The sequence below is a fragment of the Glycine soja genome, chromosome 11 (assembly GCF_004193775.1).
Source record: "Glycine soja cultivar W05 chromosome 11, ASM419377v2, whole genome shotgun sequence".
NCBI classification, from domain to species: domain Eukaryota; kingdom Viridiplantae; phylum Streptophyta; class Magnoliopsida; order Fabales; family Fabaceae; genus Glycine; species Glycine soja.
In genome coordinates this window covers 51,460,250-51,600,737 of record NC_041012.1, presented here as the reverse complement: position 1 = coordinate 51,600,737, position 140,488 = coordinate 51,460,250, and the positions used below count along the sequence as shown (strand labels likewise).

Here is a 140,488-nt window from a genome sequence, read left to right as displayed (position 1 = left end):
CGTAAAAGGCTGTTTAACTTGCTGTTGGATTCATTGTGCAGTGATTTACGATCGAAGATATGTTTTTGTGTTTGTACTTTGTAACTTGTAAGTTGGATATATATTTTGTTTTAAAATAAAAAGTAATAATAATAATATGATAGATTAATATAAAATAAATGTTATAATCTTTTATTTTCTTATAAGTATTATGTAAATTTCCTAAAATAATAATATTTTTTTTGTCTCCTTTCTTTTTTACTTTAAATATAAAAAAAAATGCTAGCTACATATTCTTAATTTTTCATGCAGGTTTCCGAAACACGTGGTTGCTCCCTCTGCCTTGTTTGTCATGCAGGATAATTGAAAATCTTAGGACTAACTCTGTCGAAGTTTCGTTATCCTATCTGACAATTTTATGGAATATTCATTTGTAGATTTGCAATTGCGCGCAATAATTTACAAGACAGGATACAAACTTGTTACTGTCCATTTTAATTAGTCAAGTACCTAGATCCCATGAATGTTATAAAGAATCACAATATGCAGCAGCTTCACATTGGAGCTATTATATTGCCCATTTTAATTAACTCAACAGATGTGGCTCTATATAGTTGGTGCATTGTATGATGGGTACATGCGTAAAAACACATATTGAAACCAAAATTATTCAATTGAATTAAATGAATGACTTGTCTCACGACTTACAGTTGCTATTTTGTAATCCAAAAAATTGATCAACTTTCCCTAATAATCAATTTTTGAATGTTTATGTAATGTCATAAAACTACACATTAATGATGATGGTTCCATAAACATTTGGCACGATAAACGACGCTAACAGGGTAGCACTGTTATTACTCATTGTAGTATAAAGGCAGTACAAAAAGATGTTGCCGTAAATGTACGTTAAAAACAGTGCAGACTTTCAAATATTGATTGAAAATATGTACTCAACTACTCATATTCAATAAAAAAAATATTTACACCCTTCACATTTCCTTCACTTTTAAATTTAAAAAATTATAATTCTGAAAAATAACTTTGTATTTATGCATGTATTTCCTTCACACTTAATTTAACAAATCATACACATATATCCATTATTACGTTTCCTTCACTCTTATTTTAATAAGTTACAATTACGAAAAATAATTTTGTATTTATGCATATTATTTATTTATTTTCATCCAAACAAAAATATTTAATTAACTTAGTAAGAAATGGTGTATTTTCTTATATAAAAAAAAGTAAGTAATGGTGCATCCAAGTCCTTCAATCATGCATGCACCGTTTGTCTATATTTCAATTTTCAAAGCTCGATTATCAATTAAGATTTCCTATAGCTTCAATATAAACCCTTTTCCCCTTGTATGCAGACAATAGATTTGACTATGCCCCACTCCATTCTATCGTGGTCACAAAGTAGTCTTTTCAATATATATATATGCTTTTCTTTCTAATTATTCCAAAATAATAATATAATAACTACAGTCTTGCCAAAAAAATGAAAGTGGGAAAGGTCACGATATATATATATATATATATATATATATATATATATATATATATATATATATATATATATATATATATATAAAAGCTTGCCCGGGAAATAAATCATGATTTTTTAGAAAACAAAATCCAGTAACTAAGTAACTAGGCGTTTACAAAAAAAACAAATCGCGCATTTAGCCGAGTTAATTCGTTATATTATTGTTGTTTACACCGTTTATTAATATAACTAAATCTAAGACCTAAACTAATTGCAAAAATATAATCAATTATATTTTTATTGGTGTAATTTTTAAAATATATATCAATTTGTAGATTTTCTACTTGTACAATTTAACTGTATTAAATATATAAATTTGTAGATTTTACCTAAATGTCAAGTTTACCTCTATCTCATAAAATAGTTAGGGTATGACTAAAACGGACTAGCTAGGTTTGAGTCCAAAATATATCAAGTCGGGATCCACTAAGTTGAAGTAGTTGAAAATGTGGGTAGATAAAAAAAATATTGTGATTAAATCACAAACACTAATTTAAAAGATAAATATAATATATAAAATAAAAATAAAACTTATATAAATATATATATATTTTAATTTATATAAAAATAAAATTTAATCTTATATATTATATTTTAAAATATAATATATGAGATTATAAAAATATAATAAATTAAAAAGAAATACATTTTAAATATTTAACTATTTTCACCTAAAATATATATTAATATTATATTTTACACAATCGAGTAGTTTTGTATAATAATAAAGAATTGTGTTTCTTTAACAGTTATCAACAGCTAAAATCTAAAACTCAAATGGTAAATTTTAAAATATAAAGAAATTCATGAATTAAAAAATAAAAAGATGAATTTGGTGAAATAAGTAAAATATAAAGACAGATTTTACAAAGTGAAACCACAATCATGAAGGATTGAAGTGGGATCCACCCAATTGTGAAAGAGAAACATGATACATACGACGATGAGCACGTGTACGGTTCCAATGTGGTTGTTCCAAACACATCAAAACTCTCATTGTCATCACTCATTCCATTCTATTGCATGATTATTATCACACGTTGGCTCCCATGCCACGTGGCAAAAGGTGATTCATCATGACAAGCTCACATTGCAGTAGGATAATTTATTTATTTTAAGGACAAAATCTTTTATTTTTTGGTAAATAAAGAAGGAAGAGATACTCCAATATTATTAATGATATGGTACGGTACGGTACGATTATCAACAAGACTAATTATGTAAAAGATTGTTAAGAATTGCCTATACATTATAACCTGGCCAAATTCAAAACTTAGCAAGCCTAGCCCCAAAATCCAAGCTTGCTGCTTCCTGCACCAATTTTGGTTCCTGGATTGATTACACTTTGTAAAAGTTTTGGCTTCCGGATTGGAAGGTAAAAGAAACATTTCAAAAAGTTGTAAGAAGCAATTTTCAGGATGCAGAAAGCAACAACGACCAAAATCCAATTAACAATGGCAATTACTTAGAGATCCACCCCACAACAGCTTGGCAACGATGGGGAATAAAGAGTGTTGATTGGAAGCGCAACTTTTACAGAAGACTTCGTTAATTGGACTTTAGCTGAAGGCCCGTTATATTTAGCCCAAGGCCCATTTAGCGTTGACACATCGATCCAAGTAATTTATCTCCTTCCCATTATTTAATGGAATGAAATTAGAGACTACTTGTTCATATAGAATAATCATACCACAGTTCATTCATGCTGTACATTATTTATTATTTTAATTAGAAAAGCAGAGAAGAAGGTCAATAATTTTAATCCTATAAGGCTTACAAGTATTTGCAAGATTCGTGTAAACTGGCGCATCAAAATGCTCACTACTTCAATTAAGTAGTGAGTGATCAATCTGTGAATGGGAGAAAACTAGGCATTACATGGTCAAAAAACAGCAAAGGTGATGAAATGAGTCAGGGACAACAGATGGTAACAGATGAATTGATCAATCTGTTAATATGATAATTTCTCGTCACCACTTACAAAGAATAATTTATTTTATCTATAAAAATAAATATTAAATATTAAAAGATTTATAATAATTCACACTACATGAAACTGAGTTAAAACTTTTTACTTTAATAAAACATTAAAACAACCTCTTGTAACACTACAGTAGTCTCCAGGTAACGAATGCATGAAAGACTGAAAATTGTGTCTGGTTTACTCACGTTTTATTTTTGCATAATGAGAAAATTAATTTGTACTGTATGATGTATGATTAAAATGAAGGGTCTATGATGTGAGGGTGCATCATAGTGAGAAAGTAACATATAACTATTTTTTTTCTTTCAAACAAAATTGCAAATAGAAACTTCAAAATACCGGCACTACCTTGCCACCACCTTCTCCGACTTCATCCACACATTTTCACATTTTCAAGTGATGACTATTTCAATGTTTGCTTCAAAATTCATCTCCAATTGACCCAAATAATATCTTGGTGAAAGAAATAAAAAAAATTTATATATTCAGGATTTGGAACATCAAATTTCATCACAGAAATAGCCAAATCCAATGAAACAAAATCAATATTTTTTTAAAAAAAGTAAAAAATAACATCGATGTATCTTTACAAAATCAGTAAAAAAAAATGTATCTTTACAAAATAAATAAAACATACATTTGGTTTAATTAAATCAAGAAACTAAATGAAAAAATAAAATAGATTGATATATTGTTTAGATAAATTTAAAAATCTTCCTAAGTAAAAATTAATTGATTATATATTGTACAATTTAACATGTGAAACACATAAATAAATAATAATAAAATTCAATAAATAATGTAAATTAATATTGTTTGAGTTTGGAAGATAGATTTATGTTTGTATGTCACTGTTTATAATATATGAATTAATTTTTCTCTTCAAATGTATTTATTTATTTTAAATATATTATATATTAAATTTTATTATTATTTATTTATGTGTTTTACATTTTAAATTGTACAATGTATAATAAATTACTTTTTACTTAGGATGATTTTTTAAATTTATTTAACAATATTAATCTATGTTAGTTTTATTTACTTAATTAATTTTTTTATTAAATTTAATAACGAAGGTACCTTATTGCGGTTCATATATTGATAGTGGTAAGATAAGTTCACGACGTTGTTTCATCATTTGCATAAGAAGGATTACCGCGTCAACTACATCTTTTCGTCAGATGTTTTCCTAAAAAAAATGAGTTTGACACAACATAGCCTCCATCGTCTTCATCCAAATCCACAACCGTTCGCATCATGCAAACTAACTTCATCGCTTTGTGATGGGATAGTAGAACAACCTACATCATCTACTTCAACACACATTTCTAATACTGCTACCCCATTTTGTTGATAAAAAAGCACAAATTATAATTTTTACATCTTCATCATCATATATATGTAATGCAACATATTTTTCACTTACTATGAACCTTGATGTTATAAACAATATAACTTGAATTTATCATGTATCTTCCTCTTTAATACATCGAAACTAATATTACATCTAATCTTAATTGTTCTCTTAGTGCCTTCAAATAACAAACCCTTATTGGCATCGTACATCCTCCCATTAACGTACACAAAAGCTACAATTGCAGCCGCCATAATTCTTATCAACGTACCTACACAAATGCACATTATTAACTTAAATTGAACAATTACACATAATTTTTGGAAAATAAAATAGAGTTAAACTTGCAAATACATAATTAATAATATTTAACAAAAATAAAATATACAAAATCACATACGATATATCAAAAATAAAAATAAAATAAAATTTTACTAAATATCATTTTAAAAAAAAATATTACATAAATCTTCACAAAATAGGCATAATCATATAATAAAAAAACATATGTTACACATCCATCTCTAATTATACGAATGCATGACATCTATCTCTCAACATATAAAAAATGAATTGGTAAGAAAATATTCAAGCCTTTAATCGATGTATATGTTGAATATGTGAAGAAGATTGAAATGAAGTTATATTTATAATTACAAATCATATTAATGCAAATTATTTTTTTTATGCCAATTATAGTGTTTCATGTATACCTGAACTAGTGTTGATTCATATATTTTAATTTTTTTTATTGCGAACTCAAACTACACTCACATGAACCAAAGGTTGTGGGTTGTGGTATCAACGAACCAATGACTGAATGCTAACGTGACAACTTAATAGTTTTAAATTATTATTTTATTTTAACCTAACAAACCAGTAATTTTAAATTATTATTTTCTTTAAAATGATCATCCACTAAAAAAGGAAACAACTATTTAAAATTATTATTTAATTCTTTTTGTTGATTAGATTGCAAAGTCTTCAAATTATCATACCGTAACTTTAATTAAAGCAAATTCATGTCAGTAATTTATTTTAGAAAGAATTCATTTTAATAAACAAATTGTAAAAATGACCCAAAATGATCAATGACTCACTTATAATATATTTTTTTTAGATGGTCACCTTTTTGATTTTTTTGTTACATTTTTAAAGTTTTACATTTGATATCACCCTGTTATCCTAATTCTATTAAGTGATGAGGTGGTGATAGGTAATCACTCTCGCGCCATCCTTTAACAAATGGTTGCTTTTAGCATTACAGTGTATTTTATTTAAATACTGTGACATCTGCATCGTTCAAGGTTTAACATCTGCATCACCACACCCAAAAACCACCGACACCAACAGATCTGCATTACTGTATCTTATTTAAATAAATCGAAATATGAAATGTAATAATTTTTTAAACACATTCCTAATCATTAAATTTAAAATTACAGTCCGGTAATTATATAAATATGTCCTTAGTTTAATTTTAAGTTATTTCATATTCACCAATTAATCAAACAATTGGTTTTATCAAAAACTTTAATTTAATTGGTTAACTTAACAGTTTTTAACTTAAATTTTGTCTCTAAGAAAAACTTTAAATTTTGAGTCGATTAATCAACTTTTTAATTAAATTATCCGCTGGCTTTTGTGAAAACGCGCTCTAAGTATTGCCCTACTTTTTTAATGCACATTGGAAGGTTTATAATAGTAATGAAATTCAGCTAAAAACGTTAGGTCTGGTATAAAGCTATGGAAAATTTTCGCAGCGTCGTATCAAGGTTTTATATTAGTTAGGCGTGGTTGATGGGTTACTTTCCCAACATGGCAATGTGAAGGAAGACATTTTAGTTTTTAGTGGAATAATAAAATGTGAAAAAATATTGGAAAACTATGATTTTTATGCGTAAATTCCCATATATTGGGTCTGAACTCTGAACCAGAAATATATTTTTTTGACAGGTGTATTATTTTATTTTATGTTATTGGAAGATTCATACTTTATGTCTAATATTATGTAAAGAAAGAAAATAAAGTGAACAAATTAAGTTTGACATTTGCATGTAGCTGTTTATTCCCCCCTACCCGTTTTCAATTATATTGTTGTGAGATATTCGTAACAACTTTCATGCAAAAAATTTGTACCAAATAGTATCTGTAATGTGAAAAAGTATAAGAGAGGTTTTTTTTTTTTTTTTTTTTTTACGTAATAGGAAATTTTGAGTTATAGAATGTAAAAAGTTAGCTGCTTGTTAACCAAGCTATAGTGAATTAGAAATCCTTTTATTGAGAAAAAATAGTTTTAGATATAAAAATGAGGGAGAGGAAAATGTGAAAAATGTTTTAAAAGAAAAATTGTAATTTTTTCCTGAAAAATTGCATAATAAGAGAATTTACAATTTTATCCTCTAAAGGTGCATTGATTTGAGTTTTGTAACTTCGTCCACAAAGTTAAAATAGTACGTAGTCAGAGAAAAGTTAAAATTGTAGTAAAAGATGATGGTTTGCATCGTTCACAATAATAAAAAAAGTTATATAATTTTTTCTTAGATCAGCAAATCGAGATTATATATATTAAATGGTACCAGAGATCCGTTCCAAAAAATTACATCATTAGGATTTAGTAGTAAAGATGCAATGTTTGCATTCAAAAAGTTATAAATCATTGGTGCACTAGAGAAGTAAACAAGGAAAATTAACTCGCGTGTAGAACACTCCATTCACGTGGTTTGGGGAAATCAAACCAACCGTTCTTGATTTCCTAATGAAACAAATTAAAATTGCATAAAACGAGATTATGAAACATTTTTCATAACATAAACCATTTTTTCTCCTTCTAATGAATACAAAGCAAACACGCGACTTCGGGCTGCATACTGGTCGGTGACTGTAAGTCTGTAAACCTGTAAACCACAAACAAATTAAATAACTGGTCAGATAAACAATTCATTTCTATCTTTTTTTTTAAGTGAATAACAAATTCAATATTTAAAATTGTAATTTTTTTTATTAAATTAGTTTGTAAAATTAATAAAATGATATTTGAAATTGTACATTATTAATTAATCAATTTAGATATTCAAATTGTCATAGATAGCCAAAGTAGTTATATATGTAATAAATAAAATGACAGAATGATGATTGAAATTATAAATTGACTTAGTATTTGAAACTGTAATAGTTTGTTAAAGTAATTCTTACAATTAAAAAAGCTTAAATATATTTGAATCAATTAAAATCACACTTCACTAGTTCACTGTATGTAAACTTAAACAAAGTTCACGGAAGGTTTTACTTTTGAATAAATTTGAATGCGCTCACGAGAAAATCTCAAACTTTTTATCCCCTATAAATGGATAAACATCGAATGAACTGATGATGGTAGAAGAAGAACTTATGGTCCAAACAAAAAGTTGGCACACCAAATCAGCATATATCTGTGAGGGATATATATATATATATAGTTGTAGATAAGCACAGGATAAATTCTGAGTTGGACATGGCGAATTCATCACCAGATCGCTGTAGGAAAAATGTCTAAAAGTGATTAAGCACGAGCAGTTGTTGAAAAATATTGAAGTCCTCTCATTTAAATGCAACCCAGTTGCATGTGTTCATATCCTATATATGTTAACCATGTTTTCTGGATAAGTTCAATTCGGTGGTTTCCTTCATTTCTTGGTCAGCAACCGCACACGATATCGATATCACACTAGTTGCTAACTAGGTTAAAATTAAATATCACGAAAATAAAAGGCCAAATTATATATATCTCGAAACTTTCCCTTTTAGGTTTTTCATTTGTCAATTTCATTTTTGTTTCATTCACATTTGAGTCAATCCGATAACCGTACACCGTACTCATTTTAATCAAAACAACTTATAAATTAATCAATTAATAAGTTCTTTAAAAGTCTTTTAAAATACACTAATTGTGTTTTATCATTTTTATGTCAAGGTGCATTATAATATATGTATTTAGTTTTAATGTTTAACTGCAAAGACAAGGCAAAAGAAAAAATTTCCTTATTCGAATATGATTTCTGATTATCTTTTCTTTTACATCGATGACGGTAAAATTTGAACTTGTAATTTCATGAAAAGTACTCAAAGTTTTCACTACAAATTTTAGCGACTTTGGTTTGTGATCAATAATTATTTAACTTCCATATATTGATCATATATATAAAGTGATCTTTTAATTAAAATATTCAAATGTGGTGAGAAGGTTGCAAACCAACACGGAAGTCACGACACGAGTAAGAAAAATAATAGTACATTTGTATTTTATTGACTGATCTCTGAATCTAAGGACACATGCAGAAATCATACTCTTCAATGGAAATGGATAAGCTGCAGTTATATTTTCAAAACTGCACCTCCTTAATTAAAGTTGACTTTACATTATTTATACTTGTAACAAAACTAATAATAATAATTTTCTTAGACATGCTTCTCTGATCGACAACATATCTTTGAATTTTCTTTCTAATTTGTTAATCAATTGGACTAAACTAATCATTTCTTACTTTGATCTCACTAGTACAAAATAAACATGTCTGTCGTATCCCATTTGCGAATTTCAACCATAGCCAGCAGTATTTTCCATGCAAATAGGAACTATAGGATAGTTTTCACTTCAAAATTCTGCATGACATTTTTACAATTTTATTTTAGCAGTGTTTATAAATTATAATATTATTTTGTAGATCTGTAAATATTAATTTTGTTTGAAAACAACAAATGTTTAAAAGTCAACATTGCACACACTGTTTACCAAATTGTTGAAGATCCATCCGAATCTATAAATAGCTATCAGCTGAGCACAAGTTCCCCACACCTCACCTCATTCCATTAAAAGCTATACCATGGCCATATCTCCAATTTTGTTGTTGGCTATCTTATCTCTCATTTATGGCAATGGTGTTCTTCCCATTGAAGCTACCCATCATGTTTACAGAAATCTTCAGACTCTATCTTCTGATTCCTCTGATCAACCTTATAGAACTGCTTACCATTTCCAACCTCGCAAAAATTGGATAAATGGTATATATATTCCTACAAAATAGTCTTAAATCTTCTTTCCTTTAATTTTCTTTGGGAAATATTTTATATCACTAACTGTTTTTCATTTTGTTTTTTTTGTTGTCATTTGATTATATGCTGTGGACATCGTGCAGACCCTAATGGTTAGTTCTATTATTTCTGTCACACTCCTTCATTTTTGCTCTGTACTTCTCAAAATGAATAAAATATTGATATCCAAGATCCAAGGGACAAAAGGAGTATTTGATTAAGAAATTCCTTTTCTCTTAAGTTAAATTTAATAATTGAAAAGTCCCTGCTCCTTGGTCACCGCTTATATATATTAAACATGCATAATTATATATAGACAATAGATTAAGGTATATGTACTTGTTTTGGCTGAAGATATGCATGCTTGTATGTGGCTTTTTGTGCAGGACCAATGAGGTACAAAGGACTTTACCATCTGTTCTATCAATACAATCCAAAAGGTGCCGTATGGGGCAATATTGTCTGGGCCCACTCAATATCAAATGATCTTGTGAATTGGACTCCACTGGATCATGCCATCTACCCTTCTCAACCGTCTGATATAAACGGTTGTTGGTCAGGCTCAGCCACAATACTCCCTGGGGGCAAGCCAGCCATTTTATACACAGGAATTAACCCTAATAAGCACCAAGTTCAAAACTTAGCCATACCCAAAAACATGTCTGACCCATTACTTAGGGAATGGGTTAAGTCACCCAAAAATCCACTAATGGCACCAACTAGTTCTAACAATATCAATTCAAGCTCATTTAGGGACCCTACCACTGCTTGGCTAGGAAAAGATGGATACTGGAGGGTGCTGATTGGAAGCAAAATACACACTAGGGGTATGGCAATTTTGTACAAGAGCAAAAACTTTGTTAATTGGGTTCAAGCCAAACAACCCCTACATTCAGCTGAAGGCACTGGAATGTGGGAGTGCCCTGATTTCTATCCAGTGCTGGATAATAAGGGCCCATCAACTATTGGTCTTGACACATCTGTGAATGGTGATAATGTTAGGCATGTGCTTAAGGTTAGTTTGGATGATACAAAACATGATCATTATTTGATTGGGACTTATGACATTGCCAAGGATATCTTCACTCCGGATAACGGATTTGAGGATAGCCAAACTGTCTTAAGATATGACTATGGAAAATATTATGCCTCAAAAACGATTTTTGAAGATGGAAAAAACAGAAGGGTCTTATTGGGTTGGGTTAACGAATCCTCAAGTGTTCCGGATGATATCAAGAAAGGATGGGCTGGAATCCATGTAAGTTTTGACTCATCAATTTCTTAATTTGTTATTTTATTCATTTTTTAAATGCAATATACAATTCTTAATTGAACATGGAGGCTTTGAACTTATTTTCGTTTTATTATATTATAGTTTAATTTATTGAGCATGGTTTATGATACGTGGTTTAATATTACACGAGCCAGCTCATGCTCATGGCATGGCAATGAATTATTGAGACTGTACTAGCTAGACTAAACACAAATTTATTTGACCCATTCTTATTAATAAATTCAATGGGCTAAACTTTTCTTCAATAATGTAAATATATTTGCAGACCATTCCAAGGGCCATCTGGCTTCATAAATCTGGGAAACAGTTGGTGCAATGGCCGGTGGTGGAACTTGAAAGCTTGCGTGTGAACCCTGTCCACTGGCCCACCAAAGTGGTCAAAGGTGGTGAAATGCTTCAAGTTACTGGTGTCACTGCGGCACAGGTAATATTCGCTTTGTTACAATCTTAAGAGTAAATACTACATATCTGCTACAATGTATGAATATTGCATTTATATTGGTGCAGAACCAAATGCTAGGTTGCTTGAACTAAGATATGAGTTCAACTATACAAGAGTAGTATGTAAATGACAATATAAATAAGTACAATAATGAGTTATAACTTATAAGTTGTAATTATCCTGAATAAAATGAAATATGAGTAACAGAAGAACAAGTAGATGAATAATTAACATTATCCCCTATAGGAAAATGGGTATACTAATCAATAATTTATTATTTGTTGGCAGGCTGACGTTGAAATTTCATTTGAAGTGAATGAGTTTGGAAAGGCCGAAGTATTGGACAAATGGGTGGATCCCCAAATTCTGTGTAGTAGAAAGGGGGCAGCCGTAAAGGGTGGTTTGGGACCCTTTGGCTTGCTAGTTTTTGCTTCTCGTGGCTTACAAGAGTACACGGCAGTGTTCTTTAGAATATTCAGATACCAAAATAAAAATTTGGTTCTCATGTGTAGCGACCAAAGCAGGTTTGTGCTTGTCTTCTGTCCCTTTCCCTATACTTTTTTTTTTTTATTAAACATGGTTACTTGTCAAACTTGAGATATATAGTCCAAGCCTCTCTCTCTCGCTGATATAGGCAAATTAAATGTAATACTTTGACAGATCCTCTTTGAATAAAGATAACGATATGACCACCTATGGGACTTTTGTGGACATGGACCCTCTTCATGAGAAGCTGTCACTAAGAACTTTGGTAAGTTGTTGATGTAATGATTCATGAAACGGTACAAAACAAATGCTTACTAATTAATAGATGAAAAGTAAGTTTGTGGATAGTAGTGACTAGTGACCATAAATTGCTCAGTATAATTTATATACAAAATTCAATTTAATATGAGAAAATGAATCAGGTAATACTTATTAAAATTTAAAACCACAAGCTAATTCATGGTTTCATTTTTCCTATTCACAGATTGATCGCTCAGTAGTGGAGAGTTTTGGAGGAGAGGGAATGGCTTGCATCACAGCCAGAGTATATCCCACAATAGCAATTAATAAAAAGGCACAACTATATGCTTTCAATAATGGAACTGCCGCTGTCAAGATCACAAGATTGAGTGCTTGGAGCATGAAGAAGGCAAAAATCAACTGAAACCAATCATTAAAGAGGAACCCAATATAGGATTAATGATAACCGATATTTGTGTTCTTTTATTAGTGCCTGCAAATTTCATTACTGTTGTGTAACAATAGTGAGTGTTATTCATGTTATACAATAGTTTATAAGAAATAAGAACAAAAATACGTTTTGTAAACAGGTTTTAGAGGCCTGTCAACTTATTTGATCATTTTGTATTAACTTTTAATATCACGATGACACATACAAATAATTGGCAGGAGCAATTTTAATTAAGCAAGCGATATCGTGAACACTCAAACACACACGAGTGAGTATCTGCATGCGTGCGCGCACACACACATATATATATATATATATATATATATATATATATATGCGTATATGGCGTATCATATCATAATGAACATTTTATATGAAAATGAAAATTATTAATATCAATCGTTAGACTAAAATGAAAGGTTAAAATAAAAAAATTTAAATATAAATTAAAACTTTATTTAATCATAAAATCTCAAAAAAATTTACTAAACAGAAAATTAAATATCTTAGATTTAATTTATGTTAAGATCATCATAGTTATCACTCTAACCATTATGATCACCGCCATGACGACTCTCATCATCATCAACATGATTATTGTTGTCGCCACCGCCAGTGTGTCATGTTGGTGGTGACGACAATGGTCATGACAATGATCACAATGGTGATGGTGGTAGTGATGATCATGATAATGGTTGCGGTGAGAACAATAACAGTTGTGACGGAAACAATCATGATGATGGTGAGATCATGTTGTGATAAGTTTAGGATATCTTAGGATGACATAAATTAAATCTTTAAGATATTTGTTTAATAATTTTTTAAAGATTTTATGGTTAAATAAAACTTTAATTTGAATTTAAAATATTTTAATCTTAACATTTTATTTTAATTTGACGGTTGAAATTGATTATTCTCATTCTCACATAAGATGTCCATTTTCATATGATACATATATATAGGGCATATGTTATGAGAGGAAACCTATTATATGGGAGTAAGAATTAAACCTGGGTCATATAATCATACATGGATGATTGAGATTTAATGTTAAAAAGTTACATGATTAAGTGCTCACATAATATTAAATCTTGATCATTTATATTATACAGTTTAGATTTAATCATGTCATTCTAATATAAGAGTTTCCTCTCATATGATACATATAGCACTGACTCTTGAGAGAATACTATAAACATGAGAACAATAACAATCATCGAATTAAAATCAAGAATAATAAACGATTGAGCTTGAAATATTTAAAATTTCAAATTAAAATTTAATATATCATCAAATCTCTAAAAAATTAATCAAACAACAACAAATAAATTTATAAAAATCTCAATTATCACTCACTACAATATATCAATTAACTCATCACCATCATGATTGTAGGTGTCACCACCACGACTATTAATGCAACCACCACCACCACCTCTGGTGTCATAACCTTTATCGTCATCGTTGTCACTACCATGACCACCATTGCAATTACCAACATGATTGTCGTTACTGTCGTAACCACTGCTGATGACAACGACAGTAGTGACAATGACAATGATGGTTGTGATGACAGTGGTGTCAACAGCAATAACAATGACTCATGACGACGAAAATTGTGACAATCATGACGATAATGATTGATGAATCATAATTGAGATATTTTAGGACATTATTTATTTGGTGTATCTTTTAGAGATTTAATGATTATATTAATTTTTTTAATTTAAAATATTTTAATCTTAATTGTCTATTATTTTTTAATCATGATCTAATAGTTATTTTTAATTATTTTCATGTTCTCACTTAAGAAAATGTTCTCAAAGGAGTCATGTTATATACTAAAAATCAATTCTAATCCTTGATTAAATGCAAAACATAAAATTCTTTGTATGATTCTAAAAATCCACTTATGACACCAACAATTCCTAACAAGATATAAAGCTTAGTCTTTTTTTGCTGAATCAACGGGGCTAGCGCCCAAAACAACCAAAACTAAACACCTGAAAAAGAGCTGATTGAGGGTAGTTTGTTCTCATTTTAATCAAGTCATTCATTCATATCTCGTGAAGAACATAATGACCCAATCCTTGGAACCAAGTGCACAGCCCTTATTTAGGCTATGTTTGTAAAAAATAACAAAGGTCAGCCGAAAGTTAGAAAAAAATAAATATTAGTTGAAAGTTGGATAGTTAACCTTTTTTCTCAACTCGGCAAAGACAATTATATATATTATCACTAAGTACCAGCAGTACCAAATTTTGAGGATGATCATAACCATGCCATGTTGAATTATTCAGCACGGATTATCTTTGATCCATATGCATTTCTGGTAGACCTTCCCGTGAAAAATATAGAACGTGCATACCATTGATGTTCTAACACAAATTTCAACGACGGACACGTCTTATATGCATTTAGACAATCAAATTAGTTTAATTACGTAGTTAATCTGTACGGCGCTTTCGTATACATGAAAATTGATGTACAATTGTTTAAAAAATAATAATGTTTTAGCACATTGTTAATGGCTTTTATTTTTTGACAATATTGCTCAAAGTGTATCAACACCTCATTTGAAATTTGACCTTATCAACTGTTTAAATCATCAAACTCCTTAATGTATCAACGCATCATCAAGTGACAATGTTGAAAACTAAAGCAATCCAATTAAAAATGAAAAAATAATATAAAAACGAGTTGCTCGCTCAAATCGTTTCTAGCCAAACAAATATAATCAATTTTCACAGTCTCTTAACACCATCTTTCATTTTTTCTTACCCGAGCAGACTATTACACAATTTTTTTGAATATTTTTGGTAGAACAAGCAGAAAAATATAAGATGTGAAGTTTCGTATAACCCACAATAAATATGGACAACGACACACATATACTTATCACTTTTCTTTCTTTCAGAAATTATACGCAGATCTGTACAGTTTCAAATGCTAATACAAAATGAATAAAACGAGAGAGAAATAAAATCCATCACACAGGACACAGATCAACCAACCCAGGAAACCCAAGCAGAAGCAGAAAAATGTAAGCAGATCTGTACAGTTTCATATTATAATCCACTATAAATATGAACAACGACACAAATATACTTAGCACTTTACTTTTTCTTTTTTCAGAAAACACTAAAACCAGAGAGAAATAAAATCCAAATAACAGGGCAACTCAAAGAAACCCAAGCAGAGACTTAAAAAAATACCACCGCCAACCCCCAGCCCAATAAAAAAGAGCAGAAAATAATAATAATGATGATAATCATTAAATTGCAAATTATGACTGAAATAACCCAGGCTCTACAGTAATTACTTCTCTGAAACTAAACATATCCAGGTCTGTTTGTACACAGCCAAACACTACTGCTGCTTGCATTCAGGAGGGCGCTCTGTCGGCTGATCCTTACCAGGTTTGACCCTGCCACCACTCTGCAGTTTAGACCGACAAAACATTGCATGTAGTAAGGATACCAGTACCAAACAGTTAAGCAGATGGTTAGCACAAAAATATATAGCAATAATTGTAATCTGATCCAAGAATGAAAAAGAATGTACTGAATTACGGACTCCATCCATACCTTACTCCTGCTCTTCCCTTTCTTTTCCTCCTCTTCCTCCTCCTCCTCCTCCTCCTCCTCATCCTCATCCTCATCCTCATCCCCATCACCTTCTTCATCATCATAATCAACTTCATCTATATCCTCAAAATCACTCTGTGCAGCCTCCCCCGTGAACCATGACACAGCATGAGGAATAATTTTGTCCCGGATTGTAGAACTGCAGTTGCACATCAATAAAAAAATATATCTCAAAACAAAAAAAAAAAGTAGTGAACAGAACCATAAACAGTCATTTGGTGCCATCCTTAAATGTCAACATTTTCTTCCAAAGGTTAATATCTGTTCATTCTGATCTTTTTCTGGTACAAGAATGGCACAAAAGTAATTGTAGTTTTAAGGACATGAATTCATAATGCTGTGTTTGTACTATAAACAACTTTACACTCAACATGCCAAATTACCTTTCAAGTTCAACACAACTTTTCAGTGCAAACTAACTAAAAAAAGATGAAAAACCAGAGAACAAATAATTAAAAAAAAAAAGCGTTTTCCAACTAGGAACCAGCAGATAATAAATTCACTAAACTCTAATATCATCAAGACCAATGGATAAACCAAAGGTCTTCATCACTTCGATCAAAAGGAATAAGAAATATTGCTCAAGTATTCACTACTGACTTACCCAATGTCATAATCACGTTCCATCAAATTCTGGAGTTCTTCAACCTATCCATGCAAGCATCAAAGACAATCAATGGTCAGCAGCACTCATTTGACAACTTTCCAATAAATACTAGATAAATATAAATCAGAGACGTACAGCATCCTCATCAATATCATCATCATCCTCAGGGACCTCGGGAGGATTGAAAAAGTTGAAGAAACTTTCACATTTTTCTGTTTTTGTGATGGGTTTAGCATTTTTTGATCCTTTCCTTGGCTTTTTCTTAAGAACCTTTTGTGTCAAGCACTTTCCTGGATGCCACTCAATCTCCGTCCTAGAATGTTTAAATATTAAAAATTAAAAATAATATGTGCAGAAAATAAAAACACAAATATAAAGACTTGCAAATTAACAAAAATTACTTACCCTATTGCTTTCTCTAATATAGGGTCATCATCGTCAATCATGTGATATGTTTTTGTCAGCACGGAATTCTTGAAATAAGGATTAGAATCAAAATAAAAATCCAGCTTGAAGCCCTTAGGATCGTCAATTCTACACCACTTGATATCTTTAAGATATTTGAGGGCCCCTTCATCGCGTTCAGTAATCTAATAAAGGGGAAAAGAAAAGTAGATAATTATCCTACAATCATTTCAACAGATGGAAACTAAACACAGCACACACAAATTCCACTACCTCTTCCGCCAGTGTTTCATTAGTCTTCATTGCAGTTAGCCAGAAGTCAGGTACTCCTTTCTCTGAATTAAAGGCCAGTTCAGATAGTATCAAAAGATAATGTACAAGGCTACAATGGAAAACATGAGCAAAGTAACTTACCTTCTGCAGGTTTGTTGCCTTCTTCTGGTACTGCTTCATTTGTAACTCCTTCAACCTCTACCACACCATTGACAATCTCATATCTCTATAACCACCAAAACAATTCAAAGACAAGATATTTTGTTACCATTGTGAGGCAAATGTAATTCTGTCTAAAGTTCTATATTAGATCAAATCCCATGAAATTACAAATCCTTTTTGAGCAAGAAATCTCATAAATCAAACAAGATATATGACAAATAAAAAGGTTCATTGCTGATTATCAATGAACAAAATACACACTTTTGAGTAAAGCGGTTCATAGAGCTTCTGGTATTTAGCTTCCAACTGTGATCGCTCCTCTAAAAATTTAGCCTCCACCTCATCATGTTGACTCTGCAAATTGAAAACCAAATCAGATATTCATTTCTACCCCTCATAATGTAAAGATGATAATTATAGCAAGAATTTAGAGGGTCAGGAGTAGAATTTCTGTTACAAATAGAAATTAACTACAAGTGCTACTTAGTATTGAACACAAGGAAACAAGTATATTATCTTGAATGAGCAGCGCAGTTCTATGACATATTTTTGACAGTTGAGAATATTATTCAAACAAATACTCTTTGCTTCTTCGAGATAACAGCACAAAAGCAAGTGTCTCCCATTTCTTGTGGGGTTCAAGTAGATAGACAATTCCACAATTTTAATTTTTGACACAAGAATCAAAATTTTAAAAATGAAAGGAAGGAGGGCAATTTAAGCTAAACATTCAGTGGATTAAATTTCAAGATTTGTTATAATTAAAATAACCCGAGTATCCCTATCACTGTGATTGTGAATAAATAATTACAATTAACACAAAGTCCGACACACAGAAATACATGACAATAAGAACCCAGGAGATGGAAGTAGCGCAAACCTGCAGATCTCTGAGAATTTCCACGCGTTGCCTGACTTTGGGTGGCAGTGTCTCCAGGATGTCCACATGTTGCCCAGCCAAGAGCTGGAGCTTGTCCTGCATACACAGTACAATACAACACAATAAATATTGCAAACACATCAAATTAACAAAACTGACGGGTTTTGTAATCATAGTAATCATGGAGAAATTCCTTTTGGCATTTGAAAACAGGTTCATCGCCCCATATGAAGAAAAATAAAAAAAAAAAAAACCATTGTAATCGAGTTATTTTTGCACCAACAAAGGCGATTATACAGAGTAATCTCTTTGGGAGGCATAAATACCGCCAAAGTGAGTTTTATCTCTCTCAAGTCAACAAAGCCTTTCTCATAATTAAGTAAGATCAACATGCTTTAAAAAATTAGCTATCTATCACATACGCCGGGGGTTTATCGATCGTAATCAAGTTTTTCTACTACAGACAGAGAAAAGACCATTGAGCGTAAAGTTCTTATAACAATTAGGCAAAGAAAAAACAAGATAAGCGTTATAAAGTTACCTTGAGTGCATTCACGAGACCAGCACGATCCTCAGCACTGAGAGCTGCACACAAAAGCAAACACACTCGAATTTAGACCTAATTTTTAAATCAAGTAGTAACAATTCTGAAGTATATCTATTCACTAGTCCAGAGAGTTACTGAGTCGAATTATTCTTTTCCGAAAAAGAGTAGAATAATCAGACGGCTATAAGTACGAGAGAGAAGATTGGCAACAGTTTGAAGAGTTAAGAACGATAAAAAAAAAATTATCGATAATTTGAAAAGCGTGATTTAAGAATTCCGATTGAAATTACCGGCGGCGGCAGCGGGAAGATCGGAGCCAAGATCGGACATGGCGAAGGAACGTGTTTGGGAAACGAAAACTGCTAACGAGTAGGAGGGAAAAGAAAACGAATGAATAGATATAGAACAGAAGCTCTGAAATCTGACTGTATATTAGTACAGTATATCTTTTGTTTCTTTGCACGCGCGTGAGACCAGCCTAGAGAATCACGCGCTTTTTGGCGCCTCAGCTCAGTTGGACCCGGACCAATAATCGTATATCCTGGCTGGGTTTTTTTACAAATACGAATATTATTTTTATTTTTGATAAAAAAAAAAAAAACATGTCTATGTTTTGGAAATGCTGCACTCCATTATCCATAAAACCATTCAGGAGATTCCCTTAGCATCCTGGATTATTCTTTTCAGAATATGAAGGAAAATTTCCTTACTTTTTTTTTCAGTACGAGAAAAAAATACTTTGAGAAAATAATCAATTTAGTAAAAAAATAATTATACTTACTCGTTGTAACATTAACTGTTGAAATTAAAAAAAAATCAAATAAATTTTTTAAATGTATTAAGTTTCATTCAAACCCCTAAAATTGATCATTTTTTTATTTTGATCTCTAAAAATAGGTTATTATTATCATTTAAGTTCTTGAAGTAAGAACTAAAATGAAAAAAATAATTAATTTTAGAGAATTAAATGAAATCCTAAAAAGTTGGAGACTTTGAATTTTCTTTAATTTTCAAGATTATTGTGATAGCAAAATACAATTTGAAAGAGTAAATTCATCATTTACTTATTTATTTTCATGCTCAATAATACAAATTACATTAAATTATAATTTTGATTTTTTTATGAATTTATAATTTTAGTTGAAACATTTATTCTTTTTATTTTAAAAAATTGGAAATTTTGGTTGATCTGTTAATTTTTATGCATTGACTATTAAATCAAACATTGACAAGATGATGTGTAAAAATTTCATCTGCTTTCTTAAAAATACCTCATTTTATATAATTAATTAAATTATTAAGAAAATGAAAAACTATTTAGAACTAACCTAATCAACTTAATTTGTTTAACACGGTTCCTTCTTCCTTCTTTCTCCGAGATAAACGCGTGAGGTAAATCAGTGGTCAGCGACTTCCGTTTTACTGGACGTGAGAGTCACACCGTTTTGGAGCCTATGAGAGAGGAAAGGATGAAGTAGAGAAGTTGTTCCCCCAATTTAGGGTTCAAATGACCAAAGACATTTTGAGCTTTGGCTTATAATGTAATATAAAATTTGTCGTATAAACTTAGCTCATTAATTTCAAAATTTTGTGTTGTGCTTGCAGTTTGTGCATCAAATTTGTCTTCTAAAACTAGCTCATTAGTTTTGCAAGCCACGGTTTGAGCATAAGCTATATCCTTCAATTGTGTATTTGCTTTTTTGTTTTATATATTTTTGAGAGCGGAGGTCCTTGGGTTTGTGCGAAATTGCAACATAAATGACTTGCAGTAACAAGGCCTGCGAAGGTGAGGGAGTGAAATTAAGAGAACTGAAATTGCAATTTAGCTTAAAAATTATTTGATTAAAATATATTTTTATCTTATGTCTTTTTTTCTTAATAAAAATCTATGTCTCTTTAATAAAAATAATTTTGGTCCAATAAAAGATTGATTTTGATATTTTATCTTTAAATTGGATCGATGTTTTCCTTCCACTAGACTGAAACTAACAACGTTAGTGTTTTATATACTAATTAATTTACCATACCGACATTTTTAACAGTTACTATAATATTTAAAATTATAAAAAATAAAAGAGAAGATGAGCAAAGCATGTGCGTGAAGGGTTTATCGATTTGAATAATTTTTTTTTATTGATTAATTGATTTATCAAATCAATACAGTGGAAAATAAGATGGTTTCGTTAAAGTATATGTAAGAATCGAACATTTTTATTTCGTAGGTTTTACAAAATTCAATTTATTGAGGGGTTCAAGTATTCTCTTCTATGTAAGTAACATTAAAAAAAAGTTTCATTTTGATAAAAAAAAAAATTGAGTCAAGTTTCTAGGCCAGGGGAACTTGTTTTATGCAGTGAAGTGAGAAAGATGATCTCTTTTAGTAATTTGATAAAATTAAATTATTATAAGAGTTTTTGAATCGCCACTATTATTAAAAGAATAAAAGCTTCACACACACACACAATATAAAAGAATTCTCAGATCTCTTAAATTAGCAACCAACGTTCGCCCTTGTCAAATTTGGACCATATTCAATTGAAAATGAAGTGCATCATTCAACACTTGAAAAGGAACCTCTTCTATCCAATAGAATACATATCAAGAAATGGTAGGTTTACCTTTCAAGAGAATCACAGGAACAGTATATCTTTCAACTCTTGTGTTGCATTCTTCCAAGTTCCAATTTGATGGTGTGGAAAGATCAGTTTCTTACATACCTGTTTTGGAGCGAGTGTTGCTTCCTTACTTGACATTTTAGTTGCCGTGGATTGCAATGTCATTTCCAACTCCAATTCCATCTGTTTAAAGAAATTGTCACATTCTGTGTCATATACTGGACACACTCCGCACCCTTTAACCATAATATCGATCCGCTTTTCCCAAATACTTCCAGTTTTAGCAAAGAATTCAAATGAAATCTTTGGATTATAACTTGCCATAAGTTCTTCAATGCTTTCACTTTCACATTCTTGGTTTTTCAGACAGCATTTTTCATCATACCACAGACACACATGGTCGGAGAAAAATTCACAGGCATGTATGCTAGACCAATTATCCATGTGCCCACGTGTGACCCTTTCACCAACACCGGTTTCCATGTAACAGTCACATCCAATATAGTTGTCGTTTGAAATGAACTGATCAACAATAACACAAAAGATGAAACCCATGATCTTGGAACATGGAACAGAAGAAGAGAGATCAACAGTTACTGAAGCCTGTGTAGTCCTATACACGAACCACTCTGGAACCTCACTTCCAGGGTAGATAAAATCAACTGGACCACCAAGAAACTTGATTGAGTTGGTTCCAATTGTTGAAAATTGATCATATGCCACTTTCTTTATGTTCACATAAAGCATTTACTCCAATAGCACTGAGTGAATGTTGATCCAATTTTACACAATTTTGGAATGTCGTGTGTAACTTGTATGCATGTAGCATTTCAACAGCACTCAAAGTGAACATTACAGTCTCCAAGGATGAACAGTTAATGGCATATAGCTCTTTTATGGACTGTGGAAGCTCTGGCAGAGAATAAAGCCTTCTGCAATCACTCAAGTCAAGCTTTTCCAGCTTTGAAAGATGCTTGATGCTTGCAGAAACACTCTCAATATCTGTTCCTTTTAGTAACAACTCACGCAATGATGATAGGAGGTTGATGTAGTCTGGAATTTCAAACAAGTTACGGCATTCTTCCAACTTCAATGTTTCCAAAGACTTTAAACCATTAACTAGGATATGAAGATTTGATGCATCAAGTTGTGTGCAGCCATAAATATGAAGACGTCGAAGTGATCTTAGGGCCAATATGGAGTGAGTAAATAAAATTAACTAAAATTCTTATTCGGTTGTAAACATTTTATTATTATTTTTTTATATTTCCTTATATTCCAATATGGAGTGAGTAAAGATCTGCATTGATTGACAACACATTATGCAGTGCAACCAAATAAAATTATGAGAGTTGTGTGAAGTTTGAAGTGCAGATTAGGGCCCTCATATTCTTTTAAACTTTAGACAAATAATTGAAAGTTTCAAGGTGATGGCGCATTTTTAGACCTTCAGCCATCACCCATTTTACAAAAGTGAGGGTAGCCATGTTTGATGTTTCCCCGGAAGTGAAACACTCTGATTATGTCTTGCACTCCCCTCACCCCGTTTCAAATAAATGAAACCTACTTTTATGCAAAGAGAGTAACTAACTACGAAATATATAGGAAAACTTGAACATCCCATACACTGAGAATTTTTTTACTACTTACTTAGTATTACGTGTGTAACCTGGGCTGTACATTTTAATCCCCTTGAGAAGTAGGTATGCTATGCGTGGACATCCAATGAAAAAGGGTTAAGAGGAGAACATCTATACGAGATGTTCATTGAAAACAATTTTTAACCAAAAATTTTACAACATTGGAAAAATATTCAAATATATTTCTACAATTCAGGGAATGAATTTAAATGGTCAAGCCTCACAATGTACGTCTATATTTGATTCATATCACCTAGCTTACTACGGTTTTCAACTTCAACTTGTCTCTCATAAGAATGTCACTTGGTTTCCGAGTGCTGAAATTTGGATTTTAATGCTTCAATGACAGCTGAAAAATCCTGATCACTAAGGCCATTGGATTTTGCAACTTTATATAACTCATTAGCAGCTGATGCAATCGGAGTAGGTTGGGAAACAGACTCTGCTAACCCCAAGGCTAGTCTTAGATCCTGTCACAATTAATTTTGTGTGAGCTAGCAAAATTAATCATGTCTAAAAGTTATAAAACAGGAATGTGAACATTCACACACCTTCTGCTGATGCTTTAGAGGGAAAGCAGTTGGATAAAGCGACTGTATCATGGAAGGACCTTTGGTTGAGTACATTGGAGCACTAATGGCACCCTGTGAAACTACCTGCAAAATTGCCATTTCATAAAGGATCTACCAAATTTTTTTCAAGTACCCATGACATGAACTTCCTTATAAACAACAATGAAGATGAATCTTTTAACATCAAAGAAAGACAAATTGAGGGGAAATAGTTCTCCTAGGATTAGGAGTAATGTGAACAAACAAGTGTAACCAGGAACAAATATAGTGAAAATAAAATTATTAATATAAAAAATTCTGTAATTGTCTATGACATGTTTTCACTTATCATAATTTTCATCCAGTAAATAATTCTCCGTGATTCATCATATTAGGGTAAGAAGTTAATGTTGTTTGTTCACTACAAAATTTACTGCAGTCCAAAGAGATGGATGAAGGACTCAACAGGCTTTAATAATGAAACGCCCTGCAAATCCACACACACACATTAAAAGCAAATTTTAGCTAGAAAAGCCCCAAATTACATTGACTATTCTTCCAACTGTTGACTAATCTTCCAACTGTGGGATGATCATCTGGATCTAAATTAGAAACAAGTGGAACATTTTTGCCACAAAAAAACTCAAAATACTTTTATTAGTATCAGTCTATCTGATGAAAAGTAGAATGCACAAGAATCCATGACATCAATATGAAATCTAGGGAAATGTTTCGTAGACCATATCGGGTGGGTTTTATTTCATGGAATCAGAAATAGCCAATTACCTGCACTAGCACATCTGGATCAAGCCCAACTTTCTCGCTGAGAAGTAAGCCTTCAGAAAAGGATGCCATCATACTATAAATAATTGGAAAATAAATAAAGAAATAGTGTCACCTTAACCATTATTGCAACGATAAGTATCAGCAAGGCAGGAGACAGATTATAAGAGAGACCTGCCCATGATCATATTGACAACAAGTTTCATTGCAGCTCCATTTCCAACATCACCAAGATAAAATTTAGACTGCATAGAAGCATAAAACATGCATGAACTAATTCTTTGTTTTGCCAGAATGATTAGAGAATTTTATTTAAATAAAGGACTAGATATATGTACTTTCCCCATGATGTCCAAGAGAGAACCAACTGCTTCATAAAGATTTTTGTCCCCTGAAATATATTATACACAATGCCTCAGTTTCAAGTGCTCAATACTCCGGTGAGAATACAGTCTGAATGCATTCACAATGGTAGAGTTAATTATGCAAATGGGAGCTATAAAGGGGGAAAAATTCTTTACAGTATGACCTGTTTATAAGTTCATATATTAAATAGCTGCAGCTACCTTGTATGGGAATAGATGTTGTAACTTACATGACTTCACATCTCAGCCCAAATTTTCTTGTAAAAAATTAAATATCCCTTCAACAACACTTTTCCCGTGCCAAATTGAATAAGCAGTTGAATAAGAATATTCACCTGCTGTAAGAAATATCAATTGCCCATCTTCTGCTGGCTTTTTTGATCCGGAAACTGGAGCCTGTGGGTACATAGAAATGGCTTCATAGGTGTTACAACTTACAAAACCATTCATCTAACTATCTGACTAATGCAATGCATAATTGCATATCCTAACTACACAACACCTTGTATATGCCATAAAGAATAGATATGGATTGAAAACTATAAACAACTGCACCTCCAAAAATAAGGCTCCAGTGGATTTCATGTGCCCATTAATCAATTTAGAAGTGTCCCCATCAACAGTTGAAACATCCACATATCTGAAAATAGATAAGGCATTGAGCTTGCCATCAGACTAAGATCTGTTTTTCATTTTGCTATTTAAAAAAGTAAACAATCAAATAGGCGCGCGGCTTACAGATATTGGTAATATGATGAACCAAGATATGCAATATCTTGAAAACTATGGATAGACTAAAATCAAAGTAGATATAACAATTTTGAATGGAAAGATGATAAGGAATGAGGAGAATCAAAGAGAGTGAAGAAAAAAGAGTCTATTGATTTCAAATGCCATCATCTGAAGCAATATGCAAGAAAGTGAAGAAAAAATTTAAAACTTTTTAGTTTAAATATGGCACCCTTTCCCTGGACCCATTCCATTTGCAGCCCCATGCTTCCCGCAAGCGACATCCACCTGATACGGAACAAAGTGAATCAGCTTAGACACTAATATATAGTCATAAAAAAACTAGAGCAAAATATACGCACTGCACTTTGAGGATCAGCGAGCATGGCAAAGGTGACATCACAAGATGCTGCTACTTCCTCAGGAGATGGTTTATATCTGCAGAAACAAAAAAAAAAAAAAAACATTGGCTTTAAAACACACATTGAAATTTAACGGTTTAGTTCTTCTCCTAATGTGTCCTTTCAAATGCAAGTATTATCCAGAGATGCACAACTACTTAATTATAGTACTTATGTAGCTGAATTTGAAGAACTTTACTTTGCTCCGAGGCTGATTAGAGGGTCACACTTGCTCTTGGTCCTATTCCAAACAGTGAGATCAACACTACAACAAGGAATGTTAATTAATTAGAACAAAAATTGAAAAAATGCATTGAGAAAGTAAGATGATAAGTTGAGGCAGGCGTAGATACCGACCCAGCTTTAAGGAGATTGTGGGCCATTGGGGAGCCCATGATTCCGAGGCCCAAAAAGCCAATCCGCGCCGGTGGCTCAGTGACTGAAAGCAGGGCACAGAGAGACTGTGATTAATGGTTGAATTGAATTGGTGCAATGCTTATACCATTGTATTGCACATAACCGTAATTGAAAGGAATAGTAAAACTTACCGGCTTGAGCTCGAGGCGAAACATATGATGAAATGGGAGCAGAGAAGCCCTTCATAATCATGACGGGTGAAAGGTTCAAGTGGCAGCAAAACGTGGAACGCATCAACACAGATTGCACTTCACCTACACCACACCACACCCAGGAGCTTCACTCTCAACTCCCAACACCCAGTAGCATTACAGATAAGAGGGACAAAGATTTTTTTTTTTTTTTTCATAGCTCTATCCTTTTCATTTCTTTTTTACCTCATTTTTTTTCTTCTTCTTTTTTGCTCAAGATTTTCATTTTCTCCCCCAAAGTTTCATAATATTGTGAATTTTACCTTCTAATTTATTTCCGCAAATTTTGTCTCTCAATTTAGGAAACATTGTAATTTTTTTTCCTTCAATTAGAAAAATCGTTACAAAATATTGTATGTGATAAAATTTACTAAATTTAATAAATCAGGAGTCAAAATTTGCAAGAAAATGATTGAAAAACAATACATTTGAAGTTTTTTTATTTTTTTTTAATTTAGTTTTACTTTTATCTCCTTCTACCCTTACAACCAAAATGAGGTACATGCTATCCATTTTTCTTAAATATTATTATTGAGAAAGAAAAGTATGACTGTTATATTATGGGATTTTGTTTCCAAAAATTCTTTTCTATTTCTTTTTTAAAATATCTTGTTTGATAAAATAATATTTTATTAGTATTTAAGCAGGGGAATATTACGGGAAAGACAGGGTAAAAATGGAATTTTGATTGATGGACGCCGCTAGACGTTGGGTGTTTACATTTTTTTCGCCAATTTAGAAGAATTTCTGGGTTGCGGAAAATCAAAGCATGGAGGTGGAAGTTGAAGTTCAAGGTGAAGATGGTTCCAAAACGGCACTGGGAAAGGATGAGAAAACAGTGTTTGGACGAGGCTGTGGGTTCAACACCGAAGACCGCACAGTGTCTCGTCGCCACGTGTCCTTCGAACTCGAACATTCAGACTCAGAGGGTTTCATTCCAAGCCATCGGGAAGAACCCCTTTTGGGTGTACGACGGAGAAGCGCTTAGACTCTTCAGAAAGTTCGACATGGGTCACTTGCAACTCGGAAACCGTTTCTGCTTCTCTCCCAACACACCACTTTGGTTCACTCTCAACAACATTCAACCTCAGCCTCAACTTAACCTTGACTAAATTCACGTTTCGGAAATCGATCCCGTTAAAGGTATTATTATTGCCTTTCTTTTTCATCTTTCAATTTTGTTGCATTTCTCGTGTGAATTTGGTTGGTTGCTTGCGCTGTAAATATGGGTACTTTTTCACAGCAACATTGTGTAATGTACTATATGATTTGAAATTAAAATTGTATTTTTGCTAGTTTGTGAAGATTATATGGGTTGCGAGTGCTTGTGTAACCTTCCAATGGTAGTATAATTTAAATATGATTACATGTTTTTTTTTTTGAGCTCACAGTGGTTTTTTTGAGCATGACTGATGAATATGTGAATCCTTTTGAAGATATCATGATACTGGTAAATAGTGTATACACTGACAATCTAAAGAGTTTTTACAAATTGGCATGTATAGTAAATGTGTTGACTTTTACTGTTTTACAATGATTACCTTGAAAAGTCATGCTTGTGATTTTTGATTGGATGATCATGTAAAAAATTTAGGCTAATAGTGCATAGAAATTAAATTCTTGTGATGTGATTTGAAAATGCGTAGTTTGGTTTTCTTGTGATGGGGCACGAGTTTGACCACTATCCCAAGGGGATGATTCGGAATGCGAAGAATTGGAAGTGGTTCCTTCAGGAACCTAGGAAGGATAGTGAGGATGAGGAAGATGTTGAGAAGGAGAGGAGGAAAATGACGGGAAAGCAAAAAAATGGGTAAGGTGAATGAAGATGACGAGTGGACTGGTGAAAGTGATGATAAGAACCTTGTTGCCAATATGCGGAAAGGTAAGCTGCCCAGGTACTCCACAAGGTCAAAAGACAGTAAAGGAGGTATCAAAGATACCAAAGCTAGTAAAAATTCTAAACTAAAGAAAGCGACTAGTGTTGATGAAACTGGTGAAGAAGTAGATGATGATGATGAGACACTAGGAGGCTTCATTGTTGCTGATGAAGGTGATGATAAGGAAGAGGAAAATGATGAAGAAGAGGAAGAGTTTGAAGATGATGATGATGATGAATTGGATGATTAATGCCAAGGTTAGCAACATGAATGTTGATCAAGTTGGTTTATTTAGCTAAATAAACATGTTCAAACTTGAAGTTAGGATTACATATTTAAATAAGTTCCTCCCTCTGACTTTATAGGATTGATGCTAATAGTTTGCAAATAACTCACTCACTTTTTTTTATATTTTAAATAAGTGACTTAAAAACTTCTTTATAAAAATTTCACCATTTTCATTTTCAAATTTCTATCTTCTAATCTTAATAGTAAAAAAATTTATAATAAACTTTTTTATTTTTTATATTTACATTTTTTATTTTCTTTATAAAAATAACTCACACACTCACTTTTATTTTATTTATTTCATCTTTTTAAGCATAAAAATGTTTTTTAAATTTAAAGTAATAGATTTAAAAGTAACTTAGGAAGAATTTTTAAAAAGAAATAAAATAACCAAGTTATAATCAAATGAAACAAGCAAGGTTCAAGCTTTGAAAATTTAGCTAAACACAAATTTATAATTATACTTTGAAAGAAGTAAAACTTTGCTTGTTGGCAGAATCTTTTCTAACATGCTCCGTCTGCCAAATGGTGCATGGAAACACCCTTGTAATTTGAACATATGGTCTGCCAAAAAATTTAAACAGGTATCTGTGTAAGAAAAAACAATTTATGAATTTGGTCTTAAAATGTTTAATTGGTTTTTGTTGTTATTTAAGATTAAGTTCTTATCTTGTATATATGTGTTTATATCAGTCTCAATGGAGCAAATCCACACCGAAACATGTAACCCATCTCTCTCAGACATCATCAAACCAGGAGCTATGATAGTAAAACATCCCTGAAGGACGACAATTGGAGCTTCCGAGAAGCCAAATGATTGTGGCCAAATCCACAACACCACCAATGCTTCCCTGAAGAGAGTTTAATTCAGTAAGTGTATTCGTGCAGTCATGCAGGTGCATCTTCACAAGCATTTCTTGGCATGTTAGGTTCAGCCAAGCTTGAGATTTTGATAGCACAAGTGGAAGTGGGTATCAAAAGCAAGAGGGACGTGACTGAGTTCATGTACCTCCAAATGTACAAACAAATCCAAACACTGCAAGAAAGAACATATGGGTCTCTGGAACAAACATTTTTTCTTCGGCCCTGAGGTTTTCTTGTTTTCTATTTTAATATATGGAAATTGTGGGGGTGTGGGTCAAAATCCAATTTACTTAATCTTTTTTGAAGCTAAGTCAATCTGTAATGACAGGTAAGAAAAAAGGTGCAACCATGCACCCTTTTGAGTATAGTGCATTGTAGAATTGTTGCTTGTTTCCTTATTTAAAAGTCTCATGTTTAGTGATCTAAATTCTTCACTACGGCTTATTAACTTATTTATAGTGGGCTTTACAGGTTAGTAACTTTTTAATCTAATGATAAACTCCCTTAAGAACTTAAAATGAGTTTCACATATTAAATAGATATTAAAATCAAATTAAAAATAAATAATTTTAAACATATATTTATATTCCTCTAAAAAAACATATTTATATTAAAATAAATTAGAATAATTTGCTTCATATAATTAAAGATGTTTATATTCAAATAGTTTAAAATTGTGAATGTTCATGGGATTATCCGCTCGTCTCATTAAGCAGCATGTAAAAAAATTATTTATTTTAACTTTGCGTATTTATTAAGTTATCTATTTTTAATTCGTAGTGGGGTTTAGCCATCCCTAAATGGAATAAATATTTGACAAGTTACAAATTTAAAAATTTCCTTGTTTTTTTAGTGAAGTATATGTAAATTCTTTATAACTGACGTTCCTTACCTTAGATTGAGATAATAAGTTTTCCTTTAAAATTTTGTCATCAAAAATACTTTTTACTGTTATCATTTTTTTGTGATTTATTAAAAAAAACATTTGCTTCGTTAATATGAAGTCACATGATATAGATGAAAATTATTAATATGTAAAATATGTTCATACCTTTTTTATGAATAATATGTGTGATAACTATTACTATAATTATTCAAAAGTAATTTTTTATATCCAATTTTTTTTATTAAAAAACATTTTTTAAAAAATTATTTTATTGTAATTTTTTAGAGAAAAGTTCTTCTATTAGATTCAAATAACTTAAAAATCACTTTTAAAATAAACATATTAATTATAATTATAATTATAATGACGAATGAGACATAAAAAATAGCTTCTAAACTGGAGCTATTTTCAACAAGTGGTTTTATGAAATTTTCTTGAATAAAAATACTTTTAAAGTTATTATCACTTTTATTGAGATATGCGTCTTGTCCTAATCTCATATAATAAACATTTAATTTAATTATTTAAAATTATTTTAATCTTATTTCTTCAAATATATATTTTAATTTTAAATTTAATTTGATTGACATTTGTTCAAAAAAAATCTAGATTGTTTCAAACCACTTTTTTCTATCTTAATCTTTGATTTGTTTAATCTCTTATCTCTTTTCTTCTTTATTTTTAAATTAAATTCGAATATATTTTTAATTTTTATCAATAATTAAAAAAATATTATATTTCACTACAAATTTTATTATAAATTAAAAATATTTATTTACTATGAATTTTAATTAAAACATAATTTAAATATTTAAAATATTTATTTATTATAAATTTTAATTATAAAATAAACATTTCTCATATGTATTTGGAATACTAAAATAATAATTTAAATATACACCAGTACAAATTGACCCAAAATTTACTTGGCAAAGAGATATGTTTTTTTCTCCTCTCTTTATTAAAAAAAAAAAGAAGTACGACGACGTTTTACTCAAAATGATTATGACGGTAGGGTCGAATTTTCTGTTGATAAACTTAGCGGTAGCGGGGAAGGGAATAATAGGTTTCAAAATCATAACCGAACGCTTCTACCTCTAGACTTGTAGGGTTTTTTGACTCTTACATCAATTTGTTATTTTGTATCATAGCATAGCATGCACTGTTTTTGGCGTTGTAGGGTTAGAGAATAGTTAAACGCTGATGGATTACTATTATGTCTCTCAACACTCGCAATTGGAATCCGAGGCTGATGCCTACAATGTTGATGTCAATGATGAGCACGTAAAACCCTCCTTCAATCGTCGTGATTCCTTTTCAGGGTTAGTTAGATTTGTAGTGTGTATTAGTACATGCGTTTTGAGGAGAAAGGGGTTTTGCAACGTTCTTTTTCTTTGCATTGTTTTGGGCTCCAGAATTTCTCCTCTGACAATTTTATTTTTTTGTCTTAGGAAACTCTTCGTTGGAGGAATTTCTTGGGAGACTTCTCAAGGTATTCTCACTTCTTCTTCTCCTTAAATTCAATCTTCCCCTGTTGGACTAGATAATTTGTTCTAAAGCTTGTTCTTAAATTATTGACAACTTTCTACTCAATGCTCGCTTGATATCTTAATTGGGTGCTGCAATCCAATGGAGTATTTAACGCATAGTTACTGATCTTGGATAGCGGCAGCAGCCGATCCTAGTTATTAGAATCTTATGATTCATGTTTTTTATTCAATTCGGCAAGCTATTGATTCATATCATAAGAGGAATCTTGGATTGCTGAATCTTATGACCCATGAATGAATTGAATTGGTGCAATTTCGTATCATCCATACAGATCAACTGATTCTACAATTCATTTTTTTTTTCACCATTTCTTATTAAAGAAATTGAAATGCCATATAAGCTTAGATCATTAAATGAAATTTATCTCTCACTCATTCAATGCATGCTCACTTGCACATGATCATTTGTTTTTGCTGCTGATGGTTTCATGGTGAATTTTTATACTACTTTCAAGAGTATCTGAAGTACTGATTAGCCCTACTTAGTTGAAGCTGAATATGGGCATGGCCTCTTATTTATCTTGGTTGTTGAATATATCTTGAAGTTTATTATCTGGTGCAAAATGTTATTAAGGTTGAAATGTGGATCAGAGTGTGTGCAGTTTTTTTTTCCTCACTCTTGATTGATTTATGCCATATATGCAAATCAAGGTCAATTTCTTTGGCATCTGTTATTCTGTTTGTTCATTCATTTTTTGATGTTCACTTGTATATGTCCTAACCAAAAGTGAAAGATACAATAATAATATAGTGGAAGATGAAATCCATGCTGCTTTTTTCTATATAATTTTCTCATTCTATAATTTTTTTGTCAGAGTCATTTTTTAATTACTTCAGCAAATATGGAGAAGTAACTGATTCAGTGATAATGACAAATAAACTTTCTGGAAGGCCACGGGGGTTTGGCTTTGTAACATTTGCCAATTCAGCTGTTGCAGATGAAGTTTTGGCACAGGAACATACCATTGATCACAGAGTGGTAACTTCTTGTTTCAAAATGTAGATGTAGGCTCAAACATTGTAGTAGTGCATCTTGCCCCTGATGACAAATTCAATTTTGTTTTATTAGGTTGAAGTGAAGAGGACAGTCCCAAGGGAGGACGTGGATGTTACTGGAGTATTCAAAACAAAGAAGATATTTGTTGGGGGAATAGCCCAGTTTTTCACTGATGGTATAGCGAATCCACCACCGTTATTTTTCTTTGGTTATATTAGAATTTGTGTATTCTGTCTTCTGACTAATGGATTCTGTACATTGTAGATGAGTTGAGGGAATACTTTTCACCTTATGGCAATGTTATTGAGTGCCAAATCATGCTAGATCACAACACTGGGCGATCTAGAGGCTTTGGATTTGTCACTTTTGATGATGAAGATTCAGTTGAAAAGGTTTTTTCAGTGGGAAAAATACATGAAATTGGAGGCAAGCAGGTTAGTGAAACTGTTGAAATTAAATTTAAAATATTCTTATTGTACTGCACAGAAGCTGATGCTATTTATTTGTTTATTGTTTATTCTTTTCGATACCCTTGTCTGACTATAAATCATTTAGGTTGAGATTAAAAGGGCTGAGCCCAAAAGATCTGGAGTTGATTACTGCAACACCTCACGAAAGTCATACGGTGGTTTTGGCAATGAAATGGATGGACATGGTGGGAATAGTTCTAGAAATCGTAATCATGGAAAAAGAGGTGGACAGTATACAGGTTCTGGAATGAACGGAGCATATGGTCATTTTGATGGGAGTTTTGGGGGAAGTGCTGCCACTGTTTATGGTGGCTATTGTGGATATGGCTATGAATTTGGATATGGTGGGCCAATGTATTGCTTTGGTGGTTATGGACTCAATTCCTATGGTAATCCTGGGGGTTATGGTAGCGGCATTACTTCCTATGGAGATGTTAATGCATATGGAAGAGCTGGTAGTTTCAATGGCAGTGGTGGCTATGACAGCAGCAAAGTGGCTGAGAAGGGTGATGGTCCTACAACCGGAAGGTACCATCCTTACTGGAAGTGATTTGCTATTGGAAGTCAGCAGATGGTACAATGCCCTCAAAAGATATGGCTGCAGAGCAGTCTTCAGTTCCACCCCTCAGGTTTACTCCAGATATCGTTCGTTCGGATCAAAAGTTGGAAAACGAAAAGTATATATATATATATATATATATATTGTATCTAATGGGTTTTGCAAAACTTTCTTGGAATTTCTTTGATAAGGACTAGGCTGATTTCTAGAAGCGTCATATATTGGAAGATCCCTAGACACTGGTAAATTAGCTACCAAAAGTCCAAAATCACACAAATACACCTAAATTTCTCGCTGCAACTATGTTAATTGTTAAGTGTCAGGTTTATTTAAAATCCTTTCGGTGGACATATGGGTATACTAGAGCCAAGACGAGCTGAACATCACTTGTTCTAACTACTAGGTTTAAAGGGAATTTGTTTGATATGATCTAATTTAGGAATAAACTTATATATTCTGTATATATTTAAATACTTTTTCGAATTGTGTTTCTATACTATTCTGGTTGAAATATTTGCATATTTTTGCATCTAGAACTTGTTCTTTACTTTTGTCTACATTTGTTTAGATATTAACAACCAGGCCGTGTACTTTACTCATAGGTCGTTAATTCCAATTCGTATACCACAACCCCTTCCTTGGAGGATTTATAGTCCTTCATGATTTATTGATACCACAATTGAAGTGCTAATAATTAAACAAGTATTTTTAATATTATATAATTTTATAATATATTAAATTAAACTAACACAATAATAACTGAGTTCCAAGGAGTTTTAATTCTAATGCAAGTTGTTGTGGTTTCAATTTGTTCAACTGATAGAATGGAAAATTATTTGGGAGTTTCGAAATACGCTTAAGTTTAAGGAGATTGTGATTACGCTGTATTTGATGAAGACGACAATGTGGAATTGTGTCGTTCGCATTGTTCATCATGCTTGTAATTATGATCATCACATTACACTGATATCCACTGTACTATCTTTGACTCTATGTTAGAGTTTCAATTAGTAATGCTCTTGATTGGTTGGTCCTTCAAAGTTTTCTTCATTGTGGTATTTGTTACAGGATTTATCAAAATATGGTCTCATACAAAACTGGTTACTTACAAAGAACAAAGATTGATCAGAATGTATCATTTATTACTAATATATGAGAAAGAAAAAGAAAAATTAAAAATATTAACAAAAGAAAATATGTTTTTAAGTTTATATTTGTTTTAAATTTTTTGGGTGTAGATTATATCTCTAATTTTATCCACAAAATTAATAATAATTAGTTGTTAAATTTATTATTTAGTAAGTATTTATCCATAAGAAGTCAAATACTTAAATAATTATGTAAAAAAAATTGGCCTCCTTTATTACACTCATGGATATGCCCGGATTACATATCAAATGTGAGAAATAGAACTTAAAAACATTGTTGAGTGAAGATGTTTATTTTTTGAGACTTTGTATTTTTTCTTTACAGGTGATCGTTGTTTTATTTAGGATTTAGGGTTTAGACAAATATAACTTTAAACATATAATTCAAATAATGGCTAGTCATTATATAGTGACTTTGTGGAAAGATTTTTTTTTTTTTTTATCAAAGTGACTTTGTGGAAAATATAATAACATTTCCCCTTTTTTCTTTTAAAAAGGGCATGATGAACGTCAAATAAAATTCAAATCATGCTTTCAACATTGCAGGTGGAGACTATTATAGGAGGTTGTCACGAACTTTTTTTATGTTTATATGGAAGATAAACTATACACCCTATTATTTTATAATCATGCAATTTATAGTTGTAATAATTTTTTATTAAAATTTTTTAAATATGTTTATTATTTACAAATATATTATAGAATAAATAAACCAATGCTTTGGGCACTTTTAAATATGTCAGTTTGCTGTGTGTTTCGTTATTAACTTTTTCACTCTTGTTTGAGGCAAAATATAAGATGCATATATGTTTACCAACTTTTTAACTTTTCATCTTTTGGCTCAATTATATTTTAGTTTCTCGCATAATTTTGGTTTTTAATATTTTTTATTTAATCCTCGACTCTTTTTTAAAAAAAAAAAAACTGTTACAATAAAATTCTTCTGGTATGTGGCTAAAGCCCGACGTAGTGTAGCCGTAGCACCTATCTCCGAGTTAGGCTGTATGATTATAAAATAGATGATATGATTGTGAATAATTTATCAATTTGATTGTCCTATTTAATGAGGGGAATATAAGAAAATTGCGAACAGGATTAAATGGAAAGAAGTAAAATTAGACAAACATAAGAGTGAATTAGACAACCCCATTTTTTGGGGGGGTTAAATGGTTATTTAGGATAAATAAATCCTTTTCAGTATTCAAAAAATAATAACAGGAATAATAATGAATAAAAAATCAGCGTTGAATATGATATGAAACTCATATCGCAGTATCTCACAACAAATGAGAAGATAAAACATTAAAAAAACTGTGTAGATAATAAATAAAAAAAGACTCTAGAATATAACGAAGCTCCTTTGCAGGCGAACTTTATTTTAGAAGGGTTCTTGTCAAATGTTCTCTAGCTGTAGCCCAGGCTTGAGTTAGTGTCTGCAGTATTAGAATTTTAGTATCAGATTGATGATCAAAGCAATATGTTGATCTTATCCAAAAATTAGTCCGTAAAGTATCAAAATTGATTTTTTCACAATAAAAGTACCCTAACGAAAATGTGTTACATAACAACAGTTTAGGGCCCGCAAAAGTAAGTTTAGTATGGGGAATAAATGTAGGAACCTCAGGTCTACATGGCAAGCTATGTGTTTCTGTAATGTAAACTGAAACAATAAGCATACATTAGTGAAAGAGACAAAACAGAAAGAGTGTTGCATTACCTGCTCAGACAGGGGGGATTCAGCACCATCCATGCTATGGGAGGTAACTTTTTCAGCAATAAGTGGTCCATTTGTTTCAAGTATCATCCTTCAAGGGAGGAAATATTTAGAAAATAGATCAAAACTTTTACGCAATGCAAACAACAAATTGTAACTAATAACAGATGCATACCCTCCATCAACAATCTCATCAAGGCATAAAAGAATGAGGTCCAAGTTTTCCAGCGCCTCTCTTTTGTCAACATTGTTCCTGTAAATGGCACAAAAAAAAAATATACAAGACAGAAGAAGCATGATGAAGAAAAGTGCATCTAAATTTAAAATCCAGATAGCAAAATTCGACCTAAAATACCTCAAGAGAAGCGTGATTGCATCAAAGAAACCCTGAAGAACTGAAGCTAAAATGATCTCATTTGCATCATCGCCACCAGTGACAAAGAAATGGAGATCTTGTACAAATTTGTAAATAATGATATTGTTGTCGAGTAATGTGATCTCAGCTGTAGATAATGCGAAACAATATACCAGTTACGAAAGAAACAGGACTATTATATGATATTGTTGGATGCATATTGATAATTTGATATTGATCAAAAAGGAAAAAGCGGAAAAATCAAGCCTGATGTCGATAGAATTGTTTTTATCATGTGTTAGAAGTTAGAATTAAATTGAAGACTAATGATACCTTCTGTGATTGACTAATCAACATCTCAACCTAATTGTTTTTTAAATAATATATACCAAAGGGTTCGACCAAAAGATTACGTATTTGATAGAACTGTTGCGCTTCATGAAAACACTTTCAAACTCAAAAGGCTAATTAAATTTTGATATTTTTTAAACAGGTACTTGAAACTGAAATATGCATAACATTAGTATCCTACAAAAAAAGTATCTATCTATTCAACATCAAGAATTATGTCAGACAGGTATAACCAACCCTAGGAAATACTAGCATCCTCGGACCCCAAATAAAATTGAGTCCTTATTTTTTAACACCCACAAATATAAAACACCCAATTAATACCCTTATGTTCTGTATATCTTTCTCTTCCTATCAAATCATATCACCTATCATACTTCATCTTGTCTCTCTTTCTTTTCTCTCTCACTGGCTGTCAAAAAATCTTTATGACTTGATACTTTGATAAGTGCCTGGCAAAATGTGATGCTTACCTTCTGTTCGAGCATTTGTCTTAACAGTCTTACTAAACACAAACTTCTCAAAAGCTATCTTTGAGTTGTTGGTTGGCCAGTCGTCTGAAAAATACTTGACTGCCACACGCTTTCCCTCTGAGTCTAGAAGAAGAATATTCTTTATCGACGGACATGAGCCCTTAAACAAATATCATTAAAAGATCAATTTATTATACAGAATTCCAATAAGATTTAATCATTTTACCACATCATCTCATTCATTAAGGAAGGTGCAACACTTTTTTTTTTTTTCAGTTTGATAATTGTTCTCCTTCATAGACACAGAACAATAAATTTTATAATACATGTTAGCACATGGTTATTGCATTGGACATTACACAAACCGTACAAAATCATCCCAAGCTAAACAGAGTATTCTCTTAATGAAGGAGAATCAAATTAAGACTTGCAGCATTCCAATTGAAACTAAAGAAGAGAAAAATGAATCTATTTATCTTGTTACCAATTATCTAAGCACACAGCATCAATAGCAATGCTTTCAGAAACGCAGATATAGAATAATAAATTGATGTTGGTAATGTTTATGAGCAAATACTGAGAATAGAACGTCTTCAACAGAAATAGATATAAATCTCGAATTCACAGATATATCATTGTTCAAATTCCGAATCACTAGCCGATCCGTGTACTAATGAAGAAAAAAAAGGAGAAGATTCAACCTTTGACGGATCAATGAAAATAAATAATGTCAAAGAGTTGAAACTATTTAGTAGCAGATGTATTGGTAATTTTCAGGTATTGCATTGTGATTGTGATTGAGTGCAACGAAGAGCAGCATGAGATATATGGCACGAAAGTTGTCAGAAGTTGAGCGAAAAGAGAGATAGAGAGAAACTTACATAAGACGCCATTTCCGAGAAATAGAATCAGTTACAGAGTGCGGGACTCTCTATATATAGTAATTCAGATTTGATTTGAATCGATCAGAGACAAAGACAAGGGCAATTTGGTAATAGTATAATGATCTACTTTTCACCTGAATGTGTGTGCTCAAACCAACTAACGCTGAAAACTTCAAATGAAAATGTTTTTCTTTTTAAAACAAATATTAAATATCGTAAATCGTTGGAGGGGGTGTCAATTCCACCAGCTTAACGCAGTTGGCCCACTTTGTTGTGGCTTTTATTAAGTACACAAACTAACTCATAAGGGTTTACAGTTTTGCTTTGGGTAAAAGAAAGGGCCCAAAAGAACAACATTAAACAAGAATTCTTAGAACATCACGCAAAATCTTATTTTATTTTTCAAAACTGATAATTTCAATGTATAATATTGAAATGAATTTCGATAATTTTAAAAAAAATGATAATGATAACAATTAATTACAATATTTTTTAACTTGCAAAGTTGATCCACTCTACAGTCTTGAGATCAGGTTAAAACGCACTAATTCATTGGTGGATGCGAAGAAGATAGGAACTGAAATGCAAAGGCTGGGTGGCTCCACCCCCAAGAAACGAAGATAAACCTGTTAATGACGTGGACTAGACTAAACTAGACCTTGTACATGCATGTTAACTTCAATTTTTGCGATATATTCGCTTGGTGTTTGCTGATACTGATGGTATATTATACTTTTTCCGTCTTAAGCACTCTTCAAAAGAATCTGATGGCATAAATAAATTAAAATGTATTTGGACAGATTTTAACTGGAATTAAAGATGTAAAATTTTAATTTTTTCTATGAGAAATTAAAATTCTCTTCTTGACCTTCCAAAACTTTCTCGTATTTTCTTTATCACTTTTATTCTGCATCATCTGACCTCATGGAACGTCAATCGGGTAGGGGCATAGGGGAACACATAAAACTGCACCCTCCAGCGTCAATTTGGTCAGGTATAGTGGTGTACACTGTCATGTCCGGGTTCTCTAGCGACTCCCCTCCCGCATCAATATTCTTTTCTTTGGAACCACACCAATCATATCTTCTTTTTGCATTCATTTTCTTTCACCCTCATAATTTTAATTTTTTTATCCAAACACAAAATTTTGAAAATAAAAGAATTTTAATTAAAATTTAAAATTTTTCAGAATTTTAAATTCTCTCATCCAAACACACTCTTAAAAAAAGAAGTAATTTGTTTGAATTAACTAGTGCATCACTTTACCGAGGGCATAATTACTTCGTATTTTGTTTTATTTTAGTGAAGCACGATGTTTATAGATAAGTTGGCATTTGCATTGTAGTCACAACTATGACATAATAAAATCCTTTGAATTGATGTTTGTACACGAGGGAACTATAAATATGAAGGTGAGAGACAGATAGGAGATCATTGATTATACATCAACTATATTAAATGGGTATGAACAAGAACATAGTTACATAGTATATTGATTCACGTTCACGGGCTATAGAGGGAAGGACCACACTTGCATTTCCAACTCTCGGGCTCATAATTTGTGTACTGCAACCCCAAATGACTGCGCCAGCTGCTGGTGCTCGGCACTTGAATCGCTTCACATGGAGTGCAACCATAACACTTGTGCTCACAACTTGGTGGACTTGACCCTATTTTGCTCACTCTATATGAGTATGCTTCTTCCATTAAACCCTTTTGACAAAGGGAAGAAATTAAACATGTTAGGCACACTAACTCTCACCACGGAGAAATTATTAGATAATTTAAAATCATCCTAGTCTCAACTAAATTAAAAAACTTGAATACGTGTTGATCCAACCTAACTAATAATTTCTCATATCAGTATGTTACTAGCTAGAATATACTCCATTAGAAGGAAGACAGACCTTTTCTGACTCTACAGTATTAGATGGTGAAGACACGGGCCCTGGTCCTGGTGCCGCTTTGGGGCCTGATGGAGCATAGACAACATGGGACAAAATTAAAGAATAAATTAGTAAATTGTCAAAGAGTTGAAAAAGGGGAAGTAAAAAAATAAGGTTAAAACAATCTCATTTTAAATGATTAATGCAATTAAGAAAAATGTTCCAATCACCTCTAAATACATAAAAAATTTGCACCAATTATTTAAGACGGGTTGTTTAATACTCCATGTTTTGAAAATATATTTAAGTAAGGAAATGGACTGACAGAAACGTTGAAGCTGAGGAGGTATGAATATATATGATGAACACATAATTGCAAGGAAAAGTAATGTTAAGAAGTCAATCTATCAAAATTAGTGGCATGCAGTTCATAACTAACCTGGATGGCACATTCCATCGGTTGAAGGGAAGGGCCTCCTTGCTACTACTACTGCAGATTCCCAACTCACTATTAGTAGAGCTAGCAGAAAAAAACAGAATGTTGCTTTCATTTTTTCTTCTCTTTCAAAACCTCAAATGATGAATATGTGATGATGATGATGATGATGATGTGAATCTTCACAACAAGAGGCAATTAGGCATGATGATTGATTGCTGAATAGTGGAAAATATATATAAGAAGGGAGAGAAGGGCTAGCTACTAAGTTAAACCTGCTTAGCTTGCAATTCCCAAAAACAAGGCTCAGAGCCTCCAAACTTGCAAGAGATTTTGTGAGCTTCTTCACAAGCAAGTGATTTTGCTTCTTCACTTGAGCAAGTTTCACCTTCATTCGATACCTCACTCCTAAGACTAGTCTGTTTTTCCACTCTCTTTCAGCCTCTAACCTTGGATTGCTTACCTTTCAATACAAGCCAAACAAGTCTCTCTCTCAAATCAATCTAAAAGTAAGACACTATATACGGTGATCACAAGTGCAGAATAACAGCACCCATTTTGGGCCTGAAACACCTGCAAGACCCTCATAATTTTTCTGATATTTCAGATTAAAATAATGATATTGATATCTAGACTGCAGAGCCTTTGTCTTGTAGTGATGCTTTTAATTTCGTTGCCATATACGGAAGAAAGAAATCAATGGCAGGGTGGCAGTTACATCTATAATGCGGGAGAAGAAAAAAATAAAAGCAACAAATATACTGTAATATTTATTGAGTTAGTTAAATGGATTAATGTGGTACTAGGGTCAACTTTTCTTCGAGTTGGTTGCTGGGGAACAGGCAAATCTCTTCACCAATATCCAAATTCTGGACCATTCGTTTATATGGCATTAAATTTGGGCGCCCCTCATCCCCTGCTGCCTATTTTCCCACATAACAGATTCTAGCTAGTTACTCTAGACTCAAATAAACTACTACTACTATTTACTATGGTCCCATTACCACTAGTCCAAGCTATACATGTTTATGAGACGGGCTCAGCTTGATTTTGAGATTAATTTCATAGACCTGAACTTGTTTGGAATGTCTTGAATAATGATATGGTTCAATTAAGATTTTCACAAAATATATAGAAATTTAAATATATCAACTTAAGTTATAATTTTAAAAATATGAAAACAAAATAAAATTATATTTTGCATTATAGAATATAGATTATAAAACACATATGTTAATTTAAATATAAAATATTATTATTTATCATTAATTGTTTAATCATTATATTTTAAATATTGAGTGGCATTAATTAGTCAAAGTTTAAACAACTCAATATGTACCTTAACGAATCCAAAAATAAAATGTTATTTCTAAAACCCAATTTTATCCGAATAAGATAATAATATATTTTAGGGTAAAATATGTTTTGGGTCCCATAAAATTTTAAAAATATTAATTTTGTGTTCATGAAATTTTTTTATAAGTTTGGTCTTTGTAAAAAGTAAAACATATTTTCTAGTTTTGTGACTCCATTCGATGTTAATATGACATTACTAACAAGATTACATGTGTAATTTAGTTTCAAATGAATTAAACAATTTTCTGCGGCTAAAATTCTCCAAAATAAATTAAACAATTTTCAGCGGCTAAAAATTTCATGAATTACAATTTTTCATCACTTGTTAGATGATTTTTTTACATTTTCTGATAAGATCAGGGAGAAAGATAAAGCAACAGTTGCGGTGTCTTTCGAATATGTTTGGGAAGGTAGTAAGAGAAAATAGTTAAATTCATTAGGCACGTAAGGAAACTGTCTAACTAAGTTATCACTGAGGGACAAAAAAAATGTTTTATTTCTACAAGAATCAAATTAATACAAATTTATTTATAAGAACGAAATTAAAAAATTACAAATTTTACATTGATCTCAAACATATTTTATCCTTTAAAATTTTAATTACTTGTTATTTTTATATTTTTCATTACTAATATAATAATATTCCCTTGTTTTTTTTAAATCTTGTACATATATTTATAAACTTTGATAGTTGTAATTAATTATGAGTATTGGCCAATAGGGGTGTCCGCATGCTGGTTCGGATCGATTTTGGACAAATTCATGACCTGACCTAATCAAATTTGATCAGCTTAGTTCGGATCGGGTCAATGGGTTACCCATTTAAATTTGATTTTTTTTCTTTTTTAGAACTATTCTTTTATAGTATGATTCATCTAAATATCTAATACAATTAACGCAATATTATCAGATGTCTAAAAGTAACCAAATTATTTCATTTAATACCATCAATGTAATATTATAAAATAGACTATTACATATTAAAGTAAAATATTCTTCAACAATATTTAGTGTAATAGTCTGAATCATAATTATTTTCTACAAATTAATTTTTTGCAATAAACTTTGCTACAATTAGATTTGCTGAAATAAATGAACAAAATATGATTCATTAATATTATAAGTATGACATAAAAAATAAATATGAAAAAAGGTGAAACAAATAACAATACACCTAAAAGTAATATCTTAAGAAGTCCCAACACTTGCCGTTCTAACATTTGGAGTCTCAATATTAGCCGTATTTAAAGCTAAAACAAATAGTTCTAAATTTTTTTATTGATTCAATTTAATTTTGATCACATCTATAAATTTAAACTCATGACACAATCCGTACATGAATAATTTTAATTATTTCAATTTAATTTTAACTTAAATATATAAATGATTTAATCCAAACTGTAGATAATCCATACGGTTGAACACCCTTATTGACCAAATTATGAAGCAGTCTTCAACACCATAATACAATGGTCCCTACCACCATTAAGGAATGAAAGAATGGGCACTTGAGTTCAATAAACGTTGAGGGTTTAGTTTACTAGAAGTAAATTTGTCATTATACTGCTTTTTCTTTGTTTGCACTTTTAAGGAATTGGAAATGGATGACGTGTTCTTGTACTTAACTTTCTTATAGATTTATATTATTTAATTATTTAATATAGTATATAATATTAAAAATACATGTTTGATTATTATTAGTTCAACTAAGTTTGAATAATTAAACATTAAATTAATGTCTTAATTAATTTAATTACTTGTTTATTTTTAAAGAACATATATAAAAAATGTTTAATATTTCACTTGATATATATTGTTAAACAAGCGGGATTTTTTCAAGTGAGCGGAGTGCAATTAGAGAATAAATTGTAATAATAATTATTAATAAAAAATAATAGTCAAGATTGCAATTAATTTTATATTTTGTTATATATGTATTAAATTCTTCATATATATATATATATATATATATATATATATATATATATATATAAATTATATTTATCTTTGAGTGAAACTATTCTTCAATGAAAACGTTTTTAAGAATTTTTTTTTCAATGAGAGTATTTTTAGTAGCTTTTTTAATTTCTCATCTCTTTCAATATATCATTATCATAATTATTTTACATTAAATTTTAATATTTAAAAAATATCAATAGGTAAAAATATTGTATTACACTATATAAATTATCTATCATAAATATAAAATATAATTTATATGTTCAAAATATTTATTTATTACATATTCTAATTATAATATAATTTTATATTCAAAAGTATTTTTTTATAAATTTTTTTTCATTATAAATTTTAGTTATATAAAATAAATTTTTATCTTATAAATTGCATAGTCTAAAATACTAATTTTTATCACAATTTCTAATCAACTATTACAAGTACACTTTTCTCACAATTTCTAATTGTTATCCTCTAAAATGCACTTTTTTCATCTAAAGAGTCAAATCTAAAAATTCATAATGTTTATAGAAATGTTTTGTTCTTGTACTCAAAACACAATGTAATTTTAAATTCAAAATCATGTTCTAATACTAATGAATGAAATTTAATTTGATTTGAGATGTACAACATATATTATTCTAAACCTACTCTTTTTTTTTTATTATTGAAGTATTATTCTAAACCTACTCTAAACATATTCGCAAAAGGATTATGTGATTTTTCATTTGACAAATAAACTATGATGACTCCCTACTTCTGGGAATGTTCATTTCTCGGAGTCCAAAGTAGCTTTGGCGACTTTGAGTGCACAACCTCACCGATAGGAACGCTAACACATGATCGGTGGAGCACTAATCCTATTATAAGTGGCGTTTAAAATACTCATGAAAATATTTCATATTTTACTAAATTGACCAAAGATATTATCTATTAGGTTACCTTTATTTGATTATTTTTTTCTTTTTCGAATGATCTTTTTATTTATTTGATTTTAGGTGTAAAATTAACTAGTGAACAGCCTAAAAAAATTGAAAAGAATAATATGCTCTCGATTTCCTTTTCCACCAATCAGCCATTGGTCAAAAACTCTCGAGAATAAGTGGCTCCCACTTGGCAGAGCAAGAATGAAAACAATGTTTTAAGATGTAGTTATATTTTTTTATAATAATTTTACAACATGATCCTTTTCATAACTCTCCATCATCGTTATAAAAATATATATAGGAATGTGTATTACCCCCATTTTATAGCAGAGCTGAAGGCAATGCACGCTATATTTAAACTAGTGACATCAATTGGAACAGGCCCACCTATCATTTGTGCATTGCGTGTTGCGGTTAATCACAAATTTCCAATTTCCAGCTATTGGCTATTGATGTCACCTCTGGCTCTGGCCACTTTTAAGAAGCAAGAGCCACTTTTGGTTTCATCTGGTGGAACATTAATTAATATTATTCCATTTACCATGCCTGCGTCACTATGATGACCAGTGGTAAAATGCAAGAGCCATTTCGGTCAACTTGTCGTCGCGTTCAGACAAATGAAAAAGATGGACTAATTAAATAACCTTAGTTAATTAAAATTAAAACTTGTACTGTAAGATAAACTCATCTATTGTGTGCCCCCATAAATCTAAGTATCTGAGATACCCTCAGCCACGGCCAGAGTGCTTCATTTGGTGACATTCATAGAATCAGTTACCATTGTATCCTCTGTGCTGTCATCCATTCCAGCTACCTGCTTCTACTTTCTGTTAGGTCTGCTATAGTATAGTATTAAACATTTTATTCCAAGAATTGATTATAGCATTCAAATAAGCAATTAAGTGAAACCTTGAATTTTCATCAGTTTTGAAATGCTTAATATGATTCCTCTTCTTTTTTTAGTATGGGACCACATGTATAGACAAAATAATCTTATTCAAGTCCGATAGAAATATTATGGTCAAACCTTGACTTGTCATCAGTTTTGAATATTGGTTGAATGTTATATTAATGCTTTTTGGTGAATGATTTAGTCTCTGATATTTGCTATTAAATGTCTTGAGGAAATGAATTATATGTTTTTTTTTCTTCTGAGAAGTGTATTCTCATCATTTAACGGTTCTTCTCCCTGATTGCAACTTTCACGTATATGTACCTCGAACAAGTTGAGGCATTAAATGTGTCACTGCTAATAAATAATGAGAATACTGGAAAATGTAAAGCAAAATTTTCCTGATTTTTGCGTAGGAATGGGAATGTTTACGGTAAGCAAGGAAGGAGAGGTCACAGTGAACTTCAAGAACAACATAAACTTGAATGATTTCTACAAGCCTGAACAATCTACAAACTTGAAGAGAAGGAAGGTGGGAAATCTGAAGCTCCAAACCACATTCTCGTTCAAACATCTGCTTTCAGAGAATTGTGGTTCACAAGAGGAAGTTGAGGAGGACTTGTTTAACAAACGAAGCCCCACAGTTATGTCACAAAAACAAGAACTAATGTTTTCTCCAACTTCCTCTGCCCAGCTTGATTTAGCTGCATTAATGGTTCAGAAAGTTTACAAGAGTTACAGGATTAGAAGAATTCTGGCTGATTGTGTAGTTGTTTGTGAGGAGCTACGGTTTGCTCAATATCCAACTCTACTGTTGTCTTTTCTTTTCTTTTCTTTTTTTCTTTTAGCTTGAATGTGCATTTGGTACTTGAAAATATACTACTTTTTAATAAATTAATTCCGAGTTAAATTTTATATATTTGGGATTCTTAAAAATTATGTAATTTTAGTCCCTTATAAAAGATTAGAAGCACACTTTTTGTTAAATATATAGAGATGAAAAATGAATAAAATTTAAATAGTGATTTAAAAAATGTATAATTATTGGGATAAAGATAATATGTTTAAGCATTTTTTAATGTTTATGAGCCATGAGAATTCAATGATTAGTGCTTAGTGCACTTTCACAAAAAGCAAGTGTCTTAATGTTTTTTTCTCTGGTCCAGGTGGAAGGATTCAGTGATTACCGCTTTTAACAGGCGCTCCATATCCAATTTTGACTCTGATAAATCAGAAACAGCTATTTCAAAATGGGCACGAGCTAGGATGATGGTTGCTAAGGTATTCTTTAATATGAGAAGCCAGAAACTCTAATCGAATTTGACTAAGAATATATCTTTATGTACTTTGCTTCAATATTTGGGTCCATATTAATCTTCTTTGAACCATTTTCATTGCCGGAAAGATAATCTACTTAACATAATTTGACTAGGACCACAGAGATGTATTCAAAGTTTACAATCTCTTTTCAATATGAAAAAAAAAGTTTAGAATGTCTTTTCTCAAAAAAAAAAAAAAAAAAATTCTTTTGGGATCTTGTCGAATGCCAACCCCTGTACCTTTTTTTTTTCTCTGTTGTTAGGTGGGGAAAGGTTTGTCCAAAGATGATAAGGCACAAAAATTGGCACTAAGACACTGGCTTGAAGCTGTAAGTTCATACGTCTACACCTTGACTTATAAATTCACTTTTCTATAGATAATAACAATTTTTCTTAAGTTTGGTCATATGTTATCTTAGAATCCAAGGAAGCTAATTGATGGAGGCTATGGTTCCCTTATATTTTGCAGATTGATCCTCGTCATCGTTATGGCCACAATCTTCATTTCTACTACTTGGTTTGGTTTCATAGCCAGAGTTATCAGCCTTTTTTCTACTGGTAGATGCTAAAGACTTGAGGCTGAGAGAAATTTTCATCTTTGTTTTCTAACTTCTTAATTGTATCTTGGTGACATCAAGGTTGGATGTGGGAGGTGGCAAAGAAGTAAATCTTGAAGAATGTCCTAGAAGCCAATTGCAGAGGCAGTGCATAAAGTACCTTGGACCCGTAAGTTGTTTCGCTACATAGCATCCATGATTTCACGTATATGATAATACTTGTACTAATTTTGTCGTGCAATGGTTGCATCAATGACAACAAGTCTTATTTGACATTGGTACTAGTGCATTTAAGGCACAATAGACTTCACTTATAATGACTTTATTTTATGTTTTTATAAAAATTTTGCCAAGTCAACAAAATTTTCTTTATATTAAAAGTTTCGATGTTGTTGCTTGAAATTTGCAGGAAGAAAGGGAAGCATACGAAGTGATTGTGGAGGGAGGTAGGCTTGTTTATAGACAAAGCAAGGATCTTGTACATACGACCGAGGATTCCAAGTGGATTTTTGTTCTGAGCACGTCTAGAATTTTATACGTTGGCCAGAAGAAGAAAGGTCATTTTCAGCACTCCAGTTTTCTAGCTGGTGGTGCTACCATTGCATCCGGAAGATTGGTTGCTCAAAATGGAGTTCTTCATGTATGCTACATGTTTTATACGTATACACCATTGATAATTTCTATTATAATTCTGTTATTTTGTCTCAAAATTCAAGTTCCAAAAGAAAAGAAAATTGAAACCCATATATATCTTGTAAGAACAATTCTCATTTTAAAAATGTGAGCTGAACATTTGAGTCATACAACTATATATAATGTAGCATAATTAAAAGTTAGCATTCATATGAATGCTAAAAAAAAATTGTGTATATTTCTTTTAATTTTGAGTATTTAAATATGATCTAATTGTCTATATTTGTTGTTCTTATTTTTTATCATGATAAAGAGTTCTCACTTTACATGCTTCTGCATTTCATTTCTTTTATAACTGAATTGATCTTCATTTACATCTTATGCAGGCTATATGGCCCTACAGTGGTCACTACCGTCCAACAGAGAAGAATTTTATGGAATTCACTAGCTTCTTGGAGGAACACAAAGTGAATATGACAAATGTAAAGGTAAATCACTTTGAAGGCAATCTTTCCCCTATAGATTTGCCAAATTGGCCTTCAATTTAAAATCAATTTGCTGAATATTTCTTGAACCTTTATGTAATGTAATTTCACAGTTGTTGTCTGCTGCAGAGAGATCCAATTGATGAAGATGTCCCACCTTCTAATCCTGTGAATGAGGAGCTGCCATTTGAGCACATGGAAGGCAATGTGGGTGCCAGAGCCACTGCCAATAATTGTGGTAAAGAAAATGTGTGTCAGTTTGGTACCAATGTGGAAGAGAACAAGCCAATGTCAAGCATATGGAGTACCGGAGTAGGTCCTAGAATTGGTTGCATGAGAGAGTATCCAGCAAACTTCCAAGTTCTGGCACTTGAACTACTCAATCTTTCACCTAGAGTCAACGATGAAACATTTGCAGGCAAAGCACCTATTCCCTCTCCGAGGCCTAGTACAAAACATATGTCGCTTGTCAACATGGGACTTCCTAGCCCAATGGTGCATGTTTCTCCTCTTCAGGGTCTTTGGACATTCAAGTGCATAGGCATTGCTTTAGTTTTAGCATTTAAAAATTTGGACAATTGGTACATAATATAGTATGATAAAGTCACAAAGGAGCTAACCCAATATTTATTTGTTCATTTGGGTTTTTATTGGCCAATTCCTTGTGTCAGTTATAGTTTCTATTGAATTATTATTTTCCCTGCCCCTTAAATGCCCAGTTGCTTATCCAATAGTGTTAAGGGGTTGGGTTAATCATCCCATTTCTTGTAATTAGTCAAATCACATTTGCAAATATAGCCATTTTTTATCTACCTCTCTTTCCTATCTTTTGATGTGGTTTGCAAATAACGCTTACATATTGAGAGCAGGTCGTGCTTCTTGTCTATAAAATAAGACACTGACATGTAATGCGTAATGCCTTTATTGGTAACAATGGTGTGCGTATGCACTTGATTCATTAAAGCTTTTTCAAGTCAAGATTTGGTTTGTGTTGCTGGCCAAAAAAAAAAGCTGGATATTCGATTTGGATTAGGAATGTTAATATTTAGCCATGAAGCGAAGTTGACCACATTATCATCAACGAACGGTTTTTTACTTTTAAGAGTGGAAAATCTCTTCCGCGCAACACAACATGGCCAAGTGATGTGAGTTATTTGGGTCCTTAGCTCAGTACCACCCCCACCACATTCAAGATGGGAATTGAAATCACGAGGCTAAAATGTAAATCATCATAACACGCTCTATTTTTTCAGCCAATAATGATACATAAAATTATATGCCAAATGAATCTAGACCTATTAAAATTAAACCTTTTATGCTTGTTTTATCATAAACATGTAGTGTTGTTTTTTTAGATAAAATGTAGTGTTATTTTTTGTATTTTGAAAAGTTGCTCTTCTCTTCCACATAATTAGTATTAGTTGCTTACTTGGAGTCTCTAAAACTGTTTTTACGATAATCAACTATATGAAAAATAATCAATTACTCCATTTATGGATTCTTGGGGGAATCTGCATGTTCAACTTTGGGCTTTATTCTATTGGGGTATGTTGTAATGGGCTTTGTAGGTGGTAAGGCTATGAAGATGATTGATTTGAATCCTACATTTCCAAATGTGTATCCTGTACCCTCCATTTGTGTTTGAAAATATCAAATACTCTTCTCCAATCCTAGCACCTTTCTTTTGGTGCCAATTACTCCCAGAGCGATACCTCCTCTTCACCCGTAACAACAACTTCTTCTCCCACAAGTTCACCTTTTTCACAGTAGTCTAGCGAGCTCCTCCTCACAAGTCACAACACCATAGAACATCCTCCCCCTCTTCCTTCCTTTGCGCGTCCCTATTGAAGGTAAGAATGCAATCCACAACATGATGTTTTATCTTCCAAAATGACAATTCGAGAATCTATTTTTATTTTCAACCATTATTCCAGAGACATGATTCCGGAAGCTATATAGTAGCCTTACGAAATGATCATTCCAAAATATAGGTTGAGTTTCAGAATACATAAATTCAATCATTATTTTTTATTGATATTGAACAAGCATTCTGGAATCAATTTTTTACTATTATGAAACTCTTATTCCAAAAGCTATTATTATAAAACATCTATTCTCAAATGCGAAAGAACATGAGCCGTGGCGTTGTGAGGAGGGTGTGAGGGGAAGAAGGTGGCGCGGGACAAGGAGGAGCCGTTGTGAGAGCTACCATGGCAGGTTGGATGGTTTCCGAAGGAGAGAGGTGTTAGGGTTGAGAAAGGAGGTATTAATTCATTAACGGTGGTTTAGCTAGTGATAGGGTCAAATTGGAGCGTGCGTGGGAAATAAACAAAGAAAAAGGTGAGAGTTTTTTATTTTGATTTTTGAGTATCAGGTTACCGTTATGATTTGACTTTGATGGTCTTTTTCTTCCACCAACACAAATTCAAATTTCAAAACTTGCTTCTCTCTCAACCTTGCCTTAATTAACCCCAACACATCACAAACCACGCTCCATGCTCTCTCTTACACTAAACTAAAACGCCGAAAAAAAACACTTTCTCTCTTTCACAGTGCTTCACAGCAGAAGCTACCTCTCCTCTTACTCGCTCCGTTTGCTCAGCAAAACGGTTTCTTTTCTCCAATGGGTGCTTCGGGAAGGTGGTTTAAGTCACTTCTTCCTTTTAGAAAGACCTCAACTGATCAAGTAAGTGAAGTTTGTTTTATCTATCTGTTTCGTTTTGGTTCTTTGCTGTTATTCACTATTTACACAATCAGGAGAAGGGTGGTGACAACAAGAGTAAGAAGAAGTGGAAGCTATGGAGGGCATCTTCAGAAGGGTCCATGAAGAATGTTGGTGGTGGTGGTGCTGCTGCTGCATCTGATTCTTCCCTTACTTATGCGGTGGCTGTGATGGTTCCCAAAGATTTCAAGCTCATCAAGCAGGAATGGGCTGCCATCCGCATTCAGGCGGTGTTTCGAGCCTTCTTGGTAACTCTCGTGCTTTAATTTTAGCTTGTTAGTTATGCTATGAGTTTATGCTTTCTAATCCTTGAATTGTTTATTTAAATCTTAAATTAGGTCTATGGCTAGATCTGACTTTGCAATTCCAGTTTCCAAGTCCAACTTTTAGAATCAAGAGCTAGGACTTAGAGTTAGAACCTCCCTTTGAAATTTGATTTTGTTCAACATTCAGTAGATCCAAATTCAGAAAGTGGAGAGAGCCTGTGTTTTTGTGATTCAAAATCAGCTCCCAAGTGAAATGAAATTGAATTTTCATAATCCTAGTTCTTTTACTTTTCATATTGACCTTAATTTTGTTGATACACTTTGCAGGCTAGACGAGCTTTGAGGGCCTTGAGGGCAGTAGTAAGGCTACAAGCTATTTTTAGAGGCCGGCTAGTCAGGAAGCAAGCAGCTGTTACTCTGAGGTGCATGCAGGCTCTTGTTCGAGTTCAAGCACGTGTGAGGGCAAGGAATGTGAGGAATTCTCCTGAAGGGAAAGCTGTGCAGAAATTACTGGATGAGCATCACAACCACGCTGATCCTTTTAATCTAATTGAGGTAGTATCATAATTTGCCTCAAGATAATGTAACATACTGAGATGCTAACAATTAGCATATTTTGCTATGTTTAATATTATCAGCAAGGATGGTGTGACATTCCTGGAACTATGGATGAAGTTAAAGCAAAGCTACGAATGAGGCAAGAAGGAGCCATCAAGAGGGATAGAGCAATGGCATACTCTCTCTCCACTCAGGTAATCAAGTTGAGAACATACTTTGTGGTATACGATCTGTTTCTTAGGCAAGGTTTATTTGTTAAAATTATTGCCAAATTCATGTGGTTCAGTCAAGACTGTGTGCTAGTCCAAACCCAAAAGCCACTAAGGCATTGACTCCTGTCAAGCATAACAACCCAAGCAACAAGAGCTTAGGATATAGCTTGTTGGAACGCTGGATGGAGGCCAAGCCATGGGAGAGTCCAATCTCTAGGAAGAGTGAAGACCTTGTTCCTGCTTTTCAATCAAGAAGGAATGGTATGACAACTAGGATTTCAGTTAAGCCTATTATAACCAGTCAATCGACTTCATCATCTTCGGCCATGAGCTCTGAGTACATGTGTGATGATAATAGCCCTGTGTCAACATCTTATACCTCTGGATCTCTATCCTTGCCATCCACCAACACTGTTTTGGTGGAAGCAACAGAGGAAAGAGATGTTCATCAGCCAAGCTACATGAATTTGACAGAATCAACTAAGGCTAAACTTAAAGCCTGCAGGAGTTCTTCACAGAATTCAAAGAGACTTGTAATGGAGGACACAGTGTCTCACAATCACAGCACAACAACAGGCCTTATGAATGGAGATACTAGAAGCAGTTTTGATTCTGATCCTTCAGTTAACTTGTGGAAGGATTCTTGTGCGACACCTCTAAGGGCAAGTTATCAAAAACGACAAATTAGGATATGAGTTTCTGTAACAGTGGCAGATGTGTTGTTTACTTTCAATGAGTTCAACAGCTTGTTGTCCGTAGTCAAGACCTTGACAAATTAGGATGAGTTTCTGTAACAGTGGCAGATGTGCAAGTTAGGATAGAGGGCTAATTGGCTGTGTAGATAACATAAGTGGTTTTGTTTTATTTTGTGTGAAGAATGAAATAGCAAACTAGTACACTACTTCAATCTGTATGGTGCTTTGTACACTAATATATGGTTTATGTATGAATTATCTAACTCGAGTAGAAATCGAGCTTTTTATCGATGCATTGCCGTTTTTGTTTCCCACATTTTAGTGAAGTTATGGTGCTCTTTCACTCAATAACCTGCTAGACTTTTGGGTTACACACTTCTTAGTCACTCACAAGTGTTGTGTGATCTATACTTAGTCTCGACCGTCAAAATTCCATTGAACTAATAATAATGCATCTGTGCATGTGCGAGCATTTCCCACATCCATGTTTGCATTATCTAGTAATTCAATTAGAAGCTGAGCTAATAGTTTTTCTTGATTGATCAATCTAACTAAAAAATTATTTTTCCATGATATGTAAAATTAACCTTGAAAGCCTCTTTTTTTTGTGTGTGTGTGGTAAGATGAAAGCCTCTGTTGACTCTATAGTCTATGGTACTACTGTTCAATAACAGAAAATAATGCCTAATAAAATTCAACTATTCTTCTAATTCTTCCCCTTCATGGATTTGACTGTTTTTGCCCAAATAATAAGGACTGTATGTTGCAACCTGTAACATTTGTCAGTAACAGGTTTTGTTGCTGGGCTTCAATTGGGAACCAATGCACATTATAACATAGTGCCATGCTTTGCTCTCTGGGTTTCAATTGGGAACCTTTTTTAAGATATTTGTTTTCAAAAGTTTTCCTAAGAATTTTTTTTAAAAAAAATCTTTTTCAAAATAAGCTATAATTTAAACACACATTTGTTATCTTGAGTGGCAACTCTTGCTCTAATTAAATAATGATTTGTAGCTAGTCCAAGTGTCATAAATAGGATCTTTGTTAGTCTGGCTTATTAATATCTACAATTCAATCTATCATAAATAGTTCTTTTATTAGTTGTGGACCAAAATAAAAGTCATGTTTGTATTTTATGCCTCAGTGGCTCCATCACCCAACTTTTTATTGTTCATTATGTAAGTTGAATCCAAAACTGCAGAGCAGTAACTATCAATACGATGGGAAGGATGCATAAAACATCAATTCAAGATTAGAGATGTATAAGCTTTATTTGACAACGCTTATCTCCACTTAAGCAACAAGAATAATTTAATAACTAGTTTAAATCACGTGGTCCAATTTATAATAATATGTAATGATGCAACATATATGTAGTATGGTCCAGTTCCAGCCAATCATGCTTTTGCCTTAAGGACCACAGTTATCACCGTCACTATTGAAGTATTTATGCATAATTTAACCGGTAAGTATCACACAAAAAAATATTGATAGACACAAATAATACTAATGCAATTAAGTATAAGACGTGATAGATTATTTAGTTTTACTGTTATACTACATTTTAACTTAAAATTTTAAGATTTAACTTATTGATCTTTTTTTATATTTAATTTTGTATATTTAATATAAGATTTCACCTCATATTTATATTTAAATATTAATACTAATGAAACAAATTGAGTTGCAAATAGACCAAACAATGAAATGGTTCAAAGGTCAATGTCAGAAGCATGGACGTATACTGATAAGGCCATAGAGAGTATCTCCAATACAACCATATTAATTTGACTTGTCTATACTGCATGGCCTACGCGCACAAGAGGAGGGTGCTATTGGGTTTTCCACGTGAGAATATGCGCTAACAAAGGCAAGAAATCAGGATGCCACCAAAAGTTGTAAAAAAAACTTGAATGTCATTTGATGGGATTCTCAAGTGAGGGAAAGGAAAAGTGTGAATTGCTTTCTTCAAATTGGAGTAAGTGTGTAAACTTCCTTTCATGGGGGATTGCCATGAATAGAAGGAAGACGAAGTGGGGGCAGTGGGGCCCTATAGGATGCCTATTTTCTTGGATATCCCTTTTTCTGTAGGGCATTTCTAGTCTTGTTTACTTGCTTTATAAAGAATATAACGTCTCTTCTCTTTTTTCCTATTATTTACACTGGCCATACTGATAAATACTAATGTGGCCCTTTAGCTGTATTCATCAATTCCAATTATTGATTGACTCATGTAATTTCAAAGTTAAGCTTATTCATTGGTTAAGCATTGCAATATTTCCCCCTCAAGACTTTCCTTCAAGCATATAAGAGTTAATCTGCTCATTTATGAGTTCAATATCGGTTTAGCTCTTAATCATTTATAGTAGTATACTTACAGTTTATACAAGAATCATAGTTTTGCTGTCTGAATTATGTTGTGGCTATTTACCATGGTTGCAAAGGAGATATGAAGATAACTTTAGGTGAGGCATATGCTACTTTTCTTTATTTAGATTCTCGTTGTATCTCAAGGGACAATGCATCTTGATTTCTTTCCTTGTATCACGAAAAGGCCCCACACTCTCGAGAGGGGGAAAAGAAAAAAAAAAAGAGAGAGGAGGAAACCAGCATTTGACTGAAAATGACCCATACCAAAATCAATCTTAAATCAATAGAGGACAAAGAATTACATGGCATTCTTTCATGTACTTGTTTTCATATCTCTGTAAGTCAGGATAAAAAAACAAAAGACTCTGACAACAAGAGTCCTTTGATGGCTCAACAAATAAAGCAAAAGAGCCCAGTGGTATTAAATGTTGCATGTGCAGCAATTAATTAGGAATCTTGTTTTAACTAGCTGTTTCTTCCATCATATGCTTGGCATGCTCCTACCTTTTTCTCTCAGAAGCAACAAATTATAGCAACTCCATGAAGCCTGTTTCACAGCAAGAAAGGAACTTGTTCTTAGCTTTTATTTTTACTAGATATGGCATTCTTCAAAGGGCTACGTGTAATTAAGATGACCCTAAAGCCAAATTGATTGTGTTTGCTGTTGAAAGTTCAAAAAGATTAGTTTATCTAGCATACTTCTGCATAACAAATTAATTAGATCAACTTTTAATAATTAGAAATTGCTGAAGAGTTGCATTTATGAAGTTTATATGCAGATGAGAATAATTAAAACCTGGGAAGGACATGGAATGGTCAAACAGAATGAGTATGCAACAATAATAGCCAAACATTCACATGAAAAAAAGGTTGCTTTTCTTCTTCATATTTTTCCCACCCTCATTCCAAAGTGTAAAACACTCTTGCTTTAGCCTAGGTCTTAAAAAAAAAGTATTTTTTATCAACAATTATTAGTTTTACTATAAATATCAATTTAGGAGATTTGAACACACCATATCTTCCTCGATCCTTCCTCAACAAATATATATATATATATATATATATATATATATATATATATATATATATATATATATATATATATATATATATATATATATATAACAAGTAACACCAAATCACATATACTACCAGAAAACAAACCTTTTAAAAATTAAAAAGTATATAAAAAAAGAAAGAAAAATAGGACGTGTAAATTTAACAATATTATCACAAGGTCCAGTTAATTAAAAATTCAGGTGATCCCATCCAGAAAAGATTAATTAGATGACCCAATTATATATTTATAGTACTACTTTACATGGAATCCAGAAACAGGATGTAAAAGCATACTTTTGCCCAGCTGCTTTTAGTCCATCGATCGAAATGAAATGCGTACACAAAGTGGCCGGCAATTATATTCTTCACGTTGTCCCCATTGGCCTCTTTCCAGTGCCTAGCATTTTCTGGATACAAATCAGAGAAACATGCGTTCTTGGACATTTTTTACAATTATTTATTCATAATCAAACAACCATTATTTATTCATAATTAGAAAAAATTCATCTAAAACTTGTTAAATCATTCGGAGTCAAACCATTAGAGGCGGGGTTGCAGGATTTGGATGGTATGTAACAGGTCCCAAATTCTAATTTCTAGTGCCATAATTGTAAAAAAAATGAAATCAACTCAGAAATCATATATAATTTTAATATTTTTATACAAAAGATAAGGAAGTTATTGAATGTTCTCTATTTTTTTAAAATAAAAAAGGAAACATACTATCCAATATCTTAAATTAATAAATATTAATTAAGATATTTGATATGTCACATTAAATATTTTCAATTGCAATTTTTTATATTTTTTATGATAAATAATTTCTTTATTTTTTAATAAAAATTTCTTTCTTTTATTTCTTTAACAGGCGTCTTGTGGAAACTTATTAGAATCAATAAATAGGTGAATTAATTAGTACGGATTATTTCAACATAACTATGTCTCAATTTTGAATTGTGTGTAAACAATTACGTGAAATAGTTAACAAAAAAAATTACTACATACCCATGTCTATGCCAAGAAAAAGGAAACTTATTAGCATTTAACGTAAAATGTCTTGTTAATAAGTAGTATTTTAAGATTATTAAAAAAGTTGCATTATATACACTTGAGGGTCAGTAATAATACAATCTTTAACATATTCTTTATTCATTAATTAAAATTTATTAAATAATTATAAAATCATTGGTAAAATTTATTAAATAAAAAATAGAACTCACAATTTTTTTATAATTTCTAATAAATTTTAATCAATAATTAAAATTCATCTTTAAAAAGTATATTTAATAATATGTTACTAATATTTTTCTTATACACTTTATTGCAAAAATCTAATTACTTAAAAAAAATAAGTAATAAATGATACATTAGCTAACGACTTTTCTATTAAGATATTTGTTAAAGAATTGAAAATTAAATTGCTTTTAAACAAATGCTACTGTAAACAAGTGCATTGGGATTGTAACAAAAAAACAATGCATCGGGATGCGAAGGGGGTAAAATCTTCATCAATAGATCAAGTAAGGACAGCATAATCGGACTAGATATTATATATACTAATATATAATTCAAAACTTTAAGATATAATTTATGGATCATTCTTCATCTACGAGTATTTGAATTAACTCATACTGTCATTATCTAAACATACAAACTGTCATTTTCTATAACAAAAAAAAACTTATACTGTCATTATGTTATCATTAATGAGACATGTCACAAAACCCTTCCTTCGCTAACATGGATATTCAACACGGATACACACCATCGTCAAAGTTCACCATTGTCTCTCTACTACGTTGTGACATGGGGAAAGTCAAATAAGTGATATATCTCCATTAATAGGTTAAGAATCATATTATTCCCTCTAATCTAAATTGATATTTAAGATTTTTATACAATATTTAAAAAATTACTATGAGATGATTTTATAGGGGCAAATTTTATGAAAATATATTTACTCTCTTAATTTATATAGATATATGAGTAAATATTTTAAGATAATATTTCTTAAGAGACAAAGTTGAAATAAATATATTTCAATTTTTTAATGCTAAAACATTAATTAATTTATGTAAACATCACATTTAGCCTCCCTTTAGTTAGAAGGAAATTAGAGCAAAAGAGTAGATAAAAATAATTGGGATTGTTCGATAAAGTGTAGGAACAAATTTAGAGTGGATAGATAAGTCCTTTTTTATAATATATTTTTTAAGTTAGTGTAAAATTGTATTAAATTAATTATATATGTTGTTATTGTAATTATGGTCAAAGTCAGTTAATATAAAATTATGTAAAATTAATTATATTTGATGTTATGATAACAACGATTAAGATTATAACTAGTGTAGCATTATGTAAAATTAATTGGGTATCTGTTATTATTACCAAAATGGTTAAATTTATTATCATTTAAATAAAAATTAATTTCAATTTTATATATAAAAAGAGTATATATTTTTTAAATTATTATTATTAAAAATTATACATTTAAAAAATTACAAAAAGAAAAAAAAATCATCCACTTTAATAAATTTTTAGATTTTCCCCACGTGCAATGGAAATAAGGTGAAATCATCTTTGAAAACGATAGAACTTACAATTGTTCTAATATTTTTCACTTATTTTGTCTCATTTACTTATATTTTCATATTTTTTCTTTATTTCTCTTTACCTAACGACCTTTAATTTTTACTTAATTTCTTAGATATTTTCATTTTTGTTGCTATATATTACTTCATTTGCAACAAAATTTCAATTTGACTAGGATAAAAAATATTTTTTGTGTTGAATTAAAAATTTACACCATGGAAAAATTACATTTAAGATAAATCAGTTAACCTAAAAATCAACTTTATAAATGCTTTTTCAAACACACTAATTATGTAATAATGTTATTTTTTTTGTTGCATTGATATTTTTTCATTTTACTTAATAAAAATACTAAAAAAAACTAATGAGTGTCTTTTAAATATTTATGAAGAATTTTTAATATATATATAATATTAAATAAAACATGACATTTTAATTTATCATCATATTTAAAAAAGAATATTGATAGTAACATAATATTTTATTTTAATAAAATATATAAATTTTACTGAATAATGCATGTGTCATTATTTATTAAGTTTATCTAAAATGCAAAATATATTAAAATTTTGTGTTATCTGCATACATAAAATATTTGAATTTATGTTAAAATAAATAAATAAAGTACACTATTGTTTTATGAAAAAATAACTTTATACTTTACGGTAAGCCTAAATCCCGATAAGCATAAAGACAAGAATATCACCGGATCCTTGTAGACTTGTAGTAAAAAAAGAAGCACAGGTGGTGAAATTCCTTATTCAACATTTCATTCCCTACCATTATATTTGTTTTTTATATTTAAAATGAGTATTATTTTGTAATATTAAAAAAATATTTTTTAATAAAATCATAACTTATTAATATTTATTTAAAAATTATAATAATGAATTGACAACTACAATTTATTTTTAAATAAGAAATGTTTAAAAAATATAATGATTATTTAAAATGTTTTAAAGACTTTTATTAAAAAAAATTAATAAATGACAAATTTTTTCAATTTAATATTATTATTAATATCTTTAAAATATTAATTAATATTATTGTTTGTTTAACAAAAGGGATGGATCATAAAGAGGTTAAGCTATGATTAGCTTGGTGATCTGGTTAAAGTAGGAGTTAAATATTGTTTTTGTTTCTCTTATTTTGCTTAATATGAAATTTTGGTCATCCAATTTTAATATATATATTATATTTATTATAGAAAATTTATACTTATTTGGTTCCTAATTATAATTATAAGATCCTTTTATAAAAAAAATTATTTGTCTTTTTTTTATAAGATCATTTTGTAAATTTTAGATACATTAATTATTTTTTTCTATATATATTAACTTAATTATTTTCTTTGTAAACATTAATGAAAAAATTACTAGAGAGATAAGAGAAAAATAAATTTGAAATAATACTATAAATAATTAACAAATTTAATATGATTTGATAACTAAATTAACTTTTTTTTTCTCAAAGAGAATGAATCAGTTGAAAGGATATTATAACTAGTTTGGATTGATTTTCAGTCTCTTCCTAATCTGGATTATTAGCTATTTTTATTATGAGAATGGTAAAACTAGTATCTAACCTGGTGATAAAAATTACAGTTCACTTAATTCTCATTGTGTATGGGTTCTAGGTACCCTTGTATCTGTAATTAATATATTTTTATTTCCCAATAAAAAATTTAATTAATTAAAATACAAGAAATGTAAATATAATTGAGAATTAAACTTAAATTATAGAATTTTTAAAATATTAATATTAATATAAGTTTCTATTTTTAAATAGAAAAACCAAAATTATTACAAATTTAATAAAATAAGAGATCAAAATTTTATCTAAGCCTTCAAGTTTTAAGGGGAAGGCTTGAACATTACACATAAACTTGAATTTTGTTGTTTAAATTTATAAAATATAAAAAAATGTTTTATATCATGTTAATACACAAGATGTAAAGTAGTATTTTTTATTTATATTTACCTTTCTCTCCTTTTTTATTATATTACTCGTTATAGTTTTTTTAATTCTCTATTTTTCAATAGTGCGTACTTTCCATTGGGTGTGAAAAAAGGAACATTTAAAAAAAATCTTAATTTAGGTAGATATTCTAAATGTATAACGATTAAGAAACTAATTGAAAGTTTTTATTAAAAATTACAATAATGTTGTATTAAAATCACTGTGAGATGTAATAGTAACATTTTTTTAGTTTCTCTTGTCTCATCATAAAAAAAAGAGTAAATTATGTGTGGGTAGAAAATATTAAAATATATCCGTTGAGGTTTTCAATAAATAGAATTGGGCCCTTTACAAATATCTCATTAAAATAAATAAAATCCTTTTTTGAAAAACAATACAATCTACTTAAATTTTCAATTATTAGAATTTTTAAACTTTAATGTTCTAAAATTAAAAGGATCATTACGAAGGAATCTAGCTCTTTAAGGACAAATAATGAAATAATAGTCGTGCAAATTATGGTAATGGTTGTGGTCAACAAGCAAAAGGGTTGCGTCGTGGATTAGAAAAAGTTATTGTTTGGACAAGCTAATTAATTATAGCTACGCTTCATGCATCAAATTTATAATTAAAAACAAACTTCAAATTGTTGAATATAGACCATGTTTGGATAAATTTGTTCATAATACTTATAAGAAAATCAAAAAAATTATAAACTAAAATCAACTTATACATAATTTAATTTGTAGAAATTCTCTTACATTATCTTTTCTAAAAGCTAATTTTTAATCCATGATAAAATTTTATTTTATTTTTCTTTATAATTTTCTTCTCTTACATGCTTTGCTTACTATGATTGCATATCTCTGAAACTTCATTCAATAGCCGTTTTTTATAGTTGCGATGAGTTCTCTTAATTACAACCACCTCATTGTTATTCCCCTTTCAAATGCTAAGTAATATCTTGATTCATATACTTTCAAAGTTTCGGAACACTATACACTTCAATGTATCTTCTTCTTTAAGATATGACCCTGGAAGCCTTATCACAAATTTGGAACGATTGTACATTATCACGTCACTTGTCAATTAAACTTGGTTAGTCTCAATAATAATAAGAATGATTAATCATCATTGCTTAAGCATTTATTCACCTAAGTAGTCAAGCATGTCTTATATGGGTTTGAATGCGTACACCGAGCCATCAGTTATGAAAACACGATTTGAAGTATATCACAAAAAATGAGAAGAAAAAAAATTCTTTCATATAGTTGTACCATAGATACCCAATTAGATAGGTGTCATATTTTAATGGAAAAAATATTAATTATTCAACTAAACTACTTCTATGTATTAGTATATACGCTTTATCTATCCAAAATTATTTTCTTGGTGTATCGAAACTATATGAATTCACGTCAGTAATCCAATGAATTGATGATGCTAAGATAGAACATTTTATGTTAATAGTTGATAAATTCTTTAGATGCTTTCAAGATTCTAAAATAATAGTATTCATTGTAACGTACTAAGATGAAAATCGTTTTCTAAAAAAAAAAGTTGAAAATCATTGGTTATCTGTGATCTTTTTATTTTATTTAATTAGTTCCTTAGATTTTTAGCTTTGCGGGTTCATCATCACAATAGGACCACTTGATTTGTACTGTGAGATGTAACTTTTCTATTATATTTTAGAAAATAATTTAACTTAGCTTAATTACTTTATTAATCTTCTTTCTTTCTTTTCTACTGCTCCAAAAAAAAAACCTTACTCTATTTTATAAGATTTACTATTTTATTAGATTTGGGGATATGCTATAGAAACTAATATTTCACTAAAAAGGAACACGTGATAATTAAGTAATCCAACAAATTATCACTAACTTGACCGCGTTTGGTGGCAGTTTTCCAAAGTTCTTACATACCACTCTTTTGGACAGATCCTCCAAACATTTACTTCAACAAAAAAAAAAAAAAACTCTTTTAAATTAGTACTAGTTTGTTACATAAATTAATAAACAAATCTTAACACAAATGTCAAGCATTTATACCGAACCTCTTGAAGAAACATCCGTTCACCATAATATATAGAAATGCACTATAACTTATAATGTAAAAATGCGTTGAATTAAGCTTATACAAAACCCCAAAATATGTAGAAATGCTCAACAAATTATGCTCAACTGCGAGATACTAGCTTTGGAAACCCAAAATAAATAACCTCGTATTGCATATATAATTTAATTAATTAATTCGTAAATACTTATTAAAACAGAAAGGCAAAAACGTTTCTACAACGAAATAATGCACATATTACGATCTGAATGCGTAAAAAACTCAATATATTTTGATTCCTTAAACTTATATAATACTAGAATAAATCTAACAAAATAAATAGCACTTTGTCTAAAACCAACTTACAAATTTTAAACCTGCATGCTGTGGGATTTTAATTAGATAACTAGTTCATGAAATTAATTACTCCGCTGCTTCTACTTTTTTTTTTTTGGTTTTTGAACGTAAATTTATTTATTTTTAATTATAGTAATTGTCGGGCTGAGTTAATCATTTTTATTGCTAATTAGCTAGCTAGTCTGACGATGATAAGGAAAGGCTAAAAATACATGGTGCTGGAAAATAAGACTTTATATGAATAAGAGTGAAATAAATATACATAGCTTATGGAAATATATATAATTTGTAAATGTATTGTGGAGGGCCAAGTTGCTGGAAGTGCACAAACTTTTGCATTAAGATTAGAAAATAATTTGATCATAATATATATCATAGAAGGCCTTGGCCACCTTTGTCTTCCCGACCCCTTAATAACTCTACCTTTAATTTGGATGCTTTTCATTCAAAATGTATTTTCAATAATAAAACTGACATTTTCTAGTAGTTCGAGGTCATCAAATATTTACTTAAAAAAGGGGGAACAAGTTGCCTTTAGTCGTGTCTTTTAAAACGGTTATTATTTTTTTACACAATTACTATAGCTAGAGATTTTACATTTTTTTGTTATTGAATTCCAATGATTGAAAAAGTGATCCATGTGAAGTGATTAACCCTTGCAATTATACTTAGTTACCGCTGTCAAAGGGACAAAATTGAAGAGGTAATTAAATTGGTAAGGCATCTTATATATCTATATCCATAAAGTAATTAAGATCAAGTGTCACCAACCAACCCCGTTGAAAAACTTTCTTCATCTGCGTATATCGAAGTGCATCTGTTAACAGGGTGGGCCCCACGACCCTGCATGTGCGACACGTTTCCAACCGATCCCATCCCAGAGTGAGCTAACAAAGGATCCATTATAAGGCCTACAATTGTTGCAGTGTGACACTGCACATTTTAGCCCTTTGCTACAAACCCTAACTGGGCCACAATGGTATACAGCTCCCCACATTAAATTCACCACCTCAGTGTACTCACTCATCCATTTTCTGTTGTTCAGTCCTCTCACTCTCAGCATTCTTTTCACATTTTCATATAACCTCTTGTAACCTAGGGCTAAAGCTACACCCTACAACTTCCACTCTTTGTGCTTTCCTAAATCTTTTATAATTTCATTCGAATTCAAATATAATACCAAAACCGATCCTTGTTTGGCCATTGGCTCTCTACGTACTAGCGGTTTGAAACATTTGAGACTCAAAGAGTAAGTTATATATATATATAGAGAGAGAGAGAGAGAGAGAGAAGAAATTGGAGATAGACATGGGGCATCACTCTTGCTGCAACAAGCAGAAGGTCAAAAGAGGATTATGGTCACCTGAAGAAGATGAAAAGCTCATCAACTATATCACAACTTATGGACATGGTTGCTGGAGCTCAGTCCCAAAACTTGCAGGTAATTATATCACTACTCTTTCTGTATATATAAACTCTCATTTAATTTTCTTCATTTTCAGTAGTTCTCGATCCAAAAAACTTGTGAATTTCCTTTTTGTTTTTGGCCAAGGCAACTTATGAACTTCTTAATTATATGGTTAATTATTTCACGAAGTGCAGGCCTGCAGAGGTGTGGAAAGAGTTGCAGATTAAGATGGATAAATTATCTTAGACCTGATTTGAAACGGGGAAGCTTCACTCCTCAAGAAGCTGCACTCATTATAGAACTTCATAGTATTCTAGGAAACAGGTTTTCTTTATCTTTTTTTTTATAAATTTATTTTTCTTATATTTCCCCGTGAATTGCTCTTTTTGATCATGATCAAAGTCAACATTATTATCAAAAGGTTGGTTTGTTAACTTTTTCTTAACAACAGGTGGGCTCAGATAGCCAAGCACCTACCTGGAAGAACGGATAATGAGGTGAAGAACTTTTGGAATTCAAGCATAAAGAAGAAGCTGCTTTCTCATGATGTTGTTCCTTCTTTAGCCACATTTTCTGATCATATTCACGGTCCTCCCAATGGTTCCATGGAAAGTTTCTTCCCTTTAACTGACAACCCTATCCTAAACTCCCATCATCACTTAGACCAGCTATTCCTTCCCATCATCCCATCCCCAATCCTCCAAGCCTTTGATCATCATCACCATAATAATGATATCAAGATTGACATAAACAAATTTTTTAATAATAATGCCAATTTCCTACAATATTTTCAGAATCCAATGCCGGAAACAGTGCCTCCAATATCCAATACTACTATTCCATCTTTGTATGAAGAAGATGCATGGTCTTCTTTGGGGTGTGTACCTATTCATCTTAATCCAAATCAAGAAAATCAAATCATGATCACCAAAAGTGATCATACTACCCCACACTTGATTGTTGAGAAATTCATCAATCCAAGTACATGGCAGCAGCAGCAGCAGCACTCTGTGGAAGTGGAACCCCCCATTTTGCCAAAAGTCTGTGAGAGCATTGAGGATTATGTCTGTAGCATCCCATATTCTTCTTCTGTTAATTCACAAGACCAACATGTGGAAGCTGTTGCGTGTTTCACACCTGTTATTTGTCCACAAGATCAAGTGGAGTACATTGATGCCCTCATCATGTCATCATTGCCATCCTCAACAACAACATCTTCATCAGTAGTATCATTCTTCCAAGCAGACAAATAGTCACAAAACCTATCATTCCTTCAAGTTAATTGGTTGTCGTCATGAGCATTGGTTACTATATCATATAATAGGTTAATTTTATGTGTATATAATTGAGTAGTGGGAGAGAGTACTCTATTTATATTTGTGATAAGCAGAATTAATTCCATGCATTTTAAGGGGGGGAGAACATGCATATGCATTTAATTTTTCTCTTGAATTTTGGAATAAGAGGGTGAGTAGATGCTCCTATCGGCAAACCTCTGAGCCTTGCTAGTTCAGGCTCGATCTTCCACTGAACGATGTTTGCTGAAGTTCCATAAATATGTACGTCTAGGTTCTTTCACATGTTTGTCGACCAAAAGTACGTATCCGTGTATGATTATTGTTTCTTTGTGAAGTGCTGTATGTTGTATAACAATCATACGATGCATAGTTGTGCACTTTAAGTTGACTCATTGCTCCTTTGCTTTTCCTATCTCTCTTTCTCTCTCTCTGACAACGTTGAACAAAGACAAAAAACCGTACACACACCATAGTCAACTTGTTGGCACTTGAGGCCAAAGTGCCCTTACATGTGACCTAACTAGGCTAGGGTGTTTTGGCTGTCATATGACATACCATGTTATGATGTGATCGATTAAACTATTTTGTGATTGAAGAGAACAATTTTATAAATTTAGATCTGTCTCAGCATAGGTGGGTATCATATCAACATATACTTCTTTGGCATCTTCCACTAATTTTCTTTTATCTATAGTCTATAGAAAACAAAGTCCATCTATCCTCAAAGAAAGAAAAAGACCATTTACTTTTGCATCGTACTATATATATTTTGTAAGGGACCATCCTATATATTGTGAGTCGTTACATTTGCATTACCTGGAGAAAATTTGATCTCTTGCTTATAATTTGGTTAAAGTTTTAGAAAAACAATAAAGAACAAAATGTCACATCCTTTCTTTTGCTAGAAAAACGAAAGAAAAGAGTGACAAGAAAAATAAAGGATTGATCATTGAACGTTTTGTGGAATCTATCATCTGTATATATTCAGAGAAAGCATATCATCAGGTAAGAATTAAACTCTTGATTATCGTGGGAAATAATAATTATAAAATTAAACTGTATCATTATATATAAATAATTAATATTAAAAGTTAATTAGTAATTACATAATATTTAAAAAAAAACAATTTACATTTATCTTTTAGTAATAAGGCTTAGCTTTGCCATTAAACGATCTTATCATCCATGCATGATTTATAACTCAAATTTATATTATTTTTCATAATATTTAAAAAAAATTACATTTATCTTTTATATATACTTTTTTTCCTTGACTATTTTTATATATACATATGGGCTATTCAATTTTATTTAAATGATGAAAACTAAAAATCATTTAAAGATTACGTAATCACTTTAAAGGATTGCATGATTTAGTGTGTTTAACTTTATACATTATTTGCAACACATTATTAAGACCTAAAAGTTCATTAGAAGATTTTCATATCATGTCCTATTTCCATCCACGTTTTATAAAAAACTTGTTTTCCTCTTTCATATATGGTGCCTGTTTATTAAGTAGTGATAAGATCTTTGAATATTCTAGGATTATTAGTCCTTTTGGCATCTCAATAGCTCGTAATATAAACTAAAATACAGGAATTAGCCTAGCCCTAGGCCGTTAATTTAAGGATTTATTTGCAAATTGCAGCTCATATCCAAGCAAAGCAACATTGTGTACAGATTGTTGTGTATAAAATATGTATGACGTACTTAATAAGATTGTATGCTTATTTCCTCCAATTACTACTTATTCTCTCCTTCCTTGTTTCTTGTTGGCTCATTTTGTTCTATTTTTTCACTCTTCCATCTTTCGAACGGATTAGTGTGTAGCACAGAAGTTTCTTTGTTCTTAGTAAGTTATCGTTAGAATTCAGGATACATGGTTTCGCTTGATAACTTTTAACATATTTATCTATCTCTTTTCTCGTCTCTCCAGTTGAATGCTGATAATTCTTGTTAAAATAATTGTCAAGTAAGAGAAAAGTTATGTCCAATTAAGGAGGAGATATATTTAATTTTTTTATTGAATCATAATCATATTTTTGGAGAAACAAAGAAGATTTCTAGCTAGGTTGGATCGATCGGTTTCCAATTTTTCTTATTTGAATCAAGTTTGCTCGTATTAAAAAAAAACAAAAAATTATTGAGTTTGTGGAAATATAAACCTTGAATAACCCAACGGAAGTGTAAATGTTACTATTACTTGCATCATCTAAACACCAATTACGTGTATCGGTATCTTGCCCTAATACTAATAGTCATATATGCTTGTTCTCTCTCTCTCCGAATTGCTATTGAACTGATCATCGTCAAATTTTTTGTCACGTTCCTCAACATTCACTTTCTTGACTTAAAATATTAAGTCTATCATATTAGACAGAGTAAAGTATACGAGGCACTGTAGCGAGAAAGAGACTTTTGACTTATGGCTTGTATAATTGACTTAGAAGTTATGTTTTAATTAGTCGTCTAGCATAAAAACAAAACCATAAAAAATGTGAAAGAAACCAATCACAATATCTATAGTTTGAGTCACCTAATATCTGTGATTTTTCGGTTTAGACTTTGGAGTTCAACCCAAACAATCAAAGCAATATCCACCCATAATTGTATATGTGGAAACAGCAATATGACAAAAAGACAATTAATGCAGAAACAAATTTATGAGGAAGAGAAATTTTGGGTTCTCATTTGTCCTCAACCTCACATTATAAAAGAAGCAGTAGATTTAAATCAGTTGGGTGAGAGAAATGATAAAGTTCCAAACTGAGAATAGTTGTAAAGATTCCAGTGGTCTTCTTAATGTGACTTTATAGCCATTTGCTGTTTTTCTCTTATACATGTCGTCCCCTGTTTCTACTTCCTTTCCTTGTGTTTGCCGTTACCTAATAAGCACAGTGAAGATGGTGACACGGTTTTACTGTGACCATGCCAATAAGCCAATAACCTAACACGGTTTGGTTTTCCTTGTCTTTGCCGTTACCTTTATTGTTCAAAGTGGAGATTCTGATTTAGAAGAGAGCAAATAAACTATACACTCAGAGTGTAAATTCAATCACAAACTATAACATAAGGTGGTTGTTAATTTTTATAATAATTATGTTAATGATAGTTTTAATCGATCGAAAATACAAATTATATTAATCATTCATATCATTAAACTTTTAGAAAACAAGTTTTCACTCTTTAATATTAATTTTTTAGACGGTTAATCATTCAAATATCATATATGATAAGTAATTATTTATAAAAATCAAAATCAATAAATTTATCAAATGTAATAATTTATTGACAGCTTAAAAAGATTTATACATTCTTAATAAATGTATCGTTCATTCTTAAAAGATTTATGCAATATGCTGTCAATAATATCCGAAAGCATTGTACCAAATTTTTTTGTCAGAAAGCAGAAAATGACTAAAAAAGAATGAATAACGTGTTAAACGAAAAGGGGTGAAAAAAAATTAATTACATTATTTTCACAGAGCTCTACCAAACTATAATTGTGGTAACATATGGAATCTTCTGAAAGAATCCAAGTTAAGGGGGACAAAGGCCCTTTCAATCATGGAATGATTGTAGCATACCTACCCGTTTTCCTTTTTTTTCTTCTTCCTGGCTTGATAATTATCATTGGGATCAGCATGAATTTCTATCCCTTATTTGCAAATTGCAATAAAAAAGAAGATATATATACAAAGTTCTTATGCTGACAGTCGGCACCGCGTAAGTTCAATAATTTGAAGGGCCCGTAACCCATGGAAGTGGACTCATTGCTCTATTTTGACACTAGGGGTGGGCCTTATTTTCATGGCTCAGAATCTTAGAAAGTGTTCTTTATGGGCCAACCGGTCTTCTATCAGAATCATTTCATTTTATTATTAATCTTTGGAGGCCTTTCTTCGCAGGAAATTGAGCAAGAAAGCAAGGTGAGAAAATTATAAAAATAAAGGCTGCGTTTTCACACTAACCCCTTTCTGCCACATCAATCTTTCTTGATACCCCGCTTCCCCCTTTATTTGATTTCTTTGTGTTGTTATGTTTCATTTCCCCCCTTTCCAGAGCATAGGCCTCGATGACAAGACTATTAAAGGAATCAAGATCGATCGTTCTATAAAAAACTAATCAGTTATTCTTATAATTAAAGAAGTTTAATTCTTGATTGGACCATGATACGCGAATTATTATAAATTTTTTAACACTATTTTTTATTCTCATAGATAAAATAAAAATCAATCAATTGACATGGACATGTGAGACTAAACATATTGCAACAAACTTCAAACAAAAACTAGTACGTATACTGCCTCTTAAGTGGAATGTACTTGAATTCAATTCAAGTATTGTATTCATAGTCTAAATGTATTATTTAAGCTAAACTTCATTATTTTTACCTCATTCTCGTGTACCATAACATGTTATTGCACCTAAAAGAACGCTAATTAACAAAACTTTTTGAAAAAAATAAATAAAATCATAGGCAATAGTTAGGGCATCTCCAACTCACTATCTTAAGTTGCTTTTACTATTAACCAATGGTACCTTAAGTTAGTTGCATCATTGGAGCAGCGTTATCAAGTGACTGCAATATAAGAAAGGGAATCTTGAATAACCAATCTGTGTTTAGAAATAAAGCACTCAGCTTGCGTGGTAACTTGTGATATAAAAACACATGTTGATGAAATATAAAACCAGATAACGTAACTTATGAGACCTATTTGATGAAATATTTAGAGTTGAGCGGTTAAAAAGGAAAACTTCTTAAACTACATAAAATAATATAAAATAAATCATAATCAAGTTCATGTAAAAATTATATATAATAGAGTTACATAACTATAAATACAATAAATCATACCATTAAAGATGCTCATAGAGTGCAACTGGCAGCATAGTAGGATGTGGGCCACTGGATTGAAAACTTGACAGACACATGACTATTCTTGGGTGTCTTTCTGATCATGTGAAAGAAATTTATGTATCGTACTCTACGCAGTTTAGTTCTGTTCCTGTTGTGAATTTGAACATCAGCCATACACATGAAGTAAGCAGCATTTGTCTCCAATTGGCATTTTACAATAAATGAAGACAAAACATACAAAGAGCAAAACATCCATTTCCTTTTATTGGGGAATAATATCTATATTTCAAATATTCCATCAACATATTTTTTATTCTATATCTCCTTTTCTATCACATGGTATATTTATACTTTTTTTTCTCCTCTCTTTTCCATTTGGTCAAGATCAGCCTCATGAAAACCTTATATTCCATGTTCTATATATCTCGTAGAAGCACTCTTTAATGAAACTTTAGTTTTATCTGATCGTAACCAAGAAATATTTTTCCTTTCTGAAACCTAGTCAAAGCCCATAGCAGAGAACAACAAAATCAAAGTCATAAATAGGCCATTACTTCCTGTAAAATTGCATTCTGGAAAGACATTTCTGGAAAAGTTCCAAAAGCTTAAAAGGGTGCAAGAAGTAAAATTGAAGGTGCAGGAAGCAACTGCCTCATAGATAACAATTCTTGGGCATGGAGTAGATCCAAAGCCCAGCCTATCAAACTACTAGTCTACAACTTGATGGCTCGGATTGGCCCAAATTCTTTCTCATCTTAATAAAATGACCTTTTCAACTAACATTCAATTGCTCTGGGAAAAATCAATTTAATCTAATAATGTATAAAATGATTAAATTAAGGTAGAAATAATTCAGAAACTATGGTAATGATTGGATAGTCTTAGATTTTATATTTTATCTCAGATCTGATCACAATGGGGCGTTTTAAGTGTACATGTAAAACCCAAACACAACCTTCCATCACGTCTATGTCGGTGCTACACTACACTTGCTTTTAAGCCTTAGGGAGCCCAAACTGTCACTTTACTTTCATCTTTCAGTTATTACTGTCAACCGAATCATTTTTTTTTTTTAACAATAACATCCCCAAAATCAAAGCCGTTATGTCTTGGGCCTTTGGCCCTCCTTAGAATAAAAACAAAACGATATATATTTTCCAAACATCCGTACAAAATCCAACTTTAAAGCTAACTCTTTTATGTATAAAAAAAAAGAAGCTAACTCTTCCAACGTGCATTCTTCATTTTAACGTAAATTTTTCACAATACCACCCAAACAGAATAGTGCAACTAACTTGTAACCAATGTATTTTAGTCAGGATAAGAAATCATCAATCCAGGGCTTAACTATCTTCAAAAAAAAAAAAAACAACGGAAAATTACAGCTGCTCCCGTGTTTTTGCTAGTAATAGATATTACAAACAGACGAAATGGCATTTTTCTAAAATATGCCCAAGAAATTACAAGAAGCATTTGCTTCAAATCAGAAACAACTAAGTCACCAAAAGGAACTGAAACAATGAAGAAGGGAACAAAAAATATAGAAAAAGAAAAATAGTACAAGTGGAAATCCACTATTGAATAGGTGTGACTACCGCTTCTGCTCCATCTTTGCTTTAAGAAAAAAATAAAAAAGAATCATCATAAATCTCAAATGTACACAATCATACCAAATTTATTGTTCACCAGGAAGCACAGCAGAAATCCAATCAGAAGCTGCCATTTGAATAACAGTCTCAATATGAGGAGAAATAGACAGCGGAGTCACTGCGACCTGTTCCACCAGATCACGTGCAAGAATCGGTCAAAACGAGGGAAAATTGCTAGCACCGGAAGATACCGGCATAGTAGCATGCACCAATAAGGAAAATAAAAATGTTAATCGAAAAGACGCTATTCCAACTTACATATCCACTTTCAAGTGCTCTGTAATCCAGATCTTCGTCTACTTCTTCCTCCTGCTGATTGTCCAGAAACTGAATATACAAGAAGAGTATAGCTAAGTTCACTTCTACAAACAATTTAAAAATATTTAATTGGTATACAAATATAACAATCATAAACAAATGCAAAAAGGGAAATTAGCAAATAGCAACCCAAATCATATCTACACATTGCAGGGAGGTGTTACAAGTAATTCGTAGAATAGCAGATGAACCCATGATTAAAATAAACATATTAAGGTTACGGGCAACATATGAAAACAAAGTTTTGTGATAATCTCTTTCACATATTAGTATCCTCATAATCGTAGGTTCATAATTACCATGTAAAAACAGATTAACTGAAATATTAACCTGATTTTTGCATTGTAATAGCAAACTGTAATAAAGATTTTTGTTTCTTCCTCCTATTTACCTCTAGTCTGAAATACTTCTTCACCCTGTTGGGATCAGATTTCCCTGCAGCTCCCATTGATTCAATAATCTCCAAATTCTTCTTCTGTGTAGCCAATCGACGAGCTGCACCCTGAAGTAGATAAATGTGAGCAAGATTTGAGTACCATCATTATACTAGATTAGAAGCATTAAAATCCCTTCAGATTACAGAGAACAAAAAGACATGATATGTATGTAGGACACCTACAGCTGCAGAAGCATCTCGGCCAAGCTGTGCAAACTGAAGACCAAGGCCCCCTTGATTGGCCAAGAAATGACCAGTTGGATAACGGCTGGTGGAAACAGCTAGCCAGTTTGGAGTGGATCTCCACATACTTTGCTTGGTTAATTTGAAGCCCTATTAAAAAAAAAAAACTATTACATTGCATACAAGTAAACAATAAACCAAAGAATATTTTAAAACACTCCCATCTAACTGTGAAATGTTTTAAAACATTAGAATCTAATCGGCTAGAATATTATCATGCACACTAAATTTTGTACACCATATGGCCCAATGCCTACAGCATTTGCTTAGTACACCAAAACATATGAAAAAGTTATCCAATATATAACAAAATTTACACACCTTGTTACTCAAAGGAGATGTCGGAATTTCTACATTTAAAAGGCAGCTTTTGGGAAAAGTTCCCTTTTCAACATCCCTAATAGCTGTGTTTATTAATGGTAAACAGACTGATACAGCATCCTTGAAATCGTTTTCCTGACTTTCATCCTTCTTCCTACAACAGGACATGATATCAGTTCATAACACCCAGCTTCAGCACAGTTAAAAAAAAAATGTGTAGAATCATCAATTTACCAATTTAATGATATTGATAATGCCGGTACACCACATAACAACGCTTCCCTAGCTCCGGCAACAACCCCTGAGTAGAACCTGCATATTTTTAAAAAGCATGTGAAAAACACAGGTCTATACATAAGACTGCAAGTTCCTAGATCACGTCCTAACTTAGATCTACATGTTCAAATTGAACCATAAATGAACAACTCACATGTGATGACCACAGTTTGATCCGCGGTTAATCCCACTAATAACCTGAAATTCAAAACCACGACATCATCCATAAATCTTCATTCCTTTCTCACGAGAACAATCAATCACACATAATTTCCAGTGTCCCGATACAAACACTAACCAGCATAGGCTTAGACCACGAAAACAACGCTCCAGATAACGCTAGCGAAACACAATCCACAGGAGTTCCTGAATTACAAAGAACAAAACAACAATTTAAGTTCATATAACCGAATCAATAATATTACAAGCAATGAACCTAAAATTATATAATATAAAACCTGAAATCTCAAAGGCGGTGGCGCCACTAATTTTGGCAGAAGCAGCTTCAATAGTTTCTCGGAGCGTTACGGAGTGCGCCGAAACCGATTTGTCCCTAACCAACAATTTCACGAACTAACAAATTACAAAGACAGAACAGAACGAGAAGAAAAAAAGATGTTATAGTGTTGCATTTTATATACTATAGACTCACGATTGAGGAACGCAGACGTGGACATTGTAAAGGCCTTGTTGAACGAGAGCTTCAACGAGGTGCGTGAGGCCAGGGGATTCGACGCCATCACTGTTCGTCACCAACACAATTGGCTTCGAGGCGTCGAATTCAACAGGCTCCGAGTTCTCGCTGGATTGTTCATGCTGCTCTGCATTATTTGAATTCGAATTCGAATTGGAATCGCCTTTTCGGTTGAGAAGCACTTCTTGGAGATTGGAAACGAGTCCCGGGGGCATCATCTTGAAACGGCGTCGTTAAGGGTTGAAAACGACGATGGATTTGGAAAACCCTAACTAACGAAAGAGAAAGAAAGAATTAGAAGGAAGAGGAGGGGGCAATAAAACGCTGAAAATGAAGAAAGAAAGAAAGAAAGAATAGATGATGATGATGATGATGATACTAGAATTAGAGGCGCTTCTAACGCCGTTTACGTGGAAACACGACTTAATTAACTTTAACTACTTAAGGAGAAAAGGGGATTTTAGATTTGAAATAATAAAGAGTAATGAAACTGGGATTGGTATTTGGTAACCATTGTTTAGTCTGTAAGATTTCGATTTCGAGATCTAATTAGTTATTAATGTCTTTTTTCTCTCTTGTTTGTTTTTTTGCCATCTTATAATCTAGCTATCAAGGAAAAATACAAAACAGGAATAATTACACTCATGAAAATTCAATTTGATGACGTCAATCTTCTACTTTAATAATGCAAAAATGTTTTAGATAGACTTGAGATGAGACTCAATCAACAAGTTGAAAAAAGCTCGGCTGTGTTTAAAATTTTCAATTTAAACTATTTGGCTGAAAAATAAATTTTAAACAATACTGTATTATTTAGAAAAATAAAAGTGAAGATTAAAGAGAAATGGATAAAATATAGATAAAGGCGGTTTTTTTTTTTATGTAAGGATGAGAAAAGAAGAATGAAAAGATAAAAGTGAGAAATAATGTATTTCTCCTGTGAGCTCCACTTGAAATGAAAGAAAATTCTGCTGGTAGCCTCCTCTTTTTTGTATTGGGTCAAACAAATAAAATTTGTCTATTTTCGTTTAATTTCTACCTTTTCTGAGAGAAACTAAAAAATCTTTCGCCTTTTTTTAAGGAATTATTTGCCTCTCTATTCACACCAAAACAAATAACGCATTCGTGAATATTTTATTTTTTTGGCATTTCTTGTGTGTTATTTAAATTATTTTATTATCGTCATGTTTATATGTTGCACCTCTTCTGACAAAGATCAAATTTGGGTAAGGTGTTCCCCAATTTAAAATGACAAAATTAATCAAACATATATGTTCATGTTTTCTAGTGTGTTGAACTTGGACGAATTGGATCTTAACAGGGTTTTTTTTTTTTTATTTCTTCACCAGGTGCACTTCCAATCCAAGTTATTCGTTTTTTAAATTTGTATTTTTTTTCTTTTTACAAAATAAATATTTTCCAGTTGAAAATCAAATATAGCCTATCGTGATCTATTAAAGAAAATTCATAATCTAAAAATTATAATCAATCGCTCTTATCTTTTCTATTTAGTTATTTAATGCATCATTATAGATTTCAAACTAACAAAAGCTTGCCTTATTTATTTGTGTTTCTTAAAAGCTTTGTTTTTAAAAAAGTCTCAATCTAGATTGGACTTATCAAATTAATTTGACGAAGTTCACAACTACAAGCTAATGCCCGATGTAACAGCCTTTACAAGCTTTCAATGCTCGCTTTAAAAAACTTTTTCTTTCAGATGATCCCTATCCCTAATGCCACTTTAAAGTTTTGAATGGTGGGTCAATTAGGCAAAAAGTGATAGTTTTATATTTACATCTATATATAAATTTAACATTTGTTGCATTTTTTCTCGATTTGTTTGTTACATGTTTATGCTTACTATGTTGTAAAAAAATTATAACTTTTATTTAAAAATTTACTCGATAAAATTCTACTATAAATTGTTTTATATACAAACAAAAATAATATAACCACACACTTGTTATGATGCATGACATTTATTTAAATGCAAAAATCATGTCCTATCCTTGAAAATGAGATTAAAATTAAAATGTTATGAAAAGAAAAGGGAAAAAGGATAAAAGGTGGCATAGGATAGAGTCATGAAAGAACAAGTCAACAGGGTAGAAGAGATGCATGTCGTGTGGCCAACGATCAGCATAATGGTAGGAGGATGCAACCAAAAAAATTAATTAGTGCTTATCCGGCCCCCTTCTTTTGTTGGTTTACAAACTAATGGCTTAAAAAGTATGTACATGATTATATCCAATTGCTCATAGAATAATAAATATTCTTCATGGAATGGTTCGGATTTCCCTTTTAGTTTCCACGTCTAGAACATGCTAGGCAGATTCAGATTATACATATATATGAACTAATCTATTTTTTAAAATTCGTGTTTTTTTTTCTCCATTTTTTACCCACAACATTCATTTATTCTACAATTTTTTCCAAAAAGAAAATTATAAAACTAAATAAATATTCAATTTCTAGAGACAACAAACTGTCACTGGCATCGTTCAACTTTTTTTGCATGCAGAAACTATTTCCGACATCCCACTTCAAATATTTTAACATGTTCTTTATCCTTAGATTTTTATTTCGAACACTTATTTTAATGCATTATTTTTATTTTTAAATCACATTTTAAACTTAATATTTTTTTAAAAAATTAAATAAGTATTAAACGTGGACAGATAATAAGAAATGTGTTTAAAAAATACTTGGAAACATATTGGTAATATTTCTCTATTTATATTTGCATCACTCTACTTATGCTTGCTATACCGAAAGTTCACAATATCACCAATGCCACAATGCGTGAAAGTAATAAAATATTACGCGGTTTATTATAATGGTCATCAGAAAAAATTTCTTCTCATGTTTAATGCAGACAGTTAACGAAATCACGTATCAGTACCCATCATCAATTTATTAAACACTGTTTTAAAGAGCGTGATATTGGTTGGTAACTCTTGTGTCATGTAGGAGTAGTATTTCGAATGAGGATATTACAATCCCAAGTTGCAATAAAGACCAATTGATATACTAAAGGCAAACTCACTTTTAGCCTTGAATATTCCTGATTATTTGCGCCGATATTCTAAGTCCCAGTATTGATATCAATGCAAAAACTTAGTGACACAAACTTGAGCTCATGCTATTGGAGGCAAAGCTAGGACTTATTACATTGAAGCAAGAATTACTGAGTTTAATACTAATACTTACATAAAGGACAAGTAAACAATATGCTACAGAGGTAATATAATCATTGTCACATGGTGTTGTCTGCGGTGCCCCATCTATGAGTTACCCTTACCTTCTCGTTTCCTAGTTCTACTTCTCAAAGCAGACACAGGGGCCCTGTTCTCAGTCTCCTGAATTGAAAAAAAAAAAAAAACAGCTCATTTTCCCAAAAGAGACATATGAGAACCAACCACAACAACAACAACGTCATGAATGATGAATCATAACTCACCCTTGTTACAATCATATGTTTCAGGCCAGCAACTAGCTCAAACAAATACTCATAAGCAGCCTTGTGTGGCTCCTGCAAAAAGAACCCTCAGTTTAGGCCTAACCATATTAACAAATAAGTTGGTAAATCATAAATGACATTCACTACCTGTATGTTTGGAGGCAGAGGCAATCCTTCCGCCAATGGTGCCCTTGGAACCTCAACAGCTTGAGTACCTCCTGAACCATCAGGAAGCTCAACCCTCCAACCTGGGGCATTGTATATGCCTAATGCCCCAAAGTCAAACTCAGGTCTCATCCCATCTGAATAAAATCTTTGAGGAGCAGAAAGGGTAGAGGTTGAGGCCTATGCGTGCATATCAACAGAAGTAGGCCGATTCAGTGTTTCAGTCTTTAGTGAGCAATACAACATGATGATGATGATGATGATGAGAAAAATGTTCCAGGCATCTCAAGCCTTAACACATGCAATAGAGACACATTATAGTTGCCTCTTTAAGTGATAAAACACAAGCATCAAACATGGTTGGCTGCACATATGTTATATCATAGGCACGGCCAAGGCCTTTCTGAATTTTACTTCCTGTATCATGTGTTTTATTTGATTTCTACACATTTTTCATCATGTTTTGAGTGACAAAAGCTGTCAAACTTATTTGCACTCTATCATCAGATTGCTATCAATCCAATGACACGAATTTTATAATTCAAGCTGATAAGGACGCAAACACAAAAATTAACATTCAAATTCAATCTCACCCTTCAAACATATCAAATGTCTTAAGAAATTATAGGTTCAAATGGTAAGGCAAGCATTCTAACCCATACATGTGTGAGGAATCCATTTTATCCAATACCACAAAAAAATACAAAGCCCTAGCAATAATACCACTTCAAATCTCAACAAATGAGTGAGACTAAAAAATTAACTAAATTTCTCTTGCTAACACAATTAAAATTTTGAATGTAAAGGTTGACAATAACAGCCTAATGGTTATATGATATAAAATGCATGCATCACAACATTGTCTACTATTAGAATTTCCATTGCTCTTACATGCAATTATACTCATTCATCCTATAGTTATCACATGAAAAGGAAAGCTGGGGAGCACTTCTTGGAAGAGCTATTTGCTAACATACACTTTGAGAAGAGTCTAGTTTACTCGATTCCATATAATTGGCATCAAAATCAAAGTAAGGATCCACCTGGAAAGAAAACAATACAAAAGTTAGACGGTTAATAAAAGACAAATAAAAATCACTTCAATAATTTATTGATGTATAATCAACATTTAAATGCATATCTTCTAAGCAAAGAAACTTTCATGAGACAATTCTCAAAATATAAATTCTCTTTATACCCACAATTTTACAAATTGATGACTTGATTTTATTTTTCAACTCTCCAAATTCAATACAAATCTAATTTTCTTCCAACTGAAAGTTACCCCCAGCTTGCATTTGATTCCGTACAATAGAACAGAAAACAAGTCATTCAGATTTTGTATGTTAATTAGATAAGAAAACATTACCATTGGTCTTTCTGCTGCTTTGAATGAGTGAAACGAAGGGCTGGCAAAATCAGGCGACTTCAATACTGCATATGCCCCCTTATTGTTATATCTCCTTTTACCAAACTGCAACATACAAAAAAAAGACCTTTAAGGAGATATAATATTTCAGATACTGCAGATCTCAAAGTTACACTTCTTTCTAATAACTACGTTTTACCGTTCAAACACAATAAGTGTTATAACTGTCTTCTTTGTAGTGATAAAAATCAATATGTCTGTATAACAATTCCCATGTGCAGAGTTACAAGTGAAATCAGAAATGTATGCCACATGTAGATTATGTATGAATTTTTCATCATTTCAAGGATAAGTTATTTGAAAACAATCATTCCAACATACTAGATTTCTGAAGGCTAAATATTAGGTGCTCCTTGCAGGGAAAGTTGAAACCATCTTAATTGGCAACTATGAAGCACAGGCACTGGACACGACACATAGGACATGGGACACATCATATATATATACACACACACAAAAATTTAAATTGATAATTAAGATTTATATATTCATCTTGTCGTTGATGGAGGTGAACAAACATTGACAGAGGAGTGGAGGAGCTCTTCCTTGATCCTTACGTGAAGTAGTGATTAGAGGTTTTGGACGAGAGAAAGTTAACACTTAACAGGTTTTATGTGAGTGGGACACTTGGACTGAGTGGGAAAATCAGTCCCACATCCTATATAAACTGCGATATCATGACACAACCACGACACATATAGCAACTGCAAGAGCAAACGGAGCCACAATCGCAAATCCAAGGAATTCCACAACGGAATAGCAGTATAACACAACTATAGCAGCTATTTAACAACAGAGAAAGGCTCAGACTCATTTAGCAGGTAAGTTCCCTCCCCATCATAGGTATTTTTTTGTGGGTATCCATTGGGTCCAAATTCAATTGTCATTGTTACCAATTATACATATATGCTAGCATATATGGCTATGGCTATGCGTATTCCTTTGATGCTTCAAAAAATCATTCAGTGAAGCAAAGAATTATGACATTGCGAGGAAAATGGTACAGGTGTAATAAATGAAAAACCATTGAATAAATATTAATAAAAAAACACTATGTGTATGCAAATTTGAACCTGTGGATAGTCTGGAGCACTAAAAAGAGTATACAGTCTTCCCGATTCTCCATCATGATCTATGCTGTATCCACTTAGCATGTCCCCGAAATCATCATCTCTACCAGCCCTTGCGTCTGGTCCTTCATGTGATCTGATAATCAGCTATGCAGAAAGAATAATATTTACTAAGAGTAAGAATACTATTTAGTGATTAGTCAAATAATATTTATTAACTTACACATGTTCTTTTATACACATCTAAACATGCAATCCATCTTGTACAATGACAGGCATTATTGATGACAATTTGTGATAATAGTTTCAAGCATCTGATAACAAACTCAAGCATGGGATTTTATTGCTTTCTTGATAATTAGAGTGAAAAAAATCAAGAATATAAGCAGGAGCATTATTCCAAAGTAAAGGGGTAAAACATGATTATATTTCAGTTAACAATAAATTTCCTGATCCTACGAATATAAAAAGATTTTTTTTTTTTAAAAAAAAAGGCAGACTATGCTTAAACAAAATAAGCAAAAAAGGGCAATGGTCAGAGATAAGTCCAGGTTTGAAGCTTTTCATGTTGGGGGGAGAGATCAATGATTTTCGGTCAGCAAAAGCTCAAGTTCCTCCCTAAAATGTCTGGTGTCGTAAGGCAACTAGTGAGATAACCCGCTAGTGCAAATGAAAGAAGTTCTCGTGGAGCAGCATCAAAGGCATCATCATGTTTTTGTGAAATAGAATGTTATGGTAAGTGTATTTTCATGGTCTGAGCACATGGAAATTATGACCAATGCCTTCAACCCATGGATGTAGTTCTCTCAGGTATGTTGATGGTATCACAGCTTGTGTGTCATTGCATACTTTCTTTTAATAAATTCATTTTTGTTTGCCTTACAAAAAGAAAAGGCATCATCATGCCCTAGACACCAAGATGAGCAAGAGAGACAGGTGAATCCTGTGAAGATAGAAGTGCAGACTTCTGAGGAGACTGGAAGCCTGTAAATAATAGGAATGGCAAACTGGAACCACTATAGGCCAAAAATCAAATTACATATTTTCTTCCTGCTAGCAACACTCTACGGGTGTTTTTTGGCTATCTTTTTCTCTCAACCTCCAGTCTGACACTCCACCATGATAAACAATGAGGAACCCAATAAAATACTGGAATAAACCTGATTTATTCTCCAAAACAATAGGAAGGCAACTTATTAAAGTCTTTGACTAGAGGTTACTGAAAAGTTAAAATATCATGGCTATAGTATGCTAACTATATATTTGAATGTCAATACCTTTAAATTGTACTGCTTTAAGAATGCCTCAGTGCAATCAGGACCCCACAATAAACCTAACTTTTGACCTGTATTATCCCTCAGACCATCCCTGTTAGATGGTCTTGACCAGAGAACATCACTCAATAATATATTAGGACCTTCATAAGGGCAATCTACAAAAGATCTTTTAACTTCAGATAACTCAGCTAAAGAGCCGAGATCCACCCTGTGTGTTTTATTTCGTTTCGGTTTCTGTGAAGGGGCTGCGTGTATACTACGGAAAAGTCCTCCATGAGTAGTATAAACACAATTGGCAATAACTGAAGCTAATGGAAGCTCCTTAAAACATGCTAGGAATTTATTGTAGACATCTTCACCTTGATCACCATATTTGGCCCACACCTCCTTCTTAAAACCATATCTTGCAGTGCAATATCTTGATTCATGATTCCCACGAAGTAGATATACTCTATGAGGCATCAAGACCTGAATATGCAATAGCAAACTTTACATACTAATAAATATTCAGTGTCATATACACGTAAGTATTCTGTTTGGTCACCATAACAGTTATCATGTCATACAAATGTTTCTAAACAGTAGTCTTCTGTGATTTTTTTCTCCTCCTGGTGAATATACACCAACAAGGTAACAAACACCAACAAAATCATGGAGGATCTCAACATTTATTAAGTTTTGCAGCCATCATCTTACCTTCCAAGCCAGCAAGAACAAAAGTACTTCAATTCCCCAAGCTCCCTTATCTACATAATTTCCATTAAAAACATAAATCCGGTTCTCAGAGGGAACCCCTGCATGCTTGAAAAGAAACATTAAATCATGAAACTGCCCATGTACATCGCCTACTACAATTACTTTTGAATCTTCTCCTTGACAATTAATCTCCACACAGTTTGGTTCTTTACATAAAATACTGCAAGCAGCATCTGCCAATTTGTCCACCAAAATGGCCGGCACGATATGACAGAATTCAGATGGCAACATCTTCTGTGAAGCCTGCTCAAGGATGACCATCATGTCCTGAACCCACTCTAAGGTGACACAATCATCAGGTGGCCACAGAAGAAACTGCTGAAAACAAGGTAACAAAGACTCGTGAACTTCATCTATCCCATTTTCAAATCTTAAAACATGTTCCACATCCAACATCTCATCTTCATTAGTCATGCTCTGTGCCCCGCCAATCGGAACATACCCATTGCTGATCTTGGTTGACTCAACCACGGGACTATCTCTCATCCCTTCATCCACAAATCCAACCTGTGAGACTGATCAATGTACCTTAAAGAGAAATCTTAAATCTAAACAAAAATAAAACAAATTAAAACATAATAAGACAGCAAGCAGTATTAGCTCCTTACTTGTTCAGCAAGTAAGTCAGGCCTAGTTATTGCAACTCTAGGTTGCTTATCAATAACCCCATTTGCAATTTCTTTCATCCTCATGACTAAATGCATGCTCTGGTCATCCAAGCCTTCAAAGGACATCCTACTTAATATTTGAATGATATCCCTGGATGCACACACCTGCAGACAACATCAAGTCAGTTGGGAAAGAGATAAACATAATCCACCACGAATTAATCCTTCAAAGGAACCAGACTGAACCATTTTCTCAATGCTGTGGCGCAATGCAGTGATCACATCACTTTTAGTAACCTGCAAATAGCACCCAATTTATGATGATACGAAAATTGTGTAAAAAATAAAAATTATATCAGCGGCTACTTGTCTCTCTTAGTAGTACCTTTCTATCTCGATCATCAACAACCCCACGTGCTATTTCTCTCATCATCACTAAGGAATGGACTTGCTGGTCATCTAAATTTACCAAAGACATTGAATTTATTCCTTCCAAAATCTTCAGGCACCCATTCTTTATTCTCTCTTTGCGGGGGTCCATGACAAGAGCCGACAAAGCTCAGAAAGATAACTACATTAACTGCTGACACATGTAACAAGTAACAACCAAAATACCCAGATTAATATTTTCACTCAAACTAGCGTCAAGATAGTTACACAATAGGGAAGGTAAGAACTTTGAAGTGTACTACGGAGAAGAAGAGTGAAAACCCAAATTTGAGGAATAAGGGGGTGAATAAGGTTAAGCAATAACCTCTCTCCTAGTAGAACCTTTTTTTTCCTTCACTTGAGCAAGCTCTTCTGTTTTTGATCTAAACAAAAAAAATGTTCCTCAAATTGAAAATTTATGTGCCCTGATTCGAGTATGGCTGCAAGCGGAGCTTCAAACTCTTCTCTTTATCCTGAGTGATGCATGTTTCCCCAAACGAAGGAAATTAGGGCTTGCTTCATGGTGATTCATTGATTCTAATGTGCACAATAGGAATGAAATTGATAATTATAATACACAAAAAAATGGCGGAAAATTACAATTTAATACTAATTATTAAATACCAAAAATAATATATTTTTTAATACTAATTAATAATAACAAAAATAATCTATTAATCGAAAGATATCCTTGTGATAAATCATAAAGCATTTATTTATTTTTTATGTACCAAAATAAAATGCTTTTAATAATCTCTCAAATGTCATGCTCAAGCTGTCATAACACAAAATAAATATTTTTTAATAGTTTTTGTTTAAATATATACAAAAAAAATTGAGATTAAATTAGAACTACAGATTTATATGATTCAACTGCATTTCACTTGAACTAATTCATATTAATATATTGAATTTGACGAGTTTTTAAGTCAATGTAAATATCAAGAATTTTCGTATTAATTTATAAAAAAAAATGTTAACTCAGTTTTTTTTAAAATGTTTCTCAAAAATTGTAAAAGTAAAAAAAAAAAAAAAAACCTTTTATATTTAGTGATATTATGATACAGATCTAAACATATCAAGTCATATACTACTTCAATGTTAAATAGCAATGGGAACTAAAAATTAAATAAATAAATAATCACATAAATCATAACATTCATCTAAAATAAATAAATAAAAGATGACTAAAAGTAAAATCTTTATATTGTAATAACTAAAAATATATTTAATCCTTATTTGTAATTTTACCTAAGTTAAAATAAGATCACAATTAAAATAATTAATTTTAGCCAAAATAAAATTATTTAAGTCCCATTAAAAGAAAAAAATATTTGTGGACTTAAAATGAGCTAATAGTCAAAATAGAAAATATAGGAGCAAAATAATTATATTTATTTCACATATGAAAGTTTTTGAAAAAAAATAGAAAGTACAGTATTATGAATTATTAATTAATTAATAAGTAGTTCATTTGAGTGAAATTAGACTGAGATTTTTTAAATAAAATCTTAAGTTTAAACTATCAACATGAACACATTTACATAGAAGAGGAAGGGGGCAATTGTCCCCACTAATTTTTGTCTTTCTTGATATAGCATGTATGTGCAGTTACAATTTATCTTTATAATTTAAAATAGTTGAAAAAAAAAGTTATAATATTAGTTATACCTCCACTAATTTATATATATTAGTATTGCCCCCATAACAAAAAAATTATCAATCTATCACTTACTTTGGACCTATTGAAAGAAAGAAAAAAACACATATTAGTCAAATCATTCAACCAAAACTAATTATTAATAAAATTAATGAATACTTCCAACACAAAAATATTTAAAAACTGTAATTATATAATTGCAGACCATAACTATTAAGTTTTTAAGTATGATTAAGAGGTTGTGGAGTGTCACGGGAAAGTGGTAGCGGTATTAGGACGTGCAATGATCAACTTTTTATGTCTTCATATCTTGATGTCGCAAGGCTTAACTAATATGTTGTTGAATTAATCTCTGTGGAATGGTGTAACATGCAAGAATATTAATTATATTGAATTATGTATATTGTTGTTGTCATGCATAAATGTGCTTGTGTCTTCGATGAGAGAATGATCACACACTTTGCATTTGATGAGTGTGATAATCTTAATAGAGGTTCTTTTTTGTTACATTTCTTAATTAATAGAGGTTATCGGTAGACCTATAGGACATACGGATGCATGATTCCAACGAAAATCCCATATTTCGACCTATTTCTTACATGTTGGCCCAATGATAAATTTTTAATTTCTTAGTCAAATTTCCCCTTAGGCTGAACGTTGGAGTGGATGACAAAAGGTTCAATGCTTAAGGGTGTTTGGGTCCATTGGTGGCCGAAAGTGCAACACTGAGTCACTCACAAACTTTCATAACAATTCAATTAAGCATTCCAACTTAGTTATTTGATTTATTTTTTTTATTATGTTGTTTCTCATGTTCCCTCTTAACAAAAAGTTTCACCAAATTGTGTCGAATTCCTAATATGTATTACTTAGGCGAGATGGTAAAATTAATCAACCCTAAGACTCGATATATACACACATAACTGGCATAAGACTTGAGAGTTAAGAGTAGCATGCCAGCTATTTGCTTGCATAACATACACAAAATTCATACTAACCAATTTCTTCTCTTGGGGTGGAGCCAAAACTCTGATTTAGGGAGACCAAGAAAAGAAAAAAAAAACATGGTTTACTAAAGAAAAAATAACTATCACATATATAACAAAATTAATACATAACTACTATTTTTTATGAATAAAAAATGCACAACTATAACGATTACAACATATATTTTTTATATTGTATTTTAAGGAGATCACATAATTTAAGAAAATTTGAAAATTGAGGGATGATTTCCCCCCAACCCTGCTTCTCCCCACAGGAAAAAAAAAATGTTATAACATGAAATTAACATAAACTGGCACAATAGCATATCTGATGATTGTTGCAGGTACCACCAAGTAAAGCTTCCCCTATCCTACATAGATAATCACACTGTTGACTCCCAACTGGCTCAATGCATTCTTCTGGGAACAAAGTACCTGGTCTCTCACAATTACCAGCTTCCACCACCATTTCTTCTACAAATTCCTTAGAATCAAAAGGCTAATCAGCTCTATATTAAATTATTAACACACGTTTAACTATTTTGGACAACATAGCCTTAAAGAAAATCCAATCACATTAAAATGAAAAGTTTTGAATGTTTCTATATGTCATCTTTTCATTAATTAGTATACTTACGATGTGCATAAAGTATTATTTTTTCATTCTATTGAATATACTTTGTTTTTTTATTTGTAAATTTTTAAGAGGATTAATAGAAAAACAAATTACATATGATTATTCTATTGAAATATAGATGTACGAGGGCTTTTTTATCATTGGGTAAGTTTTTTCTTTTTTTAAGATTTTTTTTTACGACTTCAAAGTTGTTAAGTTTTTTTTAAAAAAAAATTATGATTTCAAAGTCGTAAGTTTTGTTTTTTTTATTTTTTTTTCTTTTTACAACTTTGAAGTTGTTCTTTTTTATTTTTAAAATTTTTAATTTTAGAATTTTTTATGTACTTGTATTTTCTTTTTTGTTTTGTTTTAAATTTTTTTAAAAAATTATAAATATTTATTTATTTAATTATTAAATAAATATTTTAATTACATCTCATTACATTGTGCATTTATTTATATGTTTTCTAAATAAATATATATTGCATATGGACTAATATTTATAATTTAAATGTGCTAGTTAATAAGTTACATTAACCTTTATTATCATTATTGTATACTTTTAGGTAGTACTCGACCTACTTTTATTTATTTTTAGTTTTTATTCTTTTCTAAAGGAAAAATGATGGCTCAAACTTTTTTTATCAAAGGTTTTTAAAAATTTAGACTGGTTATTTTTCTGAAAGAAAAGAAAAATAAGTATCGTTTTTGAAGAAATAAAATAAGTATCTTTTTTTAATGTAGCGTATTAACTATCACATGAAAATAAAATATTTATTTAATAATTAAATAAATAAAATTATTTATAATTTTTTTAAAAAAATTGAAAACAAAACAAAAAAGAAAATACAAGTAAATAAAAAATTCTAAAATTAAAAACTTTAAACGTAAAAAAAAAACTTGAAAGTCATAAAAAGAAAAAAATATTAAAAAATAAATAAAATTTACGACTTTAAAGTTGTAAGTTAAAAAAAATCTTACGATTTTCTGAAAATTAAAAAAAATTAACGACTTTGAAATTGTAAATAAAAAGAATTACATTTAAATTTGTAAATATTTTATGACTTTAATTAAAAAAATAATAAGTGATATTAGATATTACCATTTATCTCTTTTTTAGAAATAATTTAAAAAATGTCCCATATAAAAAAAATCACAAAAATTTTCCACTTAAGGGTAAAAAAGCCACGTACGAGAAGCTAAGAGAGCAACAAAGAAGAAGGCAAGAAGCACAGTCCAACAAGTGATTTCCTCTCCATCCTGTTTTTTTTTTTTTTCTCCTCAAAATGTTTAGCTCTGTCTAAATTTGATTATTTCAACGATAACATAGCTTTCTATTTATAGACCTAATCTTAGATGAGTATTTCCTACGATTTCGATCCCATCTTAGTATCATAATGAGAAGTTTTATTTTTGCTCGAACCTTTCATAATTTTCTCTTAAGATAAGAAAGCAATGCGATTAAGTGAAAAATATTATTAAAATATGTTACAAGAATAAAACAACTCCTTTTAAATAGGATTGTTAAATGGTGATTGTAATAGCTTTTGGATCATCGGTGCTAAAATATAGGATTTTTATTAAAGTTGCTTTAAAATATATAAAAAAAAAAGTTACTTCGAACAATTTTTTTAGCACCAAATTTAATTAATTAATGGTCGATTATATGTTTTAACAATTTCCTAACTTATTTGGAATATCTTCTAAAAAAAAACTTATTTGGACTGTTGATCACTTGATCTAGTCGAACTGGCCGGCTAAGCTTTTTAGAAACTAGCTAATCATTAACTATTTTGGCCACATTCGTAATCATTATTTATATTATTTTTTTAGTTAATAGTGTCATAAAAAAGAAACAATATGAAGTTTCACGTATTTTTAATGGATGCTTTTTTTTTTTTTGAGAGAGAGAAAGGAGCTCCAACTAAAAACCTCTACAGAAAACTACATTAGAAGAATCAGCTAAATAAGAAAATGATAAAAACTCGGGAGGAAACTAAAAAATGCGATCCTCAAATTCTAAAAAAATTTAAAACTCTTAATTAACACTTTAAGACAAACATTATTTAAGGTTATCAATGTATTTTTTTCTGAAATTTTTAACAAGCTTATTATGTTTTATTTTTTAATTAATATTCACAATACATTCGTTAAGACTTAACAGGATTATAAGTTTTTTTTTGGACTGCAAAAGGACTATAAGTTAATAATGTGTCAACAAAGATAGGAAATGATTATTGCAGAGACTTTTTTTTAATATAACTTCTGCCAGTTTTTTATTTTTATTTTTAATTTAGCCGCTTCAACTAATATTTATTATGGTGGCGTCCTCGCAAATTTTCTCTTGTTTTTTTTTTTTTTTGACAGAGCAAATTTTTATACATGTATTTATTCTTTATTATCTTAACGCGCTTAAGATGAGTTTTTCTTTTTAGAGGAACGCTTAAGATGAGTTATGAGCATATAAAATTAAATACTACAAAATATCTTTAATAATAGAATGAGTCGTAAATAATATATAGAGTAAGACAAATAGAATAAGTGAAAACGTCGATACAAACACCTATAGAACGTTGTTACCTCACGTAAAATAAAACTTGATCGACTACAAAAGGTATTTTTGACCTTTGGAATATTGGAAGACCTGAAAACTGAGTAAAACATCCTCTTAATGATGTAAAACTGTGTTTAGTGATGTAATACGTCTTATTGATGTACTTATATAAAATATAAATGTTATAGATTTATTCAGATTCCCAGATTTATGCGTACTTTTTTCGTTTAATAATTTGAGTTTAAATTTTATGTATCGTGAATAAAAAAAATTTATATTATACTAAGTTCTTAACTTAAAAATTAGAAATACTGTAAAAAAATACTTAAAAATTATATTTTTTTATTACAATGATAGTTGCATTATATACTGTAAAGAAGTTAAGATTATATAGTGGAGTCAACATAAGATTACTCTATTACCATATTATAGCACTACTTATTTTTTATTTCTATTTTTTTAGTGTTTTTTAATCTTTTATCATTAACAACTTATTAATGTTTATAATTTTTTGTGTGTGTGTGAATTTGGGATATCTAAGTGTCTTCAGAAACGTCATCACACACAATAGGATTTCTTAGCCATTGTAAGAGAGTAACTCAAGCATCAAGAAATAATTATGTGCATTGATAAGCAAAGGTCTTTAATCCATAGTCTTTGAACTAGTGAGAACTATAATACCCAAGATCTTTGTCGTTACAGTAGTTTTGTGCATTGATGAACCTTTAAAATAATTGTGTGTTATGGTTTTATTTTTACATCATCATCAGCATCGCTCACTTATTTTTTTTGGTGAATTGCTTTTCAACTTATTTATTTTATTTAAATTGAAAATCATGTGTAAGCGTTTGATTATCAAAATCAATAAGGTATTTTTGAAAGGAAAATCAATTAGGTTAAATTATTGGAGAAAAAATATTTTTGACTACACACATAATTTTAAATATTCATTATTAATTGACTGCACGAAAAAGAAAAGGAGACATTTAAATTATATCTAGGCTTAAATACGTTGGAGCCTGATTCCTAAATTTTTTTTGCTTCTTGTTGGGTTCTTGAAACTTCAAAAATTTTGGGAAAGATCTCTACTGCTAGTCCCTGTCCAAAGTGTGATAAAGTATTTGTTGGTTTGACACGTTAATGATACACGTGTGAAGTTATGTTAAAGGACGGTACATATAATATGATGTCATCATATAAACATCAATTCTAAAATATAAAAAAAACATTTTAAAAAAAGAAATTTTGATATGTTGTCATTTTGGATTGTTTTGACCAGCTCCCATTGTTGAAGTCCACTGTTGTCGTTGGTGTCGAACTCTCTCATAGCGGCAATAAAAAGCTCTTAGACAAATCAGTGGTGACACTTGGAGAGCTTTCACGTGTTCCAACAAAACCAATGGTGAACAACAACGTTGTCGATTTTGGAATTCGAACTAAAGCATTTCATTTTGTTGATCCTCGATGACCCTATTGTTAGTCATGTTTTCGTTGAAGCAGTGTTTTAGAGTTGCGATATAAAACTCGCCTTGCTCCAACCGCCTTTACCTCTGGTTTAGCACCAGTCACCTTCGATTTTCCTCTGCAACCTCGACCCAACCCGGCCCAATGAAAATATTCGTAGGATCGTGGAAGTTATTGCAAGAAAAAACAAGAGAAACCCTTTGCTAATGGGCATTTATGCAAATAGTGCTCTAAAGGCTTTCGTTGAGATGGTTCATAATGGAATAAGAGGTTCGATTTTAGGTTCAACATTGAGTTTGAAGTTGAAGGTAATTCATTTGGGAGAGGGAGATTGGGGAGTTTGTGAAAAAAGGTGGGAGTGGGAAGAGAAATTTAGTGTTAGGTTAAAGGAATTGGAACAACAATGTGAAGGTTTTGGTTTAGGATCTTTGATGTCTTCCTTGTTCTTTTTTTCTTTTACTTTTAAAAGGGGTGTTACGTTGAAGTGGAACTTTTCTAAATATGTTTTGCATTCAACTTTGGTTTACCTCGCTAAACTCCAAATGTCTATTATGTTTATTTGTTTTTCTAAATTTTATAAGATACTGTAATGTTTTTGGATGTGGTTTTTTTTAATAGGAAAATAATGAGTCACATGCAATCTGCTACAATGTACTACTTGTTGGGTAGAAGTCAAGTATGGAACGGTTCTATAATGAAAGATACTTTTGAGTTTTCAATACCGTGGTCTTATATCATGGCATGTATAAAATTTTATCATAAATTGAAGTTTTTATTGCCATTATCTTATATCATGGTATATATAAAACTTGATCAGATGTATTAGGCATCTCGAAGAAATGTACTTAGGAAGACCTAGTTGTTATTGTTTTGTTAACTGCTTGTGTTGGCCAATATGGACGGTCGCTACGAGTAGTATTTTGATGGTTGGTTTGATTCCATTTTTGCATTGCAGAGGCTCTTTTCACTCAAGTTATTAATGTAATTTTCATTATGCAGTTGTTTCTGATATCCTTTCTTGTTACGAAGATCAGGTTCGTTCGTTCTTTTTTTTTCAAGAAGAAGAAAAAAATTCCTTTTTAAATATCATTTGGATAACATCATCAAATGATGTGTACCATCCTTTGATGTGACTTCATACATGTATCGTTGACATATCCAACTAACGGACACGTCCTTGGACGAAGACTACTGACAAGAATCTCCCACTAAATTTGAAGTTTTAAGGACCTAACGAGAAAACAAAAGATATTTAGGGATCAGTTGCAAAATTTGAATATATTTTAGGAATCTCCAACATATTTAAGCCTTATATTTATTAATTGAATTCAACACCTTTTTTTTTTTACAGTGTTCTTATTTATAAGACTTAATTACTTAATAACAAGAATAATTTTAAAAAAAATTATAAATTCAAGACAAATTTACTGTTATCAACTAAATTAATCACTTTTTTTTAATTTTGATAAATTAGATAATTGGATCTTATATATAACACCATAATGAGTAACAAATACCATTTTCTTTTTTTATGTTAAAATAGAGAGGAAATTTATGTGTAAAGATTAACATGCTGAACACCAAAAATTAGAAAAGTGTACTCCATAAGCAAAGTAAATACATTTCTCTAAAATTAGGATGTTTGAATTACTTTTTGTTAAATTAGTTCTTTTAGTTTTTTTAATTTATTCCTCTAATTTCTTAAATCGATTTAATTTGATCTTTCAGACTAAATTATAAGAATTCACACTTTGTGTCGATTCAAAATCGTTATTATGTGATTTTAAACCACCACAAAATATATATTTTAAAAAATAGTTTTAAAATTAGAGAATCAAATTGAATAAAAAAAAATAAATGACCAAATTGAATCGACTTTAAAAACCAGAAAATCAAATTGAACCTAAAAAAATTAAAAGACAAAATTAAATCTAAATAATAAATTAAGTGACTAAAAAACTAATTTAACTATTATTTTTTTATTGATTATGATATTAATATCAAAATGTACAAAAATATAATATTTCTCTTCTAACATCGTATTGAATCTAATGTTTTATAACTTTGTTTACCTATTATTTACCCGTTAATGTTGTTATTAATGCAATTGGTATTTTCAAAAAATTATTTAAGCTTGATTTATAATCCGTGGCTCAGTGTGGTTGCTCAAATCTTTTTTTTTTTGTTTGACTGAGCGTTGCTGACATTAAAGCTTTTGCTTCAATTGGGAGAAATATCCGGTTTAAGCATGCTTGTTGGGAAGTAAAGCCAGTGACTGATGCTCTTGCTGAATATTATCACTCTATGCTGTCCGATTTTTTTAAAAAATTACTTCCTGCCAGATTTTATATCATTGTTGACTCCTCCTGAGTGATTTTTAATACAGGTTTCTAGTTGAGGTTTTGGCTCCTCTTGCCCAAAAAAAGTACTACCATTATATTCTATGTCAACATATTTATTTAAATAAATTATTATTTGGTTGAAATTTATTTTTAGCTTATGTGTCGTTATATTTTTTTTATAATGACATCTTTTCTATTAAAATTTAAAAAATATAAATTAACACGATTTATATCGCTATCTATTTTCAATTTATTTTCTTATTACAGTGCATAATTTCTATATTAATTTGAATGTAAAATAACATTTATAAATTTTAGATATAAAAAATGTTTAGTTGACAGGATTTTATATAATTTTAAAATAAAAACTTAATTATTTTAACAAATTGAAAGGATAAAATCGTCCACAACTTAAAATGACTAAAATACGAGTAAGCTGAAATAAAAATACACTGAATACATCGTTGATTCAGTTTTTTTCTGAATTCACCTTTGTTTGCAGTAAAATAAAGTTTAAAATAAACAGTAAAGTGAGATAAATTCATATTTTATATTCTATTTTAATTTTAAATTTTGATCTCAATTCATTATCAAACACTCTATTAATGAAGGTCAAACTTAGTGTGGGAATTTTTAAAGCCAGATCACATGGCAATGTCATTGAGTAGTGGAATTCTGGGGGTTCCCTTAAGAAATTGGTTGATGAATGATGATTCTTCAGCCATAGTATAATCGGATGAGCATGATTAATGCAGTCCTTGGCACGACGTAGGAATCATCCAAGATTTGAACAGCATTAGTGACTGTTACATATTTTGCATGATTTTTTAAAACTCTAGCTATGATTTATTTAAAAAGAAATTAAAGATAAAACATATTCAAGATTGAAAATGATATGTAAAATTATATTTCAAATATACAAAAAGGGGAAATGTCAATTCAAATTGAAGCATAGTTCTATATTCATTGTTTTGTGAATTGTGATGTTTATGATTTTTCTTTTTTATGATTTTTTTTAATAAAAGATCATTCAAGGTAAAAAAGATGAAGACCTTACTGTATATATGTCTTTTAAAAAAACCTACACACGGGAAAATAAATATTCACATAACTTTACATTATTTTATTAATTATTATAACAATATTTTAGTTTAATTTAATACTTTCCCAAATTCATACTTCCTATAGTTTCAAATACAAGCAAAAGAAAAAAATGGAACACGAACTAAAAAAAATTAATTAATCATTATTAATTACATCAATTTCAAATAAAGATATTTTTTTCAACTTACTATTCATTGAAACTTTATATGAAGAATAAGAATCATTAAATTAATACCTCAATTAAATGAATAATATTTTAGAGCTAATAAAATTAAATAATATAAAATTAGTTAAAAAATTATATCTGAGCCAAAAAAATCTTATATTTACAACCAAAAAGAGTGATACTTACTAGTATATTGAATATTTACATATAATTGTAATGCTATTTTTTATATTATTTTATATTTTTTGAGTATTTATTTTTCTCTATAATAAAAATAATAATCATACAACAATATTATACAAATTAAAGCTATATTATTATACTACAGAATGAACATACCACAAACATGATACTATAAATATTCCACGTAATAGTTAGATATTTAAAAAAAAACTAAGTCAACTAATATTTTAAGTGAAAATATTATCCTAAATCAAATTAATATTAGAATAACTAAAAATATAAAAATATTAATATAGTATACAACATTAAATGAGAATTTTAAAATTAAAAATTAAAATAAACCTGTAACTCTGTAAAATGAAAAACTAATAATATAATTTTAAAATTTAAGTTATAAAAACAAAGGAAAAATAAGTTATCCCAACACAAACTATCACACATAATAAGCCTCTTAATCTTTAAAATAATTGCTTAAAAATATTTCCCATAATAATTTATGATTGAATAATAATATAAAGCTATTTTACATTATCAACACTTAGTATTTAAACTAAAAAAACAAAATATAATTTAAAATTATAAAAAATAGTTAAATAACATTACTATCATAAAAATCAGATATATAAACACTTCAATATTATTTCCATAATATATGCATAAAATCACAACCATAGTTATTGCTGTAATTTTATCTTGAAAAGACTTACCGGTGTTAAGAAATGAAAACATTTATAAACTACTTTTGAAAAGACTTACGGGTGTTTGATTGTATGTGGTATATATACAAGTTATTAAATGAAAAAAAAATTAAACTTTCCAAAACAAAAACACCATAGCAAGTATGTTAAAACTTTCACCTAAACACCAATTGTGTTTCAACTTCTATACAAAGATTGTGTTTGGTTGTGAATGGAAGGAAATATGTTTGTTATACTCTATTTTAATTAAAAAATTGATGTTTTATTTTCATCTTTTAAACTAAAAACATCATAAGCAATAAAAGTGACCTATACCCCTTTTTTAAAGTTAATGTTTATACCTTAATAGAATCATTAGAATGTTTAGAAAAGTGAAAAAAATTATAATTTTTTTTATATAATCATTGAATCATATTTTATCGTATATGATAAGTTTGTTGATTTTTAAAATAATTATCTTAAAACAATTTAAATAATAATTTGTTATTAGATTATACTGTGATTGCATACACAACAAACTCTTAAAGTAAGGTGCATAAAGTGTGTTTGACTAGTTTTTTTTAGCATGTGCAGTAAATGTTATTGATAATTTCTTATAATTTTTTTTTGAAATTAAGTTAGAATTAAAATTATTAACAATGATAAATTGAATAAAGATAAGATGTTAATTTAAATTATTTAGTTGATATTAAAAATGAAAGAGAATATATCATAGGCATGTTTTAAGTGTATTAAAATTTTGAAGATAAAATATATATTTTAAAATTAGTTTTGATAGTTAGATATAATTTTTTTTACATGAGATACAGTATAAGATACATATTAAAAAAACATGACCTTTTTCCTCTGGTCTGACAAACTATTCAGTTGTTTCACATAACAGAATATGTCATATTTAAAATTGATTTTGATATTCAATTACAATTAAATTATTTGATTGATATTAAAAATAAAATAAAAAAAAACAAATGCATATGAGAAGAGTGAAATCCCGGATAAAAGTGAAGCAAAACAAATAAATAGATAAGAACTTTATATCAATATCATCCTAAAAAAATACTCTTACATACTCTGTGTTACATTCAAGGAAAAAAGAAAAAAAAAGTGTTTATAATAATTATTTTAGCTTGACTATGAAGGAATTCGAGACTTTCTTAACTACCGATACATACATGCATAAATGTGTACCTACTTTATAGAAAGCGAAACGCTTTGTCCAGGTGGCAGATGGTGGTCCCACTAATAGAAGGGCAAAAATCCTAGACTCTGTCTCTGTCCCTGACAACACTACTATTAACCGCATTTGATATTATGGCCCGCCAAATTGGAAAATGGGGTCCACGCTGCATTTTCTTAAATTCATAATGAAGAAAAGGGATATAATTTGATTTGATAAGGCCATTTGGCATTTCAGTGAAAAGATGAAATGTTCCAGGTCAAGAAACCGTGTTTGATACTCCTAAAAAAAGAATAAGAAGAAGCTGGAATTATGAAAAATTGCTTCGGACTTGTGAGGAGTCACACGCACACGACCTTCCTCTCCAAACTTTGTCTTTGTCTTCTCTCACAAAACACCCAGTAGTACATATTTATTTATTTTATCCTAAACTTTTTCATTAAATCGTGCCATTAATGCAATCAGAATTACAGCACTTGTCTCTTGTTGCGGTGAAAATACAAATGCAATTACTGTTCTGAGAACCTTCAATTCAACGCACATAATCACAACCAGCTTCTTCTCTCCATCTTAATATCTATCTCTTTCTGTCATTGTTTTTGTTTTGTTTTGTTTCAGCGCCTGCCTGCCGTCCTCCTCTACATGGAGACGCCACTTCCTTTCTGTTTGGTGCGTTTTTTTAAACGTGTTTTTTTTTCTTGTGCTCAATGCAGTTTCGTTTCTTCGAAATCTTCTTCTCTTTGTTTTAATTGTCTTTTCATTACTCAATTTCGAGGTTTTTTTTCCTACCTTATCTTTCTCTATATCTCCTTTTTTAGCTCAGTTTTTTTCTTCTCTCTTTTCCCCTTTTGAATTCACCAAGGATAAATTACAAATAAGTAATTATCCCCTTAAGACGTTCGTTTCGTTCATTCCTTTAAGCTGTTGTGAATTTTTTAGATGGACGCGTCTGCATTATCTTCTCAATCTGATTTCAACGAATTTCCCAGACCTTATTAAACGGTCACAAGATCTCTCTTAATTTTGTTTCCTCTTAATTTCAGCCTTTCTTTCTTTTTGTTTCCTCTTAATTTCGGATTATCTCTTAAATTTTCTGATGTACGGACACGCTAGGAATTTGCATGATTTCTCTTTTTACGTTTTCACGCATGAATTTAGGTTTTGTTCAATTGAAAGTATTATTTAGGTTCCATGGTATGCATCAAATGATCATCTCGTTTATGTGCTGTGGTTGATAATTTTGTTTGTGTATATTTTTCCAGGTTGCAGAAAAGCAAAATTGGGGATAAAGGGGAAGGTTTAATTGCTCCCTAGAGGCAAATTTAGGTTTTGTTGGTGGTGGTTATGTTGTCAGCTATAAACTACCCTTGAGCTGAAATCCGGGTAGAATGGCACGGGGGAGGATCCGGGCAAGGCTCCGAAGGAGCCATCTTTACACATTTGGTGGTTGCCTGAGGCCAACTACCACTGAGGAGGTGCCTCATCCACTTCAAGGTCCCGGTTACTCACGAACAGTATACTGCAACCAGCCTCAACTCCTTGAAAAGAATTCTCTATTTTACTGCAAGAATGATGTATCAACCACCAAATATAATGTCATCACGTTTTTCCCTAAGGCATTGTTTGAACAATTTCGAAGGGTTGCTAATATATACTTCCTTTTGGCTGCTTGCCTTTCGGCGTCTCCAATTTCACCTTTCAGCCCTCTTAGCATGATTGCTCCTTTGGCGTTTGTTGTGGGGCTTAGTATGGCAAAGGAGGCATTGGAGGATTCGCGCAGGTTCCTTCAGGATGTCAAAGTTAACCACCGGAAAGCTAGTCTCCATAAAGGCAATGGTGATTTTGGTCTCAGGTCGTGGCAGAAGATTATGGTTGGGGATGTGGTAAAAGTAGAAAAGGACCAATTTTTTCCAGCTGACTTGCTTCTCTTGGCGTCGAGTTATGAAGATGGGATATGCTATGTGGAGACAATGAATTTAGATGGGGAGACCAACTTGAAGGTGAAGAGATCTTTGGAGGCTACCTTGTCTCTGGATAATGATGGGGCTTTTAAGGATTTCTCTGGAACAATACGTTGTGAAGATCCCAATCCCGATCTTTACACTTTTGTTGGGAACTTTGAGTATGAACATCAGGTTTATCCTCTTGATCCTGGTCAAATTCTTCTCCGAGATTCAAAGCTTAGGAACACTGATCATGTCTATGGAGTGGTCATTTTCACTGGACATGACAGCAAAGTCATGCAGAATTCTACCAAATCCCCTTCAAAAAGAAGCACAATAGAAAAAAAGATGGATTATATCATATACACTCTTTTCACTGTCCTTATATTGATATCTTTTATTAGTTCGATAGGATTTGTTTTCAAGACCAAATACCAAACCCCAAAGTGGTGGTATTTACGACCTGGCAATATTGAATACCAGTTTGACCCTGGAAAACTTGGATTGGCTGGGATGAGCCATCTGATTACTGCACTCATTCTATATGGATATTTGATACCCATCTCGCTTTATGTTTCAATTGAGTTTGTGAAGGTATTACAGGCAACCTTCATTAACCAAGACATTCAAATGTATGATGATGAATCTGGTACTCCAGCTGAAGCACGGACTTCAAATTTGAATGAAGAGTTGGGTCAGGTAGACACTATCCTATCTGATAAAACTGGCACTTTAACCTGCAACCAGATGGACTTTTTGAAGTGCTCCATTGCTGGTACTGCGTATGGTGTTCGTTCCAGTGAAGTTGAACTTGCTGCAGCAAAGCAGATGGCTTCTGATCTTGAGGAGCAGGAATTGAATCTCTCTAATTTCCCCATGCGTAAAGAGAGTAACGTGCCATGGGAAAATATCACAGAAGATGAAGAAACTGAATTGGGGACTGCTGTTACTTCCAAGGATGATGGAGCTCGAAGGCCTGCCATAAAGGGATTTGGGTTTGAAGATGATCGCCTTATGAATGGTAATTGGTTGAAAGAACCCAATGCCGATGTCCTTTTGCTGTTTTTCCGGATATTAGCAGTTTGCCATACAGCCATTCCTGAACTGAACGAGGAGACTGAGAGTTGTACATATGAAGCCGAATCACCTGATGAAGGAGCTTTTCTAGTAGCAGCCAGAGAATTTGGTTTTGAATTTTATAGGAGAACTCAATCAAGTGTTGCCATTCGTGAAAGATTTTCTGCTTCAGGTCAAGTGGTTCAAAGGTGAGGTGCACATTCACAAATTCCATGATGCTTATCCTTTTCCTATTTTTTGGGGAGGGGTTCTGACATTTGCTTTTGAATTATTTTGTTTGTGATGCCAAATTTCTTAGCTTTTATTTGTATATTTATTTATTTATTTTTGTGTTTTGGTTGAGTTATACAGAGAATATAAAATTTTGAATCTGCTGGACTTTACTAGCAAAAGAAAGCGCATGTCAGTCATTGTGCGTGATGAAGAGGGAAGCATCATTCTTTTCTGCAAAGGAGCTGACAGGTTAGCATACTAATGTGATTTCTGTCTATATTATTGTCAGCTCAGCTGAACAGATGGTGTTAATGATCGAGTAGGACACTAGGACCGTCTATCAGTTTCGACAATGGAATCATTAAAATCCTCTTCATGCTTGTGGAGTTTATATTCTACTTACTACTAGCATACTATATAATCACAACAACTCCCTGCTTCCAGAGGAAGCTTGTGAAAACACACATTTATGCTGTCATAGAGAGGCTTTTGATGTCCCTCTCTAAACTTTGACGTCCATTATCTTCTTGCCTGGTTGTGCAGTATCATATTTGATCGACTGTCTAAGAATGGAAAAATGTATTTGGAGGCTACTACTAGACATTTGAATGAATATGGAGAAGCTGGTTTGAGAACGCTAGCTCTGGCTTACAGAAAGCTTGATGACCAAGAGTACTCTGATTGGAATAATGAGTTTCAGAAGGCCAAGACAGCTGTTGGGTCTGAGAGAGACACAATGCTTGAGCAGGTTTCAGATGTTATGGAAAGAGAGTTGATTCTTGTTGGGGCTACTGCAGTGGAAGATAAACTACAGAAAGGGGTATGTTGTATCATTATTTATATAGTCAAAATATGTTGTTTCTTCTCTCCGCCTCTACCATTTCTCATCTTTTTATTCTCTTTAGGTGCCTCAATGCATTGATAAACTTGCTCAAGCTGGTCTAAAGATCTGGGTATTGACTGGGGATAAGATGGAAACTGCAATCAACATTGGGTCTGTCTACTGCAAATTATTTAACCACATAACACTTTCATTTCTGTTTCAAGTTACTCAAAAGTGCCTCTGCAATTGAGTTTGCTGAAACTTTTGTTTCTGTCGTGCAGATTCGCTTGTAGTTTACTTAGACAGGGCATGAAGCAAATCTGTATCACAATGAATTCAGATTCTGTAACTAATGATGGGAAAGAGGTAATTTTTTTCATTGAGATAGAGTAAAAAAATTTACTGATAGACATGACTTTCAAGTTTCATCTGATAATAGACTTAGCTCTTGTAACCCCTCAGGTTATCAAAGGCAACATCTTGAATCAAATCACCAATGCCTCACAAATGATAAAGCTGGAAAAGGATCCACATGCTGCGTTTGCATTAATTATTGACGGAAAAACTCTAACATATGCTTTAGAAGATGATGTCAAGCACCAATTTTTGGGATTGGCTGTTGGTTGCGCATCTGTCATTTGCTGTCGTGTGTCTCCAAAGCAAAAAGCATTGGTAGGACCTTTTTCTTTTTTCATTTGTACCTTTGTGAGCTCTACTCTAATATTTTATACTGCATTTCAATAAATGATAACTATAAATGATGCTACTCACAATTATTGGACTGAAAAACATGCACAACTGCATGCATAGCTCTATGTTGATGTTATGTGGGAAAGATAAGGTATAGATCCAAGAGTTCTGTTGTGAACAGTTGTTGTTTAAATACTTCTGTAGGTAGAATTTATCTAATCTCTATCTCTATATGATCAAGTGTATGAGTGTAAATAAAATGTGTACTGCTTAGTTGTTTCTTAATCCCTTATTCCTTTGGAGTCAGGTAACAAGGTTAGTGAAAGAAGGAACTGGGAAGACCACTTTAGCCATAGGTGATGGTGCAAATGATGTTGGAATGATTCAAGAAGCTGACATTGGTGTTGGAATCAGTGGGGTTGAAGGTATGCAGGTCAGTGTCCAGCTCTTTTATGCATTGTTATGCCATGCAAAATTATATCTGCATATGATGTATTCTAATATATATTTTTGCTAGTTGCAACACTGTAATATGCTTCATTTTCAAAATATAAATCAAATTTTGGTTTGTGTACCTTTGATATTTTAGAAAAATGACTGGGGCTAGGTATAAGGGGAACCTGTCATGTTTGTTTGTGTTTTAACTTTGTTGTTCTAGTTGGATTCTGGAGCAGATTTCTTGTCAGGCCTTTTTGGTGAGTTTATTGTTGTCAGTGCTGACCAAGGGCAAAGCTTCTTGCTTTTATTGGAACTTATCTAACTTCCTTGTATTTTCTTGAATTCTTTAACTGATAATAGACAGGACCAGATGAGGAACATCCAGTCTGAATTTACTTTTTTCTGATGATCTTGAAAAGCTAAAATTTTCTTTGTCCACAACACTGTTTCCAATCTATCTGCTGTTCATCATTCCCTGAACAAAAAAGTGCATGGTAGTTAATGTTATTAATTTTGGACAGTGATTATTTTTTGCTTAATAAAATGTCTACTGAGTACTAACTTCTTTAGTCTGACTTTAAGTATTTGCTATGAATATGGGTTATATAAAAATTGTCAGCTGATCAATATTTAAATTTAACACATTTGTATGCTTCCATTCCATTCGTGTGAAATAGTGTAAAATGACCAACTTGCTGATTCCAGTTCATATTTACATCATCAATTGCGAAGAATAATTTAGTTAAAACCTACAATTGGCCTAAAACACTTGTTACTACAATCTTTAAGATCAAGAAAACACAGACGTGTGTGTGCGTGTTTCTGTTTGGAAGCATGTAACATTTGTGGAAGTTGTGGAACTCAAGCTTGCAATTTCTTTTCAGGCAGTAATGGCTAGTGACTTTGCTATTGCCCAGTTCCGGTTTTTGGAGCGGCTTCTGGTAGTCCATGGACACTGGTGCTACAAGAGAATTGCACAAATGGTAATTGATATATTCATCTTGAATCTTGATCATTATTCTCATTTCTTGAATGTCTTCTTCGTTATTATCCCGTGCATAGATAGAAATGAATGTAATTTTTTTTGCTCTTGTTTCTGTTACGAAATTGATTCAGATATTTTCCTTCTAATGTAATCCATTATGCTTGCCAGATATGTTATTTCTTCTACAAAAATATAGCATTTGGCCTCACCATATTCTATTTTGAGGCCTTTGCGGGCTTCTCTGGACAATCTGTTTATGATGACTGGTACATGATATTGTTTAATGTTGTTCTTACATCATTGCCTGTCATTTCTCTTGGAGTTTTTGAGCAAGATGTTCCATCAGAAGTTTGCTTACAGGTTTGTTTGGTCTCTTGAAATGCCTTCAATGAATTCTGTATGTTCATCCGTGTTTGGATAATCTAACCTTTGATGTGCCATTGCTCGTTGCAGTTTCCTGCACTGTATCAGCAAGGACCCAAGAATTTGTTCTTTGACTGGTATAGAATCTTGGGATGGATGGGAAATGGTCTTTATTCCTCCCTCATCATCTTCTTCCTTGTAATAATCATTTTCTATGACCAAGCTTTTCGTGCAAATGGCCAGACCACAGACATGGCTGCTGTTGGGACCACGATGTTCACTTGCATCATCTGGGCTGTCAATTGCCAGATTGCTCTGACAATGAGCCATTTCACATGGATTCAACACCTCTTTGTGTGGGGCAGCATAACCACTTGGTACGTTTTTCTCTTGTTATATGGAATGCTTCCACCACAATATTCCAAGTCTGCCTACCAACTATTGGTTGAGGTTCTTGCTCCTGCTCCTATTTATTGGGCAGCAACCCTATTAGTAACAATCGCATGCGTTCTTCCTTATCTTGCCCACATATCCTTCCAAAGATGTTTTAATCCCATGGATCATCACATTATCCAAGAAATCAAGTACTACAAGAAAGACATTGAAGATCAACACATGTGGACCAGGGAGCGGTCTAAAGCACGGCACGAAACGAAGATTGGATTCACGGCAAGAGTGGAAGCAAAGATTAGGCAGTTTAAAGGCAAGCTGCAGAAGAAGCAGCAGTCTTCACTGGGGGCTTTCTCCCCATCATGACCATTACAAAATAATTTATTAGTTTTCAGTCCTTTTAGGGTTTGCATTTTTTTATTTATTTTTTGGGGCTCTAGCCTCATTTAAATTCTTTTCATGCTTATGTTGCTTGCGTATGGGGGTGAATGAAAGTCCCATTTAGTTAAGAGAAAAAGCATGGGAGCCGTTGTAGTATGTAACATATTTAAGTAGAAGAGCTCACCAAACTAGTAAATTCTGAATGATCAAAGTGTAATTCTCACTTAGCAGATGGTTAAATTCAAGTGATGGTGAAGAAATGAAAGCAGCCAAGTAGTGTTAAAAAAATAATTATTGCATTTCATGTGGTTCAGATTAATTTTAATTACTTATCTCAAGATTCAAAATTAATATTATCAAAGATAAGAGGTAAAAGGGGATGAAATAAAAGTTACTCAACTCAAAATTAATATTATTAAAAGAAAGAACCACGAGGAAGTGTATTTTTCATAGATCTCTTGGGATATTAAGGGTTGCTTATTTTATATTCGGAATTAATTTTTCTTATGACAACATATGTTTTAATACAAAATCTATAATTAAAATAAAAAAATTCTTAAAGAAAATAGAAGAGAAACCAAAGTTAAATAGAGTGCAAGTAACTGAACTAATCCCCGGCGTTGACGCCAAGCCAAGAGGATGGAAATGGAAACATGGGATGGGATGAAACAAGAGATGCTAAGTAAATACGACAAAATGCTTATAATTCCAATTTGTTTGTCATGTCAAAACAAATCCTCGTATTATTCTCCTTTTAATATCTGTGACCTGTCAGAACTATTTCATTTTCGGATATATGGCAGCAGTTATCCGTAGTTGGCAAGCATAGATATAGATTAAAAATCTTCCACTTACATACAAAAAACTGGAAAAGTTGATAAAAAAATATCTCCCACTAAAAACATCCGTACCTCCCTCTCCTTTTGGTTGATAGAAAAATTTCAACTTATCTATTTTCCTATTGTGCTGCTGACATTAGAATAAGAGTTTAATTTTTATTTATTGTGATTATAAAAAAATACTATTTTTTTTTACGATAATGACATTAAGGTTAAACATTATAATTTCATATATATTATTTAAACACCCTATTATAAAGTGATTTAAGTAGATCTTAGTGCGTATAATTTTTTTATATTGTTAGAAAAAAGAATGTTTTAAAATTTTCTTTTCTTAATTTTGTGTGTGCAGAATAATATGAATTATCACAAATTATTATTATTTTTAAATTAAGTTGAATTCCTTAAGAATTACTATGATTAAGTAAAATATGATATAAACATATTTAGTTGTGTCATTTTACATCTATTAATCATTTTAACAATAATTTTATTAAATATTTTTTTAATTCGATAAGCTCACTTAACACTTCCAACTAACAATTTTTAATTATCAATCAATTTTTAATTTAGAGTCTAAATTGATATTTCCTTACTTAATTTAAATAAACAAATATTTATTATATATTTTTCGGCTACCAACCAATATTTACTATTAATAGAAAGGAATCAAATGATGAATGATAGTGACGAAATATAAGCTAATTCAATAGTCAATTTTAGTTAATAAATTGGTGTAATTTCTTTATTTTATTATTAATTTTAATGAAACATGAAGAAATTAACATTTTAGCCATTTTTGATCAGCAGAAGTCGAGAAAAAGAATTAAGTGCTTTGAAGGAAAATTGAGTCAAAAAGTGGAAGAAAAATTGAAGTGAACAGCTCGCTTAGTGCGTCACTCAGGCTTAGTGCATGCCTGCGTTTAACGCACAACTTAGGCTTAGCGCGCGAAAAATCCCACAACTAAGAGCCCAAAGGCATGCTTATCACGAAAGCTCATGCTAAGCGTGAAAATTAAACTAAGTATTGTCTATATAAAGAAGAGGGAGCAGAAGGGGAAGACACACTAAGTAGTAAAGCTATGCTTGGGTTATCCCTTGTTGGAAACCCTCATTCCTAATCATTCCCCTTTTCTTACTATTAGTCATTCATCCCCTTCTTAAAGCCTTTGGTAACATAACTGTTCTTTCCTGCTTTTGTGTGGTTTGACCATTTATACATTGCTAGGGATAGAGTGACTTTTTTGTACATATGCATACATCTTCTTTCTACTTAATGATGTTTATGATTCCATATTACATTAAAGTAATTAAGCATGATAGACCCCAACATTATATCTTTTTCTTTTGTCTTTTATCTTCAAATTTCACACTTACAATTCTTTTTTATCTTCTCCTTCTTCTATTGCTTGCAAAAACAAAGTCTATCTGGATTCGACATTCTATTTGTGATCAAATTGGTACATTTGTCAATCTGGTAATAATGAAAAACATGACAAATGCTATAACATTTATTTTTAAGGTATTGATTAAAATATTAAAAAAATATTTTTTATTAAGATGTTTAAAATTATGTTTTTCATATTTTTTTGTACATTTTCTTATGATTGAAAAATATATATTTATAAAAAAAAAAAGAGAATAGTAACGTGGGTTTAACTCAAGAGTGGGCGAGTTCTTGACTTCTTGTAAACCCAAGACACGATATTGGATTTCCACTATTAAAAAAGAAAAGAATAGCAACGTGGTTGAATGTAGCACCAGTCTAGTCAGTTGCAGGCTTCCTGCACGCTACTGAAAAAGAAAGAAAATCCGTTTGGATGAATGCGCGAGGGGAAGAGAGACTCTCTCTCCTCTTCCTTCTACACGTTTAGAGAGAGAAAGTGTGTCTCATTTTTCAATCTTGCCCGCATCTTTTTGCGATTTCTCATTTTTCTCCTGTTCCTTTCCTTTCCTTTTCTCTGCTACTACTTCCAACTCCTTCCATTCTCAACTTTCTTTCAATCTCTAGGGTTTAATTCGCCACTCATCGAATGGAACCTCGGGTTGCGAACAAGTTCCGTCTTGGCCGCAAGATTGGTAGCGGATCCTTCGGCGAGATCTATCTCGGTTTGCTCTGCTTCTTCTACACTTTTTAATTTATGCTTTTTTTACTCTGAATTTCTTATTTTTTTTTCAATTCAATTTTGTTTTCAGGTACGAATACTCAGACAAATGAAGAGGTTGCAGTTAAGCTCGTGAGTACTATGACTTTACTCTAATTCGCAATTTGTTCTCCTCTACTTTTCCGAAACACAGTTTGCATGAATTGGTCAGAGTTATTTTAGTTCTTTTTAGGTGTGATTTGTTGTTTATCATCTTTTGTTGGTAATTTGTAAATTAGTGTATGTATACCGTACAATATACAATGTAGACTTGTGTTGTTCAGTTCTAAAAGCAGTGAAGGTGTGAATCATGGAATGTGTCATAGACAGTGCAGTGTGTAGAACACTTTTTTTTTTTAAAAAAAAAAAAACTTGTAGAGGAATTAATGTGGCCAGAGGTGCCAAAAGGTGTGTCTAAGGCTGATTCATGACTAATTCGTCCCTTGTGCCTCAGTTTCACAACTCCAAAGGGTGTTTGGCGGTATCAACCGCAGTTTATCCTCTGTAATTAATGGCATTGATGATAGTTGACTTTTTGAAGAACTGTGTTGACTAACGAGGGTTAGGGATATGTTTAATGAAATGCTTGTTTACTATTTCTCTTTGCCTTTTGATTCAGGAAAATGTCAAAACTAAGCATCCTCAATTGTTGTACGAATCAAAGTTGTATAAAATACTGCAAGGAGGAAGTAATGTCCTGTCTTACACTCTTACTGAATTTCTATCTTTCTGATCTCTTTGCTTACTATGCAGTATCTGTATTACTTTACTCAGCTTAAATGTTTTTGGTTGGCTATTTTTATTTGGCAGCTGGGATCCCAAATGTGAGATGGTTTGGAGTTGAAGGAGATTACAATGTCCTTGTGATGGATTTACTGGGACCTAGTCTTGAGGATTTATTCAATTTCTGTACCCGTAAATTGTCCCTCAAAACTGTTCTCATGCTTGCTGATCAGATGGTGGGATGTCCTGTATTATGTAAATACTCCTCTAATTTAGATTTTCTGATTTTGTTTTAAATGGGGCAATCTCAAACTGTTTGCAGATAAATCGAGTTGAATTTATTCATTCCAAATCATTTTTACATAGGGACATCAAGCCAGACAACTTCCTAATGGGTTTGGGGAGGCGTGCAAATCAAGTATCAGTTTAATGCTTGCTTTTTTAATTCTTTTTTTTTTGTTCCTTTTCTGTTGTCTCTTAGATGCATCCTTTTAAATTTTACCTCTTTTGTAGGTTTATGCCATTGACTTTGGTCTTGCTAAGAAGTACAGAGACACCTCTACCCATCAACATATTCCTTACAGGTATTTTGTTTCATTTTTTATTTTCCTGATTTTAGTGTGATGGTTGCAATGTTAAAACATGTTTTAAATTTTAATAATTAGGATAGTAATCAACTGAATATGGCCAATCAAATATCTGAAAAGTTATATTACTGTTAGTTATTTGTGTGACACTGACTTTTTAGTGGGAGAGTTCCCTAATAAAAAAGCTGTAGCTTTCTATTAGGCAACACAAGAATTATGTGGTGCCTCTGGTTTGGCTCCTTATGCAGCTGTGAAGTTTATTCTAATTGTGGCAAGATATGAAATTAATTTATCTTCACTGGAACTTTGAGTTTCAGAATATTATTGATAAATCTATTAACTACCAAATGTGTATGTGTGATATGGAATTGCTGGAAAATTTTAATGTACCTGCTGTTCAAAGTTATATGAAAATTAATAGGTACAAGTGAAGTGAAGTACTAATAGTATAGAGTTTACATGGACAGTCAATCCGATTTAAATTCTTTCATTTCCAATTGTTGGATATATTTTGTATTTTTTATTTATTTGTGAGAATATGTTTTTCTAATCAGTGCATAAAATTGCTGTTGTTACTTACAAAATATCTTTAAGTAGTTTCTCTGCGATGATTTTGTATTATTCTTTGTTTTATTTTTATTTATTATATATATGAATGACTGTACAATACTTTGAAGTTATTAATTTACAATAATACTTGAATATTGGGGAGTTTCTCTAAATTTCACCTGCTTGTAATCCATTTCAGAGAGAATAAGAATTTGACTGGAACTGCTAGATATGCTAGTATGAATACTCATCTTGGAATTGGTATGCTCTCAATGTATCTCTTCATCAAACTTCCTTTCCATTGTATTTATTGTTAATTGATTCTGAAGTTTGGTATTGCCTTTTCATTCTTTAATAGAGCAAAGCCGTAGGGACGACTTAGAATCACTTGGATTTGTTCTTATGTATTTTTTGAGAGGAAGGTAGTTATCCTTGCTCCTATGTTGTTTTGTCTTTCTTTATCACCTACTTCTAATTTAATTTTTTACTTGGTATTTCTACAGTCTCCCATGGCAGGGATTGAAAGCAGGTACTAAGAAGCAGAAGTATGAGAGAATCAGTGAGAAGAAAGTTTCTACTTCTATTGAGGTGAGAAAAACTGTGTATAAAATAATGTTTTGGAATTCTGGTACATATTATTGATTCCCCACCCCCTCTCTTGATCATGAAAAATTGGCTTGCTTCTTTGTAGTCTCTGTGCCGTAGCTACCCCTCAGAGTTCGCTTCATACTTTCATTACTGTCGGTCACTGCAATTTGATGATAAACCAGATTATGCTTATCTGAAAAGGCTTTTCCGTGACCTTTTCATTCGTGAAGGTTTGAGCCATTCTGTTTTTCTAGAGATATTTCACTTTTGAATGTGATGTAGTCTTTGATAACTAGATGGTAAAGTTTTACATTTTAATATGTCATTTATGTGTTTTGGCTGGTGTTCTCTTGTTCCAGGATTCCAGTTTGATTATGTCTTTGATTGGACCATTTTGAAATATCAGCAATCTCAAATTGCCACACCTCCTGCTCGTGCTATTGTAAGTGATGGTGTTCTATACAGTGGCATTATATTTTATGTTTGCTTGTTGATATTAGATTATTGTACTTAAAGTAACATTTTCAGGGTCCTGCTGCTGGACCAAGTTCTGGGCTGCCACCAGCTGTTGTAAATGCTGATAGACAGACAGGTATAATTTTCTATTTATTAGTAATATGCGGTTTTTTACTTAGCTCAAAAATTTTAGTTATTCTATGTATAGATATTTCTATTTTCCCTTTTATTTTGTCTACCTTGGTTTTTCCATGTTTTTATGGTTTGTTATTTTGCGTTTTTTTGGCTTTTAATGTGGGAAATTTCTGTGTAGGTGGGGAAAACAGTAGGCATACTGGTTGGTCTTCATCTGATCCTGCTCGAAGAAGAAACTCTGGACCTATTGCAAATGATGGAATGTTGTCAAGACAAAAAGCCCCATTTCCAAGTGATTCAACTCGATCTAAAGATGTTATGGTGAGTATACATATTTATTTATGGGATGGCTTATGACTGTGACTCTGTGAGCTCGGCATATTTCTTGCATAAAGAATGATGCTGTATTTATGCATTAATATTCAATTTTCTTCCTCATTATTTTGTCTTAAAAAAATAATAAATGTTTATTCAGAGTGTTTATCATTTTAGAAGGAAATTAATGAACATGGTTTCCCATATATCTAGAATGTAAATGAAAGTATGAAGCTCTGCTTGGTTGCATTGTTTCTTTTGGTTATAACCAGAATTATAAAATATTGGTTGCATTGTTTGTGTTTATGTGCTCGATCAAAATACAAGAAAGCAATTGATGTAAACATTCTGCAGAAGTCAGATTTGTGTTAGACAAGTTATATATAATTCTTTGGACTTCTCTTCTTTGGACCTGCTGCATTTAAGAGTTTTGTGCTGTGAATATACTCTTGTGGTTTTTGTTTTCTGGCAAAAGAAAATGAATATAGGTCCTGTTTAGATAAAATTCTCCATAAACACTTGTAAAAAGAAGAAAATAAAAAGGTAAAATAAATTAAACTTCTTGATATGCATTTCAACTTAGAGAAGTTTTTTTATATCTAACTTCTCACAAAAGTTGAAATGTATAATTTGATTTTTACTTATAGGAGAAGTTTAATTCATTTTACTTTCCTTTTTGATTTAATAAGTGTTTATGGAAAAAACTATTCAAACAAGGGCATAGTCTATACATTGTGGGTTCCTGATATACTACGAGCGATTGTGTTATCAGGTGTTAGTTTGTGGGTTTTATCATATTTGAAATTGCTTGTTGGTTACAGTTACACTGATCTCATTGTACCATGGCTATTTTTCATGTTATTTTTAAATTGTGTGTGATACATGCAGTTGTCTAGTTCTAATTTCCGTTCAAGTGGATCTACAAGGCGAGGTGTTGTATCAAGCAGTCGTGATGCAACTGTTGGCAATGAGACTGAGCCTTCTCATCCTCTCACCGTGGATGCTAGTCAAGGAGCACTTCGTAAAATCTCCGGTGCTCAAAGAAGTTCACCTATTATGCCATTTGAGCACAACCGAACATCCTCTGGAAGAAATACATCAAACATGAAGAATTACGAGTCAACTATCCGGGGTATTGAGACCCTAAATTTCAATGACGAGAGGTTACAGTATTAGCAGCTTCCATTCTCGACTACCTATCATAGTAAATTCTTAAAAGAATTTTATAAACTACCGAGTGGAGTGTGTTGTGTTGTCTGTGCATTTTGTTGGAGGAAAGCTGCAACAAGATGGTAATGGTCACTATAAAGTGTTAAAGAAAGATATGCTCAACCCTGACAAATCTGGCCTTGAAAAGGCTTTTGTTAACACAGTTGACCGTGTTGGTTCTACTTCTACCATCTTTCCCACTTTTATATCATTATTATTTAGTAATGTCTCATTCTTTATTGGCTCTTTCTTTTTTGGATATATATCATATATCATGTTTGCTGAGATTCACGTGGGAAATTTCATCAGCCACCAACTGGTAAAACGACCTATGCTACAATACTACAAATTTAGGGGCCTCTTTCACTTGCAAAGAAGGAACTATCACAAATTCGTAAGCAAGATGTGAAATTGTGAACTTCGTTGGTCTTTATAAATTATAAACATAATTTTAAGGTTCAGGTGTCTTGTATGACAGTGGAATTCCGAGTTTTATTTGAAAAAAACTGGTTGTGATCCCCCGTCTTGTTGAAATTGATTTTAACATGTCATATCCGTTACTAACATGAGAGGATACAAATGTCTTACAATAACACAAGTGCTCAAAAGGTAAAAATTGAAGTCCGTATGACCGTATCAATATATATGGCGTGTTTGAAGGATGGAATTGAAAAGTCAGCATGACTGAATTAAGTCATTAACACACCAAATGTATTATATATTTTTAAGCAACTTTCATAAGCAACTACGTTGTAGATGCTATTAAATTCTAATAAATCAATACAATTATATTATAAATTAAATCAAAATTAAATGTACCCTAAAAGAAGTTCACTTTTAAAAGATCTTTTTGCCAAATTTCACGGAACTAATAACAATGTCTTGTATTCTCTCTAATAATACAACTGATGCATCATACATCATGGGATGAAAAGCAGGGTTGAGTGTAGAAGTGTGACCAAACACAACATCTGGGACATTATACTCTTTATTATCTTTCGTTTTATCTTCATTATTTTTTTTTGCCACATTATCTTTTGTCTAAGTGTGCAGCACCGTATGATCAACCATAAGCTATTTTATTTGTATCTTGCGCTTCCAGTGAGCGAATTTCACTTATTTAGAATAACAAAACTGATTTAATTTGGTTAAAAAACAGAATGAGTTTTAACCTCTATGGTTCTATCAAGAATAAGATGTAAAATCGTTATGTTTATTACCGAATGACTCAATTCATTTTGGAACATTTATGACATTTACCAAACAAGACAAGGTCATTGAGGTTTGCACTTTGCAGGATTAGCAAATACACTTTGGAACGTTTAGTGACATATCTGAATATTTTTCATCACTATTAGCGGTGCAAAGGAGAAAACTTCCTTTTCGGCCTTCATTTTCTTAATTACCCTCTTTTGGTTGGTTTCAATCCAGCCATGATACATATATAGCTAAAAGAATGCTGAATTATCCCTTATCATAAGTAACCCGTCATTATCAATATAACTGGCTGAAAGCATGAAACAGAACAGAAACAGAGCGATTCTCCCATAACGCATTCATTTATTTTCTTTTTGACATTTATAGTTAAAATTTAAAATAAAAATACAAATAAACTGATCAAGAAACTCTGCAGTAGTAACCAAACTACACACCCATAAGCCATGGAATCTCATACAAAAAGGAAACGAACTTCAGAAAGGATTAGGGATTTTTTATAAGAGATTCCATGGAGACAATCTTGCTCTAGTCAAACAAGACTAGACTACTATGGCTGATGGAGGATTTAATTTAAACATTTACTGAGAAACAAACAAATAAGTAACTCTCATTATAGAAAAAGAGAATAAGATATGATTCACCACCATCCATAGAGAGCTTGAGTGTATGTATTCTTGATCCACCTGAAACTCTTTCTTAGAGAGCCTTTCATCTTGCCCTCAGCAGCATATATTTTATAGCCAGCAACTCTCTTCTTCCTCTGCAACTCAGGGTCAGTGAAGCTCCAACTTTTTGATGGTTTAGCAGCTGAGGTTTTCCCTTTCTTCACCTTCACCTCCTTACTACCTATCTGGTGTGCATAAGCAGAAGAAGCAGCATTATTAGCACTGTAACACCTCAGATCTTGCATGCTTGTTGGGGCCACCTTGCCTCCACAGTAGCTTTCAATCTGCAGCCTTTCATCTCTGCATGACTTGGATCTGAATTCCATGATCAAAGACTAGTATGTGTGTGTCTATAGGCTACCAAGAAGGAATCAGTTCAAAGAAAAAGGGTTGATCGGTTTGCTTTTTTGTAGTTGTATGTTAACAATATTGTTTATTGCTTCTTTTACTAACTTATAATGTTGGTCTTTTTTATTTTTTGAAAATTACACTTCACATTAACTTTTGTTTCTTTTTTTTTTTAATGTACTTTTGTTTCTTTTTAAAAAAAAATGTGATACTGCCTCTAGCTCTTTTTATAAGAAAAAAGTTATATAACTTATTTTTTTATAAAAAGGACCGAGATAGTATTAAATAATTTTTTTAAGAAAATTATAGTGACATTGAAATGAATCTTCCGTTAATTTATATAATAAAATCTTTTGAGTTGGAGGCAGTTGAAGATGATGATGATATGTTGTTTTCTTTGATGAAAGTTATCGGGGTAGCCGCAGATGCAACTTTCTTCACAAGAGCAGAATTGCATGAGGCTTTTGGGTTGACTAACTTTCACACGTGGTGGAAGTGTTAACCAAAATTAACAAGTGAAATGGAGCAATGAAAAGAGTAATTGTAAATAATGGGAATCTCTGTCTATATATACATATATTTTTGGTACATCGGAAAGGAAAGAGTAAAAATGCCAAGAAACAAAAGCAAAATTAGGTTAAACAGTACTAAAATATGAATTAGATTTCAATAAAATAAATGATAATGAAAAAAAAATAAAGAAGAATGATAGTGGTGCATCCCCCATCTTTTGTGTTAAAATTTTCACAAAAATCTAAGACCAATCTCTCTGTTCATAAAAAGGCAAAACGTTCTGATTTTCAATTGACTATTGTGGTCCACCTCTTGAATGGTTCCCCACCCATGTTAGTGCTTAATTAGTTTCTGCAAGCCAGAACGTAAAAACATTGACTTCTTTTTCCTGAAAAATACTCACAAAAAATGGCTAAAACAACAGTGAAATTTTCAGTTTAATGCAAGTTAAGAAAAATAATTCAAAATGAAATTATTATAACAACCAAACGAAATTATTATATTTTCATTTGGAAAGTTGCTCTCACAATTTTCTACATACTTTGCTTTCAAGTTTTGGCCGAAAGTGCATAGCCTAAATTCATTATTATTATTATCATTAGCATGATAAGTGTTAGTACCATTAAAGTAATCCTGTTCAATTTAATTGCAACCGTCCCACCAAAAGAACTACTTGATAAGGAAGTTAGCATGTGTCTTTCACTCTCAACCACACTTTAATGATGCAGCATTGAAAACGATTTTTACACTGTTGTCTTTGAATTATGCATCCTAATGTTAGCAAGAGCTTAATTTTTTTAGGGTGGGTACTCCAACGAAATTACGCTGATAACACTATATAAATATGCTTGTGTCTCTAATTTCCCCCTATTTTTTGTTGTGGGGGAGGGGGAACGTATGATATTCGGGTGAAGATAACAATATTATACATACAGCACTTTGCGTGTAAAAAAATTCATCATTATTTCAGTACCACTATTTTCTTATTCTATCACTCACAATTCAGTGGTAATTTAAAGTATGAACAGGCAAGTGCGATGCTTTTTTTTTTTTTTCCTTAATGAAAAAGTGCGGTGTCATTTTATTTGGTTGTACTTAGTAATTTTAGACAACACGTTTAACTTGAACTAATATATCACTCATGCCTTGGATAATAAAATTAAGGGTTAAATGTAACTTTGGTGTTTTTATTTTTTAAAATCTATAATTTTAGTCTCTTTATTTTAAAATAGAAATAATTAATTCTCATATTTTGATTCTTCCGTTAAATTTTAAAAAATATTAATAGATAAGAAATTAACAATGATGTGATTCAACTTAGTGATGTGACATAAGGTTATTTGTTTAATTTATTGTAGTCAACGTTAATATCAAATAATTAACGCTTTCAACTTGGCAGAAATATTAAAATCATGAACTTTACAAAAGTAAGAGAGTAGATGTCTCTATTTTAAAATAAAGGACTAAAACTGCATATTTTAAAAGATATGGTGACTAAATGTCTATTTTAAAATAGAATTACCAAAATTGAACATTTTAAAAAATAGGAGAAGGAGCAAAATTGCATTTAAGTTTAAATAAAAACTTATTAAAGTTATAAAATGTAAAATTTTATTTTTTAATTTTAATAAAATATATTATTATTAAAAATCAAATAAAAATTTGTAGTAAGAAGGTAATTATGTACAAATAGATAATTAAGAGGAAAAAATGAAAGCGCCATTGATAGAGTGCAAGAAGCTATGCTGTTTCTACTCCTAAGAAAACAGCATTAAAGACTATAGAAAAACTGACGAATTTAAAATAACAACTCAGTTTTCATTGATACCAAAAGGATAAAGACAGTTAAATGCTAATAATAATGATATCGTATTATCATCTTAGTTTAGGGAATTAAAAATAAAAGATAAATACCTAATAATTTAATTCCAACTGATATAATCTATCAACCATTTTATTTTGAGCCTAAAGCCCATCCGTAACATTGATAACTTTGAAATGAATATTTTATATCATCTTTAACATTTATAACTTGATCTCCAAACTCTGTTATAAATAAAATTCAAGTGATTTTTTTTTCTATTGTAGATAAATATTTATTTAACAGTTTTATATTATAAAGTGTGTAGGTTAGGAAAATACAAACACTTTTTATTTAAAATTAATTTTATCATAAGTTAGTATAATTTTTGCATGAAATTCTTTACAGATAATCTTTATATATCCTTAATAGTGTCTATAAATTTATTATCAATCATCTTTGTTATAATATATTGGTCAGGATAAAATGTAATATATATCATTAGTAGAATTTCTTAATTCAACACGAGAGAGATTATGTTAAGTAATCGTCATGAGGGAACCATTTATGTATTGGTTAGGTCATGAATTTAGATATATAAATCCGATCAAAATTTGTAAAATTATTTGATTTGACTTTAAATATGACTAATATTAAGACTCAAGTGTTGGAACTCTTTTTTTAATATCTATTTATTTTGTCATGTTTATAATAGTAATTATTTTGTTCATTTGTTTTAACAAATCTAATTACAACAAATCTAGATTCAGACTATTATAAGAATATTTTGTTTTAATTTATATCAGTCTATTTTAAAATATTATATTAATAATACTAAATGAATCAATTTTACTACTTTATATATTTGATATTGTATTAACTATATTGAATATTTAAATGAATCATGATATTAAATAGTAGTTTTAACTAGAAAAAAAAGATCAAATTTAAATGGATAATTTATTAACCCAATCCGTTCATGAATGAATTAGGTTAGGTTTAAAAAAATTATGAAAACCGAATCAAACTAAACCGATCAAATTTAATTGGATTGAATTTTAAATTTAACCAAAATCAGTCTCAACCGCCCCCACAAACACCCCTAGTAATCGTAGATACAAGAGTTGATGAAGGCATTGTTCAAATACAAAATACATAAACACAAAATTATAAACAAAAAGGATTGAACAACAATTAAGCAAATAAACAAATTTTATAGAATCCATTATAAAAATAAAGTCAGGTGTATTGGAACTCTAATGCTAAAATTTGAAAAAGAAAAACAAAGAGCACAAAATAATAATTGGCAAAAAGTAATAGCCCTCTGATGACTTAACAAAGAATGAAAATTAACCCATCAGAGCAGATCAGCAACATTTGATGGCAACTCCTCTACAGTCACATTGTAGAACTTTTGAATATCAGACAGCATTCTTGCATCATCCAAAGTCACAAAGTTTATGGCAACACCTTTTCTTCCAAAACGCCCACTTCGTCCTATGCGATGAAGATAATTTTCAGGTTGGGTTGGCAGATCATAGTTTATAACCAAAGACACCTGCTGTACATCTATACCACGAGCCAAGAGGTCAGTGGTAATTAGAACTCGAGAAGAGCCAGAGCGAAATTCCCGCATGATGATGTCACGAGTGTTTTGGTCCATGTCTCCATGGGTGGCTGAGACTGTATGGTCATTGCTTCGCATCTTGTCAGTGAGCCAGTCCACCTTACGCCTTGTGTTCACAAAGATGACACTCTGGGTGATAGCCAAAGTCTCATAAAGGTCACATAATGTCTCTAGTTTCCAGTCTTCCTTATCAACATTCACATAAAACTGTTTGATACCCTCAAGGGTCAATTCATCACGCTTTACCAGGATTCTCACTGGCTTATTCATGAACTTCCTCGTAATCTCCAAGGCCTCAGGTGGCATTGTAGCAGAGAACACTCCAACCTGAATTTGACCCGGCAGAAGCTGGAAGATGTCATAGATCTGCATTTCATGCACGAAAAATATAAAATGTCAACACAAGATGACTTCATCTAGCACATATGTGAGTTTTAAATAAAGAAAAATATTTCAACAAAATAAAAAATATTGGTAACATGCATGAAAGAACGTTTAGATGACAGTCAGGAATCAGAAGAAAAAAAAACAATTCAATGTTTTAAACAAACATGGAAAACCATCAAACCTGGTCCTTGAAACCACGAGAAAGCATTTCATCAGCCTCATCCAAAACAAACATCTTTATGTGATCTGGACGAAGAGACTGTCTCCGTAGCATGTCAAATACACGCCCAGGAGTGCCAACAACAGTATGGACACCAGCTTGGAGAATGCGCTGATCCTCACGAACACTGGTCCCACCAACACAAGCATGAACCTTGACACCAAGGTAATCACCTAGAGCTCGCATAACCTTCTCAATCTGCTGTGCAAGCTCCCTTGTTGGTGCCAAAACCAAAGCCTGACACTGAACCAATCCATAGTCAAGCTGCTGCAAAATTCCCGAACAGAACGTTGCTGTCTTTCCAGTTCCAGACTGAGCCTGCTGAATCACATCCAGACCCTTGCAGAAAGGAACAATTCCCCTCTGCTGGATTGCAGAAGGCCTCTCAAAACCTATAGAACAAGAATTAAAAATCACACATCGTCTTGTGGTAGAGTTAACTGCATATGACATTTGCTTTGTTCTAAAAATGCAATACTGATGCTCAGCATCAACGATAGATTCAAAACAATAAAAAGTCAGAAATTAATTTGAAATGAAAATCAATGTAAATTCAGAAAAGAATAATTCCAGACATGTGATTAAAAAAAAAGCCAATACCCTTTAAATGGTATATCACTCGATGATATAAATTTTCACCATCAAAGGGTCCATGCAGTCTAGAAGGAAGTCTTACTTTGCAAAAGTCATTTCCATACCTTGGTCCTATGAGTCCAGGTTAATGGTGACAACCCCAATTGTTGCACCAAGGCTTTCCCTTTTTATAAATAAATCTTAATGACTTTTAAACTTCAAAGCAAAACTTCAGTACATTCAGTTGTCCCAGCATTAAAAAATAATTTAAATTGTTTTGCTCATTTGCTGGAACTATCATTAAAATTGCAAAAAGGTCTTGATATGGTGATTGCACAGATAAAGAATGGAATAAATATAACTCCAACAGGGTAAACAATAAGAGGAAAATGTCTAAATGCATTAATCAAATTATCAAATCAGCAAGTCCACATCACTACCACACTGACATAAGTAGGAAGAGGAATGCTAGGAACACTCTCTTAAACATACACTTCATTGTTGCTTTATTCATTAAAAGGTCAATTCAGTTGCCTTGAAAGCAAAGAGTGTGTCAACCCATTGTCAAGAGTGTGTTTAAAATAGTATATTCCTAGTATTCCACAAGAATTAAATAAGCAATTGAAGAAAGAAAGGAAAAATAATTTGCCATACCATAAGCATATATGCCTCTCAGAAGATTTTCTAGAAGGCCCATTGCATCAAAACTATCATAGACTTCGTCATATGAAGTGAAAAATTCTTGTCCATCGGCGGAAAGCCTGTTTTTCAATATCAAGACATTAATTAAAATAACAAAAAAAATATAATATAGAATTCAAGCATCAAACAAAGTGGATAATATGTAGTATAGGAATTTACAATTCATTCATCTTAGAATCATATTGCCGAGCATCAAACTGCGATCCTTCTGGAGCCAAACCTGCCATCACTGCAGAACAAAAACTTCGTTAAACTTAAACAGACAAGTGTAAGTCGAAAAGCCTACAAAATCTAAAATCGATATCAAAAGAAAGTCCCAAAAATATCGTGAGACAACGAAAGTAACAGAAGGAAAAGGGATTCCTTGCTTTCATAAGTCCTTTTTTATTTTCGCAGATGTCAGATAAGAAAATCAAGCTTAAGAACAATCCAGGAGCACCAATAACTCAAAAAAAATAAAATCAAACTGAACAAAATCCGTAACATCACTCTAATCTGTGTCAAATGAAAAAAAAAAAAAAATCCTCCACGGGACATCACATATGTAACAGGAGAACAAAATTTCAGTACGCTGAGTGAATAAATGGCTTCGAAAAGCGTAAAACTGGAGGGTTACCTGGTGTTAGAGGAATAGATATAGAAGAAGCAAAGAGGAATGAATTAGGGTTTCCCAAACTCCTCGGATCTGCGCCGTGGAGTTGAAGGGAAGGGAGGCGGAAGAGAATCGTATCGTAGGACTGAGTGAGTTTAGGTTTTTGTTATGTTTATGTTGTTGTCGTATCTATAATCTATAATATAATAAATAATAAATTTACAAATCCAAAATCAGATTGGAAGTATGTTCATTTTGGGCTTCAAATTTTTTGGTTTTATATAATTTTTTCCAATATTTTTATATTTTCAAAAATGATAACTGGTTGTGCATCCGTCTGCGTTCCTGTGATTGGTCTAGCCCCCAAGTAATATTAATTTGCATGAACATTAAAATTCTGGAATTGCTTTTTCTTATTATTATAATATTATACAGACATTTTTTAAAGAACAAAATACAAACATTACCAAAATAAATAATTTTAAAAACTATAATCAAATTAATTAATTCATCCTTAATTTCTGACCATTCAATTAATATTAATTAATTTTTAACCGAATAATTTTACAAATCCTTTAAATTTTTAAAATGACATAATCTTTAATTTTTAATGATACCTACATTTGTGACAATTTTTTTTAAGATATGACTTAATTTTTAAAATCTTACTTAAATTAAACAACAAAATATACTATATTTTATATTAAAAATATATTTTTTTACTCATAAACAACTATTGTTTATATAAGTAATAAAGCTTAATTTTAAATAATGATACGTAAATCATCACTAATAAACAAATAAGTAATTGTGTTTAAAGATAAGTAACTCATTAAATAATTAGTGTCGGAGAATCAAAATTACATCCATATATCTGTCAATAAAAATAAAAAATGTATTATTGTATAAATCAGTAAACAATGCATCTTTTACATACTTTCATTCTCAGCTAATGTTGTTGTACATACTTCCTACTTTCTGCTAATACTTCAGATTAAAAAACATTTTTTCTTATATTGACGAGGTTTCTGGAATGTTTGCAATGACAGTAAAGATGAATATAACTTCTCTAAAATATATGTAAAAAAATTAATAAATATGTGTGAACTTATTATTTATGTATTAATTAATTGTTTATTAGAAATTATATATTTAAATAAAAATAATTATAAAAGAAGAAAAAAATTCCAGGCCCTATTATAGAATTTTGGATCCATCCTGGATAGGATATAATAGTTGAGTAAAAATAAGATGAGATAAAATTATAATAAAGATCTTATTTTAATATGTACTAAGTTGTATTTTAAATAATATATAAGTTGTCCTATTTTCTGGCTTGCAAGTTATGGCCGTGATTTACCATAGGTGCGCGTTTGAATTAAGTTTATAAGCTAAAATTTATAAAATTGAGTTTGAAAAAACACTCCAAGTCTTACATATTTAAATTTGAGATTTTAGTCAAATTTTACTCTCAAACAAACTTTTGGGATAATCAAACATGAACCTAAATTGATTTTACTATTAAACATGTTTTTGTTCCATTGGAGCACTCCCATCCGAAATTCAAATATACTCATATTTAGTGTGATTTCATGAGAAGTAGCTTTCTCCCATTCTTTTGGTCTCTTGAGTATTTTTTTATTGCATGTTTACTCTTGAAATAATATTTTTTTTAGATAAATATGTTATGAAAAAATACTTAAAGAAATATTTTATAATTTATAATAAGTAAAGGGACTATTTTATAACTTTTAAAAAATTAAAAATTAAATTATAATCTAAAATAAAGATAAGGGAGTGCAATTTAGGAATGAAATCTTAATTTTATTGTATGAAGAATAAGTGTTTTTTAATTTTTTGTTATGCCCGGATTTGGATCTCCTGCCGTTAGAAAAAAGTCAATGGGAGTGCAATTTAACATGACACCACAAACTTTTTCTATTGATATTTTATTTAATTAATAATGAGAAGTATGTGATGAAATTATAAACTGCACTACCTGTAAATTTTTTCAACGGCAGGAGACCCAAATCCAGTTATGCCCCAATAATTTATTCGTATTCGAGTGCTGAAATTTATAGGGGTTTATTATTGGTCCTTGCAGTAATTGCTAATTTATCTTCCTACGACCTCACTTTCCTACACCCACAAACAATTCCCTTCCTTTCACATTTTATTCTCATGACACTCCCAACCCCCACAGTATTTTAAGGCTATTATGATTTCATTTTATCAACGACTCAATAAAAGTATGATTATGTTAACACAACATAATCATATTCCATTTTTTTGGGGTTTTGTAAACAACAATGATTTTAATTTTGTTGTTATTTTGTATGTGACACATAATAAAATTTGATTCTTTAATTGTTTGAATTTTGACACATAATAAAATCAAGTTTTCATTATTATATTTGACAAATATTCTTCTTTCAGCATAGGACTTGGAAAATTCCTTTATAGAAGGAAGGTATTTTGTTTTTTTTGGCAAAAGTGTTACACCAAGTTGTCACACATTTCTCTCAAAAAGTTATATAAAATAGATATATTATAAACTCAAATCTGATATGAGTAAAAAGTTATATCTCTTTAAAATTGTAGAGTTCAAAACTTCAAAATTCAATATAAATATATAATAGAATCACATTGTTTTGTATTATTTTTTTTTGGCACCCTATTTATTGCAATAGAAGTATGATTTCCTTGTACAACGGAATCATACTTCAATGGGAAAGAGTATTTTTGTAAAATCCAACAAAGTCATCCAGGGACCAATGGCAATGCCAAAATTTATATGAATATTCTTCTCTCGGCCCGATTAGGCTAACTCTATAAAGCAATTGGCCCAAACCAGAGACTAGTAAAAAGTAGGGTGTTCCTTTGCGTTTTTTTACTTATTGCACCAACCTTTGATCTTTTTCTTTTTTTTGTAAAACATTATTCTAAAACCTTCTTCATTCCATCCATCCCCCACGAAAAGTTCTCAGTCATCGCACTCCCTTTCTGTCTCTATTTGCATCCCTGTTTAACACCCTCTCCTTCACTCTCCCCATTGTCTTCGGTGGTGAGTGGCTCCATTTATCATTTTTTTTCCTTTCTAGTTTTGCAGGTTTATTGAGAACTAGTTTTTGAAATACACTTTTACAGAAATTATATATTTAAAAAACCAATTTTCAGAATACATAAAAACATTTCAATGTATTCCTAAAAGTTTTAACACATAATACATCAATCTACCTTTTTCTGCACACACTAGTAACTAGTAATTGTTGTAATAATGAAAAAGAGAAAAGAAAAGAAGAAATAAACGTTGATAATTTCCAGGATATTTTTAATATAATTCAGAAACTAAATTTAAAAATATTTATAAATATCAAAATATGTTTCAAAAAAGAGTTAATGAAAAGAGATAGTATTTTTAAGAAGAAAAAAAATTAAAAATGCAAAAGAGGTACGAAAATATAGTATTAATTCTTAAATCCATGTTAATTTTATCACCTTTTCCTCCTACCTTGTGATGATAAATTCAGTGCAGCAAGTCAACGAAGGTGAGACGCTTGGTTTGCTGCAATCCATGCACTGGATCACGGAAATAGGACTGCAGAATGTGATTTTTGAAATGGATTGCAAATGGATTTTTGAAATAAATACTAAGTTGAGGAAGTGGTAGCTTTGAGGCAATGCAAAATATGAATACACGGGCAATAAAATTTTAATGACAACCCTTGCTGTAATGGAAATCGTTTAGATAGGATGATAATTTATTCTAGTTTGCACTTTGTCATGCCAGCTATCATTGTTGAAACATGCGTGATTGCCTTTATTGCTTTCTCTTCGATCTGTTATAAAAACAGAATTTCTTTATTAACACTTCAACAGCAAACACGAGAACATTCAACCACCCCAAATGTAACTTGACCATACGTAGGTAGATGAAGGAATCATATTCCTCCTATTTCACATTATTGAAAAACAGGCAGAGTAGTACAGCAACCTCAATGAGAGAGCCCTTAGATAGAGATACTGTTGGGAATTCCTCTGAAAGTCAATCCCTCCTCACTAGAAGGATAGAGCAGAGTGTAAGGCATTTTAGCTGGCCCAGTGCGGTTTCTCAACGTCTCATCCTTGTTCTTCTGTATAAGCTTATGTTCAATCTCTTGAAGCTTCTTTCCAAACCTCTTGAAGGCCTCTAGTGGACCAGCATCAGAAGTCCAGAAGTCACCACCATCTCTCTCCCCAAGGTAGAACTCATCAGATGCGTGCCTTGACAGGATTTCTATAATTGTAAGGTCAATGAGGGTCTCCTTCTTGCCAGTAATAGTTTTCAAAAACTCCTTCTCAGGGTTCTTAGCCAAAGCAGCATACTCAGCAGACCCTTTCTCAGGCATGAATCTCCTGCTAATGGTTGGCCTGTTCAAGATTAAACCTCCATATGGATACTGTCCAAAGTTAACAGCTGCATGAAGGGCTGAAGCGATCCATATGAGGGTGGCCGAGGCTTCAATCAACTCTTCACAAGTTTGCATCTTTTGCCACCATGGCTTATCTTTCAAATCACCATGACCCACTTGGACAAGTTCTTTCCACCAAGCTTGGAGTTCGGGGTCTTGTTGAATTGCTGCATCTGACTTGTAGTAGAATGACACATATTCTTGCACCCAGGACCTGATGGCATCCCATATCTCTAGCCCATCAGAAGCATAAGGATAGTCCTCAATCAAAAGCCGAACTCCATGGGGAGCAGATGGATCCTTAACGGCAACTCCTCTGAATTAAAAGCACCCAAATAACATTGATTATATCAAACTTGAAGCCTTTATTTCCTTTGTCGTTGATGACTTAAATAGATTTAGATTCTTTATTTTTTAAGCAACATATATTACTAATTTGTTAATAAACTTAACAAGATTACTTACCTCTTGACAAGATCATTGGGCAGTGCTTGATCAGTGAAAACCCAGTCCTTGTAAACAACAGCAGACATTTCCAAAGCGTACCTACCCCACAAAAATGTTTTCTCTATAATACCGTCTGCATTGACCAAGGATTTGCGGGCAAGTGAATTAATATTCATGGTGTCACGATAGTGAGGAAACAAAAGTTTGTAAATAGGGTGAACCACACTCAGATGCCTATTTGTTGCTATGACGAATGGCTCAACAACCGCATGAGTGTTTAGCCTGCAATCCACGTGAATTAATATGTTAATCATTTATTCATAAAAACATTAACAAATTTAATTTCATGGATCTCATTGTCAATTGACAATATCATACCAATGGCTAACGAGTTGATGGTAGCACGAGTCATTTACAACAACATAAGCCTTTGCCAATAACCAAATATAAGCTTCAACTCCTTCGCTCGAAGGCACGTAGACTTCGCTAACAGGACCATATTCTTCACCTTGAGGATGCGGCTTACTTAACTCAATGGCCAATGGCGTCAAAGTTCCATCACTTTTCAAGAAAAATATGGTTCTGGTAGCATAAGTCTTTGTGGTAGTTGCATTTATTTTCCTCAAATATGGAATGAGATAGTCATGGTGATCTAAGATGAACAGCTTCTTGCTCTGGATAGCCTGTTTAACCAAGTATGATTAATTTCTGTTCGTTGGAATAACTATAAAAAATTGTTACAGAGCAATAATAGAAACATTATAGTGAAATAACTTTAATGTGAAACTAAATACTCATATTATTACCTGCTCAACAGTGAGCCCACCCAAGTTAGGTTCCAAATGTTGTTTTGTTATTATACAGGTATGATCACCGTAGGCTTGTGTATCTAGCTTGCTACGTGGTGGGAACTCCTGGAATAAATTTAGCACACAATGACATTAGGTTGGCGATCTCAAATTTAACAATCAAAGTGATGCATCCAAGCTTTTGGTTGCATGTAGTATGTTACCTCAAGAATCTTAATGACGTTTGGATTTACACCAGCAATCGTTTCTCTAGCAAATTCTTCATCAGTCATCCATGCAGACTTATCCACTGCACCAAATAAAAACAGTTCAAAATTCATCCACGTGATTAAATATGTTGAATAAAAACAGGAGTATATTGATAATATTCCACATATTCAAAATATGTAGCATACCCTGCATCACTTTAGGTGGTGGATACTTGAGGAACTGTTCGCCATCAGTTCGAAAAATTTCCTTGATCACTGGTATAGGGGCGATCTTGCTAAGAAAGTTTGTAGGTAGTGTAACTCCACCTTCATAGAGTTTGCGCACTTCAGCAAAATTATCAAACTCAAGGCTCAAAATATTTCCATCGAATGCATCAGTCAAGACAGGCAAGACATCTTGGGATACAGATTTGATTCCATAAGCGAGAAAATCTGATGACTTCAAGTGACCAAATGCTTCATCTCTTGGAAGGTAAACAAAATCGCTCGGCTTCTCACTGTTGGGATCTGTTAGTTAAGATGAAGGCACATAATATACGTTAGCGACTACAAACAACAACATTACAACAACTACTCAAAGATTTTACAGCAGAGTAACTAAGTATTCTAAGGAACGCACTTGACCAATTCAGTTATGCTAAAAGAAAAACAGCAGAAGTATAATAAAGTAGTGAGTAGTGAGTAGTGAGTAACCTTTTCTAGTTTTTCCTCTTCCGGTTCTTCCTCTGCGAGGGTAAGGTAAGGCTGAACCACCAAGAACGGGGCGTGCATATTTATCACCGCTATCCGGGTTGCCCAAGTCATTGTAAACATCATAATCATAGATCCTATCCCATTCCTTGCGCTCTCCAGTTCCATCCCCTCTTACATTCTTCAATTCTTCTTCTCTGTACTTCAAAAGTGGAGCTGGTGTCTCGCTTGGAAGATATGTCTGCATTATAATTTATATGTATAACAACTTTTTCATCATCCATGTTGTTATGTTGTAAAATTCAACAACAATAAATATTAAACACCGTACGCATCATGTAGTAATGTGACAATATATGTGGCTTACATTGTTGGCAAAGAAAATGCGATCAGTCTTGTAGTTTTTTGAATTGTAAACCCAGGAGTTGCATACGAAGTGAATGGTTCCGTGGTTTGGAATATCTTCGAGAGTTAGAGACTTGAGATAGAACTCAACTTGCATGAAGTTCTTTATGTAAAATGCACCGGGAATTCCGAAGTCACTGTCCCATTCAAAATTAACATCGTATGCATCTTCGCCAGCTCCCAAGGTTGGCAACGACACTTGTCCTCTTAAATTTGTAGCCTTTCCAACTTTACCTTTCCCATGTCCTATCAAACCAAATTTCACATCAAATTTTATCTCATACGAAACTTGCCGTAAAATGCATTTGATATAATTTTAAAGTCTGAAATATGTTTTTGGTATATAGAAAATTGATTATTTTTAGATTATTTCTTCAAATTTACTGTTGGTCAATTATGCATATAAATTTTGTTATATTTTAAAGTAATACCTGCTGTTAGTTTCGTTACATGAGAGATAAAGTGTCACATTATCTAACATAATTACTAACATATCAATGTTACATCATTTTTTATTTTTTAAATTATTTAAAAAAATTAATTCTCCTTCTCTGACAGAGAACAACCCCATGCCACCACTCTCGTCCAACTCAGCGCCACCACCATTAATTGTGTCATTGACTCTGCCCTCGATGCTGACCTCAACCTCTGCCTCCTCTTCTCCTTCTTCCTTTTCGGATCGGAAGTTTCTATTGACGGAAACAACAATGAAGTCGATAATCCTGATAGGGAATTTGGATTGGTTTATGGAATCGGAATCAAGGATAGCGACAACGACAATGTCGAGTATCCAAAACTTCATGGACGGAATTGTTAGCACATGTTGGAGCAAGGAGAGGGTGATTGTGTTCACCATGAACAATAAGAAGTGAGTGGACTCGAACCTATTAGGGTCGGGTTGGGTCGAGTCAACACGCACATCCACTTTCTGATGTGTGATTTCTCGGCATTCAAGATATTGGCGAGCAACTACCTCGACATGAGGATTGGATAGCATAGGTGATGTGGGGTTGGATGACGGTGATGGTTTTCGTCGGAGAATTAAAGAAAAAGAAAGAGAATCAAAATTTTTAAATAATTTAAATAATAAAAAATAATGTGATATTGATGATGTGTTAGTAATTAAGTTTAAGGAAGTGACAATCTATGTGACACATCATTAACATTTATATGTACATGATTGATCAAAAGTTAATTTGAGATAATAATATAAAAACAATATAAAAAATATATTTAATCATATTTTTAATTCAAATTTAGTGATAAATTAAACAGGGGCGGTATTTTATTGGGTTACGTACCCTCGCAGTACACTCTTCATAGATCAAAATTTAATCTTTCAAGAATAAATTATAATTTAATTATAAAATCACCTATAATACTCCATTTTATATCCTTCGGCAGACAAAAGTAAATTAATCATTTTCAAAAGACATAAATATTTTTATAATAAGCTTCAAGTCTCTAAAACAATGCATTTGATACATCATATTATTACTATAAAAAATATGTATACTGATCATTTTACGTTTATTCTTCACAAGATTTTTTTTTGTACAGTTCAATCCACGTTTTATTTCTTCGGCTGAATTGAAAGACAAAAGGTTAATTTTTTAATGAAAAAAAGTCAATATTAGTTAAAGTATAATGTATATTTTAAAACTATTCTTTGTAGCATTTTACTAGAAGAAATTTTTTGAGTTGGGTTATCATAACTTCAACATGTCTGTTATCTTAAAAGGTCTTTTTTTTTCCCCTACTATGGAGCAAATGTATCTACGAGAAGTGAAGTAGTAAGTAATTATACCATCAGCCTTGGTGGCACTAATGAGCTGGATGGAGATGTGGGACGCCAAAGCAGTAACGGTGTCGACGACACCTCCAATGATGTTAATGCCGGTTCCAATGACACCCTTAACACTGGTGATGCTGTTGATATCCAACACATTCTTTCGCATAATCACCAAGTTCCCCTTTATCTTGTGACCCTTGTTTCCTCCGATGATTCCAAACATCTTTGCTACTTAATTTCAAACAAACAAACGCACTCTTCTCTCAACACTTACTTAGATTGTGGTTTTGTTGTGCCTAGCTTGTGGAGAACACTAGCCTAGGAAGCTTCCTTTTCTAGAGACTATAAAAGCTGACAAGAACTAGTACGTAGTATGTATGTATTAGATATTTCAAAATCTAACGGATAAGCTTCTTCTTTTTTTCTGTTGAGGTACTTACTCGCGTGGCACTGCAAGATGCGATCACGATGAAGGTAAATGAAAGACAAAGACATTTCTCTCTCGAACATGACATTGAATGGACCAAAGATAAGATAATACTAGTAGTACTATTGACTTTAGCCGATCGAGTTACCACTTCCATTATTTATTTTTTTGTTTCATTCTTCATTTAATTATCAATCACCACTGCAAAATTCCTCTTACCACTTCTAATTAAGAGTGTCCTAAAATAGGAATTAACGAGCGAGTGCGTGTTATATATTGTATTGAGTATTTAAATTATTAGTTTAAGAAATAATATTTATATTCTTATTAATATAATATTTTTTATTTTATTTTTCATAGTTAATACTTCTTCCTCAATTAAGTATAAATAATCATATAAACAAAATTTAACTATTTTAATTTGTTTAATGACATTATCATAAAAATATTCATAAATTAATTGAGATTTTATTTCTGATATTTTTTCCTTAATATTAAGTATCAATAAATAGTACTTCAATAATTTTATTTTATTGTAAAAAAATAATTTTTAAATATAATTAATAAATCAAATGACATTAATTAATTTTCTTAATTTGTATATAAATTAATTAATTTTATTTATATTTAGTTGCATAGCGAACATCAGAACATGTGCTTTGTCCTGTTTTCATATTTACCTTTTGCGCTGTTATGGTATTTGCCTTTAGCCCTTTACACACTACACAACGATAACGCGTCAGAAAGTCGTGCTCACAATTTCCTCACAAACTAGTGGCTAGATGACAAACCTGAAGTAATGTATTTTTTTATAGTAATAATATATAAATTATTCTTTATTTTAAACATTTCATTAGTATCTTTTATTTATTTTTATTTTTCTTTTCTTATCATATTATAAACTTTATTATACTTATCATTTTTTTACTCTCTTTCTAGATTAGATAATACATTAAATGTCTAAAGTTGATTGGGTGGTAAGGAAAAAAAAATACTATGAGTTCGATTTCATTTGCTGAAAAAAATTAACAATTAATAATTATCATTTATCGATAAAAAAAAAACACATTTGAATGTCTATAAAACATTTTCTCATTTTTTCTTCATAAAAGATAAATAGTAGGAAATTGTTAAACACGAATAAGGACAAATTCGAGTGATATTTTATTGGAAACCATTTTTTTCCTCATTTCCTGGTTATCCAATCATAATTTCATGCACAGATAAGGTGAAATAACTATCACTGGAGTATGTTGTTTTTCGTACAGCGTTTTTCCTACTAAACAACTTCTCTCTCTCTTATAATATATAATTATATATTTGGTTACTTAATTATAATTACAAATTTAATTAGATCTTTTAATTATTAAAAAGTTTAAGCATATTTTTTAGTTGTTTAAAAAGATTTGATTGGATCCCTTACTTATTAAAAAATTAAATCAGATTCTTTAACTGTATTAAAAAAATTTAATCGAGTCTCTCAACTATCAAAAAGTTTAATAAAAGAATCTAAGAAATTACTATATTCTTTTAATTATTTAAAAAAGTTTAAAATTCAATCAGATTTCTTTAACTGTATTACAAACGTTCTTTTAATTATTTAAAACACTACAATTGAATCTAAGAAATTACTTTGAAAAATTCTATATTTTATCATACAAGAGGACTTGGTGGTAATGTTTTAAATAATTAAAGGATCCTATATGACATTAAAATAAAACTAAAGGATCTAATTCAACTTTTAAACAATTAAAAGATTGAAATCTAATGTTTTAAATAATTAAAAGACTTGATTGAATGGTTTAATAATTAATAGATCCAATTGAAATTTTAATTATAATTAAGATATGAATTATATAATTAAGTCTAATTTGTTGAAAGCTATAAAATCACGAGAGATATTTACTAAAGAATAAGTAGGATTCGTAATTTTTTAGTTTAACTTTTTAACTAATAATAAAAAGTATTCATTTTCACATTAATTTTGGATACAAAACGGAATAAATCCATTTAAGCTCGATATACTTGTGTCCGACACTAAAATCATTAAAGTTTAAAGTGATTTAGCGTAAAATTAAAAGAATTTAGTCTAAATTAATATAATTTTTGTCTTTCTTTTTTTAAAATTTTTTATTTTAGTTCTTTTATTTTTTTTTAATTGAAACATTTTGTTTTTCACTTTTAAAATTTTATAATTTTAGTCTCTTTATTTTTTAATGGAGCTATTTTGTTCCTATTTAAAAAAAATGTGATTTTAGTTCCTTTTATCAATTTTAAATTACTTAATTATATACTTTTTAATTATTTATTTAATAAATTAAACTTGTTAGTAATCAAATAATTTTTAAAAAGAATATTTGTCATGTAGATAATAAATATATACACATTAATCAATATTTATAGAATACATATATTAATATTTGAAATTGATAGTAATAACTAAAATTAAGTATTTTAAATATGGGAGACAAAATGTCACATTTAAAAAATGGGAGACTAAAATTATAGATCTTTTAAAAGTGAGGGATGAAATATCTTAATTAAAAAATAAATGAACTAAAATTATGAATTTAAAAAAATAAGAGTTAAAACCAACAATTTATTTATAACATGTTTAGATCTATCTTATAATATTTAAGCATTATTAGTGAATAGAGTGGAGAAGTAATTGCAAGTTTTCACACTCTTGCAAGGGTGGCTAGCTACAAACAACACTGGTATTTTTCTTTATCACGTTGCTCCACATTGTACCTATTCTCTTGTTATCAATGATATCATATAATTTGGTTTATGTTAAAAAAAAAGTATTAGCAAGTTTCGATAAGTTATATATATATATAAGGTAATATTTTATAAGAATAATTTAAAATAATAATGAAATAATTGTCTTTAAAATTAAAAGAGAAAACAGGATGTGTTATCATTATAAAATCAATCTTTCTACATTAACATTCAATAAATAACCAAATCAAATTAATCGTTAAGAAATTATTTTAAATTAATAATTAAAAAAAAAATCACCAATCCCTCATTTTTTTGGGTCACTCTCCCATATCAAAATTTCAAACAGTCATGCACCCTTCTTCACCCCGGCCCTCTCGTATTTTAAAATCTCAACCTCCATTTTTTTTTTTCAGTCACTTAATTACCTCGGTCTTATTTCTAAATCTCAAACCCTTGAATTTTCTCTATGTTGTTTGGTAGAATAAAAAATAGGAGGAAAGAAAAAAAACACAAATAGTAATAAAATATTTTTTTTGTTTGATTATTAAAAAAAAAGAAAAAGAAAAAGTAAAATCGATTAATAAAGATAAAAATTCAAATTTTTCATTCATTTTATTTTCTTTTCAATTCAAATTATTATTTTTTTAATCTTATTCAATCAAATCAGACGATAATGTTACCCTGATAATGTTACTCTTATGTAGGGGTGGAAATGAGTCAAACCAAGTCAAGTTTTACTGGGCTTAAGCTCGACTTGAGTTGAATACATAAGGCTTTAGCTTATTACCTGTCATAGACTTTTTTTAAAGGCTAGCGCTTACATAAAAGTCTGACTTATCTTACGAGCCTATTTAAAAGTCTGCTTAAAAACTTCTTTGACCAAATAATTGTTTTAAAACCTAGTGAAATACTAACTAAAAAAAGAAACTTATAAAATTTCGTATAAGTAATGTACAAATTAAAAAATAATTGATAAACAAAATCATATTGAATTCAAGGTGTTAAAACACAAAGTATATCAAAAGAAAATGAAAAGAAAGAGCATAATATTAAAAAATATATGGATTAGAGATGATTTATACTAATATAGTCAAATAAAAATATTTAAATTGCCTAAAAATGTCTTTACAAAACATTATTTTATTTGGAAATATTAATTTGGTTGCATTATCCTTTTAATTTGAGTCTTTTTCTTTTTGAAATTTTTTCACATGCAAGTGAACTCTCTAAACACTTTATGTCACTTCATTATGTCATTCATAATGTTATAAAAATGGTATAGATAATAGTTATTATTATTATTAATATTATTATTATTACTTAAACAAATCGGTTTGTCAAGCTTAACAAGATTTTTTTTATAATTTGACTTTAATATTTTTATCTAAAAAAACTTTTTTAAAAAACTTATACTTAACCTTTACAATAAACAAGTCAAGTCGAGTTGAACTTTAAATAGATCGAGCCAAAAGTCATCATCAACCAACTCTATTTATTTTCATCCTATCCTCCTTGGACGCCTTCTTCTATCTCAAAACCAAACCCCCCGCCCCCCCCCCCCCCCCCCTTTTTTTTTTCGGGTTACCGTCTTTTGTTCCATGCATTTTCATCCTATCCTCCTTGGACGCCTTCTTCTATCTCAAAACCAAACCCCCCGCCCCCCCCCCCTTTTTTTTTCCGGTTACCGTCTTTTGTTCCATGCATTTCCCCATTTTTTTTGTTCATGCACTTCCCCATTTCATATCTCAAATTTAGGTCAAATTTATAAATATAGTGTAAAAAATATAACTATTATCAAATAATAATGCAATCCCGTTTTTTTTTTATAAAAAAACAATATGGTATATATTGTTTGTCAAGACAAAACATTTTGTTTTATTATATAAGAATAAAATAAAAAATACCAAACTTTTTATTATATTATTTCTATTTATTAAAAAAATTATTTATTTTCTAATTTTATAATTTTTAAAGAGAGAGAATACTATATTTATAAAAATGTGATAGAAAATATATTTCTACAACTCTCTATAAATAAATAATATAATAACGTAGAAGATAATATCATAATCATATCATAGTTTGTCTAGTTGTTTGTTTCTATAAAATAAAATAATATAATAACGTGGAAGATAATATCATAGCTGTTACTATAAAATAAAATAATAAATAAAGGAGGGAACGTGCAGCACGAGGTTGAATTTAATAACATGAATATGCTTAATAGGACAAGAGACACGAATCTCACGAGTGGGGGCAGCAATATGATAATAATAATATAATGTCACGTGATGGGTCCTTTCTTATGCCTTGTCCTTTTCAGTCTCATCGAGAACAGAAAATGGCTCCATTCACAATCCAACACGTTTGGAGTTTATTATTGGTTGCTTCGCCAATCACTCTGATTTTATTTATTCTTTCTTTATCTCCATACTTTGATGGGTTGGAAGTCGCTCTTATTGGACTCAAGCATTAACGCGTAAAGATTCTGATAAATAGTTAATGTATGGATAGGGTCGCTGTGTGGTCATTAGTTAATTAATTTGATGTCCAAAGAAATACTACCGCGAGTTACACATTGTTTTTCCATTTATTTGCTTTTATGTTTAATAATAGGGTGACTCTCATAATTAGCATTTTCTTTTCTTTTTTGTACACGAGGGATCTATTTGGAGCTGATATGATAGTATGATAAAAGATACTTTCATATCATTAAGCACATGAATCAATTGATTCTATTGTTTCAGTTTAATTAGAAATTTCATAGATAATACATGTGATCTTGAAAAGAAAAAAAGAAAAAAACCCTCCAACTTTTGCACAGGCTGGTAACTACTTAAAATCGGATATAATATGTTGTAGCCAATTAAGCCATGATTTGCATGCAGGCGAAACCAGATGGTCCTTGGACGTAGACTTGTGAGCGAGAAGATAGGTTAGGATTGGGACATATGGCGACACCAACGAGGTGAACCGAAGCATCTCCGGTTCCAAATTGAATATAGTGAACTAGTTTGTTTTTGGTTTAATGATGTGTTTCAGATTTCTGTTTATGAATACAAATGCATTTCCGATTTACAACCTTTGTTTATTGTAGGCATTTGAATATGTGGAGGTAGAGGAGTATTATTCTGGTGAAGGGATAAATTTGGAAATAGAGCAATTTTTAAAATGTTAAAATAAATTAATATTTTACAGTAAAGGTGTTAAGTTATAATTGATTCGGTGGATTATTCGGCCTCTTACCGTACCACTGTCGAGCATTTCCCAACGAAAAAATATAAAAGTCCAGCTTAGCACAATCTTATTAGTTATTACTAACAACAACTATCCCAATAACAATAATTAGCTGATCTACGACAAGATTATTCAAGTCCAGTTCATTGCTGGCCATTATAATAGAAGATAAAAGAAATATTTTAGTACACTATTTAATATATGTTTCGAAATTTAAAAAGAAAGAGAGAAATTGTGGATAGTGTCTCTTAATTAATTAATTAGTATGGGTTACATTATCTTTCATATTTTTTCTCAATTTATATTACTTTGTAATTTAATTTCTAATATATATTATTTGGGATGTTCTCTCTTTTTTGTTTTTCTAATTTAAAATATTATAAAATATAAATATTATATTATATAATTTTTTTAATTGGTTTTAAAATTACTTATTTATTAAATTAAATTTTATAATTTTTTTAAAGAAAATGATATTATTAAATATAATTATTTTTGTTTTATTATTTAATTTACTTAACATATTTTTTAGGTGAATATAATTATATTACTAAATATAATTAGTTTGTTTATGTCATTGGATTTAATTAAAAATGAGAAGACTTTTTGTTTAACAACTTATTTATAGAAGAACATTATATTACATTATCAATAAAATACTTAAACAATTACAATTGGCTAAGAAAAAAATTTAAGATGAAAATATGTTAGGACAATTGTTTCTGTTATGGTGATGTTACCAACAAATTCCACATTTTTTATATTTTTCCGTTTATTTTCTTCTTCGTCGTCAAGAGTTGAAATAGGATGACTCTTTGCCGTCCTCTTTTAGATATTTTAATCTTTTTTTTTCATATAAATAATAAAAATATCAATTTTTATGACTTAAGCCAAAAAATAACTGCTAAATAAATATTTTTAAAGATATTTTCAATATAGCAATTATTACTCTTTAAAATTTTATGTCTATTGTATAAGATAGATATATTAATTATTTTTTTAGTGTGTTTTTTAGTTTATTTTAATATTACAAAGTAACTACAAAAATACATACAAAGTAACTAAAAAATTGTACTATAATTTTATCCAATTTTTTCATTTTTCTTTATCTGTATATTTTTTCTTTAAAAAATAAAAAACAAAATTATATTAGAAAAAAAAACCTGGCATGGATTCATGACAGGTTTTTTTCATGTAAATACACCTCCTCTCTCCTACTTTTTCCCAATCTACATTAATTTGTAATTTAATTCCTAATATACACTACTTGATACTTTTTCTCGCCTTTTTGTTTTTTTAATTTAAAATATTATATTATATAATTTTTTAATTGGTTTTAAAATTACTTATTTATTAAATTAAATTTTATAATTTTGTTTTTTATTTTTTTTAAAGAAAAAATATACAAATAAAGAAAAATGAAAAAATGGATAAAATTAAAGCATAATTTTTTAGTTACTTTGTATGTATTTTCGTAGTTAAATTTATTTGTTGTTGATATTTTTTTATTATGTTCGTTAATTAAAAAAATAAGAAAATTAGTTAGTAGTATTAAAATAAACTAAAAGACACACTAAAAAAATAATTGATACATCTATCTTATACAATAGACATAAAATTTCAAAGAGTAATAATTGCTATATTAAAAATATCTTTAAAAATATTTATTTAGCAGTTATTTTTTAGCTTAAGTGATAAAAATTGATATTTTTATTATTTATAGCTTGCAGATATGAAAAAAAGATAAAAATATCCAAAAGATACCAATAACTGCTAAATATGAGCTATTTTTTATAATAAAAATATATTGAAAATATTTTTAAAGATATTTAATTAGCAAGTATCCCTATGTTGAATGAGACAAATTTTAAAGTCAAGAAGGAATCCGTATAAATTGTCCTCGGCTGTATGAATTTAGATTTGACACCGAGAACGGAATGACCCACTTTCACTCTGCAAGTCTCCAATAAGGTAAAAATTGAGAAATGAGATCGTTCTAATCGATCGTGCATTATGATCATGAAACGCTCTATTCCAGAAGCGTTTCGGGGGGCTCTATTTCTGAGGGTGAAAAATTGATGAAATTGATTAATACTTTGCAAAAAAAATGAGAAGACGAAAACGAGTAACCTTTTGGCTAAACTCATTTCCATGAAGTACAAGGACAAAAAGTAATATAAGGGAATACACAATGCAAATTGTATTCTCTTGATTTGGCTGAGAAAGAACATAAAATTAACAATTTTTCATACTCATCAATTCGGGATTATCATGAATCCAAATATTTTTCATAATCTCTCTTGATAATATAAACGTAATATGCTCCCATTAATTATTGGTATTTTATTAAGATCCCTAAAATAATGAACAGATAGCACCCACAAAAAAAAAACTATTATTTTTTGTATTTTTACTCCAAAAGTAATAATTTTTTTTCTTTATTTGATACATTGAAATTCATAAAAATATTTTCCAAATTTTAATCCAAACATAATATTATTCTCTATTTTTTATCTTGACCTGCACGATGGTTTCACCTTATTTTCTGAAATAAATTACAAGTTGTTGTTTAGAAGGCATACATATATATTTTTAAATAAAATGTGAATACCACGTGATGAGATATTTAAGAAAAACAATAATGAAAGATGACACCTCGTTCTACTAATTATTTTAGTAAACAAATCTTCCGAGAGAATACAATAATTAAAGACAAATCACTTTCTTATTTATTTATAAAAATAAAAAATAATATAAAAAAATTATGATAAAGTAGAGCAATATTTTTATTATCCTCTTTCCATGAGGCCCCATTCAATAATAGTAGATACTTTGGCAGGTACAGACAATCAGTGACGGTGAGCCACGTAAATTAATGTGACCCGAAACCCTGTCCTTTGTCTTTGTTGCGGAGTGTCGATCATCACATGCTGTCTATATTTTGTATTTATTTCCTACTGTGCCCGAAAAGACAAAGTGCTAAACGCCACTTTCGATAATAATGGCATAAAGAACTAAAAAAAGTTACATAAGTTAATTTTTTTTTGGTTCATATTACTGTCAGTTTATTAATTTTTACTAGTGAGTTTCTTTTTTATTTCTTCAATCATAAAGTAAATCTTATAATTCAAATTAAATTAAATTAATTTTTTTAATTTAGTTTGATCTGATTATTTATTTTTTTAAAAGTAAATATTATCTTATTAAAAATATTTTAAAAAATATTTTTTATTTTAATAAAATATTTAATCTTTACAAAAATTGTAAGAGTTCCAAAAAAAAAACTAAATAAATAAATTGTGTTCACAAAATGAATGTGCGTGTCTCTTTGTTTTGTTTTATATTTAATTAGCCAAACCAATCACTTGTTTTAT

General features: G+C 31.1%; 16 protein-coding genes, 1 long non-coding RNA gene and 1 pseudogene across 30 annotated transcripts; 8 read left to right on the top strand and 10 right to left on the bottom strand.

The window, feature by feature from the left end:
• The first annotated feature begins 9,697 nt into the window (after positions 1-9,697).
• Positions 9,698-13,069, top strand: LOC114374870 (beta-fructofuranosidase, cell wall isozyme-like). The gene is made up of 7 exons (XM_028332588.1): positions 9,698-9,915; positions 10,050-10,058; positions 10,332-11,203; positions 11,505-11,663; positions 11,970-12,205; positions 12,342-12,432; positions 12,652-13,069. Exons 1-7 carry the CDS (start codon positions 9,738-9,740, stop codon positions 12,829-12,831), a joined length of 1,725 nt encoding a protein of 574 aa, XP_028188389.1. The 5' UTR covers positions 9,698-9,737; the 3' UTR covers positions 12,832-13,069.
• A 2,681-nt stretch (positions 13,070-15,750) lies between these two features.
• Positions 15,751-19,808, bottom strand: LOC114377531 (nucleosome assembly protein 1;4-like). Its single transcript, XM_028336080.1, has 11 exons — positions 19,670-19,808; positions 19,374-19,417; positions 18,833-18,928; positions 18,214-18,306; positions 17,932-18,016; positions 17,791-17,852; positions 17,518-17,702; positions 17,248-17,425; positions 17,110-17,153; positions 16,446-16,644; positions 15,751-16,296 (listed from the first exon to the last, which is right to left on the bottom strand). The coding sequence occupies exons 1-11, from the start codon at positions 19,707-19,709 to the stop codon at positions 16,228-16,230; spliced, it is 1,095 nt and encodes a 364-aa protein (XP_028191881.1). The 5' UTR covers positions 19,710-19,808; the 3' UTR covers positions 15,751-16,227.
• A 2,088-nt stretch (positions 19,809-21,896) lies between these two features.
• On the bottom strand, positions 21,897-23,481 carry LOC114373407 (annotated as a pseudogene).
• A 241-nt stretch (positions 23,482-23,722) lies between these two features.
• LOC114377558 (glyoxylate/succinic semialdehyde reductase 2, chloroplastic) lies at positions 23,723-27,214 on the bottom strand. The gene is made up of 12 exons (XM_028336119.1): positions 27,012-27,214; positions 26,821-26,902; positions 26,663-26,728; positions 26,425-26,500; positions 26,295-26,350; positions 25,889-25,973; positions 25,669-25,729; positions 25,307-25,359; positions 25,143-25,213; positions 24,972-25,044; positions 24,186-24,290; positions 23,723-24,104 (listed from the first exon to the last, which is right to left on the bottom strand). The coding sequence occupies exons 1-12, from the start codon at positions 27,112-27,114 to the stop codon at positions 23,934-23,936; spliced, it is 1,002 nt and encodes a 333-aa protein (XP_028191920.1). The 5' UTR covers positions 27,115-27,214; the 3' UTR covers positions 23,723-23,933.
• Positions 27,215-27,731: 517 nt separating this feature from the next.
• On the top strand, positions 27,732-30,530 carry LOC114374713. Its single transcript, XR_003658619.1, has 3 exons — positions 27,732-29,205; positions 29,930-30,373; positions 30,429-30,530. It is a non-coding gene; the product is annotated as an uncharacterized LOC114374713 (long non-coding RNA).
• Positions 30,531-32,038: 1,508 nt separating this feature from the next.
• Positions 32,039-35,081, top strand: LOC114374462 (heterogeneous nuclear ribonucleoprotein 1-like). The gene is made up of 7 exons (XM_028332102.1): positions 32,039-32,308; positions 32,438-32,478; positions 33,352-33,515; positions 33,606-33,708; positions 33,798-33,967; positions 34,089-34,574; positions 34,613-35,081. Exons 1-6 carry the CDS (start codon positions 32,190-32,192, stop codon positions 34,551-34,553), a joined length of 1,062 nt encoding a protein of 353 aa, XP_028187903.1. The 5' UTR covers positions 32,039-32,189; the 3' UTR covers positions 34,554-34,574; positions 34,613-35,081.
• Positions 35,082-36,854: 1,773 nt separating this feature from the next.
• Positions 36,855-39,616, bottom strand: LOC114375693 (coatomer subunit zeta-2-like). The gene is made up of 6 exons (XM_028333544.1): positions 39,485-39,616; positions 38,604-38,763; positions 37,780-37,927; positions 37,600-37,677; positions 37,428-37,515; positions 36,855-37,143 (listed from the first exon to the last, which is right to left on the bottom strand). The coding sequence occupies exons 1-6, from the start codon at positions 39,494-39,496 to the stop codon at positions 37,084-37,086; spliced, it is 546 nt and encodes a 181-aa protein (XP_028189345.1). The 5' UTR covers positions 39,497-39,616; the 3' UTR covers positions 36,855-37,083.
• A 1,223-nt stretch (positions 39,617-40,839) lies between these two features.
• Positions 40,840-42,899, bottom strand: LOC114373501 (EPIDERMAL PATTERNING FACTOR-like protein 3). Of its 3 annotated transcripts, none has more exons than XR_003658410.1 (4): positions 42,085-42,899; positions 41,813-41,893; positions 41,395-41,459; positions 40,840-41,200 (listed from the first exon to the last, which is right to left on the bottom strand). XR_003658410.1 is itself a non-coding variant. In XM_028330975.1 (3 exons), the coding sequence occupies exons 1-3, from the start codon at positions 41,922-41,924 to the stop codon at positions 40,991-40,993; spliced, it is 387 nt and encodes a 128-aa protein (XP_028186776.1). In that variant the 5' UTR covers positions 41,925-42,899; the 3' UTR covers positions 40,840-40,990. The 3 variants fall into 3 exon arrangements, 1 of the variants encoding a protein (XP_028186776.1); XR_003658411.1 differs by having other exon boundaries at positions 41,813-41,863; XM_028330975.1 differs by having other exon boundaries at positions 41,813-42,899.
• A 3,832-nt stretch (positions 42,900-46,731) lies between these two features.
• On the top strand, positions 46,732-50,745 carry LOC114375383 (IQ domain-containing protein IQM5-like). 2 transcript variants are annotated; one of them, XM_028333156.1, is made up of 9 exons: positions 46,732-46,881; positions 47,356-47,752; positions 48,106-48,220; positions 48,522-48,587; positions 48,728-48,816; positions 48,897-48,984; positions 49,225-49,455; positions 49,835-49,936; positions 50,063-50,745. In XM_028333156.1, the coding sequence occupies exons 2-9, from the start codon at positions 47,358-47,360 to the stop codon at positions 50,525-50,527; spliced, it is 1,551 nt and encodes a 516-aa protein (XP_028188957.1). In that variant the 5' UTR covers positions 46,732-46,881; positions 47,356-47,357; the 3' UTR covers positions 50,528-50,745. The 2 variants fall into 2 exon arrangements, with proteins under 2 accessions (XP_028188957.1, XP_028188958.1); XM_028333157.1 differs by having other exon boundaries at positions 46,733-46,881; positions 47,356-47,728.
• Positions 50,746-51,534: 789 nt separating this feature from the next.
• On the top strand, positions 51,535-54,702 carry LOC114374393 (protein IQ-DOMAIN 1-like). Of its 3 annotated transcripts, none has more exons than XM_028332037.1 (6): positions 51,535-51,783; positions 52,487-52,619; positions 52,691-52,903; positions 53,249-53,476; positions 53,560-53,673; positions 53,766-54,702. In XM_028332037.1, exons 2-6 carry the CDS (start codon positions 52,557-52,559, stop codon positions 54,384-54,386), a joined length of 1,239 nt encoding a protein of 412 aa, XP_028187838.1. In that variant the 5' UTR covers positions 51,535-51,783; positions 52,487-52,556; the 3' UTR covers positions 54,387-54,702. The 3 variants fall into 3 exon arrangements, with proteins under 3 accessions (XP_028187838.1, XP_028187836.1, XP_028187837.1); XM_028332035.1 differs by having other exon boundaries at positions 51,552-51,783; positions 51,868-52,619; XM_028332036.1 differs by having other exon boundaries at positions 51,552-52,273.
• An 11,003-nt stretch (positions 54,703-65,705) lies between these two features.
• LOC114375309 (transcription factor MYB26-like) lies at positions 65,706-67,891 on the top strand. The gene is made up of 3 exons (XM_028333081.1): positions 65,706-66,219; positions 66,381-66,510; positions 66,638-67,891. Exons 1-3 carry the CDS (start codon positions 66,087-66,089, stop codon positions 67,437-67,439), a joined length of 1,065 nt encoding a protein of 354 aa, XP_028188882.1. The 5' UTR covers positions 65,706-66,086; the 3' UTR covers positions 67,440-67,891.
• A 5,739-nt stretch (positions 67,892-73,630) lies between these two features.
• On the bottom strand, positions 73,631-76,846 carry LOC114377344 (5'-nucleotidase SurE-like). Of its 2 annotated transcripts, XM_028335815.1 has the most exons (11): positions 76,665-76,846; positions 76,244-76,557; positions 76,050-76,144; positions 75,890-75,957; positions 75,746-75,789; positions 75,550-75,627; positions 75,316-75,469; positions 74,935-75,084; positions 74,707-74,817; positions 74,256-74,324; positions 73,631-74,122 (listed from the first exon to the last, which is right to left on the bottom strand). In XM_028335815.1, the coding sequence occupies exons 2-11, from the start codon at positions 76,501-76,503 to the stop codon at positions 74,024-74,026; spliced, it is 1,128 nt and encodes a 375-aa protein (XP_028191616.1). In that variant the 5' UTR covers positions 76,504-76,557; positions 76,665-76,846; the 3' UTR covers positions 73,631-74,023. The 2 variants fall into 2 exon arrangements, with proteins under 2 accessions (XP_028191616.1, XP_028191615.1); XM_028335814.1 differs by having other exon boundaries at positions 76,244-76,845.
• Positions 76,847-79,294: 2,448 nt separating this feature from the next.
• LOC114376999 (serine/threonine-protein phosphatase 7-like) lies at positions 79,295-86,022 on the bottom strand. Of its 4 annotated transcripts, XM_028335357.1 has the most exons (12): positions 85,805-86,022; positions 85,436-85,630; positions 85,297-85,347; positions 85,051-85,215; positions 84,383-84,949; positions 83,687-84,154; positions 82,413-82,556; positions 81,280-81,384; positions 80,888-80,953; positions 79,893-80,090; positions 79,746-79,817; positions 79,295-79,644 (listed from the first exon to the last, which is right to left on the bottom strand). In XM_028335357.1, the coding sequence occupies exons 2-12, from the start codon at positions 85,589-85,591 to the stop codon at positions 79,570-79,572; spliced, it is 2,067 nt and encodes a 688-aa protein (XP_028191158.1). In that variant the 5' UTR covers positions 85,592-85,630; positions 85,805-86,022; the 3' UTR covers positions 79,295-79,569. The 4 variants fall into 4 exon arrangements, 3 of the variants coding, with proteins under 3 accessions (XP_028191158.1, XP_028191159.1, XP_028191160.1); XR_003659030.1 differs by lacking the exons at positions 79,295-79,644; positions 79,746-79,817 and having other exon boundaries at positions 79,953-80,090; positions 80,802-80,953; XM_028335358.1 differs by lacking the exons at positions 85,297-85,347; positions 85,436-85,630; positions 85,805-86,022 and having other exon boundaries at positions 84,383-84,957; positions 85,051-85,192.
• Positions 86,023-98,673: 12,651 nt separating this feature from the next.
• LOC114372890 (probable phospholipid-transporting ATPase 4) lies at positions 98,674-106,023 on the top strand. 5 transcript variants are annotated; one of them, XM_028330450.1, is made up of 12 exons: positions 98,674-98,830; positions 99,048-99,098; positions 99,692-101,637; positions 101,801-101,911; positions 102,206-102,482; positions 102,568-102,656; positions 102,767-102,851; positions 102,948-103,157; positions 103,483-103,608; positions 104,498-104,596; positions 104,767-104,958; positions 105,052-106,023. In XM_028330450.1, the coding sequence occupies exons 3-12, from the start codon at positions 99,818-99,820 to the stop codon at positions 105,715-105,717; spliced, it is 3,675 nt and encodes a 1,224-aa protein (XP_028186251.1). In that variant the 5' UTR covers positions 98,674-98,830; positions 99,048-99,098; positions 99,692-99,817; the 3' UTR covers positions 105,718-106,023. The 5 variants fall into 5 exon arrangements, with proteins under 5 accessions (XP_028186251.1, XP_028186254.1, XP_028186250.1 ...); XM_028330453.1 differs by lacking the exon at positions 99,048-99,098; XM_028330449.1 differs by having other exon boundaries at positions 98,674-99,098.
• Positions 106,024-108,301: 2,278 nt separating this feature from the next.
• On the top strand, positions 108,302-113,516 carry LOC114376683 (casein kinase 1-like protein 2). The gene is made up of 15 exons (XM_028334911.1): positions 108,302-108,454; positions 108,583-108,680; positions 108,768-108,808; positions 109,335-109,404; positions 109,526-109,674; positions 109,761-109,856; positions 109,952-110,022; positions 110,774-110,835; positions 110,933-110,996; positions 111,078-111,162; positions 111,266-111,392; positions 111,522-111,604; positions 111,691-111,754; positions 111,932-112,074; positions 112,957-113,516. Exons 2-15 carry the CDS (start codon positions 108,605-108,607, stop codon positions 113,242-113,244), a joined length of 1,419 nt encoding a protein of 472 aa, XP_028190712.1. The 5' UTR covers positions 108,302-108,454; positions 108,583-108,604; the 3' UTR covers positions 113,245-113,516.
• A 1,284-nt stretch (positions 113,517-114,800) lies between these two features.
• On the bottom strand, positions 114,801-115,595 carry LOC114374897. The gene has a single exon (XM_028332622.1). It carries the CDS (start codon positions 115,484-115,486, stop codon positions 115,133-115,135), a length of 354 nt encoding a protein of 117 aa, XP_028188423.1. The 5' UTR covers positions 115,487-115,595; the 3' UTR covers positions 114,801-115,132.
• Positions 115,596-119,005: 3,410 nt separating this feature from the next.
• LOC114376279 (eukaryotic initiation factor 4A-10-like) lies at positions 119,006-122,111 on the bottom strand. The gene is made up of 5 exons (XM_028334310.1): positions 121,948-122,111; positions 121,491-121,560; positions 121,284-121,390; positions 120,018-120,448; positions 119,006-119,815 (listed from the first exon to the last, which is right to left on the bottom strand). Exons 2-5 carry the CDS (start codon positions 121,556-121,558, stop codon positions 119,180-119,182), a joined length of 1,242 nt encoding a protein of 413 aa, XP_028190111.1. The 5' UTR covers positions 121,559-121,560; positions 121,948-122,111; the 3' UTR covers positions 119,006-119,179.
• A 3,423-nt stretch (positions 122,112-125,534) lies between these two features.
• On the bottom strand, positions 125,535-131,039 carry LOC114376278 (linoleate 9S-lipoxygenase-4-like). The gene is made up of 9 exons (XM_028334309.1): positions 130,742-131,039; positions 128,897-129,180; positions 128,533-128,770; positions 128,026-128,346; positions 127,834-127,919; positions 127,628-127,735; positions 127,200-127,504; positions 126,840-127,103; positions 125,535-126,690 (listed from the first exon to the last, which is right to left on the bottom strand). Exons 1-9 carry the CDS (start codon positions 130,947-130,949, stop codon positions 125,934-125,936), a joined length of 2,571 nt encoding a protein of 856 aa, XP_028190110.1. The 5' UTR covers positions 130,950-131,039; the 3' UTR covers positions 125,535-125,933.
• Positions 131,040-140,488: the final 9,449 nt, after the last annotated feature.

Excerpts from the sequence above, each read along its gene's own strand:
- LOC114374870 (XM_028332588.1), top strand. The coding sequence starts at position 9,738 with ATGGCCATATCTCCAATTTTGTTGTTGGCTATCTTATCTCTCATTTAT. Across the intron at positions 11,204-11,504 it reads AAGGATGGGCTGGAATCCAT|ACCATTCCAAGGGCCATCTG; the intron begins GTAAGTTTTGAC and ends ATATATTTGCAG. Across the intron at positions 12,433-12,651 it reads AGCTGTCACTAAGAACTTTG|ATTGATCGCTCAGTAGTGGA; the intron begins GTAAGTTGTTGA and ends TCCTATTCACAG.
- LOC114377531 (XM_028336080.1), bottom strand. The coding sequence starts at position 19,709 with ATGTCCGATCTTGGCTCCGATCTTCCCGCTGCCGCCGCCG. Across the intron at positions 17,703-17,790 it reads ATGAAACACTGGCGGAAGAG|ATTACTGAACGCGATGAAGG; the intron begins GTAGTGGAATTT and ends CCCCTTTATTAG. Across the intron at positions 17,426-17,517 it reads ATATTAGAGAAAGCAATAGG|GACGGAGATTGAGTGGCATC; the intron begins GTAAGTAATTTT and ends TAAACATTCTAG.
- LOC114377558 (XM_028336119.1), bottom strand. The coding sequence starts at position 27,114 with ATGCGTTCCACGTTTTGCTGCCACTTGAACCTTTCACCCGTCATGATT. Across the intron at positions 25,974-26,294 it reads GGAATGGGTCCAGGGAAAGG|ATATGTGGATGTTTCAACTG; the intron begins GTGCCATATTTA and ends ATCTATTTTCAG. Across the intron at positions 25,360-25,668 it reads ATTGATATTTCTTACAGCAG|GGGACAAAAATCTTTATGAA; the intron begins GTGAATATTCTT and ends AATATATTTCAG.
- LOC114374462 (XM_028332102.1), top strand. The coding sequence starts at position 32,190 with ATGGATTACTATTATGTCTCTCAACACTCGCAATTGGAATCCGAGGCT. Across the intron at positions 32,309-32,437 it reads CGTCGTGATTCCTTTTCAGG|GAAACTCTTCGTTGGAGGAA; the intron begins GTTAGTTAGATT and ends TTTTTGTCTTAG. Across the intron at positions 33,516-33,605 it reads ATACCATTGATCACAGAGTG|GTTGAAGTGAAGAGGACAGT; the intron begins GTAACTTCTTGT and ends TTGTTTTATTAG.
- LOC114375693 (XM_028333544.1), bottom strand. Across the intron at positions 37,928-38,603 it reads GACAAATGCTCGAACAGAAG|CTGAGATCACATTACTCGAC; the intron begins GTAAGCATCACA and ends CATTATCTACAG. Across the intron at positions 37,144-37,427 it reads AATCCCCCCTGTCTGAGCAG|ACACTAACTCAAGCCTGGGC; the intron begins GTAATGCAACAC and ends CTAATACTGCAG.
- LOC114373501 (XM_028330975.1), bottom strand. The coding sequence starts at position 41,924 with ATGAAAGCAACATTCTGTTTTTTTCTGCTAGCTCTACTAATAGTGAGT. Across the intron at positions 41,460-41,812 it reads CGATGGAATGTGCCATCCAG|GCCCCAAAGCGGCACCAGGA; the intron begins GTTAGTTATGAA and ends ATGCTCCATCAG. Across the intron at positions 41,201-41,394 it reads ATACTGTAGAGTCAGAAAAG|GGTTTAATGGAAGAAGCATA; the intron begins GTCTGTCTTCCT and ends CTTTGTCAAAAG.
- LOC114375383 (XM_028333156.1), top strand. The coding sequence starts at position 47,358 with ATGGGAATGTTTACGGTAAGCAAGGAAGGAGAGGTCACAGTGAACTTC. Across the intron at positions 48,588-48,727 it reads TAAGACACTGGCTTGAAGCT|ATTGATCCTCGTCATCGTTA; the intron begins GTAAGTTCATAC and ends TATATTTTGCAG. Across the intron at positions 48,985-49,224 it reads GCATAAAGTACCTTGGACCC|GAAGAAAGGGAAGCATACGA; the intron begins GTAAGTTGTTTC and ends TGAAATTTGCAG.
- LOC114374393 (XM_028332037.1), top strand. The coding sequence starts at position 52,557 with ATGGGTGCTTCGGGAAGGTGGTTTAAGTCACTTCTTCCTTTTAGAAAG. Across the intron at positions 52,620-52,690 it reads GAAAGACCTCAACTGATCAA|GAGAAGGGTGGTGACAACAA; the intron begins GTAAGTGAAGTT and ends TTACACAATCAG. Across the intron at positions 53,674-53,765 it reads CATACTCTCTCTCCACTCAG|TCAAGACTGTGTGCTAGTCC; the intron begins GTAATCAAGTTG and ends CATGTGGTTCAG.
- LOC114375309 (XM_028333081.1), top strand. The coding sequence starts at position 66,087 with ATGGGGCATCACTCTTGCTGCAACAAGCAGAAGGTCAAAAGAGGATTA. Across the intron at positions 66,220-66,380 it reads CTCAGTCCCAAAACTTGCAG|GCCTGCAGAGGTGTGGAAAG; the intron begins GTAATTATATCA and ends CACGAAGTGCAG. Across the intron at positions 66,511-66,637 it reads CATAGTATTCTAGGAAACAG|GTGGGCTCAGATAGCCAAGC; the intron begins GTTTTCTTTATC and ends TCTTAACAACAG.
- LOC114377344 (XM_028335815.1), bottom strand. The coding sequence starts at position 76,503 with ATGATGCCCCCGGGACTCGTTTCCAATCTCCAAGAAGTGCTTCTCAAC. Across the intron at positions 75,628-75,745 it reads TCAAACTGTGGTCATCACAT|GTTCTACTCAGGGGTTGTTG; the intron begins GTGAGTTGTTCA and ends AAAAATATGCAG. Across the intron at positions 75,085-75,315 it reads CATCTCCTTTGAGTAACAAG|GGCTTCAAATTAACCAAGCA; the intron begins GTGTGTAAATTT and ends TTTTTTTAATAG.
- LOC114376999 (XM_028335357.1), bottom strand. The coding sequence starts at position 85,591 with ATGGACCCCCGCAAAGAGAGAATAAAGAATGGGTGCCTGAAGATTTTG. Across the intron at positions 84,155-84,382 it reads TGTTCTTGCTGGCTTGGAAG|GTCTTGATGCCTCATAGAGT; the intron begins GTAAGATGATGG and ends TTGCATATTCAG. Across the intron at positions 81,385-82,412 it reads GTGCTCCAGACTATCCACAG|TTTGGTAAAAGGAGATATAA; the intron begins GTTCAAATTTGC and ends TGTATGTTGCAG.
- LOC114372890 (XM_028330453.1), top strand. The coding sequence starts at position 99,818 with ATGGCACGGGGGAGGATCCGGGCAAGGCTCCGAAGGAGCCATCTTTAC. Across the intron at positions 102,483-102,567 it reads AAGATAAACTACAGAAAGGG|GTGCCTCAATGCATTGATAA; the intron begins GTATGTTGTATC and ends TATTCTCTTTAG. Across the intron at positions 103,609-104,497 it reads GTGGGGTTGAAGGTATGCAG|GCAGTAATGGCTAGTGACTT; the intron begins GTCAGTGTCCAG and ends ATTTCTTTTCAG.
- LOC114376683 (XM_028334911.1), top strand. The coding sequence starts at position 108,605 with ATGGAACCTCGGGTTGCGAACAAGTTCCGTCTTGGCCGCAAGATTGGT. Across the intron at positions 108,681-108,767 it reads CTTCGGCGAGATCTATCTCG|GTACGAATACTCAGACAAAT; the intron begins GTTTGCTCTGCT and ends TTTTGTTTTCAG. Across the intron at positions 109,675-109,760 it reads TCATGCTTGCTGATCAGATG|ATAAATCGAGTTGAATTTAT; the intron begins GTGGGATGTCCT and ends AACTGTTTGCAG.
- LOC114374897 (XM_028332622.1), bottom strand. The coding sequence starts at position 115,486 with ATGGAATTCAGATCCAAGTCATGCAGAGATGAAAGGCTGCAGATTGAA.
- LOC114376279 (XM_028334310.1), bottom strand. The coding sequence starts at position 121,558 with ATGGCAGGTTTGGCTCCAGAAGGATCGCAGTTTGATGCTCGGCAATAT. Across the intron at positions 120,449-121,283 it reads GAGAGGCATATATGCTTATG|GTTTTGAGAGGCCTTCTGCA; the intron begins GTATGGCAAATT and ends CTTGTTCTATAG. Across the intron at positions 119,816-120,017 it reads CTCGTGGTTTCAAGGACCAG|ATCTATGACATCTTCCAGCT; the intron begins GTTTGATGGTTT and ends CATGAAATGCAG.
- LOC114376278 (XM_028334309.1), bottom strand. The coding sequence starts at position 130,949 with ATGTTTGGAATCATCGGAGGAAACAAGGGTCACAAGATAAAGGGGAAC. Across the intron at positions 127,736-127,833 it reads ACGTCATTAAGATTCTTGAG|GAGTTCCCACCACGTAGCAA; the intron begins GTAACATACTAC and ends AATTTATTCCAG. Across the intron at positions 127,505-127,627 it reads GTGGGCTCACTGTTGAGCAG|GCTATCCAGAGCAAGAAGCT; the intron begins GTAATAATATGA and ends TTGGTTAAACAG.